Genomic DNA, 141,027 nt, shown 5'->3' with positions numbered 1-141,027 from the left:
CCTGAGCGGATGATCCCAGACTCCAGGCAGTTAGTCAATAAATGTTGAGCAACTTCTATATGTCAGGCAGTGTTTTAAGCGCGGGGAGCTGGGGAGGTGTAGAGGAGAGCCAGCCTTGTTCAGTCTCACCAAGACTCCTTTGACCCCTACCCCTAGGGCATGTGAGCCCCGGAAACGCCCCCCACCCCAAGCTCCCATATCGCAGTGTTTCCTAGCGGGCAGGACGATACGGCTCCCCACATCTGTGACCGGATGCAGCCGAGACATCTGAGCTGAATTCGCAAAACTATCCTATTTCCCTCTGCTCCTCGCCCCCCCAGTCCCACGTCAGGTTACACTAGCTCCAGCAAAATGATCATGGGATGCTCCCTGAACTTCTTCACAAAAAATCTAAGTGGAATCGAGTGTGGAGGATGCAACGGCATCCTTTTCTGTCAGACCTATCTGGCATGGGATCTGGGACACTAATCCTGCCATGGGGGGGGGGGGTGTTCCTCTTTCTTAGGCCCCTGGGCTCCAGCACTCATCTACCCCCATGCCCACTAAGCCCCAGCCCCCTGGCCTCCCTAAGGCCAGAGAATGGAAGTGAAGAAGTAGGAAAATGTATGAGGGGGCAGAGGTGGGGATTGGGCTTCAAGTTTCCAGACCTCACCACAAGAGGTAGTAGCATTTATTATTGTACATGTATGGCCTATATCACATTGCATGCCATCTTGGGGAGGGAGGAGGGGAGGAAATTTAGAACTCAAAATCTTATAAAAGTGAATGTTGAAAACTAAAAATTAATTAATTTTAAAAAGTAATAATAAAAAGCATGGGAGACAAAAATTTTTTAAAAATAGGTAGGAGAATCTGGTTGTTAGTAGTAGTCTAACAAGGGAGATGTGTAAAAATATTGCTACAATTCCCAAACCCCCAATTCGGTACTTTGTGCTATGGGACCATTCTCCACTGGGAGGCAGCAGGGAGAGGGAGGAGACAGAGAGAAGTATGAGCAGGAACAATTTAACCTTTTTCACAGGCATTTACTGACCACCCAACACCCTTGCTCACCCCCTTCGCCCCTGGATCAACTCTCTCTGGCCTGGAGAATAGCGGTGGGTAGGGCTGGAGCAAAAGGGATGTGACATTTGAGCACGAAAGCAGCTATTGTGCAGTCCCTGCTTCCTCTGCACTGGCCTAGTCTGGGACTGAGCCACAGCAGCTGGGGAAGCCTGCATGGTTGCACCTTGGGTCGACCAGTGCTGAGGCTCTGTGAAGGGCCCATTCAACACCCAGCAGCCCAAATATTTAGACCACAACCTGTGTCAATGCCTACCTCTGGTTACCCAGGGCTCCAGGGTGGACATAAAATTTTGAGACAAGTCCGTTTCTCATGGATCCTTGCTACTGGTTCCAGGTCACCCCCAGAACCATTGGGTCTGAGAGACTGGATTCGAAAATATCTACAGACAGTATGAAAGGAATGTGTGGGATTGTATGAACCAAAGTGGCCTAGAAATTCTATGGAAGTGAAAAGTGGGAAAAGGTGGCAGGAAAGCTGGGGAGCCCCTTCTCACCTCTCTCCCTTTCCCATTCTAACTGTAACCTGCAGTACTCCCAGGCTGCACCTAGCCCATTGGACTGACTCCCTGTGACCTAGGTAAGTAATTTCTCACCTGTCAACTAAATAAGTTCATGCATTCATTCAACAAACTTGTGTTAAGCCCCTGCTCTGTACAGAGCACAGGCCCATTTGCCATAAAATAGCACTTCCCTCTCCTAGTGTTAGTAGAGGGAATAAGGCAAACACAAAAAGTAATTAACATCATTGAGTGCAATGAAGTAGCACAAAATAAGGACAAAATAAATCATGCAAGGACCATAGTGGGAAAGCACTTCTTTTTCTTTTTAGTTTTCAAGATTCACTTTCATTTGTTGTCTTTTTAATCTTATTTATTTATTTATTTATAGCTTTCAACATTTCTTTTTATAAGATTTTGAGTTCCAAATTTTCCTCCTCCCTCCCCTCCCCTTTCCCCAAGATGGCATGCAAATCTGATATAGGCTATACATGTACAATGATATTAAATATATTTCCACATTAGTCATGTTGTGTAAGAAGAATCAGAACAAAAGGGGAAAACCTTGAGAAAGAAAAAAAAGAGAGAAAATAGTATGCTTCCATCTGCATTCAGACTCCATGGTTCTTTCTCTGGATATGGATAGCATTTTCCATTATGAGTCTTTTAGAGATGTCTTAGATCCTTGCATTACTGAGAAGAGCTGTTTATCAGAGCTGTCATAGCACAATGTTGTTGTTACTGTATATAATGTTTTCCTGGTTCTGCTCATTTCACTTTGCATCGGTTCATGTAAGTCTTTCCAGGTTTTTCTGAAATTGTCTGCTCGTCATTTCTTACAGAACACTAGTATTCCATTACATTCACAACTTGTCCAGCCATTCCCCAGTTAATGGGTATCCCCTCAGTTTCCCATTGTTTGCCACCACAAAAAAGCTACTATCATATATGTTTCTTAAGATCATACCCTATGCCAAGCCCTGCCCACATTGCTGGAAATACCAATACAAAAAATAAAACAAGTACCTGCCCTCAAGGTACTTACAGGAGGAGCTGATATTTGAATTGGGCTTAAAAGGATATATTGTTAATAAAAATAACAAATGAAGTAGGGGAAGGAGGCATTGCAGACATAGGGAAATGAGACCAAAGGCATGGAAGGGAGAGAAGATGAGATATCCTAGGGAAGCAAAGACTTCTACTTTGGTTGGAATCTACAATGCATGGAGAATAGAAAGCAGAGATCATGCTGAAGAGTTAGGGTGCCTTCAGATTGTGGAGGGCCTTTAATGTCAGGTGAATTTTAATTTTTATCCCTTGATACTTCAGTTGATACATACAAATGGTAACCTATCCACCACTTCTCATTCTGGGACTCTTGTCCCTGTTCTTCCATAAATCCTCTACAGAGGGACCTACCTTTGAGGTTTCCCTCTAGGTCTTTCAAATGTTTCAGGAATACTTAGGCAGTGCTCCAGGTGTGAATCGGTTGTTTTTCCTTTTCCAAATACAGTGGCCCCACCTCTTCCGATCCAATATTTTTCTTCCGTTCCTTATTAGCCAAGTTGTCATGGGTAATATGAACTTTATTGGGTAGCAGTAAAAAATAAAGATAGAAAGAACCCTCCCATTTATATAACCAATTATTTATTTACAAACCTCACTGAAGTAGGTGTAGACCTAGATGAGGAAACTGAGACTCAGAGAGAAGTGACTTGATAAGGTCACAGAGCTACTAAGTTTCAGAGCTAGGATCTAAACTCATTTCCTTGGACTCCCAAGTCTTGGGCTCTTTCCACTTTGTACCAGGCTAAATAATTTCTAAGATTCTTTCTGAGGACTCGGAACAGTTTGGGACATATCCAAGCACTTCCCCGCCCCTATCAGTCGGTCCTTCCCTTGGCCCAGAGGTGACAACAGCCTCTCCACGTAGGTTCTTCTGTCCGCCGCCCTGCGTGTATCTCACGGGCCCAGGCTGGAGGCTGAAGCCGGAACAGGGGCAAGGTGAGTGGGAGAAGTAGGACCAACTCCACAACTTCTCCCAGATCCAGCCAGGGGTTGGGAGTCAGCAGGGACGAGACGGTGAAGGCGCAGCTCCACAGCGCCCCCTTGAGTCCACTGCACAGGAGTACGCTGTATGGTACATTCCAACCTCGTCTCATCAGTCACCTGCGGTGTATTCTAGCAAACGAGACTGGGGAGGCTGGATGCACGGTCTGCGGTTACATGGGGTTGGACGGCGGTTCCGCGGAGGCGCAAAAGCTGAGCTTTGAGAAGCAACCGGACTCTAGAGTGAGGAGGGGAAAGCTGAGCAGAGCCCCACATCTCCACTGTCGGGGGCCGGGGGTGCTGCATTTCCTCCTCCCCCAGACAATGACCTTGGGCAGGGACCTGGACGGGAGGGACTGGTGTGGGCTTAGGGAGGAAGGGGACCTACCTGGGCAGTCCAAGGGGGCCAGGGTGACTGGGAGAGCTTGGGTTGGGGGCTCTTTAAGCCATCCTCAACTGGGTAGCCAAGGCTTCACTGAGCCTGCTGGCCCCAGGACAAAGGCAAAGCTGCCCACTTCGCCGACTGGCTAGGAATTCGCCTGCGCCAAAGCTCTCTTTATCTCGGACTCGGACAAGAGAAAGCACTTCCGGTTGGTGTTAAGGCTGGTGTTGCAAGGAGGCCAAGAGCTAGGTACCTTCCACAGTCGCCTCATCAAGGTCATCTCCAAGCCATCTCAGAAGAAGCAGTCCCTGAAGAACACAGACCGTGAGCTAGGGGATAAACCTGGACCTGAGAAGTGGGGCTGCAGATTAGGAAAGGGGAGAGAAAAAAGAAACAGCTGGGGGTGAAGGAAAGGGTGTGGTGTAAAATGAGGGAGTAGGGCCTAGGGAATCACGGAGTCATGAAATCTCAGAGTTAGAATGAGCCCTCAAAAGTAGAAAGTCAGAGTTGGAGAGCCCATTGAATCCAGGCCTGGGGGGCGGGGGGCGGCATGACCAGAGAGGTCAAGTGACTTGTTCCCAAGCTGCAGACACAAGCCTCACAATTAGCCAATGAAAGCACCAAGTCTTACCTGCTCTTTGGGCTCTGAGACTGGAAAGAAGAATGAGGTCTAGCAGCTGGAAGGCTTTCTAGAAGTAACACCACGGGATTCAGAGCTAAGAAAAGATTTCAAGATAAAATCAAGGCTCAGAGACATGCTGAAAGTCACCCATATGGTGAGTAGCAGGGCCAACATTTGAACCTAGGGCTGTCAGACTCTAAATCTTGGGAGTTTCCCCGCATTGTCTCTGAGCTGGATCATACTCACCTGAGCTCTGTACAAAGGCAGCAAGGTATGGTTTATAGAGAGCTGAGCCAGGAGGCTGGTAGAGTCCTCTCCCTGATAGATACATACTGAATGCTTTGTTCTGGGGAAGTCACTCACCCTCTCAGGGCTCTAGGCAACTGTGTAAAACTATTCAGTTTCATTTTTGAGGAGGAACAGGGTGATAGAAGAGAGAAACTAGAATAAATGGGGGGGGGGATAGGATGGAGGGAAATACAGTTAGCAGTAGTAACTGTGTGAAAAATTTTGAAGCAAGTTTCTCTGATAAAGGCCTTGTTTCTCAAACATATAGAGAACTGAGTCAAATTTATAAAAATAAGAGCCATTCTCCAACTGATAAATGATCAAAAAATATGATCAGTTTTCAGATGAAGTTATCAAAGCTATCTATAGTCATATAAAAAAATACTCTGACTCACTATTGATTGGAGAAATGTAAACTAAAACAATTCTGAGGTACCACCTCATATGTATTAGATTGGCTAATAGGACAGAAAAGGTAAAAGACAAATGGAGGGGATGTGCGAAAAATGAGACCTTAATGCACTATTGGTGGAGTTGTGAACTGATTTAACTATTCTGTAGAGCAATTTGGAACCATGCCCAAAGGGCTATAAAACCATGCATACCCTGTGACCTAACAATATCACTACTAGGTCTGTATCCAAAAAGAGATAAAAAACAAAAAGGAAAAGGACCTATATGTTCCAAAAGTATTTTTAGCAGTTCTTTTCTGGGGGGGACAAAGATTTAGAAATTGAGAGGATGCCCATCAATTGGGGAATGGCTGAACAAGTTGTGGTATGTAATTATGACAGAATACTATGGTACTATAAGAAATGATGAGCAGGATGCTCTCAGAAAAACCTGGAAAGACTTCATGGGCTGATGCAAAGTAAAATGTACTGTGTACAAAGTAACAGCAATATTGTAAGATGATCAGCTGTGAATGACTTAGCTATTCTCAGCAATACAATGATCTAAGACAACTCTGAAGGATTTATGGTGAAAAATACTATCCATTCCCAGAGAAAGAACTGATAGTGTCCGGATACAGATTGAAGCATGTTTTTTATTTTATTTTTCTGGCTTTTTTTTTCTGTTTTCTTTCACATGACTATTATGGATATGTTTTGCATGGCTACACAAGTATAACCTAAAAAAAATCACTTTACCTTCTGGACTTTCATTTTGACTCTGTAAAATAATGATATGGTTAAACTAGATTAAGGTTTCTTAATCTTATGTACATGGGGTGCAGCTAGGTGGTGCCCTGGAGTCACAAGGACCTGAGTTCAAATTCGGCCTCAGACCACACAGTTGACACTTACTAGCTGTGTGACCCTGGACAAGTCACCTAATCCCAATTGCCTCACCAAAAAAAAAAAATCTTATGCGTATATACAATAGACCTTTATGACAGTGTGATGAATCCTATAGTTACCTTCTCAGAAAAATTTTAAATGCATAAAAAATGATATTAGAAAGGAAACCAATTATATTGAAATGTTGTTATGTATGTATGTATACATGTATGTATGTATCTTTTAAAATAAACAGATGCAATCTTAAGGACCTCTGAGGGAAAAACTATTCTGTTTCAGTGAAGGTCCTGATCTGCCTTAATAGAAGGGGCTTCCTGACTTAGTAGTTCCCTATGCCAATGAAATCACAATTTTAGGCCCTACTCCTATCACCTAAGTACTAAGGGGATGTTGGCAAAGAAGAGGTCAGGAAAAAATAAAGGGTCTTGTAAAAATTGCTCAGCCCTGGGTCCCCTCCCATGATGAGGGGTTAATGAAAAGGGATAGGAGCCAAACTTAAGCAGGTATGAGCAGCCTCTTCCCTCAAAGTATGCATTTCCTCCAGATCCGAGGTGTTCCTCTTCAACAATCTTTGATCCCAGACTGTCTTCACCCGGTACCTATCTGTGGAGGGTGGTGCATGTACCTGACAATGGGCAGCCTCACCCTGCATCTGGGTACTGCACGTGAGTTCAGCTCTACCCACCCCTCTGTCTACCATCCATGTCCAATAGCCCCCCAAAAGGAAGCATTTCTCCCCACATTTGGCTCTCCTGTGTTTGTTTTGTGATTCATCAATTATGGTACTGAGCACCCTCCAGGATCTTGGAGATGAGACCAGATTGAGCCATCTGTATTGCTACCTTTTCTCCTGGTAGCAAAGTGTGTGTGTGGGGGGGTGGAATCTGTAGTCTTATTAACCACAGCCTATGAACTTGAGTTTTCCTCTGAACTAAGATGCCTGGCCCATCTGGGTACTGAGCCCACATTTCAACCCCAAGCTGAAGGTTACAACCCAACCTCTTGCTAAATCACTAAATCAGTCATAAAATCAGAGCCAGGAGGGATCCCAGAGATCAGCTCATTTTACACATGAGAATCAGAGAAATGAGTTACCCTATGGTAGCATAGCTCAGTAGGAGCAGAGTGAGGGTTGTTCTGACTCCTGGCCAAGGTCTCTTTCCTTCATACCTCCAGTGCCTCTCTCAAGCCATCCTTAACTGGAAGGGGGAAATTTAAAGAAAAATGAGGCTGCCCAGTTCATTGTTCCTAGGGGAAGGGAGATGCAGACACTTATCATCATATTAACTAACATTTCCATAGTGATTTTACAAAGCATTTTGCTCACAATTTTGTGAGGTGGGGAATGAAAAAAATCATTGCCCCTTTTTACAGGTGATTTACACACCTAAGTTTTGGAGCCAGAATTTGAACCCAGTCCTCCTAACTTCAGGTCCAGAAACCTTTCCAATTCACTCTACTACATTCTGTCTCTACTCAACTACTACTACTACTGCTTCAAGAGGTTAGAGGAGAGCAGTAATTTCCAACTGGAGAAGCATGTTTGCTTGTATAATTTATAATGGATCAAGGTGCCCTTTATGAAAGGTGGGCTGGAGGAAGCAGGAACTAAGTCCTGGGAAGTAACAGCATGTTGTGGAAAGAGTCCTTACCTTGGCATCAATAAAAGAGTGTTTCATACCAGATAACTGTGTGATTTTGAGGAAGTAACTCTCCCTTTCTGAATCTCACTTGCCTTATCTGTAAAATACTTGCACTACCTACCTCAAAAGAGTGGTGTGATTAAAGCACTTTGTAAACCTTACAGTGCTGCATGTTTAACATGAGGGGCAGCACAGCATAGTGGATAGAGAGCTGGTCTTGGATTGAGGAAGACCTAAGTTCAAGTCCAGCTGATGATACTGACTGTCTTTACTGACTATGTGACATTGGGCAAATCATTCAACCTCTCACTGCCTCCAAGCATCTCTCCAAGCACTCATTTACACTGGCAGAAATTGTGCAGGGGTTTTGTTTTTGTCTCATGAACAAGTCTTGGGGCCCAGGGGCTTAGTCACCTGCTGGGAAATGGGAAAAGACCAATGGAAGGCAGAGTCCTCTGGACACAGGACATGGGGTAATGGAGAGAACATTTGGAGTTAAAGATTTAGAGGTGGAAAGAAGCTTAGAAATCATCAAATCTAACCCCCTCATTTTATAGAGGAACTTTGGTTCAAATCTCTTCCACTTCCATCATGTGTGACCTTGGGCAAGTCGTTTAAGCACTAGGGTTCAGTCCTCTCATTTGCAAAATAAAGGGGTTATACTGGATGATCTCTAAGGTCCTTTTAAATTCTATATCTATGATCCAGTTTGCCTCCTGAACAAATCCCTCTTAGTGGCCAGAGGGAAAGCCTGACAGAACTGTTAGGCGATGCCCTTAGATGATATGGCCAGCAGGTGGCAGTGCTGCACCAGCCTCAAACTGTCCTAGACACCAGCTTCCTTGTCAGAGTTGGAAGGAATTTTAGGACATAAGATTATTTATTAGAGTTGGAAGAGCCCATGGTCATCAACCAGTCCAAAACACTTATTTTGTAGCCAATAAAACTAGGTTCCAGTAAAAGGAAAAATGTGTTGGATGTTCTTGCTGTGACTGAGGGGCAGCCCCAGGAGTCTCTCACCTCCCATCCAGGTCTTCTCACTTCCCTGCACTCATCTCTCTCCTTTTTTTCATCTTGTCGTGGGACCACGTTGTATGTGTGCAGCACTTTACTCCTGACTGAGCCCTTTTCCATCCATTATTTCATTTGAGTAGAGAATGTAAGTTCCTTGAGGGCAGGGATTGCATCCTTTGGTGTCTTGATCCTCATAACAGTCCTGTGAGGGGCTAACGGGGATAGAGAACCTGCAGCCTGGAGGCCACATGTGGCCCTCTAGGTTCTCAAGTGCGGCCCTTTGACTGAATCCAAACTTCACAGAACAAATCCCCTTAATGAAAGGATTTATTCTGTAAAACTTGGACTCAGTCAAAAGGCTGCACCCAAGGAACTAGAAGGCCACATGTGGCCTCAAGGCCAAAGGCTCCCCACCCCAGATGGGCAACAGAAGGACTGAGAGAAGAGAGCTGCCCAAGGTCAAATAGCTGCTAATTGAAAAATTCAGAATTCAAATCCAGGATGTCTGATTATAAACCTGGGGTTTCAGCTATTATACTAATCTGTGATGAGTCTGGGGGATCCTTTGACCAAGGCTATACTTATGAGCTGAGAGAGTAGGTTTTGGCCTCCTGAAGTGATTTGAAGGCGCCAATGAGCCCTCCCTCTACTTTCCCCCGCTCTTTTGACCCTCCCTCAAGATGCAAACCATCTACCCACACAATACAGTTTGAATTCTGCCTTAGCCACTTACTCATGAGCTATATGATGCTGGGCAAGTCACTTAACCTCCCTGGACCTTAGTTTCTTCATCTGTAGAATGGGAGTAATATGGGCATAATGTGTCCTTTCCAGGGTTATTGCAAGCATCAAATGAGATAGTCTGTAAAGTTTTTTGCAAAACTTAAAATCCATGTAAATGCTAGCTGTTATTATTTAGGACCCTAATGTCAGCACCTAGGGCAGCTAGGTGGCGCAAGTGGACAGAGAGCCAGGCCTGGAGTCAGAAAGACACATCTTCCTAGATTCAAATCTGGCCCAGACAATTATCAGCTGTGTGACAGTGGGCAAATCACTTAACTATGTTTGCCTCAGTTTCCTTATCTCTTGAATGAGCTGGAGAAGGGAGTGGCAAACCAGTATCTTTGCCAAGAAAACCCCAAATGGAGTAAAAAAGTGTTGGACATGACTGAAATGACTGAACAGCAAAAGTAAGCACCCCAAAAACTTCCCCCAGCTCACTATTTTGGTGGACCACATCTGATCTCTCAGAACGCATGGGAACTTCTTTAGGCCGAGTGGTGAGGACCTCTCCCGGTCTCCTTTGTTGGATCTGGTTATTCAAACCAGGAAGGAAGATAGGAAATAATTAGGTCATCAATCAATAGTAAACAAAGAGCTGAGAGGAAGGGCCAAAGTCAAAGTCTCTGAGAAGGCAGAGAAACCACCTAACCCAGTCCAGCCCAGACAATAACTGTTAACTAAGCCTTGTCAAAAGGATTCTTGCCAGGGAGCTTTCCATAGACTAGTGCTGGACAGAGCATCTAGTCCAGCATTTCCCTTTCCTCATCATTTTACAAATGGGGAAACTGAACCCCAGGAATCCCTGGGATTATTCTTATTGGTCTGGGATACTGGAGAGAGCACTGTACCCTTACCTGAGTAATCATGGGCAAAAGTCATGGCCTTCCCTGACCCTCAGTTTCCTCATCTGTAACATGGAGATACTACTTACACCACCAACCTCATGGCTGTTGTTGTGAGAAATGTACTTTGTAAATCTCTAAATGCCCCAGGAACATAATGATAATAAATGATGCTGATGATGATACTGATGATGTCACCAGAAGAATTTATGAAGGCAGAAAAGGATCACCAGATCATAGATTTAGAGCAGAAAGAGACTTTAAAAGTCACCCAGACCAATCCCCTCATTCTAAAAATGAAAAAATCAAGCTCCAGAGAAGTGAATCAATTTGCCTGAGACCTGCTAAGAGGAAGAATTTGAATCTAGGTCTTCTGACTTGAAATCCAAGATTCTTTCCATTAGACTAGTACAACACTGGGCTGGGCTCTGCTTTTCTGAAGAGCTGATATACCCACACAAGTGAACATGTATATATGTATGTATGTGCATATATGGTTGTATATAGTAAAGGTGGCAAAGTATATATTCACTACACATGTAAATATATATAAATATACATATACATACATATACACATACATGTGTGTATGTATGTGCGTGTATATATATATACATATACTACATGCCAACTTTACAATTATCATCTCATATCTCATTATCACAACCACTTTGAGATGTGCTATTATTGCCATTTTACTGTTGAAGAAACTGAGGCAGATAGAGGCTAAGTGACTTGTCTGGGGTGACCCAGACTGGATTTGAACTCACCTTCCTAACTTCAGGCCCAGTGCTCTAGTCACTGTGCCACCTAGCAGCAGTGCCTGGGAGCAAGGGCTACAGGGAGCTGGGAGCCACATTTAGCAGCAGCCAACCAAGGACAGCTTGGGAAGTAGCAACCTAAGTTAATATAAAGCTGGCTCCCTGCATTCTAGCATACTCAGGCTGTTGAGACTTCTAGACTTCCCCTATGTTCAGGAGGACTGAGATCAAAGTATTCTGGAGGGAGGGAGGTTATGGGAGCCAAGAAACTGCATTAACTTGCACTGCTGGACCTCTTATACCCGCTGAGCAGGCCTGGGGACGCATGCCCCTTCCAAGTCTTGGATATATTTTGAAATGATTGGCTACACCTCATTGCTTTCCTAAATATATGTCTTAGGTTCAAAAGCTCTGGATGATTTATAGGAATAGAGTCTATTAGCCATAAGGAAAAGTCGAAACAAGTCAGATTGTGATACTTTTTTCCCAGAGAAAGATTCTGGGTCGGGGCCCAAGTCAAAAAGATGAGTTGTTCTTATTGAGAATCTCCAAGACACAACCTGATCCAACTGCCGAGGGGACTGAGAAGCTACCTCTAACACTTGGGGCTCCAGTAACAATCACAGCTCACATTCGTAACAAAGCACTTTCCTCATAAACAAAGCTGTTAGAATAGCACGTGAGGATTACCACCATTAACACTAAAGGAAACAGACTGGGGTGGGGGGGCGGTGAATGACTTGGACTCATGGGATTGTAGGAGCATAGGTTTAGATCCGGATGGGGCTCTCAGGAGTCCCTCATTCTACAGGTGAGGAATCTGTTTCCCAAAGAAATCACAAGGTCACACAGTTGCAGAGTCAGATCTGATTCCAAGCCCTGGGCTGCAGGTGGGGTCCCTTTATCCCCAGGATTGATTGCATTTTAATCGCATATGCAGGAATGAAGCAAGGAATTCCAAATTCCATAGCTTTGGGAAGAAATGGGACTTTCACAGCAGACCTACATATGCCCCACTCCCCACAAGCATTCTCTGGTCCCTGGAATATTTTTTATTTTCAATTGAAAGTCTGGGGGAAAAAATATTAAGAGTAAAAGCAGGAACTCAAAAATTTTAAAAATGCATCATTTTTAAATTCATTCATTTTAAATTTAAATTTAAATTCATTCATTTTTAAAATGCATAAAAATTTTTACATATAATTGGGAAATATTTAACAAAATTGATTTTTAAAAATTTTTAAAAGAGTAGTAGTAAATGTTTGAGCCAAAAAGAGTTTTAGAGACCATCTGGTATAAATCTTTCATTTTGTAGATAAGGAAAACTGAGACCCCAAAAGGGGAAGTTATGTAGCCCAGGTCACAGGGCTAGTTTGTGGTCTGGTTAGGAGTTCTCAAATCCACAACTTCTATTTTCTTGTCCTATTTATGCCTTTCAACTTGGCTTTGAACCCAGCCCTCTGCCAAAGTTTGCTGCTGAGAAAGAGAACAGAAGGCCAACCTGGACTAGAGGAAAAAATCTGATTAGCTAGTCAATTTAGTCTCCTCAGGTCACCTCCATCAAATTCATTTATTATTTAATCTAGATCAGAAAGCACCATGAAGTGCCACATAAAAACCGACAAGTGTTCAGGAGCCTCCTCTCTTCCATTCAAAGCTCCAAACTTTAAGCACCTACAATGTGCAGGAGGACCTGAAAAGAATGAATAAGAAGTAAGCCCTGCCCTTTAGCTCATAATTTAGACGAGGAGATAAGACACGTTCCAAAAACTACTAGGGCTGCAATGATAAGATCAGGTATAAAATGCTAGGAGGAAGCACTACAAGGAAGTAACAAGCATTTCTGGGAAATGGAATCATCCTAGGAAAAGCCTTCTTCAAGGCAAATGTGGAGCAGGGCACTTATTAGGATGACCTTGAACTGACTTTGTGACTTTACTGAACTTTCCACTTTGTTTCTTTGAGAGTCGAAATTTCTAATAACTCTTTGAAATACATAAAGTGCTTTCTTTCACAAAAGCCTGGTGAGGTTAAGTAAGCCCCATTTCAATGATGAGGAAGAAGTTGCCAAGCCTCAATCTTGGATCACTTCCACCATTCAAATAAAAATAAAAAAACATTCAGACTTCTATTAGAATGTAGAGGTGTGAGGAAGCAAGCACCCGCTGCCCAGGTGCGAGGCCATGTCCAAAGCCCCTGGTCTCTTAATTGCTCCCTATGCCTGGATGCTTTGGATTTGAGAATAGTTCTTGCAATTTTCAAGAAAATCCTTGGCATTCTGTAATTATTATTATTATTATCACTATTTGTAATTATCCTGCTCCAGAGTGTCTAGACTGTCCATTTTCTCCTTCTCTGGAAGCACTTCGCTCCTTGAATGAAAGTGGAGAAAATCAACCAACCCTTCTGATTGGATGCACCACAAATTTGTGTTATACATACTCAACTGGGACCTCACTGCTGCTGGGCAATCCTGCTATACCTCTCTCAACTCACTATTGCCCTCTCCATAGCAGCTCTTCCAAACCCTTTCATCCCTCTTCAAACCTCCATTGGCTCCCCTTTCCCCTACTCTCTCAGCTGAGAGGCTTACCTCATATTTTACAGAAAAAATTGAGGCTATTTGTTATGAACTTTCTTCTTTTCCCCTCATCCTCATCACCTAACATTTAGGTGCCTTCTGCCACTTCATCTCTATGTCACATAATGAAGTGACTTTACTCCTTAACCAAGGCTGACCCCCCAACTTGCATAAACAATTCCACTCCATCCAAGCTCTTCCAACAGATTGCCCTGTCATCCCCACTCTTATCATTTATCTTCACTCTCTCTCTGTCTCAGCTCACTTCCTACAAACAAGCCTGTCTCCCCTATCCTAAATGACAAAACAAAAAACCCTCATTTGTTCCTCCCATCTATCCTATTTCTCTTCTGCCCTTTGTAGCTAAACCTCTCTCTCTTCTCAGCCCCTTACAATCTGGCTTCCAACCTTATCATTCCACCTAAATTGTTGTCTCCCAAAGTGTTGATGATCTCTCTTACTTAACCAAATCCAATGACTTTTTCTCAATCCTCACCCTCATAGACCTCTCTGTAGCCTCTGTCATTGATGATTATTCTCTTTGTTGGTACTCTTCTCTTTAGATTTTTGGGACACCGATCTCTCCTGGTTCTCCTACCTATTTGACCCCTCAGATTTGGCTGGATCCTCCTCCAGATCACCCCCTCTAAATATACATGTCTATCATGGTTCAGTCCTGTGCCCTCTTCTCTTTTCTTTACATACTACTTCACTCTGGGATCTAATCAGCTCTCAGGTATTTAATTACCATCTCTATGCTGCTGATGTTCAAGTCTACCTATCCCATCCTAAACTCTTCAGACCTCCAATCTCACATCTCCAACTGCCTTTCAGATCCAATAGACATCTTAGATTCAACATATACAAAACAGAACTCATTATCTTTCTTCCTAAATCTGCCCCATCCTTACCTTCCCTATTACTAGAGGGCAGCACCATCCTCCCAGTCCCTCAGGCTCACAACCTAGGAGTCATCCTGGATTCCTCGCTATCTCTCACCCCCACTATTCAAGCTTTAGCCAAGGCCTGTTGATTTCATTTTGTTCAAATGAGCCCCTTTCTCTCCTGGGTACTGCTACCACTCTAGTGCATGCCCTCTTTGCTTCACCCTTTGGTTATGGTAATACCCTCTTAGTGGGTCTGCCCACCTCAATCCATCCTCCATTCAGCCATAAGTGATTTTCCTTAAACACAGGTGTGACCACATCAGCCCCTACTCTACATACTCCAATGGCTTCCTATTGCCTACAGGAGCAAGTTCAAAATACTCTAGCTTTCAAAACCCTTCATAACCTAGTCCACTCTTGCCTTGGCAATCTTCTTACACTTTACTCTCCAACAGGTATTGCTCAGTCCAATGACATTGGTTTCTTGGCTGTTGTCGGTTCTGGGCTTTTAAAACCCCTATGCCTGGAATGCACTCCTTCCTCTACCTTCCTCTCTGGTTTCACTTAAAATCTCACCTTCTACAGGGAGCCTCCTCTAATCCCTTCTATTCTTATTTATCCTGTATATAGCTTCTTTTGTATATATTTGTTGGCACCTTGCCTCCATTAGATTGTAAGGTCCAGGAGGGCAAAAGAGGTCTTTGTATCCTCGGCATTTAGCACGTAGTAGGCATTTAATGTTTATTGATTGATCGAGACTGGGGCCAACCATTAGTGGTACCTGGGAGTGCTATTTCCAAGTTCGGTAGTCTTTCCACTACACCATGGGTGTTTCCCACTAGACCTATAAGGTCCTAGAGAGTGAGGCTTCCACAAAAAGGCATTCAAAACGCTCCAGGGAGCAGAGCTGTTTTCAGAGAAACAACTTCTAAGTGGGAGATCAAGCAAGGTCTTTCAGGTTTGGTTAGAACACCCATATCAAGAAGGGAAAATATTGGTGGAGCTGCCATGCAGGGTAGGCGGCGGCGGTGCTATTTGCCTTGGCAATACTTTCTGCACCTCCCGGCTTCATCACTTGCCAGCTTTCCAACTGTTGGCAAGTTTGCTGAACAGCTGGGAGGTAACATAGGACTATTAATATATATATATATTATATATATATATGCCACCTATGGCAAAGGACTGTCAGCCACTACGGGGGAGATGGGAATTCAGGGCCAACAGAAGTTTGGGATCACTCTCTTATCCACCCTCCGACCCCCGTAAAATGAAATAGAAGCAGGGGGTTTGAGAAAGCTTTTTATTTTTATCCAAAATATCAGTAACAGACACAGTGAAAGGCAACTACAAAAAGACAGGAAGTGCCCACTCCCACCACTCAGTCACAGCAGTGGGCAACAGGGAGTTTGGGTGGGGGTATCAAGGGAGGAAGAGGGCAGAGACCCAGCCAGCTGGAGTCTTGGGGCAGGTAGGGGGTGGGGATATCAAGTCAGATCTGGGAGCAACTGTCCCAAGGGAACAAGAGCATGGGCAGGTTGGGAAGAGCTACCCACCCCAGCCAGCAGGGTGGTGGTGGGAAAGGGAGTCCCCAGAAGGCCCTTCTCTCTTCACCAGGAGTCCTTAGGGATGACTGCCTGGGATTTTTCTGCTCTCACATAAGGAGATGGTTCAGGACAATGCCTTAACCAATAGTCCCAGCAAAGTCCCCTACCTCCAGGATCTCAGACCAGAGCCAACCGACTCTCAACACCATGGCTACTGCTGCCATTCAAACTGGGAGAAGGCACCAAAGGAAGAGGTCAGGGAAAGAATTGAGAGCTGAAGTCAACCACTCATGAACTCCCATTCACCCACCCAGCCTATTTTATACTCTTTAAATCACATGTTTTACTGGAAAAATATATCTCTATCTAGAACTGAGGAGAAAGAACAATATATTACATACTAAGATAAACAAAGGCCCACCATTGCATATAACACCAACACAATTTGGGATCTGCAAGAACCTATTTTCTTGATATGGGATGTTAACCTTGGAAGGGGTTGAGGTTGAGGATAATGTCTGAAGTATCAAAAAGGAAGGGATCAGAGAGGTAAGGAGTGTCCATAAATAATAAAAAAAAAATTCATAAAAATCACACCCCAGGCTCTCCCCTCATTTCAAACAAAAACAAAACAAAAAACAAAAAAAATAAAGACACATAAATAGACAGGCCACAGCAGGTGCTAGAAAGATGCTGGAGGCAAGGCCCACCCAAGCTGGTATCTCCCACCATGCACCAGGGCAGGAGCAGCCTCTGCCCCAAGGAATGAACTCTTCAAAAATTGGAAAGTTATTTTTTTAAAGTTCTTCTTCTTAAGAGAAAACTCTACAAATCACTTCTATGTAAGCATTCACCTGTGTTTGTATGCTCTCTCTACCTACTCACCCTACCCCCAAAAGAAGTTATAAGAGGAGTCCTCAACAGGCCACTACAACTTATCCCAGATCTCTTTTCCCTGGCTTTTACATAAGAGCTGCTGTTTCCCACTATCTCTTCTCCCTGATGTCACCCTACAGTAATGCACTGCTATGGGATGGTCATAAACATCTCTAGGTGTTAATAGCTCCACTTCCCTCTCCTCCACCAATTACAATGCCTTGAAGATATGGGATGGCCCTGGCCCACCCCTACATAAAAGGGCAGCTTGCCCTGGACAGAAATGAGAGACCTGTAGGACCCTGCCTATACTGCCCCCCAAAAGGATTGGGGTCTATCTAGTTCCCCTCTCCCTCCTCCAACTATACCCTCTCTCAAAAGAGACTCCAGAATGCCCAATATTAGACCAGGTATCATAAAATTCTAAAATGGGAGCAGGAAAGGATTAAGTGATTTCCTTATCCAGCTCTGACTTTCAGGCTAGAGAATTATTGCCATTTTTATATGAAACAACTGAGGCTCAGAGAGATGTGAGGAAGTGGTAAAGGAAAAGGAGGGATGGGAGAGGGTGGGGACAAGGAAGAGGAAAATTCTCTTATATAACCTACCCCACTCTTCCAAATGCAAAAGCACCCAACTTTGTGGGAAGAGGGGGAAATAAGCAGAAAGAAACAGTGGAGACATGCTGGCTGGTCAGTGCCTCCTCCTCCCACCGAGGTGCCAACCCTCCCCCTCCCCACCCCTAGAGTCTATGCTCTGCTGCCCACTGGAGGGCCTCATGCGTAGAACTCCTTCGTAGGGGCTTTCTTGTAGATGGGCTTCTTGCCCAGATCATAGCTGCCTTCATCCTTCTTTTTCATTCGGTAGATCAGCAACAGGACCAGGAATATGGCAAACAGGAGACCCACAGCACCACCAGCAATCAGAGCTGCAGAGGAGGAAGAGGAGAAAGGCATTAGAGCTCGAAGGGACTTGGGAACAGAGTAATCTGATGCAGAAGGGCCCAACCCACCCCTTTTACTGACAAGGGAGGAGAAAACAGCCACAGTGGAAAGGCTACCTGCCCCAAATCAGCACACCCTCTTTAAGAGAGAGGCAGCTCTAGGATGCAATGGATAGAGCCCCTGAACCTAGAGTCAAGAAGACCAGAGTTCAAGTCTGGCCTTAGATAAGTCCCATAAACCTCTGTGTCTCAGTTTCCTCATCTACAAAATGGGGATGATAGTGCCTACTCCCAAGGTGCTGTCCAATTTACTAGCTGAGTAAAGTAACCGAGACAGTTACTTGCCTTCTCTGAATCTTAAATGAACTACTCTACTCATCTGTAGTATGGGGATAATACTTTCACTGCTTCTTTGAAGGAAAGTTGTGAGGAAAACACTTTGTAAACCTCAAAGAGTTACTATCAGTCCAAATCATGCTGCCAGATGGTTGTGCTTATTCTGTTTGGGGGAAATGTCTTCTTTTGGGGAAAGGGAGGTCTGTCTGATTGTTGATTAGAAATTGTCTAGAACAGATAAAATGTACCTATATTTCAAAAAAATTTAAGTCACTCAACTTTAAAAGGTTACAGAAGTGGGATTCCTTCCAGTTACAGTCTATAGCTAGAGGGATGCCTCAACATACACATACACACACTCTCTCTCTCTCTCTCTCTCTCTCTCTCTCTCTCTCTCTCTCACTCACTCTGCCCCAAGCCAAATTACCTGCCAAGACTTCTGTCTTCTCAAAGATGCTGCCTTGGGCAGTGCTAGACATCGACACTTTGTTACTTATATTTTCTTCCTCTAAGGAAAATCTCTTCTTGGAGATGATCTCATTCTCCTCCAGCTCTTCAGAGTCCTTAGCATCCTGGTTTGAAGGCTCCGTCTGCTCAAGGATGTGGTTATCCAGGGGCACCTAGAAAGAGACAAAGTATCCAACAGGTTTAGGAAAGGAGGCCCAGCTCAGTGTTCACATGACAACTCTGGTCATCTTACACAAACAGAAAAAGAGAGTGACACAAACAGATACACACATATGCGCATGTGTGCAAGCATGCACACGAATACACACACCCCCCCCACACACACACACACCACTACTCACCAGAAGAGTTAGGAAGAGAGTAAAGACAATTCCAGCTGTGGGTAGGACAGATCTTCTCACTACATCGCCAGGCAACTGAGGCCCACCCTCGCCCTTTCAGTTTTATTTATCACCCCCTTCACCGAAACAAGCACTCTCTTTTCCAGCAGGACTGGATCATCTATCTCTTGAACACACTTATTATTCTCTCTCACCTCCAGGTTTATGCCTGTGATGGTTCCTATGCCCAGAGTACTGCTACCCCCCATCCCACCCCCACCTCAAGTTCCTAACTATTTTTCTTTTTCTTTTTCTTTGAAGTTGGGGTTTTTTTTCAGTACTTTGACAAAATACCCCCATAAATTTCAAAACGTCTACCATTACAAAAATAAGTCTCTACAAGTGTGATTTTCTGTCTGCACTGCCAGTAGCAAACATATTGGGACAGAATCACGTAACTTCAGTAACCTTGCAATAAAAGTACAGGATGCTTCAAGCTACACATTCAGCAGTAACAACATGAAAAAGTTTCATCTCTGTATCCCTTTGACAAAGACAGTCTTCCACAAGTTAATCATTTAAATTAGCATTCCACAAATATACATGTAATTTAGTGACTATTGTACATGAACACACAATGCTTATATACAAATTCCAGTTTGCTTAGATGTGTTGGTAAGGGAATTGCATACAATCACAGAGCTGTGTTCATGTTGGTCCCATTAAATATGCACAATACAAAAGCACAAAAGATACATCAATTTACAAAAGGCAATTATTTAAAGTCACTACAACTGATGATGCTGTTCAAGGCATTGTCCTCTCATGCCAGCATGGAACCGAGTGTATGAAGCTGTTGACCCTGACTACATTTAACTAGTTTTTTCCAAAGCTAAACTCAAGCCCTGCCTCCCCAAGAAGGCCTTCCCAATTCTCCCCCTGCCCCACATTTACCTTCAGCATTTTCTTTATACCTCTAATTGATCAGTATTCAGTACTGAGTTTGAATTATCTGTTTCCAGGTTGATGCCCTTCCTGCAGGTCCATGACATCAGAGCTTTCATTTTATTCAAACCCTGTGTCTTTTTTAACATGGAACTCAGCATTACATCCAGTAAGTGCTTAATAAATGCAGAACTGACCTTGGAGCTCATGCTACTTTAGTATCATATCAAGTTTGCCTGCCCAGCAACTAAGGATGTGTATATACATGTATATGCACATGTGTAAACACATGGGCTGGATGGGAGGCCTCTCCTACTCTCCCCATGCCCCCAGGCCATACGGGAAGGAGTAAGGAATCAAGACTAGTGCTACTCACCAATGGCTGAACCGTGTTAAAGAATGTCTCGGATGATTCGGTATCATCTATAGGGACAAAGGATGGATGTTAAGACAAAGATTGCAAGGGAGCTCAGTCTATGATTGTTTAGTCATTTCACAGTCATGTCCAACTCTTCGTGTCCCTGTTTGGGGTTTTTTTGGCAAAGATACAGTGGTCTGCCATTTCTGCCAGCTCATTTTACAGATGAGGAACTGAGTCAAACAGGGTTAAGTGACTTGCTCAGGGTGACACAGCTAGGAAGTGTCTGAGGTCAGATCTGAACTCATGAAGACAAGTCTTCCTGACTCCAGGCCTGGCACTCTATTCACTTTGCCACCTAGCTGTCTAGCCTATGTTTAGATGATGTGAAATTAGCCCAGCTCCCACACAGAGGGAGGTCTACATAGCTAGGATCTGGGCATCCCATACCAGAACAGCCTTGTCCATTTGTCTGGCCTCTCCAAAGGTCAGAAGAGAACAGGATGGAAGGATGGTATAGACAACTACAGGCCCCATCGTGGGGCCCTGGACAAAAGGAAGAGTGGCCTGCATTCCAGCTTTGCCACCCACTTGCTGTATGACTACAGACAAATCACTTTCCATTTCTAGGCCTTGGATTCTTCCTTGAAAACGAGGGGTTTAGATTAGATCATTTTAGTCTTTCTACCTCTAACAGACTTGAGTCTACAGCTGCAAGGAACCCTAGAGACTATTTAGTCTCCTCCCCTTCCATAAAAGAGGGCTTATACTTGCTAGCACAGATGTGAGGAAAACACATTAAACACATTTTAAGCCTCAAGGCTTTAGAGAAAGGGCAGAAGATAAATAAGAAATAGGGAGATGGTTTCTGGGCCTCTTGATGCCCTCCCCTCCTCCACCCACTCTTGGGTGGACCCAGGGCCTCGTTCCAGTTCGCTGAAGATCAGCCACCACGTCTGTTACTTGCCCAGTCTACCTTACCTTACCCCAAAGCCCAAGCTTGCTCTCATCCTCCCGGGCCAGTTCTTTCCCCACTTCTTCACCTCTCCTCCATGGCCCCCCTCCCCAGCTCTGCCTGCACATGCCTTACTGGTTTCAGGGTTGGTACTTCTTTCCTCCCCACCCCCGGGCACCCCAAGCTAAAGGGAGGGGCCTGTTAGGACAGGTTGGGGCCAAAGCTCTTGAGAGCAAAAGGCTCAGAGTTCAACCCCCTCATTTCTCAGGAAGAAGGGAGCAGCCGAGCACTACAGAAGCCAAGGGACTGGCTCAAGGCCACACAGTCAATGAGAGCTGGGGGTCTAAGTCTCCTGACTCCCGGTCCTGGGCTCTTCTCAGGTTCAAACATTTGTTTCCCAGAGCCAGCACCAAATAGGACCTACCCTGGAAGTATTCAGGATGAAGAGGATCGTCTTTGCCTTTAAGTTCATATGAGGGAGTTGAAGCCCAGACCAGAAGGAGAGGCCCCTCCAAGAAAGGACTAGCAGCAGAGTGAGAATATCAATGGGGCCGCCAGTGGCCGGTGTTCCCCCGATAACTTTGGTGAATGCTCTGACAACAGTCAAATAGAAAGAGAAGCCCACACCCCCCAACTCTCAGGGCCAGCATGGCCTATAGCCTTCTGGAGTCAGAATGTGGCCATTCAGAATTACCCTTCCCTCCCTCTAATCCTGGGGGAAAACTTATAACTCTCCTTCCCAAATTCCATTCAGGACCCTCAGGCCTACCTGCCCCTCTCCACTTTCCTAGAAGGAGTTTTAGGCCTTACCTGTATCTCCCGAGCCTGACAGTTCAAAGTCATCAGGCTCTTGTTCCAGAAGGGCCCCTCCCACATCCTCATCATCTGGCAGGTCTCCAGAGAAGTAGTGAGCTTCATAAAGGTCCCGGGGGTCCATCACTTCTGTCTCACGGATCTGGCCAAGAAGAAGGGAAGGCCTGTCAGCCAACAGTCTCTGAAGTCCACTCAGCCAGCTGACTGATGGGACAAGGAGTCAACCCCCAACACCAGGCCTATCTAGAACACAGGATAAATGTGTGTCCTGACACAAGATGGGCAGGGCTGGGGGCTTAAGGAACGTAGCCTGAGCAGAATGGGAAGGTCAAGGCCAAGCTCAAACCATTCTGGGTCTGCTGCAGGGGAGCCAGAAGACACAGCACTCACCCTGGGAGAGCCGTCAGTCAAAATGCAAGAAGGTGGAAGATCAGGATGGCAGGACTCACCCCTCTTCTAGGCATTAGGAACCACCATAACCAAAGCTTCAGGAGCTTCAATAAGAGGTGAAAAAGCAAATGTGGGATACAGTGGACCTTGGGATGCAGGCATTCCAGCCCAGCTGCTAATTTGCTAGGTGACTTTGTATGACCCTAGGTATGATGTATCCCCCATCCGAATGTGTGAGCTCCTTGAGGGCAGGATCATATTTTTGCCTGATTTTGTGTGCCCTATGCTTGGTATGGCACCTGGCATACTGTGAGCAATTAACAAGTGTTTGTTGACTGATCACTTCTCAGAAGCTCAGTCTTCCACTCTGAAAAAAAATAAAATGTCCTCGGGGCAGCTAGGTGGTGCAGTGGATAGAGCACTGGCCCTAAAGTCAGGAGGACCTGAGTTCAAATTCCGCCTCAGACCAAACACTTGACACTTACTAGCTGTGTGACCCTGGGCAAGTCACTTAACCCCAATTGTCTAAAAGCCAAAAAAATAAAAATAAAAAAAAATAAATGTCCTCCACATAGAGGAAGAAGGGAGGGACGGACACAGAGGGATCTCCCAAGCCTGTTGCTTACAAACTACAGAATCTTGACTCCTAAGTATCTGAGGCCTTCAGACTGGATTTCCCACCTGCAAAGCTATGAGGAAATGTATATCCCTCAGGCAGACTGCTCAATAAACAGGCCTGACCAAAGTCACCTTCTGCCAGGAGATGAGGCTGGTCAGGTGCTTTGCACAAGGTGGGAGGGGTGGGGGGGAGTGGCAGGAAGGAGGAGGAGTTCCAGCCATGCTTCCAGCTGCCCCAGGCTCTAGGACTCTGAGGATCTGTTCTAGTAGGTGGCTACAGAAAGAAGACACCCCACCCCCCATCCCTTCCTGCCTACCAGGATACAGGCATCCACACGTTCAGTAATAGAGGAGCTCCTAGTGCCTGCCAACAAGGCCAAACCCACAGGCTGCACGCGGGGGCTAGGAATTCCAGCAGCAAGAGCTCCTGATTCCCAAACCGTGAAGTCATCTCACAGCAAGGGCCTTAACCCCTTTTATTCTCCTCTTTCCACTCAGGGGGAACTGTTCAGAACACTATAAAGAGCCTTGGCCCAGGAAATCTGGAGGCCTAGGTTCTACTCCTAGCCCTAGTCTCTTCTCTGACCCACTGACACTTACTTAGCCTCTCTGAGAGAAGGCTCACTTCCTTCTCTGATAAATCATGGGGTAGGAAGAAATTAGAACAAAGTTCTATGATTCAGAGCTGGAGCTGCCCGGGGGGGGGGGGGGGGGGGGGTGTGCTTTGTGATGCAAGTAACCAGCTCTGCCTCAGTTTGTTGAAGGATTTGTTTGTTTGGGTTTTTTTTTTTAACCTGTCCAAGAGTTACCAATAAAATGAATGTGAAAGTAATTGGAAAATGGCAAAGGGCTATCTAAACACATGGGTATGACACAGCCAGACCCAGAGAATCCAGGCAGGATGAGTGGCCACACTCGTGTGCTCACACACATACAACCTCTGAGTCAGCCAGGCTCCTGGCACCACCCAGACCCAAGGCTCTGAGTCCCAAGGCTCAGCCATACCTCCCTACAGAGCCAGCCAGGCCTGTTCTGGACTTCTAACAGCTTCCAAAAAAGACCTGGTTCAGGCTTGGCTGGGAAAGAAAAGGTGTCAGGGCTGGGGGAGGGGGACTGAGGAGAGGGAGAAGAGAGGAAGGAGGCAGCCACACTTTCCCATCTGAGTCAGGATCAAGCATTTACTGGATCTTAGAATCCCAGAATTTAAAATGGAGAATGTCGGAGCCGAAAGGGAATATACAGAGAGAGGGCCATTCCCTTGTGCCTGGAATGCAGGCCTCTCTCCTATCAGCATGTCGAAATCTATTTTTCAACTTTCTCTGATCGTACCATCTTAGGAATGCCCTTTCCCTGGTTTCCAGCACCCTCAGCCTCACATCCTATTTCATCTGTGGACATGTTTAACCTCTCCTAGAAGACCATAAACTCATTGAGGACAAGATTTGTACACAGTAGGTACTCAAGGTGTGTTTATTTTTGCTGATTTCTGTCCAACACTGAACATGGGAGCCAGCAGGATCTTTATAAATGATATAACCCAATTTCTTTCTTTTACAAAGAAGAAAATGGAGGTCCAGGAGAAAGGTGACTTGCTATAGGTTATATAGGGCTAGAGGTTGGCACAAGACCAGTGATGGGGCTCAAGCAAGCTGCCAGTTGGCCAGGTGTGAGTTTACACCTTGAAAATAGGCAAACTCTACTCTAAGAAAGGGTCAATAACACAGATTAAACTTAAATGTGTGTCTTGCATTTTCCCCCTGGAGAGGTGGTTGTTAAACATATACCAGCACACTCCTGCCTAGAATCCTAGGCCTAAGGAGGTAGTATATTAACATGCTCTGGGTACTGCCAGCACCAGAGGTAGGTGTAAGCCAGGGCCAAGATGGTGGCAGCAAGCCTCCGGCCCCTGGAGGCTCACGGCCAGCCTTCAACTCCCTCCTAGCCCCTCCTTGTGGCCCCTTTTTACACAGGGCCCATTCAGCACAGGGTAGCTTTCTTTCAGAACTCGGGCCACCCAGCAGTCTATGTCTGCAGAAGCATATACCAACAGTCCCCAGAGCCTAGCCCAACTACAGGACAGGGACCACGTGAGGGAAGGTCATCCTCCCGGGAAGCAATTTTCGTGTTGTATCTCCATAACTTCTCTAAGCCAGTCTGCAGTTTCTCTGCCTCCCTGTTCTCACCACTCAAGAAAGGTACCCTCCCAGAAAGAGACATAGGGTTCTCTTGGCCTTTGCTGGGCTCCAAGGACAAAATGTTGCTGAACCTCATAGCCTGGACTGAGAGTCAGGAAACCTAAGCTTGAAGCCTAGCTTGAACATCTATTATAGCTACATTAGGTAAGTCACCACCTGATTATGTTCTTTAAAAAAAAAATGGGGAAAATGCTAATACTACCTCTTCTCCCAAGTTTGTTAGGAACAAAACACTAAAGAAATGGGAACTACTATTATCCTAAAGTCTCTTCAAGTTCCTAGACTCAGAACTATAGAGTGCTGGAGGGTCTTCCTCAGGCCACTTAGTCTAACCCCCTTATTTTATCCATTAGATGTTGTCCAAAATCACAAAGACAGCAACTATCAGAAGCAGAATTTGAATTCAGGTCTTCAACTCCAGAGCCAGAGGGGCCCTTCACATTGGATCATGCTGCTTCCAAATGCCAACAAAAGGCTTTACACACACAGAATCAGAGCCCGACCCCTTTTAGGGATTTGTCCGGTCCCCTCATTTTATATGAGGGAAAACTGACTTGCTCAAGGTCAAAGAACTAAGGTCTTTTTATGACATGGCTATGGCTACCCTAAACTATGACAGGATACAGGGTGGAAGAGGAATGATAAAAAAAGATGGTGACTCCCAACCCTTAAGGACCCCTATGGGCCAGTAATACCGGGCTTACAGTTATAAAGTACTCGAGGAGACGACCCTCAGGGTTGGGGTAAAGATCCAGCATTAATTCCAGTCAGTCACCAGGAGTCAGAAGATCTCTCACCTCTACCCACCCAGGAGGACAATAGCATCAGAGGCCAGTTATTCTGGCTACGAGACAACAGGCCCAGGCCGCCCAGGAGCCCCCAATACTAGAAGGAAGGAAGGAGAAGAAGGCAGGGGCACAGATGCTTCCCTGCAGGCTCCTGGAAGAAGCCTGCCCGTGGGCAAGCCTCAATGTCCTATCACCCACCAGGCTCTCCACTCCACCTCTCCTCCCTTTGCCCACAGAACAAACATAGCGAACATCTAGGTTGTTTAAAGTACTGTTTAAACGGAAACTTGGCCCTTTCTCGAGAGGGCTCTAGGCAGGGCCTGGTTAACTGTTTGTGAGGTGAGGAGAGAGGGAAGGGCACGTTCAGGGAAAATTTCTAAGACTTGGCTCCTGGGGTTGGAGGAAAGGGGCTAGGAGTTAGAGACTTTTTGCTTCCTCCACTCCTTCTTAGGGTCAGAATGTTTGCTGGTTAATGGGGCTGCTCCAAATAATGGAGTGGGTCCTGCTGTTCCTCTGGCTCTTGGGAATCACTGCTTGTCTATAGTTCAGCACCCACTGGTAAAAGCAGAGGGACCCAAGGAAGAAACCCTGCCCTTTCCCCACCCCATAGGATGAAATGTGCCCAGGGAATAAGGACCCAAGTGTCCCCCAACACCCACACTGGGACCGACTGTTCCATTCAAAGCACTGCAGTCCCAGTTCATCTGGGATCTTCAGGCTCCCTGCAACCACTCCCTTTGGATTTTTCATACCATTTTGCCTTATACATCTCAGATTCACTTATTCACTTAACCAGGAAAACCTGATTATACTCCAACAGCCTTCTTTCTCCCTCTCACCTCCTTCTGGCTTAAACAGACTGCGCTCTTATCAATTCTAACATGCAAGTATCTATTATATGCAAGGGCAATGCTGGACCTGATGGAACAAGACATAGTCCCCATCCTCAGTTTACAGTCTAATTGTAGTGTGCACATACATACAGAAAACATGATAAAAGCAGAATTATGGCAAAGAGATGAACCATTTAGGGGAGAGATGCAGAAGAAAAATCAGAGAAGGCTTCATGGAAGAGGCAGCATGTGAGCTGGGGTTTAAAAGGAAGAAAAGGATTTCAAAAAGCTACGGTAGAGGGGGAATAGTCTGAGGGAGATTAGTAGATCTAGGAATAATCTGGGGAAAACTTCAAAGCTAATCTATCTGTTTGGTAGGCAAGGAGTCTTTTAAAACATGAAGGCAATTCTGCAGCCCTTCAAAGAAAAACTAAGCAGGAATGGACTCAGCCAAGCAGTTCAAAATTACAGGGAAATGCATGTGTTGGGGAGGGAGGCCGTTTGGAAAAGAGTAGAAAGTAGAAGGTGCTTGAGACCTGGAAAATCAGCCCAGGGACTACTGGAATTTGCCCAGCCTATCTTTTTTTCTTGTGGGTGGGGTGAGGGGGGGGAGACTGAGACTCACATTTCCTCCCCCTACATGTATGCGCATGCCCACACTCATGGACTTCTAGCTCTAAATCCTATGGTCATCATATCCAAGGTCACATGGGATGGTTGATCCAGAGGGCTAAGGACTTTCTCAGACTCAGAAAGAATGTCAGTTAGAAGGGGCCTTTAAAAACCAGTCTTCCTCAGTTTACCAGAGGCCCTAAGAGGAGAAATGACTCGTCCAAAGTCACACATGCAGTTACTTACACTCAAAGAGTTAAACCAGGTTTCCATAGGAGCTCAAATGGCTAGCCAAGCAGGCAGCTCGGCTCCAAGGTCAGATTACTTTCAACACAATCACTCTGGAGGGAGCCCAGACCCAGGCTGCCAGTCTTTAGGAAGGAGTTTTTACAAGAACCCTGTGGGATGGCCTATTCATCCCCATGCAGGGGGCAGCTCCCGGCTGGTGTACGGGGAGGGGGGAGGGGGCGCGCACATGGGCAGGAAGGCTCTTATGTTGGGACCCAGTTCTGTACTTTGCACTCTGCACTCTGGTCAGGTGGCGATTGGTTCTGGGGATGCTAGAAAGTGCTCAAACCTCTTTTTGAGATAGCTAAGGGCAGGCCAAAGGAGAAGAAAAAAGAGAAAGAGCCCCAGTACCCCACCCCCTTCCTCCAAGGGCTCACAGAGAGATGCATTGAGCCTGGCCTTTTAATCTGAGAACCAGATCTGAAATCCCTGCCGGATAAGTGTCCTGAGGAGCTCTCAGGCTCTGAACACAAATCTCCTGTTCTCCCAACCTCAGTCAATAGCCTCTTTCCAGGCCTGTCGTCCTTAATTATATCACCCTGTAACCAATCCAGAAGGCCTGGCTCCCCAGACTCTCCCTTCAGTCCCCAGGGGTGGGAGGGAGGGTGGGCATGTAGCCTTGGGAGAAGGCTCCTGTCTGGAAAGGGTCAGTCTGCCCCACAAAAGTTGGGCAAAGCAGGTCAGGTTTCCCCAGGCTGGGGATAGAAGAGGCCTCCTGATCTCCCCGGGTGATGGGGGCATCAGCCAGCCCCACCCCCACCCCCAGGCTCTGAATGGGAGATTTCTCATAAGGTCCCAGTACACGGGGTCCCGGCAATTGGCCACAAGCTGTTTCTCTGCTTGGGTCATTCTTTCCACACACATACTTGCCACCCCCCTACCCCCACCCCTTTCCACTATCCCGGTCACCTGACTTCCAGCTCCTTTGGCTTCAGGGCAGAAGGAACTGGGAACAGCTGGGCTGCCAGCCCCACACAGGGGCAGCCCTTCTTCCCCCACCCCAGACCACTGAGGTTAAACAGACAAAGTCCATGGCCGATTGGCACACTTACACTTAAGGTTGCTGCCCCCTAAGGAGACCAACTGGACAACAGAGGGACCAAGGACTAATATGTATATGCGTGGGGGGGGGGAGCATTCCACTCCTATTTATCCTGTTATCCTGCTCGTCACATAAGAGCCCATTTTATAGATGATGAAACTGAGGCCCAGAGAGGGGAAATCACATCACTGTACAGGACCCAGGGCCCTGACTTTCAGTCTAGCACAGTCTCCATTACATGCAACAGCCCAAGCTCCTTCCTACTGCTTCCTTTCCACAGGACCAGATAGCAACTTGTAAGACAGACCCACTCCCATTCCCTTCCCCACAAAGTACCTTCAACTCTGGGCCAGCAGACAAATAGGGAGGGACACCTAAGAACTAGTTTTAGTTTAAATATAAACTCATCTGATAATTAGCAAACAGCCTAGCTCTTAGGTAAATAAATAGAGAATTCTGGATCTAGGCCCTACCACACCCTTTTCCCCAACAACAGAGCAGTAGGGCAGAGGGAGAAAAACAGCCGCTTCTCTGGGCTCTACCCCCAGGATCCCTCAGGGAAAGGAAAGGAGCCCCCCCATCCCCACAGCCCTGGTCCAGGCTTAGGGTTTTTTGAACACTGGGCCTGACTTAGGGGTGGAGGTTAAAGACAGAACCAAAAGCCCAATTCAGTAGAAAGAAAACAGAGCTGAGTCCAAAGCCATGGGTTGGAGCCCCAATTTTGGAACTGAAGTCAATTAACTGTGTGACCTGGTACAGGTCACTTCCCTTTTCTGGCTCTCAGTTTTCCCATCTATAAATTGAGAGGGCTGGACACGAGTTTGAAGGTCCACACTAGCTAGTTCTGACAGTCTGTGATTCTGGGTGCAAATACAACCAGGTGATTCAGAATGACCTGTTGCTGACTCAAGAGGATCTTTTCCCACAGGGGTTATTGAGGACCTGACCCCTAAACCATCAGGTAGAGACACTTCCTCAGCAGAGGAAGCTATCCAGACTCCAGTCTCTTCCCACCCCAAGACACAATTGAGGAACTCATCAGCACAATGGCTTGTAGCATTTTTCTTTTAAAACAAGTTTATTGATGCCCTCTAAAATATTAATCATTTCCAGACGCACCCCAAGGCAGCTAGGTGGCTCAGTGGATAAAATGCTGGGTCCAGAGTCAGGAAGACCTGAATTCAAATCCAACCTCAGACACACACTAACTGTGTGACCCTGGGCACGTCACTTATCTGTTCACCTTAAACCACTGGAGAAGGAAATGGCAAACCACTCCAATATCTTTGCCAAGAAAACCCATGGAAACTATTGGTCTTCGGGGTCATGAGGAGTCGGACACAACTGAACAACTAAAGATACGCCTTCACGTTAAACACTTACAAAATCAGTGCTCTGCAGCAAAATGAGACTCAGAAATTAACTGATTTGCTCAGGGTCACACAACTTGTAAGCTTCATAGTTTGGACTTAAACCCAGTTCTCTGGGTCCCCTAGCCAGTCTCTTTTCTACTCCATACTAACTCTCCAGAAGAACTAAAGGCCAGGTGCTTTGCCTTAAGAGGGGGGGGTCTGGGGCAGGCTTCATCGTGTCCCTGACTCCACTCTTTAGAAAGGGTGGCAGGTAAGTCAATATTTAACTGACTTTCCAAGGAGAGGGCTTAACAGTTTTCCTGGGCCCCAAGGGGCCTCCCAGTCTGGGCCCCACCAATCCTGGAGCAGTTCCCAAGAAGCACAATGACTCAGGGTGAGTTAGTCCGACTGTGACTCAGGGACCCAAAGCTAAGGCCCTCTTCTCCAATGGGTCATTTCCAAAGCCTTCTCCCCATTCCATCCCAGTGTGGAGGCCTGTTCTTCAGTATGGTGCCAAGATGGGTTTCCAGCTCCCTCCTCCACTGATATAGAGCTGCCAGCTGGGTGCCTGACTTTTCAAATTTGCAAAGTGGGGCAGCCTTGACCCCCCCATAGCCTAGCATTCAGAGCCCTTGGAAAAGCCCTGAACGGATCTTCTGTTGCTGGGGGAGGTGGAGGCAGCAAGGACTGAATCCTGAATCGATGGTTTGTGTGACATCCAGCTGAGTTAAGAGGCACCAGCCTCCCTCTCTTCCCGTACAGGCCGGGGAAGGGCCAGGGCCTGGACCTGCTTGGCTCAGTCACTAAGGCAGAGAGCACTGGTACCTCTACCTGGTGGCCTCCCCAGCCTACAGCAGGCTCATGTGCCCATTCATGGGCACATCGACATGTCAGAGCTGGCAGAGGCCTTGGAAAGGACTTTAGGAATCATTTACGTGAGCCAACCCTCTTGTTTTATAGAGCAAGAAACTTAAAAAGGAGAAGTGGCTTGACTCAGGACACACAGCTAATTAAGTAGGACAGCCAGGCTTTCTAGCCACTAGGCAAGGACTTTTCTACCATACCACATGTCAAAAAAAAAATTCTTTCTAGGTCCAACCACCTTGCAATTGAGTTAAACTTCAACTTCTAAGGCACAGTTAGGTGGCACAGCAAATAGTCTGTGGTCAGGAAGACACAAGTTCAAATCTAACCAGTCTGCCTCAGTTTTTTCAACTATAAAATTTGATAATAGCACCTACTCACTCAGAGCTGTTGTGAAAAGCAAACAAGATAATAGTTGTAAAGCACCAGGCACTAGTGGCCACTTAGTAAGTGCTAGTTTCGTTCTTTCCTCAGATAAAGTAGAGGTCACTCTAAGTTCTAGTCTAGTCTCTGCTTCCCTCCCCCAGGCAAAAAAAAAAAAATCTTTATCTCCAATGACCAATCCTCCCACCTTGTTAGGCAGGGTCAGGCTGCCTGCCCCTGAGGTTAAAGTAGGTAAGGTCCAGGGATTCTTTTTAACCCTCCAGCGTTTCAGGGCCACATTCCAGGAAAACAGTCACAAAGTGACACGCACAAGTTTCTAATCCTAGAGAGCTACCTATAGATAGCCCTATAAATAAAGGTAATGGAGTATCGAAGGAACCCTACTAGATCCAAAGCTAAGCCCTCTCCAGGGACATTCTTGGCACCCACCCTGCCCCTTCACGCAGCTCAAAGCCAGTACCCTCCCCAAAAGCATGCAGTATGTACTATCTCCTAGCTGACTGCAAGGTTTCCTTCAAGATACAGCAGATCCTCAGTGACCCCGTAGCCGATTTCCATCCCCCCCCATCAGTCCAGTGATCTTTCCCTTCACTGAAGAAGTACAAAAATCAAAGGAATTTAGAGCAGGTGGGGATCTTAGAGATCACAGGATATAATAATCCCACCAATTTTACAAACAAGGAAACAAGCTCAGAAGAAAAAAAAAACACCAGGTAGCAGAGCTCGGGATTTGAACTCAGGGGTTTCTTGAATGCATCAGGTCCTTCCCAGCCAGACGAGGAGCTCTCAAAGAGGTGGGCCCATGATTTATGTTCCCATTCCTCCAGGGCCAACAACAGTGTCCTCTAGGTAGCAGACAGTCGATAATAAATACCCTGTTTGATTGATGGGATTTGTCCAGATTTAAGGACAATTAAGGTGAGAAAAATCAACATCCTCCCTGCTCAGAGCAGCTGGGGTATCCCATACTGGCTTAAGAACTGAGCTGTCTGAGATGGGGAGAAAATCTGGAACTCAAAATCTTGTGGAAGTGAATGTTGAAAACTAAAAAGAAAAAAAAAACTGAGCTGTCCTACCATATGGAAGACACAAGGTATAATGACCCAAAAGAGATGACTAGCAAAATAAATCCAGCGCTGGGCTTGGAGTTAAAAGATCTGAGTTTGATTCCAATCTTGGACACCCACAACCCACTCGAGTCTCTAGCCTTATTCTCTCATTCATAAGAAGGTGGATAACAGCCCCCACCTCACAGGGTTGTTTTGAAGCTTGAGCGAGTTAACATATGTAAGGCACTAGATAAATTTTAATTGTTATTCTATGATTTCACCTTCCCTTCAGCTCCTTGACCTTCTCAAGGGCAGCAAACCTAGACAGCATAAATTTGGATTCCAGTTTTATCACTAACTAGCTGTGCACCGCTGGACAGGCTTCCCTCCTTTGGGCAGTTTTACTGATAACAGTGAGGGGAGGAGGGCTGGCTTAGATGACCCCCTACCTCTAGGGTTCCTTCTTGCTTTGACTTCCTAAATTCTAGAGGCTCTCTCGACCCTATCATTCTGATCTCTTCAGCCTATTCCTGAAGAACAGTTCCAAGTTGCCCCTCTCTCCAGACCAGGGTTTAAATCCAATAGGGACATTTCTGAAGGCCTCCCCTAGTGGTTTCTATTCCCTCACCCAGACATTTATGCATTCGAGGGGGAGATAGTTTGACCAGGGTAGAATAGAAGCCTTCCTTAAGCCCAAATGTTCTGAGAACCAGTGACCAGCTCTACCACCAGCTGTCTCAACGCAAAGGTAGAGAGGTGGGAGGAGAAATGTTTCTCCTCTTCCCTGTTGCCATAGCTCAGCCACATTCCCTACAAAGACCTAGATGAGGGCCTACCCATCATTTTGTGGCTGCCTTGTTTTTACCTCAGTCATTTTTGGAGATAACCACCCTCCCCACCTCCTAGATGGGCCCTCCCTTGAAACACAAGCAAAAACACTCAAATACAGTGACCTCATAGGACAGTGTATATATAACATTCTGCCCTAGTGGTCCCTTGCTTCTCTGAGAAAGATTTCATTAACTATCCCCAGGGACCATTTATTGGTTTTTCAATTACTCAGAGTCTGGCTTCCTTTAACGATCTTTTCATTTCCAGTGATGTAGTTACTGTGTACGTTGCTTTTTTTGGTTCTACTCATTTCACTATCAGTTCACAGAAATTTTCCCATGTGGCTTTGAATTCTGCATATTAGTCATTTCTCATTGCTCCATAATATTCCATTAGATTCACATGCAGTAGTTTTTTCAGTCTCTCCCCAATTATCAGACATGGTGTTATGACAATAAATGCTGCTGTGAATATTTTGGCATATATTGGATCATTGTTTCTGCCTTTGACCTCCTTTCATGGGATCTCTGGCTACCTTCCAGAAGATAGACAGGCTAGAGATTATCACCCCTATTTTTTAAAAGAGGAAACAAGACTCAGAGAGGATTAAGTGAAAGAATACTGAATTAGTCAGATTACAAAGGTTCAAATCTTGCCTCTCTCTATGTCCAGCCAGTGACTTGGGGCAAAGCACCTCACCACCCCCTAAGTCTCAGTTTCCTCTTCTGAAAAATGAAGGGGTTAGATGACCTCTTTCCATATCTCCCTCCAATGACAGTAGGGCCCAGGCCATGGCAGCCAGCTTGTCTGAGAGCCAGCCACTCCAAAAAGAGACAAGGAAGCCTTTAATTGGTTGGGGCAGGAAAGCTGAGTAGGGCACCGAAGGAACAGGCCCCAGGGAGTGCCCTCCCCACCGGACAGGAAGAACTGGTTTGAAATTGTAACCAACTTGGGCCCAGGCATCGGGCCCAAGAGGGGTGACCCACAAATACACCGTACAAGGGCAAACAGCTAAGGAACCTGCTTCTACGCAGACCCCCCTCCTGAAAGTATGTCACATGAAGCAGAGTGAAAAGCTCACGGAATTTAGAGCTGGAAAGGGCCTTCTCAAGTTCTATTCCCTCATTTTTATGGATGAGGAAACTGAGACCAAGAAAGGTTAAGTGATCTGCCCAAGATCAAGCCACTTTGAGTGAAGATGTATTTTCTCAAAATGGAATTTTGGAGGAAACCAAGTGAGAGAGTAGGACATACTAGAGAATTTACATGAGTGTGACTTCGAGCAGCAAATAGCTTCTCTACTCTGGGCCTCAGTTTCTTTATCTGTAAAATGAGTGTTGGACTATGGTCTAAGGGACCAGCTCTAATATTCTGCTATTTGTGAGAATTGGATAGAGTCAGGAGACCCAAATTTTAATGCCAGCTCTGGGCTATTGGATAAATCATTTCACTGAACCCGATTGGGCACAGATCATCTATGGAGCCAAGAATGCCAGATTAGGAATCAATAAACTTCAGCTCTAAGTCTCAGCTCTGTTACAAACTAGCTGTGTGATGGGGGCCTCAGTTTCCTCATTTGCAAAACCGATATAATTTCTGGCTTCCAGGGTTGGGGGAAAAAAAAAGATTGAATAAAAGAATGGGTATGAATGTGTCAGAAAAACAAAAACACAAAAAACCCCAGAGTTATCATTATAACCTCCTCCCTTCCTTCTCCCATCACCTTTGCATTAAATCCTTATTCTCTGCTTTCCCTACCCCAAGTTCAGACCACAAGTCAGGTAACCCAAAGGAATATGTAATTCTTTCTTTGAGACAAATCTTGGCCTTTTTTCTTTGTTTAAGGGGCCAACAGAAGCTAGGAACTGGAACGAAAGGGCAGAGGTCAAAGATTAATGACCCCTACCAGGAGTCAAGCAAGCAACAGCAGGTCGCCTTATCCTTGTGACTCAAGTAAACATCTCACTCTTCCACTGAGGACAGAGGGCCAGGCTCCCTCCTGCTCCCTTTACTTCCTCCATACAGCAGAAGGCACATCTAGCCCTGCCAAAGTGCCACAATGAACCAAAAGTCACTGCTACTAGAAACTGATGCTCAAAGGGGGAAAAACTCCTTCCCCTACTTCTGAGATGCCTAACACTCTGTTTGGAAGTGTGCACAGGCAGTCTAGAGTTAGGGGAAGGAAGGTGCCTTAGACCCCCAAGTCGGGGTCGAAGAGTTCCAGTCCCAGCTATACCAATGTAATAATCATGTGACCTTGACCACTTTGTAAACATGAGATCACAGCATCAGAATTAAGGCTGGAAGGAACTTTAGAGGTCATCTAAGAGAACATAACTTCTGGAGAAGCAAAGTTGAGGCCCAGAAATGCCAAGTGATTTTTACCAAGGTCAAAAGGTTGGTAACAGAGCCAGGTTTTGAACCCAAGTCCTTGGACTCTAAATCCAGCACCAAGACCCATAAAAATAGAAGACTGTATACACAGCAGTGCTCTAAACATAGTAGGTATTGAATTTTGCTACTTCCCTTACTGATCATAAAATTCAAATCTAGAAAGAACCTCAGAACCAGTCCAGGACAGTCATTTAGCAGAAGGAAAATAAGGCTCAAAGAGGAAAAGTGACTTGTTCCGGAAGTCACACGGCCCACAGGCAATGAATGGGGCCTTTTCAAGCCTTTGCTAGTGCTGTCTCCTCCTCCTCCTCTCTTCAAACCTACCTATCCTTGAAAGCAGCTGTGGTTTAAGTAAAAAGAATCCTGGGCTGGCGTTGGGCAGGATACCTGGTTTCTTTCTACTTCCAGCCCTGCTACTAATTTGCCATGTGACTCTGGATAAGCCTCTTCACCCAATCATAAGATCTGGAACTCGTGGAGGGCTCAGATCACCCAATACAACTCACTCATTTTACAGAGCACCGAGGCCTGGAGCTGGGAAATGTTTTGCCTAAGGTCACAGAGCCAGCTAATAACCGCAGAAATGGAATTCAAACTGTCTCAAATTCAAATAAAGCAAACAGAAACGATCACCTTTCCCCTACAAACTAGCCCTGGCTTTTGGAACTTACCATGAGCGCCACTAACTATCCTTTCAGTCCCCCAGGATGTTAACCCCGGCTTCATTCTCCTGCTCACCCCCGCTCCAGGTGTCCGGTCAAATCAGTGCCAAGTCTTGTTTCTCTTTTGACAACACTGCATTTGCCTGTCCCTTTCTCTCCACCCACAGCCCCTATTTTATCTCAGACCTCATCATTTCTCACCTGGACCATTACACTAACCTCCTAAATTGGCCCTCCTGCCACAAGTGTCTCCCATCTCCAATTAGCTACCAAAGTAAAATTGGAGAGATCTGATCTGACTCCAATTTCAATGGCTCACCAACAGCAAACTCCAATTGGCTCATTACCTCCAGGACCAAATAAATATATGCCCTGTTCAGAGTTCACAATCTGGCACCAAATGACCTTTCCAACTTATTACACATCACTCCCTTTCATTCTCCAAAACTGTGGTCCAGGCAAACTGGCCTTGCTGTAAACACAGTAGGCTCTTTATAAATGCTTGTTGATTGGTTCCAAATCCTGTGCTCTTTCTAATAGACCCAATGTCTCTTTAGTTATTTTTCTCCTCAAAAGACAGCCTGAACTTGATAGGGGCTTCACCTTCCAGTTCAGTAATTTCAGTGATTCAGCATTTATTAAACTCCTACTATGTTCCAGGCCCTGGGAATACAAATCCAAACAGGTACTCTCTGCCCTCAAAAGGGTTTTCCTTATTCAACGTCTACCTCCCCTAGGCAGCATGTGCTACTCTAACCCAAATTAGTCTTTCTTTTGGGGGCTCCCAAAGAGCTGGTAGTGTGAACTACATTGTTGATGAGTTTCCCCTTCCTCCCAAAATGAAAAGTTCCTGAAGGCTATTATTATTCTACTGAAATGGGACACAGGAGCAACCAGGATATTTACAAATAATGACCTTTTTAGTAGTAATGATAATAATAATAGCTTAGCATTTAAGGTTTGCAAAGTGCTTTACATGTTAACTCATTTAATAATAACGATTGTGATAGCTAGCATTTAAATAGCTCCTACAAATGGCACTGTGCTAAGCACTTTACAAATAATATCTCATTTGGGCCTCACAACAGCCCAGTGCCTAGGTACTATTATTAATCCCACTTTACAGCTGAGAAAACTGAAAGCAGTCAGTGGTTAAGTTAAATGACTAGTTGTCCAGGTTCACACAACTAGTAAATGTCTGAAGCCAGACGTGAACTCAGGTATTCCCAATCCTCTGTCCCTATATAGGGACTCTCTCAACTGCACCACTTTTTCCTCTAAGCCTTCTTCCCTGATCCCAAGCAGAAACTATTCTCACCTCCAACTTGCCACAGAAACTAATCTTCATCAATGCTATGAAAAAACTCAAATAGAAAAGGAGCCAATAATGATACATAAGCATCCCTGAGGGTCACAATTGACTTGGTCTTAAAATATAATAATGTCCATGTTTTATATTTTTATTTGTTTTGCTAAATATTTCCCAATGACATTTTAATCTAGTTCAGGCAGCTTGTTTGAAACCTCTGATCTAGACCTTTACTTTGTTTTATCTTAACCTATGGACATGTCATATATATCCCCCCTAAGCTCATAGTCCTTGCCTTTAAGGGGCTTACATGTCATTTTCTTAGCTCTATCTCCAACACAATTCCTTGCAGAGTGGGCAGGTAAGTATTTGTTGAATGGAACGATATCATTGCCCATCCTGTCCAAAGGTTGCCCCCAAACTGTCCTCAAGAGGCCTCAGAGTTCTAAGTTGAATCAATATTTAATGATTAAGCTGCTAGGGCTCCCAGGCCTGGGCTAAAATTTAGCAAGAAAATGGTAAAAAGCTCTGCTCCAGACAACAGACAGGGTGAAGAACAAAGCTTCACACATTTACACATCTGGCAGGGGGGGGAAGCGTCAAGAAAACACTGCTTCCTCACCCCAGTGGAGTCCACTCTGTAGTTTATTTTTTACTGTAGTTTATGACAATAACTCTTGGCAGTCCAGTTTCTCCCTCCCACACTCACACCTCAGGCTCCACCAGGTGGGAAGTCAATAACACACCACATTTTTATGTAAACTTTTAAAATTCCAAAGCACCTTGGCATCCATAATCTCTTCTGATCCTCAAAACAGCTCAGAGCGATACTTGAGTGTAAGCCACATTATCCCCCTTTTACAGTTGAGAAAATTGAGGCTGTGAGGGGAAGTACTAGTAGATCGTCATACCTTACACTCAGGAACTGGTCTAATGTTAACTTTGTATCTCTCACATCAAGAACGAATCTCTACAACGTGTGTTCAAACGGACTTGTCCAAGGTCAGGAAGTTAGCGCCAGAAAAAGGACTTGAAAACCCAGGCTAAAAGCATGGGGCTTTTCCTACCAAGAGCAGCTGAACTTTGATTCCCCCTCCTTCCCCTCCTTTAAGTGGGGAGGAGGGAGGGGTAGGGGCGAAGTTGGAGGCTAGCCTCTGGATCGTGCCATACCATAAGAGATGAACCCAGCTCCAGAAGAAGAGAGGAAGGGAGGTCGCCTATATCACCAATCCCAAACTCCAACCGGCATGAAAAATTGTAAAGATCAAGGGACTGAGAGTCAAAAGAGAAAATCGTGGCTCTGTCATTTCCTAGCTTCTACTGGGCCTCAGTTTCCTCAAATGTAAAATGAGGAAACTAGATGAGTTTTAAGATCTTCAGCTCCCAAGTTCTACCTATGCGCGCTCGATCTGTCCCCCAGCAGCACCCTCCCCCTACCCCCCCATCACTCCAGTGAAGGCAGGCTGGGGCCCAATGGAGGGGGTGGTGGTGCGGCGTAGCTATGGGATAGGGGCTGGCCACAGGGCGGGGGTGGGGTGGGGTGGGGTGGGAGAGTCGGTCTCAAGTTAATCACGTCCCTGGCAGAAAGTTAACTCGGGGAGAGGAGGTTCCGAGGAACCCCAGTATAGGTGGGGAGGCAGAGGCGAGGTTGGTGGCATTCTGGGTCAGTCACCCTAAGGAGGGGTGAGTTGAGGGCAGAGGAGCCCAACCCCACACCCCGTCTCTGGGCCCCCTCTGCTTCACCGCCATTCCAGAGTAAAGTACAGGGGAAAACAAAGTTAACTCTAGTGGAAGTGGCCGCCTCCCTCCCATCCCTAGGGTTGGGAGACGCGAGTCCGAGCACTGCCTCCCCGCCCCCGCCATGCACCCCAAGCACAAAGCAGGCGCCAAGCCCTCCCCACTTCCACCGACCTCCCCCCCTTCCAAGGGCCACTCAGAAACACTAGGCTCCCCAAGCACCTACCGATTCGGCTACGGCGCTAGCGGCCAGGAGCAAGAGAGCAAAAAAGCCGAACGGGGGCATGGTGCCTCCCAGCCTGGCTGGCGTGCGCGAAGATTAGGCTAGGGATCCGGACAAGTCCGGAGCCGGCTGAGCGCGCTCTTCTTATAGGTGGCGTGCTGCTGCTGCCCGCCCCTCCCCGCCCCGCCCAGCCAGGGATTTGAGCCGCCGCCCCCGCCCGGAATTCCCCAGCCTGGACTGCTCCCCGGAGCTCAGATGGCCGATCCCCCAGGCTGCGGAGGCTCACTCCCCCAGGGGAAGGATCCGCAAACCCACGCGGAATGCCAGAAACCCCTATTCAATCCGAAAAGTCTCAGTCTCTTCTTCCAGTCCCGGGACACCCACCAGTGCATCAGTTGTCCCCCAGCCAGGCCACTCCCACGCCAGCCTTTCCCTTCTACCTTATGCACTTACCCCTTCGGGCTCCCTCCGCGTGCCAGCTTCTTCTGTCTTCTAAGAGATGAGTCCTAAGATATTGGAGTTCTGAGGGAAGTGCCCCTATCCTATCTTCTCCCCAGTAATGATCTATCATCGAGCCATAGATCTAAAGTTGGAAGAAGCTTTTAGGGTCAATCAGCCCAACTTCTCAGGTGAGGAGGTAGAGGTTCAGTAGAAGTGTTGCAAAATAAGTTCAAATCTATAGGGGGTTTTCGTTGTTGTTGATGTCATATTAATATTAGGCTAGAACTGTGAAATCACTGATGTGGGGAACTCCCAGGGAGGAAATTCGCCCTCGCAATGCGGGTCTGGCAATGTTTTGTTATCGTAGACTTAACTTGAATACTGGGGACCTGAGAGGTTAAATAACTTGCCTGGGATCACAACCAGCAACCAGCATGTATTCTGGGGTAGGATTTGAATACAGGCCCTGGGGATCAGCTCGGAGACTGGCTGTCTCTACTTAGGCAGTCTGCCTTTCGCCAACATCATCATTATCGTCACTATTTAGTACACGTAAATTTTAGAGCTGGCTCTTCCAACTCCTACTCACGAAGGCCAGTCAGGTCTCTAGAGCAAGGCTGCTACATCTTGAGGACTGCCTTCCTCACACAGGAGTTCTTAACCTGGAATGTTTTTCTGTTTTAATTTTATGATTTTATTTCAATATAATTGGCCTCCTTTGTAGTCCTATGTATTTTATTTTATGCATTTAGTAATAGTAGCTAGAATTTATATAGCCTTTAAGGTTTGCAAAGCACTTTACATATTATCTCATGTAATCCTCACAGTAGCCCTCTGAGGGAGGTGCTATTATTATCATCCACATTTTACAGATAAGGACACTGAGGCTGAGAGAGATCAAAGAGACTGTTCACACAACTGGTAGGAATCTGATGCAAGAATCAAACTCAGGTGTATTTAAACATCATTCTGAGGAGGCTATAGGCTTCACCAGACTGCCAAGGGGTCCACGATGCAAGAAAAAGTTAAGAACCCTGTTGTGCTTTCATAATTGTCAGATTTTAGAAATGAGCATTTACTATAATGGCATAGTGGATACAAACCCCCCCCAAAAAAAAGTCTGTGGCACTTTCCCACAAGTGCATACAGAATCCAGGGAAAAGTAGGCACTCTCACATGCCTGAAGAGCATATGTAGCAAAGAGGTAGCACAGTTCTTGGAAATCTTTTAGCTGGAGTCTCCAAGATGATCCCATTAGCTATTGTATAGCTTTCCTGCTGGCCTCCTTGTGAAGTTTTGACTCTGCTTTTCCCTGGAGTCCAGTCCATCCTAGTCTTCTGATGCAGACACTACCAATGCATTCCCTGGGATTCTGCTATAACATGGATGAAAAATCCCCAAGAATGAAGCTACGCCTGGGGCAAGGGCCCTTCTCCTCCTCCGGAGCAGTTCTTTCTCAGTGGCTTAACTTTCCACCCTAACCTATCTAACATGCTGGAATTTTCTAGGTTCTGAAGTGGTCTGCTATTTTATAAAAGCCTTGCAGGGCATGGACCAAGTCTCTCAAAAAGCTGATGAATGAGGCAGCTGGTGGCACAAGAGATAAAACACCAGGCCTGGAGTCAGGAAGACTTGAGTTCAGATATGGCCTCAGACACATTAACTGTGTGACCCTAGATGAGTCACTTAACCTCAGTTTCTTCAAATGTCAAATGGGAATAATAATAGCACCAACCTCAAAGGGTGTGCTTAATACAGCGTCTGGCTGGCACATAGTAGGTGTTAAATAAATGTTTATTCCTTTCCCCTTTTCAACCAATCTGAAACTACTTCTTGATGGCTAAGCCTTTTTACATCTCTGATCGATTGTTTCAATAGACATAGGTTCTTACTTGATAAAGGCTTCAGGGCTAAGTGGGGTAGAGTGATTCGGACCCCTGCAATTAAATTAATATAATTCATAAGACAGGATGAAGCACGCAAAAGGCGGTCAAATCCTAGCCCTGCTATTATATGACTTTGACTTCTCAGCCTCAGTTGCCTCATCTGTAAAATGGGGAAGGTTGGACTAGATGATTTCTAAGAACCCTTCTAGGAGTATATTAATCCATGAAATTTACATATCTAGAGTGGTTTACAATTCACAAAGTACTTTCCTTACAATATGATACTGTAGTGAAAGTATTATGATTCTCATTCTAAAGATGAGGAAACTGATGCCCAGAGATGGGAAATTATTTGCCCAAGGTCATAGAGCTAGTAAGTAGCAATCTCATCTCTCCTGACTCCTGGTATTCTGTTCCTTCTGCACCTTGTTGACAGTCCACACCTCCAACTATGCAGACACACTCACACAGTAATATTTTAAATTATTGGAGGACATGGGAGAGTGATTACACTATGTCATTTGCCCAAGCCCTGTCTCTGCAGGACTCTGACTTAACTTGTAAGTTTTCCTGAAGAAGACATAAGCCTCACTAGAGTATAGATAGCAGGACCCCTAAGAAAAGGTCCAGCGCCCCACCCAACTTATTACTGGGTATTGGCAGACCCCTGGTTGTCTAGAAAATAAAAATAACTCATTTTTATACAGCATGTTAAGGTCTGCACTTTCCTCAGGACAGTGTTGTAGGGAAGGGACTGTTGTATCATCCCCACTTTACAGTTGAGAAAACTGAGTCTCTGAAAAGGTTAAGTGACCTAGCCATCATCAAAAAGCTAATGTGTATTTAAGGCAGGATTCAAACCTAGTGGTCCTGACTCCCGGTTCAGCAATTTATCTGTTACTGCACTGCACCAAAAGGGAACCAAACGGGTGTTCTTAAAGGGTTCATCCTCTATTAGTGTAACTCAGGGTGGGGAACCTGTGGCCCTCTAGGTCCTCAACGCCAGAGGTTCCCCAACCCTGGTATACCTCTTCTATAGTCCACAATGAATGCCTAGCCATGGATGTTAATGTCCTCATTTTCTCCCCTAAACTATCTCCTTGACTTCTCCACAAAGCCCAGGCTGGGAGAGAACTGAGGATCAGGGTCCCCTAAATGCAAGCAGCATATTGTAATGGAGAGAGCTTCTAGTTCGGTTGATTCAACTCTTCTTGACCCCAGTTGGGGTTTTCTTGGCAAAGATACTGCAGTGGTTTGCCATTTCCTTCTCCAGCTCATTTTACAGAAGAGGAATGGAGGCAAACAGGATTAAATGATTTGCTCGGGGTCACACAGCTAGTAAGTGTCTGAGGCTGGATTTGAACTCAGCACAATGAGTCTTCCTGACTTCTAGCCTGGCACTCTATCCATTGCACCACCTAGCTGCCCCAAATGTACACAGCACTGAATTGGAAACCAGGACTAAGCCCACATCCCCTGATTTCCTGTCCAGTGCTTTCTCCACAGGTGAGTCGCTTCCCTTTGCTGGCCTCTTGTAAAATAAAGGGTGTGAGGAGACTGTCCCGAAGATTCCTTCCGGCTCTAACTCTCTGACACTAGTCTGTACCACTGATAATGGTGCTTAGTCACTAAAGTGCTCTCTAACTGTTCTCTCTGGATTAATCTTGTCTTCCCAGCTTGATTCTCAACTTTGCAAGGCCAGGAGCAGGGTCTTCAACCTTTGTATCCCCCTCAGTGTTTAAATACTTACAAAATTGAATGTTCATTGCTCTACTCAAAAGCACTTACAGTCAGTTCCAGCAGCTTACCCTTCACATCCTCCTTTTACCCTTTCCTCCTACTCCCCTCTCCCCAGTAGCTCTCCTCTCTCCTTTACTGGGCCAGGTTTAGGACACCAGGCAGCAGACTGTTGAACCATAGGTCAGACCCAGAAGAAACCTTTAGAGATCACCTTGTCCAATCCTTTCATAGATATGAGGAAACTGAGACCCAAATAGGGCAAGTGACTTGCTTAAGTCTCACACAGCCCATTAAGCAGTAGAGCTGAAACTAGAATCCAAATGTCCTAGGGCTCTTGGGAATTCCAACCACTATAAGAAGGAGATTGCTGTGAAAATCTAAGCGAATCAAAAAAGCTCCGGTGAATAGTCCCCAGCCTTCCAGAAGCACCTATCCTACCAACAATAAAATAAAAGGGAAATGAGCTGTCTCTCTAGTCTACAGCAAGTTTTCCATCATTGAAGGTGTTAGAGCAGAGACTGAATGTTCACCTGTTGGGGATGATCTAGGTACATTTCTTACATCAGGAAGGAGACTTAGAAAATGAACTTAATGATCTCTTCCAGCTATATGTGCCTTAGATTACCAGCAGAGGGACCCCAGCTTTGGATAGCATTAGGGAAACTGAGGTAGAAATGACTCAGAGAAAATATTGATCTGTGGGATTCCCCACTGTTGAGAAACATGCTTCTTCCTTCCTAGACCTACTTAGATGCAAATCTCCCTCCGTCTGGGTAATGAGCCCAGAGTTGACGTCGACCACAGCCACAGTGTCCAGCCACAGCCTTTCCCAATGTTAGGCAGTTGCCACTATGTTCCTGTTTCCCTAGAAACACTATGACTCACTCATACAATAGACCTTTGGGAGATCCATCCCAACCCCACAGGCATAAATTGTTCCCAAGCAGAGCTTCTCCATTAAAAACTATACTGTCCCGAAGTTTCTTCAAGCACTAAGATTTTAAACTTACTAAAGCATCTTCTTTGTCCCCTCACCAGAGCACTTCTGAATGTTTCTTACCCAAGGCAAACATGGAGGAAATTGTCACAGAAAATGGGAATGGGGTGACCAGACATCCTTAGGGAGTTGTTTTTATGTGCCTTATCATCTCCCCCTCCAGACTGTACCCTCCTTGAGGACAGGGACACTGTTATTTTTCATCTTATCTCCCCTAGACAATACTCTGAACACAACAGGAATTTAATAAGTATCTCTTGAACTGAACCAAATTAAATCGGTTCTCCCCTAGAGAGTCAGTAGCGAGTTATCTTAGCTATTCCTGCTTATAATAGCCAGGCCCTGGAAGATGGAGTAAGTAGAAAGATCATCCACCAAGGATAGGATCATAGGATTTAGAACTGAAAAAGGACTCTAGAGATCATCTAGCCAAATCCTGAAACCCAGAAAAGTGAAATGACTTGTCTAAGGTCACATAGATAGTAAGTGGTAGAGCTAGAAGTCAATATCTGGTCCTCTGATTTCAAATATAGTATTCTTTCCACTCCATCACAATTACTTTCCCCAGAAGCATAAACCACCAAGCAGAGTATTTGTTTAAATGGGATTGGAAGCAGGGATGGAGTAATGGAGAAGAGTAAATGAGGCTCCAACTACGGTCTTCCTAAGAAGATCATCAGGACAAATTCCATCCATTCCCATTGGTCGATGGAGTCTCACACTTCCCAAGGAGCTGCCTGAGAAGGGAAAGATGTTTCTCAAAGTACAGCTACCTGAGTAGCAGGAACTAGGGGAAAAGAGTCTGCTCTATCTCTGGGACATTGTGGTTTTGAGTTCCTCTTTCACATTATGATGAAATCTCTGGCTGGTGCCCAGTTCAGCCAGATACTTAACTCCCTAATGGGTTTTCCAAATTTGTGAGTACACAGTTGCATAACCTGCCCCAATAACATGATTCCCCTAGGGAAGGTGTTTTTCGAAAATGTTCCCTACAACAGGAGCATGTGAAGGAGCCTGCATGCCAGCTGGAATGGGAGGAAGGATAGAGGGGGTTCTTCTGGGAATGACCATCCTTCTGCATCTGCACAGGAGAAACTGCCCCTTTTCTGGGACATTGGAAGCACTTGAAAAGGACCTGAGGGTGGGTAGGGGACCTACAGGGTATTTTAGCACCATCTTGGTGTTTGAACTGAGAATAGCATCTTAGGAGACTGCCTCGTGGTTTGGTTTGGTTTGGGGCTTCTGTTACCATTGAGTTCCAATCAAAGGCAGATTAAAAGTGACTTTTTCCATACTGACTGGGTCATCCTCTTTCTGTGGGGTTTATGGGTTCCTTCCTTAGATTAGTGGTGTCCTTTGGGGAGCCCAGTAAGCTTGCTGCTGTTCCAGCTGGATTCTTACAGTGGGTTCATCGACTGAGAGACTGGAAGGATGTTCAAGATGGAAAAGACCATTTACTCAAACCTCTATATTTGATAGATAGGGAAACTGAAGCCTAGAGAGGGAAAATAAGTTGCTCAAGGTCACAGAAGGAGTTACTGGCTAAGTAGAGACTGTAACCCAGACCTCCTGATTCCCAGGCCAGTACACTTTCTATACAGCATGGTTTTGCCCATGTTTTCTCCTAAATAGCCCCACAACATGGTCTCTCTTTTTTCTCATTCTCCTCCCTTTTGATCTACTCCCTGGAATCCGGCTTCCTTTTAATCATCCCTCAGAATCTTTGAAACTTCTCTTTCTAGGTCTGAGCCAAAAGGGGCCCACCCCATGATGGCTATCTCTTTGCTGGGATCAACAGGCTGGTCTCAGTGAGTCCTGTGTAGCAGTGTGGTGCAATGGAGAGAGCAATGAATTTGGTTAGTCAGCTGTGTGGCCCCAGGCAAATCACTTAACCTCTGAAACCCTGGGTTCAGATTCTAATTTGACCATATGACTTGGAGTATCCCCCCCTCCCAAGTCCTGTACAACCCACCAGTAACTACTACCAAATTTCTCAAGGAAATGACTGTATTTATTATCAAGCTGTTCATGCTGTTTCCCATCAATAGAAAGTAAGCTCTTTGAGGGTTAAGTACTGGGTTTTTTTTTTGTTTGGTTGTATCCTCAGGTCTAGTGCAATGGCCTACTACTTAATAAGTGCTTGGTGAATGAATAAATGAGGCCACTTAACTGGTCTAACTTCCCCCAGTTTCTTTACTTGTAAAATGAGGGGGGTGGAAGAGGTGATTTATTTCTAAGGCATCTGTTCTCAAAGTGTGGTCCAAGGACCTTTCCTGAGACTTTTGCAGGGTATCCGAGAAGTTAAAACTTTTTTCATAATAATACTAAGATGTTTTCACTTCTCATATGGTAAATGTCAATAATAATCCATTTAAACAAAAGCTATGGGGAGTGGGGAAGTGGGGAGACCAATTCTCCATAATTTTTAATGTAATGTATTTATTTTATGTAAAAATGTAAATTTAATGTAAAGGAGACTGGAAATCAAAAGGTCAAAGTATCTCACAGTACTAAATCTATGACTTTAATAGTAGTTAGGGTTTCTACGAGCTTAGGAAGAGATCAAAGAGTTCCAGGAATCCCAGGGGAGGTGGAGAGCCCTAACAGCTGGAAAAAGAGAATGAATATAGGGGTTAAGGGGGAGAATAGAAACTAAACGGATCTCTAACTTTCCTTACATCTCTAAATCATATTATCCTGTTCTCTCGGAGTCTTACAGGGAAGTCTCCCAAGGTGCCAAATCTGAGAGGCTGGTAAAAAATCAACCACCAAAAGGAGAAGTGGGAGAAGGGGGCTGGTTTCCAGAGATGAGGAAGCTGAGAAGTGAAACTGCAAATGTAAAGGGAAAGAGCATCTTGCCCAGGTAGGAAGGAGTGGGGATGGGGGAGAGCTGCAGGCAGGAAGGGTGATTTCCCAAGGGTTGCAGGAGCATACACAACTCAAGGGATTACATCAGAAACCAGCTATTCAGCACAGGCAAGCAGCCAGTCCAGCCCAGTTCAGCCCGCCCCTAGCCACCTCTAAGTTCCATTTTGGGAAAAGGGGGCAGGGCCAGGACACTCCCAGTGAGGAAAAGAGGGGGATGGGCCCTACATCACTAAGCTTGAATGGGAACGGGGGTGGTTGGACAGTCCAAGAAACTGAAGCCTAAATTCCAGCCTCAAGCTGGCAGGATACTGTAAAATCCTCCAACTGAATAATACAAATAACCACTCATTTCCATATAGTGTCATAGTTTGCAAAATGATTTCCTTACAATAGCTCCGTGAGATAGGGAAGGCATTATTATTCCCATTTTACAGATGAGGAAAAAGGCACAGTTCATTCAATAAAGAAGAAACTTCTTTCCCACTGAAAGTTTAATCTCTGGTACCCACTTCTCCATGCTTATCCTTATGCTAGATAAAACTTCATGGTTCTTTCAACTGCCCAGCTCACTTTCAAAAGGGGACTATTTCCATATTCCCCTTTTTCATTCCTACAGGAAGTTGGCTCCTCAGCTGCATTCCTCCACGGCAACTGACACTTCACCTCCAGGCTGAGGAGCTTTTTCTTTTTCTTCTTCTTTTTTTAATCAGAAATCTAGGAGACATAGGAAATGGTTGATTACTGGGTGAGAAGAATTATTCATAGACTCATTGAATATCTGGGTAGGAAAGTTGTCTGGAAGGTGGAATGTCAAAACTGGAAACAAATTTAGTACCAAAAAACTCCACTGAGAAGGATTCTTGAAGGTCATCTAGTCTAATGAACCTTTTCTTTTTACCGAGGGGGAGACAGTTGCCAAAGGGAAGCAGTGCCTTGCCCCAGGTGATACAGTGTTCGCCAAAAAACTCGGAATTGGCACGTTTCCTAAATTCTAAGCCAAGGCTCTTTGCCTTCCCTACCTCTATTCTATAAAGGGAAAATTGAGGATTAATGAAGCAGAACTGGGTTTTAGTCTGCTTAGGCTGGGAGGTGAGGGAAATAATCAATTCAATCTTGTTTTCCTTCACCTTTAAATCAATTCAATAGCTATCTTTTCTGTTACATGCTGTGTATCCAGGTCCAGGCTAGGAGGAAACTTCTAAGTTTAAAAAATATTTTGCTTATTTGAGCTTATCTCATTTTATGCTTGTGAGGGAAAGGGAATCTTATCTTTCTTTATACTAACTAGTTTCACCCCTAACACATTTAGATATTTTGACAAATCTGTTATCTTGTCCATGTGGCTTCTCCCTCTGATGGGAATGGTGAGATTACATCCCATTCATGCCTTCCCATCCATTGCCACTCTTGGTGCATGTACTGGGCCCTATTCAAGGGACTGAGGGCCTTCCTCTGGATTTCTTGACTGTTGTATATCAGTAGCAGTTTGGGGCTGTGCATGAGCTATCCCTAACTGTGGCTACTTGAAAGGCCACTCTCTCTTTTTTCCAGTTACCTAATTATCAAATGAGGTTCCCTTAACAATGCTCACCTCTAGCACAGTTCTTACTGAGTGACATGTTTTAGCCTTATCAGGCTAATCATGTGTTAGATCTGTCTTAATCAGGTGTTCTTTTGGTTAGGTTTGTGCTCTCTCTCTAAGGAAGGCAGTGTGGTCAAGTGGGAAAACGAGTTAAGTCAGAACCTGAATTTGTCACCAATTTGATGTATAAGCTTGGTGAACACCTTACGAAATCACCTTGGGCTAGGCACTACTTCCCTTTGGCAAAAGTTGGGCAGAAGCTGCAGAGAGGCAGATTTAGGTTTGGTTTAAGGCAAACCTTCCTAACAATTAGATTTAGTCTAAAGTGAAATAGGCTGTCTCATAGGCAGTAAGTTCATTGGAGCCCTTCCAGTAAAATCTGGATAAGCCCTTGTTACATACAGTAGAGAGAGAATTCTTGTTCACATCCAGTTTGAACTTGGTGACCTCTGATGTCCTTCTCATTCCAAGATTCCATGTGATTCTAAGGCTCTGGATAAGTTTATTCCCATCTCTGAGCCTCAGTTTCTTTACATTCAAAGTGCATATTAGAATTCCTGCACATCACACATAGACTATTGATGTTCATTATTGTGGGTGCTCCCTCCCTCCACTGACTGAAACTCCTCTATGGTTCGAGTAATAGCTTTCAAGAGTTGTTATGTGCTCTGTTGATATGGCATTAAGAACTCCGTGTCACCTGTAATGGTTATGAGAGTTATATGTGTTGGTTATCAACCCCCAGTTAGACTGTGAGTCCCATGAGGTCAGGGACCATGGCAACTCAAGTGGGAAGTTTAATTTATTTGATTAATTGGAAGGGGCTGTATGTGGATAAAGGGTTTGCATTCTAAACGGGGGAAAGAAAACAATTGTCCTTCAGAACTTTTATTATCAGGGTATTGGAGGGAGTTAATTCCTGAGGTTATAAAGAAGAGAAACAAAAGAGAGGGTAAAAGAAGGAATATATTCCAGTGTGGAAAGGAGGAAGAGGGAGGTAGAACTTATTATTTCTCATAATTGGGGTGAGAATACAAAAAATGAAGAAAGTGAGAGGAAATGTATTTCCTGTCATCTGAATTAGACAAAAGAGAATTGAACACACACAGTTTGAAGCAGAAATATAGATAAAAAACTCAACATGAGTAGGAAGCAGGGTGGTAGTTAAGAGTACTAGGGAAAAAATTTGTTGCTCAGTCATGTTGACTCTCTGTGACCCAATTTGGGGTTTTCTTGGCAAAGATACTAGAGTGATTTGCCATTTCATTCTCCAGCTCATTTACAGATAAGGAAACTGAGGCAAACAGGGTTGAGTGACAGGCCACATTTGAACTCAGGAAGACAATCTTCCTGACTTCAGGCCTGGCACTCAATCCACTCTGCCACTCAGCTGCTTGAATGGATTGGTAAACAATGTTAAATTTACGGAGAAGTTCAGAAGAATGAGTCCAGGGAAAGTATTTAGAGGTTGTTGGTACTTAGAAGAATGCAGTTTCAGTTGAGTGGTAGGAATGAAAGTCAGATATTCGACAGTAAGTAGCTTGAGGGCAGGGCAGAGTTAAGTATTTTAAGGATTGCTGAGCTCATTTGTAGACTGTGGGGGAGGATCTAATAGATTAGGACTGATTGAAGATGGGTAGAAGGAGGTTTGATTGAAAGACTAAGCTCTCGGAGAAGATTGGAATAGGATCTGCAGCTGAAAGGGGGAGGGGAGTTGGGCTGACTTCCTCTATACTACTTCACTTGGTCACCTCACAGCTACTTTAGACTTTAATTATCATCTCCAAACTGATGATTCTTAAATTTACTTATCCAGCCTTAGCCTCTCTAATGACCTCCAGACTTGCATCTCAAACTAGGTGTTCATCAGACATCTTAAATTCAGCATGTATAAAATGGATTATCATCTTTTCCCCAAACCCTCTCCCCTTCCAAGCTTTCCCCACACCATCCTTTCAGTTCTCTAGGCTCTCAACATAGGTATCACCATCTGCAAACCCTCTCTCACCACCCCCAACCCCACCCCATATATTCAATCTGTTGCCGAAGCTTTGTAGATCTCACCTTTGCAACATCTCTCCAATATACTCCTTTCTCTCCTTTGCATCTGGGTGGCACAAGTGGATAAAGTGCCAGGCCTAGAGTCATGAAGACTCATCTTACTGCATTCAAATCTGTCCTCAGACACTTACTAGCTGTGTGATCCTGGATAAGTCACTTAACCCTGTTTGTCTCAGTTTCCTCATCTGTAATATGATTTGGAGAAGAAAATGGCAAAGCACTCCAGTATTTCTGCCAAGAAAACCCCCAAATGGGGTCACAGAGGGTTGAATGTGACTGAACAACTTCTCTTAATATTGTCACCACCATAGTGCAAGTACTCTTTACCTTACACCTGAACTACTGTAGTAGCTTATTGATACTGCCTGGTACAAACTTCTCTCCACTACAATTGGTCCTCTATGCAGCTACCAGGTGATTTTCCTAATGCTCAGGTCTAATCATGTCAACCCCTACATACACACACACAAACACTCTCTGTCTGTCTGTCTGTCTGTCTGTCTCTCTCTCTCTCTCTCTCTCTCTCTCTCTCTTTCTCCCCCCCCCCCCAGTGGCTCCCTAGTATCTCCAGGATCAAAAACAAAATCCTCTGTTTCAAGTCCAAAGCTCTTCTTCATCACCTAACCCCCTTCCCCCTTCCCAGTCTTCTTACACCATACACCCTTACCCCACTCTTTGATGAGTGACACCAGCCTCTTTGCTCTTCTCCAAGAAGATACTCCCATCCTTCAGCTCTGAGCATTTTCTCTGGCTGTCTCTTATGCACAGAATGCTCTCCCTCATGTCTACCCTCTGACATTCCTGACTTCTTTCAAAGCCCAACTGAAATCCCACCTTCTAAAGGAAGCCTTTCTCAATCCTTCTTAATTCTAGCACCTTCCCTTGCATTATTTCCAATTTACCCTGTATATATTGTTTTTGTATTCCATGTTGTCTTTCCCCATTAGCTCCTGGAGAACAAGCACTATCTCTTGCTTTTTTGTATCCTCAGTGCTTAGCACACACAGAACCTGGCACATAGTAGGTCATTAATAAATGTTTATTGACTAACTGAATGACCTTGGCAAGGAAAAAGACCACCTACCTCTTTCTCAAAGACCAGAACAAAAGTACAGAGAATAAGAATATTGAAGTGTGGAACAGAGAGAAGTGTGGAGTAGAGAAGGTGAGATCTACAAAGCTTCGGCAACAGATTGGATATAGGGAGTGGGGTTGGGGGTGGTGAGAGAAAGTTTGTAGATGATGATACCTAAGTTGAGAGCCTGGAGAACTGAAAGGATGGTGGTGTCCTAGACCGTAATAGGGAAGCTTGGAAGACGAGAGGATTTGGGGAAAAGATGATGAGTTCCATTTTATACATGCTATACTAGATAGTTGTGATTTTTCTTAGTAAAGTAAAAGATGAGGTCTTCTGCCAAGAAGGGGGCAAAGGTTGGCATAAATGTCTTGAGAAAGGAGGGGAAAGGTTTGGAACTCTCACTGTAAGTGGTAAGACAGAGTCAGTTGGGGAAGAATACAAGGATTTTTGAGTAGCAACGAGGACTCATCAGGGGTGTTCAAAAGGGCTTTTAATCAATACTGTAGACTTATTTGAGTTTAGATAATATAAATATGTAACAGACCCAGTTTGCATGGTTTCATTACTTCTTTCAATTGTATTCACTAACACCTGAGTAGGAGCAGAGGGAGGATGGCAGAGGTTGGAGTTTGTCAAGAAATGAGTGGTAGTAGGACAAAGGAGCAAGAGAATCGACAGAAGAGTATAGCTTTTAGTTGAACTGGTTAACCATGTGGTCCAGATTATGATGGGAAGAAGTGAGGTGAGAGTAGGAGTGATGTACTAGGTGTTACAAGAAGAGTAGGCTTAGGAAGTATGAAGCAAAGGGAGAAATGGAAGGGTGGGAGGATGAGGTCAGTTGGGAATTTCATAATTCAGGATCAGATGAGATAATGTGAAGCACCTTGTAAATATTAAATCATAATATAATTGCAAGCTGCTATTATTATCATTATATTGGCAGTGTGCTATAATGAATAAGAGACCTAGCCTCAGAGTCATTCAGGAAAACCTGGGTTTAAGCCTTTTACCTCTGACACATACTGGGTGTGTGACCCTGTGCAGAATAGTTCCTGATTAACATTGGTAGAGGGAGTTTCCTATAACAAGGAAATCACAAAGCTAGTCTATATTCCTTAATATTATTATTATAATCTTTGAGGAAGCAGTTATTGGTGATGGTGAGATCTAAGATATGATCTTCCCTGTATGTGGCTGAGATGGAATGAAGATTTAGGTCATGGGAGTTTAGGAGGGTGGTGAACTAGGAGATTAGAGTGTTTGATGATGTCCCTAAATATAAGGGCATGGGTTGGGATTGAGAGGAAGACTGTGAAAGAATTATAGATAATAATAATAATAGTGTATATGCATATAGTATGCATGTTATATATGCTACATGTAGTATACGTAGCTTAAAGGTTTTCAAAGCACTTTATAAATATTATCTCATTTTATCCCTAGAGAGGTAGGTATTTATTACTTTTATTTTACAGATGAGGAAACTGAGGTTAGGAGATGTTAAGTGATTTGCCCAGAGTCACACAGCTAGTGTTTGAGTTCAAATTTAAATTCCTCTTCCTGACTCTAGGCCTAACTCTCTATCCATTGTGCCAATTTGAAAAAATAGAAAGATTTGGATGTCAGTAATGACAACAATGAGGGTTGGAATTGGGTGACAGAAACCAGTGGGGTGAACCTCAAAGAAGGAGAGGTTGCTAAGTGATGGTGGCAAAGAAAGGGCCTAAAGAAGTGGCAGTGATAAGCAAGAAATGCCTATTTTTCCTCCCATATTATTATGTTGAAACCATGAGGGAACGAGCAACTAGTTACTGGAGAGAGTGGCAATGTACTCAAAAGGGAGCTTGAGCCAGATTTCTTTGAGTGAAAGAAGATGAAAAGAATGTGAGATGTGAGATCTGAGTAAATGAAAGTGTCTAGGATGAGAGGGAACTTGTTAAGAGGTGTGGTTTCCAGGGGGCAAGGAAGATAGAGACTGTGGAAGAGTAGGATTTAGGTGGGTGAGGATGAGGTGAGGAGTGGTAACTGGGAGAAAGGAATTTTCACCAACTCAGTCTCAGAGATAAGGTATGATAGAGGTGGAAATTTGTTAGCCATCTGAAGCTGTGTGTTGAAGTGACTGGGTCTAGAGTTAGGAACACCTGAGTTCAAATCTGGTCTCTAATACTTATTAGCTATGCCACCCTCAGCAAGTCACTTAACCTCTGTGTGCCTCAGTTTCCTCAACTGTAAAATGGGATAATAGTAGCAACTACCTTACAGGGTTATTGTGAGAATTCTCTCTCTCTCTGCATATATATTCATATACATATATGCACATATATGTGTTTATATATACATATATCACATGAGCATGCACACACATATACATACATATACAATCTCAAATGAGATAATGTTTGTAAAGAGCTTAGCACAATGCCTGTCACATAGTGGGTACCTAATACATTTTTCCTTCTATCCATATGACAACTACCTGTTGTCCTATGGCTCCAGTATCCTATGATAGATTGTGATAAATTGGATCTCCCCCCCTAAATACCACCAGGTAAAGCCCACGGAGAGACTGGGTTAGATCTCTCTGGGTCAGTAACTACTTGGTCCCTAGGGACAACACTGAGCTCACATTTAGTGGCAGTTCCTTGGCTTTATTTCAAGATAATAGGGGATAATGAACAGCTATAAGAAACTACACATAGAATATGTACTAGGGTCTCTTTTTGGTCTTGTGTTTGAGGCCCTAGTCCTTGGTGCTTTCCTAGCAGTGAAAGGCATGGTATCTAAATAACCATGGCTTGGTCAAATGGTTTAATGGCCCAGGGCAGAGTAGTCACAACTTGTTGTAAGGCAAAGGGTTCTGGCAGGGACTTCTGAGACAAGGTGGCTTGCAAACATAGTCCTTGAAAGGGGCTGAGGCTTGGGAAAGCACTAGCTGTATGGCTGCAGATCTATTTGCTTCTGGGTCTGGGAGCTTACTTTGTTCACTGGTATTCTCCATAGTCGATGGCCTTTTTCTGCACAAGGTTGGTGCTTAATGTATTTTTAAAATGTTGTACTGTAGTTTGAGGAAAGCCTTATGTAAGCCTCAATAAAAGGAAGTTATCATTACCACTCTACTGTGAACTCCCTGAGGACATGGTCTGGGATGTTGCTCTCTGATACACAGAAACCATTACGGCCCCTTGTATACAGTAGGCACTTAACGCTTTAAAATTCGAATTGTACTAGGTACACAAGCAATGTTGTGAGCTCAGTGACCACAGACGGGCTGAAAAGAAAGGCAGATCCCAGGTCGCATCACCCCATCAGATCCAAGCCAAGGCCATTCTGGCTGGGGAATTTCCCAGTTTGGCTCCTACATTTACTCAGGACTCCTCCCTCCTTCCTTCCAACAGCGTCTCTTCGGTTCCCAAGCCATTCAACTACTGGCTCCCGCCAGAGGGCACGCGCGTTCCACTGAGCTAATGCCCCACTTCCGTTTCTCTTCGATTTCCTTAATGCGCATGTGCGCCTTCTTCTTCCTCAGCAGCTCTCCCTCTCCTCCGCCCCGCTTCTTTCGCGGGTCATTCCTAGTGCGCCTGTGCAAATCCGGATTTCTCTCCAGTCTTCCTCCCCGCCCCCTACCGTGTCCCCGGAAGCGTTAGCTCCCTTCCCCTACTGGGGCTGTGACACGGCGGAGTAGCGGCGCTCTAGGTGCCACCACCACCATGGTTCCAGCTGTCTGCGCCGCTCGAAAGGCTACGTGGTGAGACTGGGCCGAGCTACTGGCCCCACAGTCCGTAGCTGGGTGAGTGAACCTCAGACTCTTGCGGAGGTTCGAGAGCCTGCCTTACCTTCCGGAGTGGGGCAGCCTGATCTCTCAGGGTCCTCTTCCCCCCCACCCTCTGTCAGAAATGGGCTCGTCCGTTCCTCTCCTTTTCCCGCCCCCCCCCCGCCCCTGTGGAGGGAGGGTCTGGTTACCATGGAAACAGGCCGATCCTCACCCTGCGCTTCTCCCCAGTATTCAAGCTATCGGAAGGTGGAACATGGCGGGGTGGGAGGAAGAGCGGCTTGGTATAAATGCTGCTGAGTGCTCTGGCCCTGAAGACTGCTTGTTTGCGGCCTCAATTGCCTCAGCTCCCCTCTCCTAGGGGTTGCCAAGTGTCGGGAGGAGGGAGGAGGATGGCTCAAGGATGTGGGTTGTCATGGTTATCGAAGTTCTCCCTGCCAGCTGACTGCACGTTGGACCCCGACCCCGAAGGCTCCGCCCTCGACCTCCACACTTCCCCTTCCCATGGCTTGGATACACGTGGAGACCACTGGGCGAAGCAGGCAGCAGGGGTGCTGAAACTGGAGGCTGGAGCCCTGGAGCCCTGGCCATGGCCGGCCAGTTCCGCAGCTACGTGTGGGACCCCATCCTGATCGTCTCCCAGATCGTCCTCATGCAGAACGTGTACTATGGCTCCCTGGGTCTGTGGTTGGCGCTGGTGGACAGCCTGGTGCAGAGCAGCCCCACTCTGGACCAGATGTTCAGCCCGGAGGTAAGGGTCCTCGGAAACCAGATGTTCAGCCCAGAGGTTGTGGAAGGTCCACATTCAGTGTCTCTGGAACGTGCTCGTTCAGTCAGTCACGCCTTCACTAACAATCACTTTCATTCATTCAGCTACTCAGTGGCTCATACTTTCAGCCAGTTATTCAGTCACCCACTCACCCAGCCAGTCATCAGTCAGACTAGCCACCTGGTCAGCCAGCCAGTCACACTCAAGTCACCCACTCAGTCACCCTGGTGGGCAGGAAGTCCCTCATTCAGTCCTCTCATTCACGCAGCTCCTCAGTGTGTCACTTGGTCCCTGTTTAACTTGGGCACCCAGCCAGCACAAATTTGTTAATCATTAAGTACTTACTGTGCACAGAGATTTGTGCTTATACAAAGCTGCAAAGGTGAGCTAAGACAAGTTACCTGTTGTCATGGAATTTATAATATAGTAGATCGAATTGAAACACAGATGCAAATCATTATGTAATGTGTTACATGATAAATAAAGAGGGTGAAACGAAATAGTATTTGAGGTCTAAAGAGGAACGGTGTTACTTAATGGGGGGAGTAGACATCCTAGAAATGGTATTTGACTTGGGCTTTTTAGGATGGGTAGAAATTGGACAGGTGGAGTGGGATGGGGGAATGGGAGGAGTGGAGGGTGGGAAACCATTCTAGGCATTGTGGCAAAGATTGAGACAGGGGAATTCAGGGCTCAGTCAGAGACAGTGTGGTAGTAATGGAAAGAGTACTGGACTCAGAGTCAGGACACCTAAGTTGAAGTCTTAGCTCTCTTTACCACTTACTAGATGTATAATTTTGAAAAAAAAGTACTTTTCCCCTTTCAGAGCTTTGGTTCCTTCATCTATAAAAGGGAGACAATTGTACTTAACATTATTATCTAGCTCACTGGAAGAGTGGTGAATGGAAAGCACTTTGTAAACTATTAGTCACTATAGAACCAGGAATTGTGATTATCATTCACTCAAAAAAGTTTTGGGTTGTCTGTTGGAGGTGGACTGGGTGTAAATAAAGATCAATGAGACCCAATCTCTTTGCCTTAACAGAGCTTCCCATCAGGAGTCTAGGGCTGGGATAAGCTAAGACCCACTGATAAGTACAATATATACAAAGGACAGAGTATGATAAACATAAGAAAAGTACAGAGTCTACCATGTTCAAAGAAGGTAAAGATCAGGAAAGGTGGCGTTTAATCTGAGCTGGAAAAGATTCAGGTAGAGTTGAAGGGCACATTGTCAGAGACAGGAAGATGTAGAATATGTAGGGAGATAGTGAGCAGTTCATTGGGTTGGAGAGCAGAGTGCCTGAGGAGGTAGTATAGGGAGATGAGGCTGGAGGAATAGTCAGAATCCACTACCACCTTTCTCCTCTAGACCTTGCTGAGACTCCAGGGACATAGTCAAAGCTACCCAGTAGGTACTTTTCCTGGAGGCATAGCCTGGGCCAGGATCTATCATCAGGTTATTGGGTACTTATGTACCCAACTGGGCCTCAGTAGCCTCAGGATTTAATTTCTCACCCACATCTGAATAAAAATGTGCATAGATCTAGGCAACACCTACCTAGCCCTTATTTGGTAATAGGTTCTGATCTTTTTCCTCTTTATTCTCTTTGAGCCTCAGTATCTTTACTTGAGAAAAACGGGAATATTTGATTCTCAAATAGAAGTTTTTTGTTTATGTGTATATAAATAATTTTAAAATACTATGTAAATCTGAGCTGTTATTAGCATGTCATTTCATTATCATTATCCTGCTGGGGTTCTTGATCCAGGCTCTTGCCGAAAAATCATCTTCGTATCCAGTGTCACTCCATTCATTTGTGATTTCTTCCTTCTCTGTTCTTCCTCAGATCCTGGGCTTCTCTACTGCCCCTGGCCGTCTATCTATGATGGCCTTCATTCTCAATGCTCTTACCTGGTGAGTATCCCCAGCCTCACAAGGCCACATGGAATTCCGAAGACAAAGCTTCTTTTGGCCAAGTATTAGGGCTATCCTCTCAGATTCTCACTTGATATGAGTGCCCCTTTCAGGGGCAGGTAGGTGGCTCAGTGGATAGAGTGCTGGCCCTGGATTCAGGAAGACCTGAGTTCAAATCTGGCCTCAGACACCTACTAGCTATTTGAACGTGGGCAAGTCACTTAACCTTGTTTGCCACAGTTTCCTCATCTGTAAAGTGAGCTGAAGAAGGAAATGACAAACTATTCGGGTGTCTTTCCCAAGACAGCCCCAAATGAGGTCACAAAGAGTTGGACATAACCACGTGGAATTCCTAAGACAAAGCTTCTTTTGGCCAAGTATTAGGGCTATCCTCTCAGATTCTCACTTGATATGAGTGCCCCTTTCAGGGGCAGGTAGGTGGCTCAGTGGATAGAGTGCTGGCCCTGGATTCAGGAAGACCTGAGTTCAAATCTGGCCTCAGACACCTACTAGCTATTTGAACGTGGGCAAGTCACTTAACCTTGTTTGCCACAGTTTCCTCATCTGTAAAGTGAGCTGAAGAAGGAAATGACAAACTATTCGGGTGTCTTTCCCAAGACAGCCCCAAATGAGGTCACAAAGAGTTGGACATAACCGAACAACTACAACCCCTTTTTAGGGAGGAGAGAAAAAATGTGAGCTTATTCAGGCATCTACCCTATTTCTAGTTTCCATAGAAAAGTAATTCTGACAGGTTTATATCTGTATCTTTCTGCCATATGTAATGTGGTCTTGAGATAAGACCATTGAGCTGAGACCCAAGAGACAAAGATTCTGGGTCTCCATTCTGTTGTGACCACCCTGGGCAAGTCACTTCTCTCTGGTCCTCAGGAACTTCATACATAAAATGATGAAGTTAGACTATGTAGTGTCTAAAGTTACTTCATGCTGTGATATTCTGTGTATGTTGTTTGCCCATTTCCTATCCTTACAACTGTTGTGCTTCATTCCGTCTAATCAGTGACCTGTCAGATGAGTTCCCTTCAAACTGCTAGATGCTTCTCTCAAAGGAAGGCCAACCCAGCCAGTGATCTCTCTCCATTTTGTCCCCCATGACAGTGCTCTTGGTTTGTTATACTTCATCCGTCGAGGGAAACAGTGTTTGGACTTCACTGTCACAGTCCACTTCTTCCACCTCCTGGGATGTTGGATCTACAGTTCCCATTTCCCTTCATCGCTGACTTGGTGGCTGGTACATGCTGTTTGTATTGCCCTGATGGCTGTGATTGGGGAGTACCTCTGTATGAGGACGGAGCTCAAGGAGATCCCTCTTAACTCTACTCCCAAATCCAATGTCTAGGAGATTGGTTTCTGGGGCCATGTATGCCCTCCAGGTCTTTTTGCTGGCATTGAGAGGATCTTGGGCACTGTGAAGTTGACATTGGTGTGGGAGAAGCAGGCTCCACCAGTCAGCCACAGGGCATAAGCTGAGGCAGTGGTATCTGCAGGGAAGAAATGCATCAGGAAGAGAACCTTTCCTATGGGCCAAGGCAGATTAAAAGGAGCAAGCAAAAATCGGAGACATCTCACTCCACTATTTTTCTCATCATCCTTTTTTTTTTTTAAAGAAAAAGATCAAGAAACTCATGATAGGAGTAAATCACTTGCCTGTCTAGTCACCCTGCCTACTTGGGATAAATATAACTTCTCCAATTTTACTGGACCAAAGAAGTTCAGTTTGGGATAATAATGTGTTTCTGTGGATGGGGAGGTCATAAATGGTATGGTCATCAAGGCTGATGGAGGCACAGAATGCCAGTGAAATCCAAAGCCTTCTACCCTGAAACACACATACTGGCCAGTGACCTTCCTTTGGCTCCACCTTGTCTGTCCTGTCCCTTGCCCCTGCTTCCTACGCGAGGTAGCTCCTAGGACCCTCGGCAATTACTCCCTCTTCCCTTGGAACTATAGTACAGATGGGAATACAAGGTTACTCAGTGATGGGACAAGCACAGTGTTCCCATCCAGGGTTTTTCTCTTTCCCGTTGGGGATGATGTGGCTAGGAGGAGGAGGGAGTGCTTCGCTGTCGAGATGCTCCTTCGGGGAAGGATTTCCTGTTGGAGTGGCTGACAGCTCCTTGACTTCCTTTGTACAGAAATACAGTATTTTCCAGTTCTGCCTGTGCTGACTTTGTGTTACTGTGATAAGCTATTGGGAAGAATGTCTCACAAAGGTGCAGGCCTCTTGTTTCCCCTCCTGGGTTGTAGGGGCAACATTTCCATTGTACAAGCAGAGCAGGATGGTAGAGTGGAAAAAACACAAGAACTGGAATGAGGAGAAGGGTTCCAGTCCTGGTTTGGATACTCACTAGTGATGTGACCAATGGCCATTCTCTTAAGCCTCAGTTTCCTTACTTGTAAAAGAGGGATAATACTGATCCAACCTGACTCACTGAGCTGTTGCACTGACTGCATTTTGCAAAGCCTTAAAGTGCTACCGAAATAAGAGTTATTAATAAATTTGTAAAGAACCAGTGTGCTTTGATGAAGAGAATGCTAAACCAGGAAACTGCTTTCAGTCCTGTCTCAGTCAGCAACTAACTGTGATCTTGAGCCACTAACTTCCCCTTTTGGAGCTTCAGTTTCTTCATCTGTCAAATGAGAAGGTCAGACTAGATGACTGAAGTTCCTGTCCTGCTCTACCATTTCAGGATTTAGATAGCCCTCTGTCCTGCTCTTACCATTACAAGTCCAGTCTACTCCCCCTCCCAGGCTCTAAGGAAATTGCTTTCGAAACCAAGTGGAGAGAAACCACCACCATCTCCTGATCATTTCTTAGCCCAGCTGACAGTGATGGTAAAGTCTCTGTTCTGTTCCACATTTGCCTGGCACCTACTTTTGGTGCTAATGAGTCATAGTAATTTTTGCTTCTTTATGGAGAAGAGGTGTGAGCCAGAAACCTGTCCCAAAGACCTGTAAAATGCCAAGATTTTTCCACTTTACTAATTCCAGAGCTGGGAAGGGAATGTAGATTTTACTTTAAGAAGTCACTGAATTTCCCATGCTGCTCTGGATTTTAATGTTGTAGAGGGAGGGTTAAAGGCTAACTAGGTTCAAATTTAAGAAGGCAAATGCTTGGGTGGAGAAACACTGGGAAAGGGTAAAGCTTGGACTATGAGGGAAGTCCAAAAGGTGGTATTTTGCCATACAAGGAGATGGAAGAGAGTGACTTTATTAAAGTTTAATTCTTTAAAAGTGGGGAAAGGCATAGAAACTGACATAGGTTTTCTGTTTTGGAAGGGGTCCAGCTTCATACCCAGTGCATGAATTCTCTCCACAATGGTCCCAGCAGACAAAACCCCAAGTTTTCTTATCCTGGTTAAATCCCTGCATCTTATAAGGGAATGGTGACTCCATAGGATATTATGAGAAGGGAGAGCTGTAGAAGGGCATCCTCTTTTCCTTTTGCTTCAGTTGATTTGAAATTTGATTTCTGGTATAGTGGAATAATAAGTAATGAACTTAAAGAAGGTACTTCTAATTCCTTCCTCACAGGCCTGTTAGGAAGCTTAGACTCAATAACATCCTTAGAGGCTTGCAAAGCAAGCCTTAACGCCCTATTTACATGACAGTCATATGGCCTGGCAATGCCGTCTCTTAATAGTTATTGTAGATTTGAAAAGAAGTAGTATGGTGGAAATAGCACTAGTTAGAGGTCCTGGGTTCTGCTGTTTACTATACTGTGACCTGGGCCAATCAACTGCCCTCTTTGGGCCTGTTTCCTCATCTGTAAAGTGAGGATAATGCTTTCTACACTAACTTAGCTCAAAGGACTGCTGTAAGGCAAGTGCTGTTTCAAAGTGAGCTATTATTATTTGGACCTCACATAGTAGGAAAATCTCATTAATACTGGGAATGCAGAGTTTCTAATACGTCAACTCTGACAGGTCTGCTTCCCTTCTTTCCAAGTTGACTTTCTAAGGAAGGTTTGCTGATACATGGCAAAATCCATAAAATGCAAGACTCCTGCTTCACAGGAAGGTTTTTAATTGCAAAGGATACATTGAGCTTCTTTTCTCAGCATGGGACACTGGGGTGGTGCTACCTAGGCAGGAAACCAGTGGGTGTTAGTCATTGGCTCATGTGGCTTAGCACATGGCAGTAAAGGATCTTCTTTCCTTTGGACCAGGAGAGGGTTTGGCTCAGGGAGGCAGGTTCCATGCACTGTCCCAAGCTTGCTTAGAACCAAACAAGAAGCAGAGCAGTGCCCAGCAGGTGCCAGGGTAGGAGGAGTAAAGGGCCTGGCCCACCAGAACCCTTAGGGCTGCATAGCTCAAACAAGTTCCCAGGAAAGTGAAGATTCCTAGATTCCTTTTTTAATGTCTCCCAGATCAGGGTAGCTTCTTCTTCACAGTCCTGGAGGGTAGTCAGGGCACAGGCGTGAAACTCTTCCCAGTACCTGCAGCCAAAAGGACCAGAGAAGTAGCCTCTCAGGGCTTTGTATACTTTAGTCAACAAAAGCCTTATGATAAGCCTCTTCTATGTATAAATGTGTTAGGTGCTAAACACAAAGACAAAAACAAAATCCCTGTCCTCAGTGAGCCTGCGTTCTACCAGGGATTGTGCTGGTAGTGGGATCTAACATGTACACAAATGTGATACAAGGAAAACTGAGGAGCGAGACAACAATTACAGAACAGGGAATCACTCTGGAATTTCAGATTTGGAAGGGAGCTCAAGACTGATTTATTTATTTATTTATCCATCCATTTATTTATTTAGTTTATTTTTTTGGCTAGGCAATGGGATTAAGTGACTTGCCCAGGGTCACACAGCTAGTAAGTGTTATGTGTCTGAGGCCGGATTCGAACTCAGGTCCTCCTGAATCCAGGGCCAGTGTTCTATTCACTGTACCACCTCGCTGCCCCAGAAGCTGACTGATTTAACTCTTACCCTAAAAAGAATCTCTTTGACAGCAGATTTGCCAGCAAGTCTTTGATTAAAGGCTCCCCAAAAGGGGATCTGCCCCCCATCTCCTGAGGCAGCCCATTCCACTTTTGGAGAGGTCTAACTGTTCAGCTTTCTCTTACATTAAGCCCTAAATTTGCCTCTTGCACCCTTTTCAGTTTAGTTCTGCCCTTGGGCCAAAAAGAGCAAGTCTAATCTCTCTTCAACTTGACAGCCTTTCAAATACTTAAAATCATGTTCTGACTGAGTTTCTTTCCCAGGCTAAACATGCCTAGTTCCTTCCAACAGATCTTCACATGGCATCTACTTGAGGCCCTCCATTATCATGGTGCTCACTGGTCAAGTTCCAATTTATCAGTGAGGGAAGGCTTCTCTTAGGAGATGGTACCTGAGCTTAGTCTTATTGGGAGAGGTTTCTGGGTGGCAGAGATGATGGAAAAGTGGATGCCTAGCACGGGACATGTGCCAGTTTGAGCCTGTAGCATAGGAGATACAATGTTGAGTGCAGGGAAGAGACAAAAGTCCAGTTTGGCCAGAACATGGAGTGTAGAAAGCAGAGAAGCAAGAAAAACAATTTGGAAACCTGGGTGGGAGCCAAATTTAGAAGGGCTTTAAATACCAGGTTAGAACAAATGTGAAACCATTCGAGATTCTTTGAGCAGGGGAGTGGAGTGATATGGTTAGACCTGTGTTTTAGGAAAATTATTTTAGTAGTTCAGGAAAGACTAGAAAGAGGGAAAAACTAAAAACAGAAACCAACTAGAGCCTATTAAAAAGCCTAGGAAAGATGTGAAAAAAGATCTTAACTATGGTATTACTCCATGAGTGGACAGAAGAGGCTAGGTGGGTAGTGGATAGATTGCTAGGCTAGGCATCAGGAAGATGTAAATTCAAATTCAGCATCAGACGCTAGCTGTGTGACCTCGAGCAAGTCATTTAACCTGTTTGCCTCAGTTTCTTCAACTGTAAAGTGAGGATAATAGCATGATGATCAAATGAGATAATATTTGTAAAGTTCCTGGCATGTAGTGAGTGCTATATAAATGCTAGCTATTATTATTTTTATTTTAAGAGATGTGAAAGTAGAATCTAACAGACTTGGTAATTCATTGGCTTTGGGGGATGGTGAAGGTAGATGAATATTCAAAGATGATTCTTAGGTTACAAATCTAGTTGATTAGGAAGATAGTATTCTCAAGAGAAATAAGGAAGTTTGAAGGAGGGGTAAATTAATTGGTGAAGAGAATTAGTTCTGTTTTTGGATATGTTGAGCTTGAGTTGCTGACAGCACATCTAGGAAGAAGAGGACTACAGCTGAATATTTAGATTTGGAAGTAGAGATGGGTAGAGATGGTAACTAAACCAATGGAAGCAGATGTCATCGCCAAGAAAAAGAGCATAAAGGGAAGACAAAGGCACGGGACAGAGCCTTGGGGACCCGCTGCTAGAGGGGTAGGAGATGGATGGTCTGACAAAGGAGACTGAGGAACAACTTGGGCAGACAGATAGAAGAACTAAGTGAGAGCAGTGTGATGGAAGTTTGTCAGTTAGGAGGAGGTGATTTAACATTGGCAATATCTGCAGAAAGGTCAAGAAAAGTGCTGACTGGGAAGCTGTCCAATTTAGTGGTTAAGAAAGCACTAGTAATCTTGGAGAAAGCAGTTTCATTCCAGTGGTGGGATTGGAAGCTAGATTGCAAATGGTTAAGAAATGAATAGGTGGTGTGGAAATGGAAGAAGCAAATGTAAATTATTCTTTTGAGGAAATGAACAGTGAAAGAGAGAAGAGATGAAACTTGAGAGGATAGCAGATAAGGTAGATGAAAACCTGTTTGTACTGGGGAGGGAGCCAGTTTAGAGAGACCTTGTTCATTCTCTTTTTTTTTTTTAAAGGCAATTGGGGCTAAATGACTTGCCCAGGGTCACACAGCTAGTAAGTGTCAAGTGTTTGGTCTGAGGCCGGATTTGAACTCAGGTCCTCCTGACTTCAGGGCCAGTGCTCTATCCACTGTGCCACCTAGCTGCCCCTAGAGAGACCTTGTTGATGAGAGCAAGAGAAGACATGGTAGAAGAATGTGAAAGCCAGGACACAAGTAGAGAGGTTTTTCTTGGCAAGGAGAAAGGTCACTTCTCTAAGAAGCTAGAGTAAAGGAGAGACAGCAGGAAATAATTTAGAGAGGTTCTGAGGTATGTATGAAGTAAGTCCATGAAGGGAGTTCACAAGCGGTAAAACAGGAGATGAGAATGACTGTTAAAAGGGAAGAGGTCTTGGTGAGAGGAGATTTGGAATAGTCACTGTGAGGAAACAGAATAGGCAATCAAAGAAGAACAAAAGGATTGCTGTACAGCACTGAGGGCTTGGTTGGTCTTCTTAACTTCAGACCTGGCACTCTATCCACTGTGCCACCCAGCTGCCCCATTGTTTATCATCTGGATATATATTGTAACCAGTGGTGTCCTAATAAATGTTTAACTGCAGTATACACACACACATGTATGAATTTGTAGTGGACACAGATGTGTGGCTTCTAGTATTAATCAGATACAGAAGAGTGAGGTGGAAAAATCAGATAGCTGGGGAGATGTAGGGTTGACAGCCAATGAATGACAAGACAAAGGGGCAAAGGAATTATGGGGGAAAGACAATATATGTGGCTGAACTAGCTAATTGTGGGACTATGAAGGGAGGAAAGTGAGGCCAAAATTGAGATGAATTATTTAGATGACGTGAGGAGAAGAACATGGTGCCTTGGTGTTCTAAGGCATATTTTGCTATTTGGGGAAGAGGGAAAATCAGATTTAAAGAGGCAGTAAAGAATTCAAAGTAGGACTTCACTGAATCCTGGCCTTATCTTCACTATTTAGTTGTGGCTTTCCCTGGGGAAAAAGAACACCAATTGGGCTTGGGAGGCAGGGGATCCTTTTTTTTGCTGTGTGACCTTGTCCCCATCTGTACTTCAATCCTTTCAGGTAAGTCATAGAATTATAAGAAAGGAGCCTTAGGGATTAATTAGTTCTACTACTTCATTTTTCATTGTAAACTGAGGCTCCGGCAGTGATTTGTCACACAGTGAATTAGTGCAAAGGCAGGATTAGAACCCGTATCCAGCAAACATTTATTAAGAGTGGAGATGCTAGAGAAGGTAACAGACTTTGGATCAGACCTGACCTTGTCCAGTGCTCTTTGCGTGAAAGACCATGAGTTTCAAAGAAACTTAAAACCACCAGCCTTCTGACAGGTCAGTAAAGTATTTCCTTTCAGGTAATGGCAGATTTTGCACAGCTTTCCATGAGAAATATTCTTTATCACCATCAGAAAATAAGGCTTGCATGGGCACCGTGGGGAGGTTATGAAGGAACACAAATTCCCCTTTCAAATACCATGGGTAATTAATTCCCCGAGGGTGGTTGGTTGAGCAGCTGCTCATTAGTGGCAAGAAATGAGGTCACCCTTAGGGCATCCTAGTGAAGCAGGTGAAAAGGAGTGAATGAGAGTGTCATCTCGGTTCTTCTGATCTCAGTCCCCTTCATCCTTCCAACCCTTCCAGGTAGGACCTGTGGGGGCCACCAAGGCTGGTGGGGGATACGTGAGGCAAGTGGCCTGCAGAGGAGGAGGAAGGATGAACGTTACTCACCCACAGACTGCGGGCAGCCCCTGTGCCTCAGCCATGCTGCTTCCCAGCTGCAGTACACAGGCAGAGAATCCTCGGTATACTTGAAGGCATTCCACCTGGACGTCTTGAGCCCTGACTGAAGTCCCTGGAGTAGAAGGCAGGGAAGAGGAGGCAGGGAATGGGATGGAATGAGCTAGCCCTGCTCTGTATGGAGTCTTAGTATAAGTCGGTAGCCCAGCTCCCCCGACCCCCACCCCAGTCCCCAGCCTGGTACCTGTTGGATATGACTGAATAACAACTTATCCCAGCCCCCACATCCAAACTCTAGCTCTCCTGTTGCTCCCTCTGTGCCCTAGAGAGAGCATGCTCTTAAAACACCACAGCTCACTCCTTTCTCTCAGGGCCCTCCCGGGCCCTTTATCTCCATCTTCCCATCCCACCCCAGCTTTCAGTTAAGCTCATTTTGCCCCAGGCAGTGAGAGAGAAAAGTAAGTTGGGGCTGAGCTGGGAAGAAAGGAGCCAAGGCAGGCTCAAGGACCAAGGGAGAGGTTCCGCGGGTAGAGAGCAGGAAGCCTACCGGAGTGGGAGGTGGGGGGGGGGGAGAGAGAGAGAGAGAGAGAGAAGAGAGAGAGGAGAGAGAGAGAGAGAGAGAGGAGAGAGAGAGAGAGAGAGAGAGAGAGAGAGAGGAGAGAGAGAGAGAGAGAGAGAGGGAGAGAGAGAGAGAGAGAGAGAGAGAGAGAGAGGGGGAGAGAGAGGGAGAGAGAGGGGGAGAGAGAGAGAGAGAGAGGGAGAGAGAGAGAGAGAGAGAGAGAGAGAGAGAGAGAGAGAGAGAGAGAGAGAGACGGAGACAGAGAGAGAGAGAGAGAGGGAGAGAGAGAGAGAGAGGGAGAGAGAGAGGGAGAGAGAGAGAGAGAGAGAGAGAGAGAGACGGAGACAGAGAGAGAGAGAGAGAGGGAGAGAGAGAGAGAGAGAGACGGAGACAGAGAGAGAGAGAGAGAGGGAGAGAGAGAGAGAGAGGGAGAGAGAGGGGAGAGGGAGGGGGGGGAGAGAGAGAGAGAGAGAGAGAGAGAGAGAGAGAGAGAGAGAGAGAGAGAGAGAAGAAACTGAAGGTGTTAAATAAGAAGAAACGCGTCAGGGGCGGAGGCTAAGCCTGGGCGCAGAGGCTGCCTGAGAGCGCACATGCTCTAGGTCTGGAGGATCACAGGCAGTTTGCGTTGGGCAAGAAGAGCGCGCAGCTCAGGGACTTAACTGGGACAGAAGGCGCACAGTCGCAGCCCCAAAGAGAAGAAATGAGACCGCAGAAGTGAGAGTTTGCCTTGGGAGGAGAGTGCGCACCTTGGGGGCTGGAGGCGGGAGGACGGATGTTGAGGAGTGGACAGAAAGGGCACGTCGCAGAGGGATGCTGTTAACGCTTCAGGATATCTTGGGTGCCTTACCAAAGGAGGGCAGCAGCAGCAGCAGCGCCGAGAGCAGAAGACCCAACGCCATGGTCCCTCTCAGCGCAGTCTTCGGGGTCCCATGTGGAAGACAGAGCAGCGGAACCCAGAGCCCAAACCGCTCACGCTTAGCTTCATCTGCGCCAACTCGTTAGCTCCTACCGCTTGGCTCCCTCCTCCCTCCCTCCGCTGCCCAGTGTGCGGCTGCTTCACCGCCCCAGGTTCCGCACCTGGCCAGGCTCACTGGCCAAGACCAGCTGCCGCCGGGTCCCCACCAGAGGCTTGATAATAGATAAGTATCAAAGGAGGAACTGTGGGACCGGAGTCCTACGAGGGAAAAGGCACTGACTGGATTCAGAAGAGTTGGATCCAAACCCTTCCTCTTAAGCTTACTACCTGCGTGATCTTGCGCAAATCACCAACTCCACGGACTCATCTGTGAAGTGAGGGGGTGGGAACTATGGCTTCTTAGATTCCTTTCAGCTCAAAATCAAAATCTGTCATCCTACGATCCTATGGTCATAGATCCAATACTCTTATAAGGGAAGAAACTGAAGTCCAGAGTCAGAATCAGGAAGGAATCTCTGGCTAAACTTAGAATCCAGGTCTCCCGGTCCTCTACATCTTTTATCCAATCTGCCAGATTGCTAATCCTTTTCAATAAATTATTTAAAATATCAGTTTGAATCAATGATAAGAACTCTGGTTTCCGAAATCGAGAATATAAGTTCTAATTCTGGCTCTGACTCTAGCCAGCTGAGTGATCCTGGGCATTTCACTTCCCCTTTTGGGTCTCAGTTTCCCCATCTGTATTAATGAGGATCTCTAAGGATCCTATCCAATTCTAAATTTAGCCTTTCCAAATTGGTAAGAGCTGCCAGAGGCTTGGCAAAGATCAGGATGATGGTCATCCCACAGTAAAGCATCGGAGGCTATATTGTAAGATCAAAATTGTCTGAATATATCCCCTACCACACAAGGGTACAAGTGCCCACTCCAGATTGGCACTCTGGGAGGAACTGCATCCCTTTTTCCTTTTCTCTCCCGGAGATAATTTTTGAGGTGGGGAATGGAAAGGGGAGGGTTCTGAAGCCAGAGCTAAACAATTGTGACGTCCAGATCACGATGAGCCCTACTAGCTGGCCAGACCTGGGTTAGCCCAGGATTAATTCTGCTCTGCAGTTAAGTCCCAGCATTCTTGGCTTTCCTGTCCAGGGCTGCCCGCTTCCTTCCCCTCCAGTCTTTTCTTCTCTCCTAAGGACAGACGGATCTTGGCCATATGGCTCTAGCCCCGTGCTGTGTTACATGGGGCATTTATTTGCGCAGTCGTGACTTCTCTCGATCTTCCCGCAAGCTGGGGCTGACCTCTCGCTCTCCCTGTCACTGAGCAGCCACTTGCCTGCTCAAAGACCCTGTTAAGTGGAAGCAATGTCGCTAGGGGGCGCTGTTTAAGGGTAGGCTCTACAGGAGATGTGTAAGGCCGTCTGACTGGGAGGGTACAGGTTTCCAGAGTTCTTCCCCGTAGATTGACCCGTTAGAGGGCACACTGCTAGAACGGTGGACTGGTATGGGATAAGTCCTGGGCTGGAAGAATGTTAGTGGCCAGGAGAGAAGAGGCTCTAATTCAGAGAGCTCTTGGTGAGGAATCACTTTTGTACCCCAGGATCTTCACATAAATTTAGGGGCTTGCCTGAGGCAAGAAGGAAAACCTTAGTTGCTTTGTATAATGTAATGTCACTGGGACTATTGAGGGCTACTCAGAAGACCTGAGTTCAAGTCTCACACATACTATTTAGGTGACCCTAGGCAAATCACAATCCCTCTGTTGTGTCTTTTTCCTTATCTGTAAAATGGGTATAGTAATGCTTGCACTTCCTCTCTAGTATTGTTTCAGGAAAGCACTGTGTAATAACTTACATTTCTGTAGCTCACAAAGCCCTTTCCTGGTAAACCCTGTGACCTGGTAAGTATATATATATATATATACACACATATATATACATACATATATATACATATATATACATATATATATGTATATATATATATATATATATGTAATTCTCCCAATTTGACAGATGAAGACTAAGTCTCAAAGAATTTAACTGACTTATTTTCTCATGACTTGCTATAGTCAGTAAGTTCCAGAATTAGGATTTGAATCCTGAGCCCAAGGTTCAAGATCTTTCTGTTTCATGTCCACTAACCCTTCCACTACATCACACAGAAATCTCAGTCCTTATTTAAAATGTTTTTTAGTCCCAACTTATAATTTTGCTGCTATAGAAAACTCCCTTTACCAATACACAATGGTCATGATTCTGCACCTTATCTTAGAAGAGTTGTCTCGGGGGCAAAGAAGTTCAAACTGCCCAGGTTGATATAGGGAGTACTTATCAGAGGCAACCCAGAGGATGGAGTGCCTGTCCTAGACTCAGGAAGACATGAGTTCAAGTCTGGGCTCAGACACTTAGTAGCTGTGTGACCCAGGGCAAGTCACTTAACCCTGTTTGCCTCACTTTCTTCATCTGTAAAATGAGCTGGAGAGGGAAATGGTAAACCACTCTAGTATCTTTGTCCAGAAAACCCTAAATGAGGTCATGATGTGACTGGAAAAATGACTGAACACCACATCAGAGGCAGATCTGATCTAACTCTAGTCTTCCTAATCTGGCCAGTTCCCTCTGTAATATGTCACTCTAACATCTCCTAGATTATTGTTATTAGTTTAATATATTACTATATTTATAGTTAGGAAGCTTGAGTTCTAGTTGCAGCTCTGTTGCCTGTTAGCTGTGATCAAGTCATTTCCCCTCTTCCCTGGGCCTTAATGTCCCAACCTGTGAAGGTGAGATGATATCTAAGATATCTAGGGGGAGGGTATTATTGTCAGGCCCTATGATTTTAACTTTTGCCTCCCATTCCAACTCCCAACCTACCACCAATAAACACACAGAAAGCCAGAGTTTAAGACATTTGACCCAGGCATCAGCCTGAATCATGCATTGTAGGGGTAAGCCCTTGGCAGCTCCAAGGATGCAGAACAGAACCGAGTACAGCAGCGCTTTACCCAGCGAAGTGCAGAAGGCCGACAGAGTGTTCTGGGGGCTGGTATGTGGATGCGTTTGGGCAGGCCCTCAAACCATGTCCAAGGTTTGCTAAAGTTCTGGGAGGTTGCTCTGTGGGGTTTGGGGAAAGTCTTCAAGACAATGAATCGAGAAGCCTTGGTGGCTTTGGCCTTGGAGTAGCAAGAGGAGATGGAGAAGGAGCAGCATTGACTTTTAGTCCTTGTCGTCTTCTTGGCCTCTCTCTTGGCCTTCTCCATCTTTGTTTTTGCCTTCTCTACTTTTGCATTCTTTGCTACCAGGTCTCCAATCTCTATGGGGGCTCTGTCCATTTCCATTAGTTGGGAGGAAGTACCACTACGGGTCCTAGAATGGTAACAGAAAGGGTGGAGGGTGGTCAATACAACAGAGACCCAAGCCCCAGAGTGGATCAAATACAGTTAGCCTTACTGCTGCACTCTTCCACTTTTTCCTCTCTTATCTCTCAACCTTAATCAAATCTGCTTTTGGGAAGGAGAAGGGATGCTCAATCACAGCCTGGACCCGAAATAGAAAATAATGTCATGTGGATACTTCTGTCATCAGAAGCAAAGACATGTTGTGTCAGAATAAGGTGGGAGAGGGGTGAAAAGGAGACTGGTGTAGGGGAGATTCAGGAGGCCTGGGTTAGAATCCTGACTCTACCACTAATTTAATGTTAAGCCTTGGGCAAAGCATTGAAGTTTTTTCCTCCTTTGTAAAATGAAGGGCTTGGACCAAGTGGTTCTTCATGTTTCTTCTAGCTATAATTGTCATGTTCTATGATTTTTTTTTGCTCCAACATTCTGTGTTGTAAGGCTCCCTCCTACCTCTGAATTTGTTTCATGATACCCAAGGGAAGAAGAAAGATGGGAAAGTGAGGAGAGAGAGAGAGAGAGAGAGAGAGAGAGAGAGAGAGAGAGAGAGAGAGAGAGAGAGAGAGAAAATCCCATTAAGCAAATCACTGAAGCTTTTAAATCTCAGGACAGTTTCTATCAAAAAAGTGACTGCAACACACTGTTCCCTCCAATGGGGCTAGACTCAGGTGGGGGGAAGCTTCATTTTAGTTGTGTTTGTCCTCTGGGAGCAGCAGCAACTGGGAAAATAAATATTTATTAAATGAATGCGTGAAAGGAGGAGAAGAGGTGTATGTGATAAGATGTGTGTAGGGGTGGTAGGGAGGGTCCTAGGTTCTATAGTAACTCTCTACTGAATATCCACAAGAGAGGTGGTAACTTGCCAGAGCGACTGTTAAGAGTAGACAGGCTGAGACTTGCTCAGAGCTATAGAATCATATAGTTAAAGCTGGAAGGAACCTTGGAGATCAACTAGTGCAACTTCACTGCACTCTTCCCATTTTACAGATGGAAGAACTGAGATGTCAGCCCAGGGAGGTTGTGATTTGCCCAAGGTAAGTTGCAAGAGCCAGGGTTCAAGCCCAGGTCCTCTGATAAGGACAAGTGTTGTTTACCCTAACCCCATACTGCCTTAAGTTCAGCTCAAGGTGGTTCCAGATCTAAGGTGTAAGTATGCAAAGGAATTCCCCAGGCTTCCTTTTTCTGAAGGAAAGATACCAACTTGTAAGAAGTAATACAGCAGGCTGCCTTCTACTTCTCTCGACACCACCCTCCTACCCTGGGGCTGTCCAGGGTACTAGAGCTGCCCAGAATTGAGAGCATTGGTAGTGTAGCCCTCAGCAGACAGGCAGACATGCTCCCCATGCGCTAAGGCAGACATGCTCCCCATGCACAGTGAGAGCCTTCATCACCTAGAGGAAACATGCAGTATCTGGGGCACTTGAAACAGCAGCTTCCAGCAGGACTTCGCCAGACTGTGGAGACCTATTACACGGGGATTTGACTTCTTTAACAGCTTGAGGAGTGACAGGTTCTTCATCACCTACACAGGAGGACACAAAGGGTTAGGAGAGACAGTCATGAGATTTCTTTGACCTTTCCCTATATTCTGCCTCTCCCCTTTCCATCCTAGCCCCAATCATTTAGACCTTGAGGACCCTTCAAGCCCGCTCAGCCTGTGGTTTAAAACAGTGTGAGAAGATAGCAGCAGCATATAGTGGAAACAAGCCTGGATTTGGAATCCAGAGATCTGTGTTCAAGCTGTCACTCTGACAGGAGCTCTGGGACCTTAAATAAGCCATTTGCCCTCTTTGGGGCTCAATTTTTTTTCTCTACAAAATCAGGGGGTTGAACTAGATTCCTCTAAGATTCCTTCCAAGTTCTAGGTCCCACAATAGGAGTTGATCTGCAGCCTGTTGGCTTGAAGATCTCTATGCTAGACCAGTTCAAAGGTTAAGGAGTTCTTGTAAAGAAAGATGGAGTGTGTGTCTCTTACCATCCTCAGCTGGTTTAGCTCAGCCTCCCTACCAGGTCTGGACCTCCTTTTCCACTGTTCCATACTTTGGACCTGGGGAAACAGAAGTTTTGGACAGATGTTATAGAAAGAGGAATTTCTATGTATTGCATAGCCTGGTCTCTTACATTCAATAACCCCTGATAACTTCTGGTGAGAAGTAGAGGTTCAGAGCCCAGCTTTGGTTCAATGGTAGGTATATATGGCAACTCCCCATGCTGTATTTTATAGGGTCATAGGATTTAGAGCTAAAAGGAAAATTAAGAGATCATCTATAACCATTATCTCATATTTCATATTAGGGCACAGGTGCCCTTAAGGGAGTTTAAATGACTTTCATAAGGTTACAAAGCTTGGAACTTGCACAGCCAAGATTCAAGCAGAGGTCTCCCAACTCCAAATTCAGTATTTTTCCCACTACTTTTCTAAGTTTTCTCCATGGCCTTGTTCTTGCCCCTGCTGAGCCCTGATCCCCTGGGGACTGACGGCCTCTTTGTGGCATGCATGATGATACCCAACCTTGGGAACAGGCCAGGTTTTCATTTTCCGTTCCACCGAGGGGCTAATTCTTGTTGGAGAGCAAGTAGTGTCTGATGGGGTAGGTTTAGTGCCAAGATAGGCCTGCTCCCCTCTCTGTAGAGGAGGTCAATGACTTGCTGTGGCTGGTGAGTTGTGACATAGATAAGGGTGCTGTGACCTCATGGAACCTTGTGATGCCAGAAATGTACCTCTGGTGGTGTCATACTTGGCAGGCGGGAGGCCCTGCCTTTGGGGGCAGACAGGTTAAAACTGGGAAATGAAATCCAGCATTTCTCCTAATGGGAAAATACTTATTCTGATACTTCAAAACATCTGGGCTTTCTTTGGTGGGGTGCTTCCTTCTACAATGACCCATATTAAACCCATTCCAAGCCTTCACAAATGGTTTCATAAGTTGCTGAGTTCATGAGTGCATGAGCTTTTCCCATGAACCTGAAGACAGGTTGGAATCATTCATCTTCTCTCTAGAAGTCAGAAGTGCCTGGTTATCTCCTTTCTCCCAATCTCACTTCAAACAAACAAACAAGCAAACAACAACAACAACAACAACTACACCCTTTATCCCCTAGGAGTCCAATAATAATAGGTTACATTTTATATAAAAATATCTTCCACAGTAATTACATTTCTATGAAAACATAATAATAGCTCAACTGTCTATAGCTACTTAAGGTTTACAAAGTGCTTCCTTACAACAATCCTATGAGGCAGGTAGTACAAGGATTATTATCCCCATTTTACAGATGAGGAAACTGAGGCTTGCAGAGAGGGAATGACTTGCCCAGGGTCACTTAGCTAATAAGATCAGGGCATGAAAATTTATACTGGGATCATAAACTACCTTCATATCCATTATCTGGTTTGATCCTTACAAAGAAAGCTTAGAAAAGAGCACTGGATTTCAAGTCAAAGGCTTTGGTTTTAGGTCTTGGTTCCATTAATTATTGCTTCTGTGGCCTTAGGCAAGTCTCTTCACCTATCTAGGCCTCAGCTTCATCTGTAAAATAAAAGGAATTTGACTCTATGATATGAAAGTTTCCTTCTAGCTCTAAATTCATTGATCCTTTATGATTCTTGTGAAGTATGCAGTGCCAAAATTGTTGTCCCCATTTTATAGGTGGAGAAACTGAGGGTTGGGAAGGTGAGGGTCATAAAGCTAATAAGAAGCATGAGTACATCCAGGTTCACTGCTTTTCCCCTGACACTACAGTGTCCCTTGCTATAACCCACTTGATTCACAGAATAAGACAATTACAGAATATCAAAGCTAGACTATAGAACATAGAATGTAATTGTAAATAGTGTGGTGAGGACTATGTTTTTTTGTTTGGCCCATTGTAGATTATGTGTGTCCACATGGGTTTGTCTAAATGTGGCTCAGAGGGAGGCAAGAATAGACATCTCTAGGGTCTCTTCCCCCAACCCTTCTCCAAAGGAGACTTTGATTCCTGCCAGGAAGTGAAGCAGGAGGCTTCGGATAGAGGCTAGCCACTCTTCTCAGGGAAAGGGAGTACCAGGCTGAAGTTAGATCTATCTGCTCCATTAAATATTGCCAGTCTAGGGAAAGTAATTTTCAGGTTGAAGCTAAACTTCTGATCTATGTTCCTTAATGGAGAAGGAGTGATCCAAGCTATATATCTGAAGCTTAACCCCTTTCCCACCAGATTGCCAGTTCCATAGTGAACACACAGAGCAAATAGCTAAGAAACCCATTTATCCAAGTTGATAGTAAAACAGAAATCAGAGATAATATACATATAAGCATAATATGTACCAGACAGTACAACTTGAATGTTCTCTCCTTTTGAGTGTGAGATAAATCAGTTCAATCAAGAGAGAGTCTCAGATCTCACTCAAGGGGGAATTCTCTAAAGTGTCTAGCATAGCAAGCTGGGGAGAAAGACATGATAGAGATTTGTCCACTTCTCTACAAGTTAATTTTTCCCAGAGTCTTTCTCTCTTCATGAATCTGAAGAGAGGTTGGAATCATTCATCTTCTCTCTAGAAGCCAGAAATGCCTGGTTATCTCCTTTCTCCCAATCTCACCAATTTAACCCTCCCCTCAGGCATTGAGTTACCAGTTTTTACCAATGAGGAGAGAGTCTTATACAACTACCCCTTTGAGCAAGGGTTACATTGGAAAGACCTTTAGAAATAATTTTGTTCAACTGCTCATTTTACAGAGGAAGAAACTGAAGCTCTGAAAGGAGACATGACTTCTCAAATTTTCACAGCCGGTAAGTGGCAAAGCCAGGATTTAAACCTAGGTCTTTTAATTCCATGTTCATGGTATAGGAGAAAGATCCTTGGTTTTGGAATCAAGGTCTGCTTGAGTTTGAGTCCTTTTTGCAGTACTGTCTGTACTGCAGTGGGTCTGGAAAACTATGGACTTCCTCTTCTGAGCTTTAGTTTTTTCCATCTGTAAAATGAGGACCAGATAATTTCAAAGGTCCTTCCAGTTTTGCTCCATTTTAAAAGATTCTTTCAAGGTGTAATGTAACCCCTAAGTGTTTCTCCCTACTTACCCTATGAGAATGTAAGCTCTCTGAACATAGGGATTGTTTCATTCATTGTATTTGTATGCTCAGTAGCATCTAGCACAGTTTCTTGAGCATAATAGATGCTTAATAAATGTTGCTTGCTTGATTGATTGCTGTCCTTACCACAAGTATCTCCTTTTCTTTTCCCTAATTTCTCCATCTGTTTAATCTTGGCTGACCAGCTGTATTCCTTTCTCTTGCTTCTTTCCCCTTTCAGGGAACTGATAGTTCAGTTATTTTTCTCATTCTACCACCTCAGTGGTCAAGTTCTATTTCAAAATTATTCTTCAAGACAGGCCAATTTATTAGGGGGAGGGAGCAGATCCACACACTTACAACCCTCTAGATCACAAGGAAAGAATTATAATCCCAGGAATAGCAGACGGGGAAAATCTTTTTTTTTAGAGGGGAAATTATTTTTTTAAAATGTTAATATTTTATTTTACCCCCAATTACATGTAAAAATAATTTTTAACATTCCTTTCTTAAAACTTTGAGTTCCAAATTTTCTCCCTCCCTTTCCACCTCATTGAGAAGGCAAGCAATTTGACATAGATTTTGCATGTGCAGTCAAACAAAACATATTTCCACACTAGTCATGTTGTAAAAGAAAAAAAAGACAAAAAAAGAAAAAAGAAAGTTAAAAAAAGGTATATTTTGATCTGCATTGACTCCATTAGTTCTTCCTCTGGAGATGGATAGCATTTTTCATCATAAGTACTTAGGAATTGTCTTGAATTATTGTATTACTGAGAATAGCTAAGTCATTCACGGCTGATCATTGTACAATATCGTTGTGTGCAATGTTCTCCTGGTTCTGCTTAGTTCATGTGAGTCTTTCCAGTTTTTTCTGAGAGCATCCTGCTCATCATTTTTATAGCACAATAGTATTCCATCACAATTCTATAGCACAACTTGGTCAGCCATTCCCAAATTGATGGGCATCCCCTTAATTTCCAATTCTTTGCTACCACTAAAAGAGCTGCTGTACATATTTTTGTACATGTAGGTCCTTTTCCTTCTTTTTTAAAAAATCTCTTTGTGATACAGACCTAGTAGTGGTATTGCTCAGTCAAAGGATATGCATGATTTTATAGCTATTTAGGCATAGTTCCAAATTGCTCTAAAAGAATGGTTGGATACTTACAACTCTACCAACAGTGTATTAGTGTCTCGGTTTTCCAATATCTCCTCCAACATTTGTCGTTTTCCTTTTCTGTCATATTAGCCAATTTGATAGGTGTAGGGTGGTAGTTCAGAGTTATTTTAATTTGCATTTCCCTAATCAATAGTGATTTAGAGCATTTTTTTACAAGACTATAGATAGGTTCAATTACTTTTTCTGAAAACTGTCTGTTCACATCACTTGATGATTTATCAATTGGGGATGCTTCTTATTTTTATAAATTTGACTCAGTTCTCTATATATTTGAGAGATGAGGTCCTTATCAGAGATACTTGCTGTAATTTTTTTTTCATAGTTATAAATATTGTGTATTTCAGAAAGGAAAAATCTTTAAGAGATAGGAGCTCTATCCACCAATGCAGATCTCCACCCACACACACATAAAATACAGGTGTTAAATCCTAGGGAGTAGCTTGAGGCACGTAGAGATTAAGTGACTTGCTCATGATCACTTTCTCATGTTGCTGTTGTTCATACCTCATTCTCAAAGATGGTGACATCTTGACTTGAGTCAATTGGATTTAAGCAAGGCAGAGTTGCACAAAGTGAGCAGCTTCACTCTTCCTCCAGAGTCATTGGAGTCCAGTGGCAAGACATAGGTCAAGCTGGTGCACTACCCTGGATGCAGTGGGAGACCTTGGCCTTTTTTTTTTTTAAGCTAAGGTCTTTCCCAGGTCTCAGTTTGTCTGAGGCAATGCCCGTTCAGTAACTAAAGGCTAGGTAAGAATTGAGGCAAAATATGGTCTAGATTGCCCTTAGAAAAGAATCAGTCTGGGTGAGAAAGACCTTCAGAGTTTCTGGCCAGAACAGAAGTAATTGCTATTTACACTCATCCTGAGCCATTTAAAACTCAAACAATGAACAAGTGAGGTTTGGCTTGGGACCTATTGTTGGCCAATCAGTGAGAGCCGGAGTGATTTGGATTTAAAGGCATAGTCAAGTAACTTCATTTGGATCATAATAGGCTTTATCAAAGCCTGTTTTTTTCAGAGCTATATTTCAGGAAATCATAAATGAAAACTACACAAGACAAAAGAGTTAATTGTCCCTGTTTTTCAGGAAAAAAAAAACCAAACAGTGATAAATAGGGAGGAAATCTATCCCTCAAACTCCAAGATCCTTTGTGAAGTATAAGTGATCAAAATTTGTATTCCTTTGGACAGAGTACCCACATGTAAGGATATCAGAGTGACTCCTAGTCTACTGTTCTAACTACTATGCCAGATTGCTTCATCATCAATTGTCTTTTTTTTTTTTGATGTGAACTTATGATTTCATAGGTGTGGGGAACTCCTCATATAGAAACTCTCTTCTCTAATGCAAATCAGCAACACATCTCTAAATCTTAGGTTAATTTACTTGCCTACTATCATGTAGCTGGTCTGCATCAGAGGCAGCACTTGAACTCTGGGAAGACATGGGTCTTCTTGATTCCAAGACTGGTCTTTTATCCACTTTGCCTACCTTTTGTCTTATACACGCATGCATGCATATATGCACACATATATACACATATACACATGTATGTACATACATATTATTGGTTGGTTGGTTGTTGCCCTTTGTTCTTGAAGAGGACCAAAATGACATCACTATGTTGGAGTCAAGGTACAGTGTGTCTGACTGTGGCTGATCAGATCAATATGAGTTCAGAAAGCTCTGCCGAGTTTGGCCACAAATAGTTGATATGAACAGTTGGAGTGGAGATGTCTCTAAATTTTCGCATCTCAAATTTCTTTTGAGCCACTGCAATCCTGCTTTGCTCATAGAGCACGGTGCCTTCTTTGATGTTGGCATGTCATGGTGGGCCATCTTGTGCCAGTGTCTCTCCCATGTCTCCCAATTGACTCCAAAGTTCTTCAGAGACCTTGAGAGTGTCCTTGTATATGTATATCTACATATGTATGTATAGCACATGTTTTGGGTTTACTATCCTAATCCCCATTCATACCAGTAAATCAAATCTCCTGGCTAAGTAGCAAGGGGTTCTGAGGGATTTTGTAGTACCGTAGCTCAAAAAGCCCCCACCTGTGTAGCCCCTATTGTGTATCATTTGATATCAATTAGCCAGCTAGGTTTAGATTTAATTAGCATTTACAAACAGATATTTACCAAAGTGGTATAGTAAGAACAGCTGAGGGGCAGCTAGGTGGCACAGTGGACACAGCACCAGTCCTGGAGTCAGGAGGACCTGAGTTCAAATCCAGCCTCAGACCAAACACTTGACACTTACTAGCTGTGTGACCCTGGGCAAGTCACTTAACCCCAACTGCCTAAAAATAAAAAATTTTAAAATAAAAAAAAATAAGTAAGAACAGTTGATACAAATGTTCCCCTCCACCACCTGCCTTTATTTGAGGGGATGCTCTCCCCAAAGAACATACAGACATATTGAATCCAGGGGAAAGTGGGCTCTAGCTTAAAGAATACATGTAGCAAAGGGGTAACTCATGGTTCCTGGTTGCTGGCAGTCCTTTCCTTCCATTTGTGGGCTCCCCATGAAGTTACCCTTGGATATGAGATAGCATTCTGCTGGACTCCTTGAAGCCACCTTTCTTCATTGTGTATACTTTGTCCTCCTCTTCCAATGTAGAAACTGCCATCAGCCACTACTGTTCCAGGGATACTGCTAGAACACTCGTGGAAGTCCAAAGTCTTCTGACCTTTTGCAATTTAAAAGGTCCTCCTCTGGTCAAGAGGGAGGAGAGACAGAGACTCTCATCTTCTTCCCATTCCTTTCCTCAAGTAATTCCCTCTCAGGGGCTTAGCTGAACCATTTCCACCACTAGATTGGCCTGCCACTACAATGCCAGGTTCTGAACTGGCTTGTTAAAAGCCCTGCAGGGTATGATTGAGTCTCTTCAAACAATATATTATATTATATTATTATATTATATCATATATTATCTAAGTATATATAGCATGTTGCTCTGGAAGGCTAAAAACCAAAGCTTCAGATCTGGCTCTGCCTCCAACTCACTGTAGGGCTGGGTAGGTCACTGCCCTGCTCTGAGTTTCAGTTTCCTCATTTGTTAAAGGAGAGGGTTGGACCAGATGATTTTAAAGGTCCCTTCTACCTCTAATCTAGCTCTGAAAGGGAGTTCTGTGACTACATTATCTCTAAGGTCTCAGATCTGTTATTTTAGTGCGGGGTTTCTTAATTGTGTGTGTGTGTGTGTGTGTGTGTGTGTGTGTGTGACGGACCTCTGGCTATCTGGTGAAGCCTGTGGACCCAATCTCAGAATGTTTTTAAATAGCTGTAGGGAATGCTATTTTTCAGCTAGAGATGGGGGAAATAAAGGTATAATTTTTGTCCCATTCAAATTCACAGACGCCTGAAATCTATCCACTGAGCCCCCAAGTTAAGAACCATGTCCTAGCAGAAAGAGAGACAAGCCGGTTAAGTCGGAAGGACTGTGTTCTTCTACCGGCTCTGCCACTTACTTGCTCTGTCACCTTTGGGCAAATGATTTTCTCTAACGTGGCTTCAATTTTCTTCCCTTTAAAATGAGATCGGACTAAGTGACCTCCAAAGCCTTTTCCAGCCTCAGAGGTCTTTAATTGTATAATTTGACGGTCGCTAAGGTCCCAGCCATGATACTAATACTATATTTCCCATCTGTCAGCTCCAGGCCTTGCTTCCCTAGTTCCTTCCACAGTGCCCTCTCTCGGTCCCTGAGTTGCTAAGCGCTCTTAGGCCAGCTGTGGGAGCCGGCTCTGGAAGGGTTTAGACACCGCCTCTCTCTCTCTTCCCCGGGAGCTCCGCCCTGGCTCAGGCTTCCTCCCTACCCAGTGCACCCGCAACGTCGATCAGAGATCGAAGAGTGGGAAGCTGTCTGGTGAGTCTTAGGGAGAGGCGGATGTGACCTGTCTTCGGTGCAACAGTGCACCTGTAATCTAGTAATGGGTAAGGGGAGGCGGGGTCACAGCTCATAGCAGTGTCTTATACGTTCCCACCAAAGCTCTGCGAACATACTGTGTACTCCTTCAGTTCCAGCCCCCACCTTTCAGTGCCTTGTGCCTTCTAGGGAAACGTCAAAGTGCCAAGAAACCATGTGTAAATGCGCGTATCTGTGTGTACAAGGAAAACGTGTGTGTGTGTGTGTGTGTGTGTGTCCATGTAACAAAGAAGATTTTGGGTGAGTGCATCAGTGTGTCTGATGGTCTGCATGGGAAATCATTTGTATTTTCATGTTGTTTGCTTGTGGACACGGTTGCTATGGGTGTATACATTGTATGTCCTTGGCTCACTGAATTGCCATGAGAAAAGTGCTTTGCAAACATTTTAAAGTAATATAGAGAAGTGTAAGTTATTATCCCAAATGTGAGTGTGCAAAGGAGAACATGTGTGTATCCTTATCTGATGAATGCAAAGGAGACGCTCGATCAGTATGCCTGTGTATTCAAAGTATATAAAGAAGACTGTGTCAATTGTGCTCGGGATACCAATTTGTTTGAAGGCTAGAAAAAATTACCGTGCGTCTAACTTTCTGACTTTCTGCCTTCTCAACTGGTGTGCTTATGTGGAGTTGTGTCCCTTCGGGAGGCTAAGTCTACTAGAGGGTCCGATCGTGAGAGTGAGGATCCCAAACACCCAGACCGAAAGGACTCTCCATCTCCCTCCAGCCCCACTTCCGCCGTCCGCTTCCTCCTAGTTCACTCTCCCTAGGCTGGTCCGCAGGGAGCCCTAGGCGACGCCGCCGGACGGGCGGAGCGTGGGTCGCTGTCTCCGCCAGGGCCACACCCCGCCTGGCGGGGCCCGCTCGCTCTCACGCCCACGCGGCCGCCGCCCCGTCGAAACTGCTCTCACCGGGCGCGCGGGCGCACACGCGCAGTGTTCCATCGGAGCCAGCGGCCCCCGGAGCGTCTCCTCGGACTCATCGGGAAGCCGAGGCCGCTTGGGGACTGGGACAGGAGCTGCCAGGCAGGTAGGAGAGAGCCCCGTTAAGGACAGGTGCGCCCTGGGTGAGGAGAGGAGTGGACAGGGAAGGCCCAATCGGGCAGCTGAGGGTCAAGCAGAAAGCTACCTTCTTGGTCTCTCGGTTCCCCCTCCCCCAACCACTCCTCGCCTTTTCCTTTTTTAGGGAAATTCTTTAGCTCTTGCTCTATCTGGAGCCTTTTGGGAGCTGCTATGGGTGGGGGAGGAGGGAGAAAGAGAACTTGCTGTCTCTGAGTCTGGGTCTCCAGAGCTCATCCCCTGCCCTGTCCCCTGCGGCGTTGTCAGTATCTCCTTCTCTCCCTCCTGTCACGTGCGCCTCCCCCAAGACCAGTAAACAAGGCTATCTACCTAATGTTCAACACCCCCCCCACCTTCTTCTACCCTCTTCTTCCCTACCTCCCTCTCTCCAGTCTTCGATATATTTATTGTCTTTCCTGCATTCCCACTGGCCTGGGGTCCCCAGCGCGGGGTGACGGGGAGGGTGGAAAATGATTTCTTAGGGAGGGGTGTTCCTGGGCCCAGCTCAGCCCCCTCCCCCTCTTTTTCCACCCCTAGCTAGCGCCCCTGCGGGGCTCAGGGGTATTTTTAGCTCGGTGACCTGGGCGGCTGCTCTAAGAGCTTTTCCCAGGGATCCTAGTTACAGCAGTTCTCCCAGTCCCCAACCTTTCCCTGCTGCCAAATCTCCTGCCCCACTCTGACTTCCTCTACGCCCTTGCCATCTCCATATTTCGGGGTCCTACCCTCCCTGACTGGCCTCCACCTAGACTCCTGAGCCCCTCAGGTCCTGTTGATCTCATTCAGATGGGCTGGGGACCTGGCTGTTTCAGATGATAAGCAGATAACCTAGAAGGACATATTACTGGGAAAGGGTGTGTCTCCATCCTAGGACCAGGGATAGAGAGCCAGAACTCTGTTCTTAGGGGAAACCCCATAGATAGCGGGAACTCTATTCTAGTGCCCCTTTTCAAAGATGGAAGGTACCTTCTAACTCTGACATTTAATATCATGAAGTCTCTTAGATATAAGAAGGTACCCAGAGAAATCAGAAGAATTGAATTTAGCATTCATTTCCCTAGTTCCTTTTCATCCCCATACTCAAATAACCTACTCTGCCAATAGCTTCCTGATATTAGGCAAGTGACTATAAGTTTCCTGTACCTCAGTCTCCCCTTCTGTAAAGGAATAGTGTTTGGGCCAGATGATCTCTAAACTCATTTTCATCTCTGATGTGTTAAATCTCTTCTGGCTCTGACATAGATTCAGTCCTTAGGTGTACTGATATTCTGTGTTCTAAGGTCTGTTTTGTAGTTTTAACTTTCTATAACAGTTCACATTTATGGATTCCTTTACAGTATATAAACTGATGTCCTCACAGATACTGAATATCTTCACTTTAAAAACGAATAAACTGAAAATTTCAGAAGCTCAGACTATATTATTCTTTCTGTGGAAACATATAGGCAGATCCCAATCCATGTCCAGGTTCTTAATTTTCTTCTTATGTCCTGGCCTTACTAATGTGAGCAAGGTCTTTCAGACCTTTTTGTCCTGGTCCTGTTCATCCCATCTGGCCCAGCCCTTAGACTTCACAGTACTATAGCATTTGGCAGAGCTCCCCCGATAAGAAGCAGCTTCTTCTGCAGAGCCAGCTTCCCCCCTAGCGGTGCCTGGGACGGTCATCCCTTTTGTGGGAGCACAAGTCAGCTTCAGTATGGAAGGACAGATTGTATGTGTCTGAAGAGAGAGATGGAGATAGAGAGAAATGGACTCAGGAGGGAAGTCAGGTTAGGATAGGGGGATGTAGGTTGGAGCCAGAGATGAGGCTGGGTGCTATGGTGACCCAAGCACAAGGTTAAGTCAAATGTCCAATCTTTCTGTATCCCACCATGATTTAGAATCATAGGAATTAGAATGTCAAAGCCAGAAGAAACTTTAGAGATCATCTAGTCCAATACCCTCATTTGACAGACAGGGAAACTGAGGCCCAGGAACTTGGCTAAGATCATATAAGAAATTAATGGCAGAGCCAGAACCAAGACCCCTAGGTTACTTGGTTCACAGTCCAGTGCTCTTTTCACCATAGCATGCTGCCTCCTTACTTTGAGGGGCTTAACCTCCTTTCTATTCCCACAGGAGCCAGCATGGATACCAATTCCCGGGGAGCCCTGGACAGGCAGCAGCTCCGCCTTCGAGATCGACAGAAGTTCTTTGAGGAAGTTTTCCAGCAAGACTCAGAATTCTTCTTCCCTCTATCTCATCTTCACCTTGAGTCCCGGAGACGTGAGCATAGCTAGAGGGGGATGGGGTGTGTCATCCTGGTATGGGGGAAGGAAACAACCACAACGCTCAGGAGCCAGCTTGTTGCTTGTCAACAAGTATTTACTAAACATTCACTATTACTAAACACTCACAGGAACTGTGTTGTACAATGGGGATCCTAAGAAAGGGCAAAACACAGTCCCTGTCTTTAAGAAGCTGACATTCTAGTGGAGGAGACAGCATGGAAACAACTATATACTTATGAGATACATACAGTATAAGTAGGAGGTGGGAATCTCAGAAGAAAGGAATTATGGGAAGGGGGAGAGGACCAGGAAAGTCCTCTGCAGAAGGTAAGATTCGAGTTCAGTCTTGAAGGAAGCCAAGGAAGCCTAGAGGTGAAGGTGAGGAGAGAGAACATTCCCAGCATGTGGATATCCCATGAAAAGGGATGGAGTTGGGAAATGAGGTGTTGCATTTGAGTAACAGCAAGAAGGCCAATGTCTCTGGGTCATAGTATATGTAGAAGGGAGTAAAATGTAAGAAGAGGAAAAAGGTAGGAATGGACCAAGTTGTTAAGAGCTTTAAAAGCCAAATGGAAGATTTTAGAGGTGATAGGGAGCCACTGGCATGTACTGAATAGGAGTGACATCGGAGCAGCTAGGTGGCACAGTGGATAGAGCACTGGCCTTGGATTCAGGAGGACCTGAGTTCAAATCCAGCCTCAGACGCATAACACTTCCTAGCTGTGTGACCCCAGTGGGCAAGTCACTTAACCCCAAATGCCTCACCAAAAAAACAACAACAAAAAAACCAACCAGGAGTGACATGGTCAGATCTGCACTTTAGGAAGATCAGTAGTTGAGTCAAGGATGGATTGGCTGTGGGAAGACTGGAGGCAAGGCCCTGGTCACCACTGAGAGACTACTGCTCATGATTTCATTTCACTTCTGAAGATTCTGCATTAGGACCTTCCTTAGCCTCTCAGCCTTGGTGGCTGACTTTTTAAACCTCTTCCCAACTGTCTATAAAGGATCAGTTCATTAGCTTGTTATGACCCTCACATAATCTGACACCAAGATCCGAGTCCAACATTACTTCCTGGTCCTTGACTTTGTGCCTTCTCTGACCAAACTGGATGTCTTTCTCCCAAGCCTGGAATAGCCTGTATCCATATCTCTACTTTTTAGAATCTTCTTTTAAGACCCAACACAGGTGCTACCCTTCCTCAAGCCTTCCCAGATTATCTTTCCTCCTCACATTTCTCAGGTGACTGAAATCTCTCTGTCTGTCTCTTTCTCTCTCTGTATCTCTCTCTCTCTCTCTCTCTCTCTCTCTCTCTCTCTCTCTCTTCTCTCTCTCTCTCACACACACACACACACACACACACACACACACACACATTCCTGTGTACTTAATAATTTTGTGGGAGTAGCTATTATAGATACTCGTGTACTTATTCCATCTGTCACGAGAGTGTAAGCTCCCTGAAGACAGGGATTTTGACTTCATCATCGTATCCTCAGCACAGAGCAAAAGACTCTGTGTCAAGCAGTTATTTAATAAACCTTAGTTGAATCTGGATGGAATTGAATTGCTGTTCCTGATTCCCCAGTGTCCTAGAGGGTGGATCAGTTCCAGATCCCCTTTGAGGTAGTTCAGTTCAACAAACATTTGTTAACATAGATATATTGAATGAACAGAACTATCCTTGGCATCTTTCCTGGATTCTCCTTGTCTCTCTGATCTACTCCTTGCCTGCATTTTGTTCCCTTCTGGAGCAATTCCAAAGTCCTCTTGGAAATACAAAGACAAAGGAAAGCTCCTTTCACCAGTCATTAAACAATTGTCAAGGACTTGCTGTGAATGTTGCACTGTCCAAGGTGCTGGGAGAGAGCCAGTTTACATAAAACTCCCTGCCCTCACAAAGCTTACAGTGGAGTGTGGGACAAAGCAAAACAAATAACAGTAAATACACTATGTAATACAGAATTTGACACTTATTAACCTAGGGCTTGGGCCGATCACTTCCCTTCAGTTTACTCATCCCCATTTGTTTTGGGTTTTTTTTTTCCTTTTTTGCTTTTTTGGTGGGGCAATCAGGGTTAAGTGACTTGCCCAGGTCATACAGCTAGTAAGTGTCAAGTGTCTGAAGCTGGATTTTAGTGAAGGTCCTCCAGACTCCAAGGCCGGAGCTCTATCCATTGCACCACCTAGCTGCCCCGCTTATCTCCATTTAAAATGGGGATAAGAATATTTGCATCACCTTCCTCATTAAGGTTGTTGTGAGGGCAACAGCTTGTGAACACTGAAATATCATAGAAATGTGAGTTATTATTATTGTTATTAACACAACTATTTATTCTCATATTACATGATAAACACATTAAAAAGCTCCTATGTCTTCTAACTTTCTTTAGTGTAGGAGATTGAAATCTTTAGTAAAAGAAAAACATGTCTAATAATAATTGCTAACATTTACAAAGCACTTTGTTGTTTATAGAGCAATTTAAATCATCATGAATTATCTAAATTTATCTTTATGGCAACGCTGTGAGGTAGCTTGTGTTAATACCTCCATTTTAGAGATAAAGAGACAGAGGCCCAGAGAGATGAAGTCACATAGTGAGTCAGTAGAAGAGCCCAAAGTACATGTCTTTTGTCTCCAGATGTGGCACATGGCACTGCTGAGCCCTTCCTGGCAAGGGGTGGCTTGGACTGGTGTGGTAAGAAGAATCTGGGGTACAGAGTTGGCTCTTTTCTCCTGGGCACAGTGGAATTGGCGGGTCTTCAGTGTAACTCACTTGCCTGTCTTCCCAGCTCCCATAGGCAGCATCTCTTCTATGGAAGTGAACGTGGACACACTGGAGCAGGCCGAATTGATTGACTTTGGGGACCCTGATGCTTCAGATGTGTTCTTGCCCTGTGAGGAGCTCCCATCCACCCCACAGCCCCCCACCATATCTGGTATGTCTTCTGCCCTCGGGGCCTGTGGCTTCCACAGTCCTCCTCCCAACTGAGGAATCTGCAGTGGCAGGACATGGACATGTTTGGTTTGGAGAAGATAACACTTAGAGGGCTAGGGCAGGAATGATAGCTATCTTCCGGTATCCCAAGGACCATCTTAGGGAAGATACAACATATTTATTCTTGGTGGTCCCAGGGAGAAGACTAGGACCAGTGGAAGTAGGGATGTGGTTTATAACAAAAGCACTGCGTTTGAATCCTTGCTCTGCTATTTACTGTCTATGTGACCTTGGGCAAATCACTTAACCTCTCTGTGCCTCAGTTTCCTCCATTTAAAAGGAGAGAGTTGTACTAGTTGATCTCTCTAAGTACCTTTCCAGCTTGGAATTCCGTGATCCTAAAAGAGCTTCCTAATTAGATGAGCTAGTAAGTTCCCTAGAGGCAGCTAGATGGATAGATCCCTGGACCTGAGGTCAAGAAGACCCGAGTTCAAATTGGGACTCATACACTCCCTAGCAATGTGACCCTGGGTAAGTCTCTTAACCTCTGATTTCCCCCTCTGTAAACTGGGAATAATAATAGTACCTGCCTCTCACAGTTGTTGTGAATATTAAAATGAAATAATATTTGTAAAGCACTCTGCAAATATTAAATTATTCTAAGTATCATCGTCATCTTTAAGATCATAATTATCATCTATTATTCCTTGTCACTGGGAAGGCTCAGTCAAGCAGGAAGCTCCCTCTCCCTCTCCCTCCTCCACTTCAGGTGGGGGCTGAATGCCCATTTGTCAGACAGTGCAGCCTTCGCAGGGTTCCTGCTCGAAGACCAGTTGCCTCACTGCACTCTCAGATGCCTCCTAGCTCTGAGTGTGTGCTGCTGCCCAAGCACAGTTATCCTGGTGCTCTGGTAGTGACGAGCAGCAGGCATCTCTCTCCATCTCCCCCACTGGGCTGTGTGTTCAAGCTTTGGGAAACAATAGGACCTCGGGTAAGGGAGGTGGAGGCAGTGTTGCTAAAAATTTTGAGTTTTCCTTTGCCAAATTTTCAGGAAAAGCCTCTTTGCCCTTTGTTAATTGTAAGATAAACAGATGGCCAGCCCTCCTTCCACTCTTCCTCTGGCCCTGCTAATTACAGAGCCAGATTGGTCAGTATAGAGAAAAAGAGGCAGCTGGCAGGGACTGTGGTGTGTCTCCTTGGCTTCAGCTCCTGTTTGCTGTCCATTGCCCTTTGGATCTTCTCCACGTAGAATAAGGTTATATTGTGGAATGAGCACCCAACAGTCTGAGTAATGGTTCTCCTCCTGCAGATCTAAAGGACTGAACTGAAATAGGCACTTTGTGTTAGAGGTGAAAAAGGTCTGAGAGATCCACGCCCTCATTTTATTTAGAGGGAAGGAAACTACTTGTCCAAGGTCATACAGAGAATAAGTGACAGTCTGGCTTCAGACCCAGAGGAACTAGTTCCACCTCAGAATACCCAAGATGACCTCAGAGAGAGGAACTCAAGAATGAAGCTCTAATGAGAATTTTGAGTGGCCTGGCACCTGGGTGGGGGAGGCTTTTTTTGGCAAGCCGCCTTTCCTGGCAGTGGCAGGATGGTGCTGGAGCCACCCCCACCCCCTGGGAGGCCCCACCTGCTGCAGAAAGCAGGCAGCTGGCTCTGTGACTCAGGCCTGGAGGAGGAGGAGGAAGCAGGATACAATTAGCAAATACAATTACTGACATGGCTAGGACTACCAGTCTTCTCCTCCTATTATCACTCAAGCAACAAGCTCCTCTTCTCCCTCTTGCTCTTGGGATTCAGTTTAACCTGGTTTCCTAGAATTCCAAAATATCAGAGCTGGAAGGAGAGGACTTAGTGAAGAACATGAGACATAGAATGTCAAAGTCTCTCTATTTTACAGAGTAGGGCGAGTGAGGGGAAGTGATTCCCCAGAGGTCACAGAGGAAGGTAAGTAATAGCAGAGCTGGTACCCACTCCCACTTCATGGCTTTTCCAACTATACCAAGAAGTAAACCTGTGGGAGAAAAACCTTTGAATAACTGGCATAACCGTGTTCTAGAATAGGAGTTCTTAACTGGAGATCCTTGATATTTTGGTAACAACGTTTTAGGATAATTGATTTCTTTTGTAATCCTGTGTGCTTTATTTATGCATTTAAAAACATTATTCTGTGAAGGGATCCATAGGCTTTACTAGACTGCCCAAGGGTTCAATGATGCAAAAAAGGTTAAGAACCCCTATTATAGGGAGTGACAATTGTACATTGTATGATTGATTGATTGATTTTTTAAAAAAATGTTAAAAAATTTTTAAAGAAGCAATTGGGGTTAAGTGACTTGCCCAAGATCATATGGCTAATAAGTGTCTGAGGCTAGATTTGAACTCATGTCCTCATTTCAGGGCCAGTGCTCTATCCACTGTGCCACCTAGCTGTCCCACAATGTATAATTTATGCTGGTCCCCATGAAGCTCCTAGTGGGGAAGGGTCACTGCCCAGATGGAACCCTTTATACCACACTGTTAAGAAACCAAATGCTCCGTAGGTCTGTCTTGTCCTGCCTGGCTACTGACCAGTGCTTCTTTTTGATTAGGTGTAGGTGACCACCCAGAGGAACTGAACCTGCAGAGGCCCCCATCAGACAGGACCATGTCAAGGACCTCTTCTTCCTCTTCTTCCACTGAACTTAATAGCCCAGACCTGATTGGAGATGGTGTGGACACGCCTCTGGCACAGTCTGATGAGGAAGATGGTGGTGCAGAGCCTGCAGCCTGCAGCTAGCAGTGGCTGCTCCCCTTTGGACTGCACCATATGGGGCCTGGTCACAGCCTAACTTCGAACCCCAGCCCTTGCTAGGAGCCTTTGGGGAGAAGGCCCGACCCTTCCCCGAGCAGTTGGCCCCAGAGGGAGAAGACTATGCAGCCTTCCAGAAATTAACTCTCTCCTGCTTTTCTGCTAATGCTTGCCGGCCTCCACTGCACATATCTACTCATGACCTACATAGGCAACGATTGAATTGGGGGATGTGGGGAGAGGTGGAAGGTAAGGTAGGACAGTACCCACACCACACTTCAGATGGGCCAGAGAAACCATCCCACTCTCTTTTTAGTGGACTTGATCAAGAGGACTTGTGGATGTAAATGTGCTCCCCCACTTCCTTTTCTCAGTGAAATGCTACACAAACCCCTCCTTTCCTCTCCTTCTTAAAACGATAGATCTGCTATCCTGCTTTCTCATTTCTCCCACTGTTGTGCTTCATTAATCTTCTCACCTTATTTCACATATTGAAAAGCCATCCCAAACAGTCCCACTTGACTTTTTGTCTCTTTCTAAGCACAGCCAATGGGGTCCAGGATGGTCATTTCCTAGTCTTATTTCCAGGCCTTCCTTTACCCTGAAGAGACTGACCCTCTCCAGCTCAGTGTGAGGCCTCACGGCTACCACATTGCCAACACCAGCTCACTATCTATGGGGGGATGATGTGTTTGGGCAAAACTTAGCAGCCCCTCCTGGGACCTGGATCCTCTATCCCCAACCAGCAAACCTTGGTGCTGAGACTATTTCCTGTGCAGCCAAAGGGGCAGTGGCTGACCCTCCAGGGGCAGGGTCTGCAGTTTTGTTTCTCTCGGCCCTGAATCTCCTTACAGGAGGGACAAAGCCTCAGGGGGCACTTTAGCAGTCTCTCTTCTCAAACCTGACCACTCATTGCTTCATCACCAGTCTCACAGCAGGGCCAGTGCCTGTGGTCTGACTAGGACCATATAATTGTAGGATTTAGAACTAAAAGGGACCTTAGGTCATCTAGTCCGATTCCTTCATTTTACAGATGGAGAAATTGAAGTCCAGAGCCATTAAAGTGGCATGTCCAAGGCTATTCAGGTAGGAAGTAGTCCCAGGCAGGTAGTAGTGACCCTGCACTCAGTGCCACACTGCTTCCGCTCCACAGCTCAGCTTTGATGCCTCCCCCGCCATTCTTTTCCATGGGGTTCCCATTGTGGATGGCTAGAGACCAGCATGTCTGGGCTGCTGCTACAGCGGACCGTGGATTAATAAATCTTTTGATTCCAGCAGGCATGTGCTATCATTAGCCTTCTGAGTGTGTGTGTGTGTGTGTGTGTGTGTGTAGCAGCATCTCAGTCACTCCCTGATAGCACAGGAATGTTGATGGGTTTATGGGGCCTTTGTGCATGAATCAGAGTCGATTCTAGCACAAAGGAGGTAACCTTCCTGCTGTCCTCTGCTGTCATTAGAACCCACTTACAGTATTGTATCTAGTTTAGGAAGTCACATTTTAGGAAAGACAAGGAAGCATGGAACAGGGATAGAGGACCACCCTGGAGTTCAAAGACTTGGGGGTTCACATCCTGCTTTTGACCACAGGAAGTCAATTAATTTCTTAGTGCTACAGGTAAATCTCTTAAGACTATAAATTACAGACAAACTGGTCTGCATCAATGAAAGGAAAAGCTACAGTGTAGCCACTACACCAATTAGTAGGCAGATAGATGGTGGCTGTAGTGCACAGAGCACTGGGCTTGGAGTCAGGAAGACCTGAATTCAAATGTGACCTCAGACACTTCCTAGCTATGTGACCCTGGGCAAGTAACTTTTAACTTCTGTCCGCTTCACTGCAAAATGGGGGGTAATAATGGCACCTATCTCCTAGAGTGGTTGTGAGTATCGAATGAGATTTTTGTAAAAAAAAATGCTTTGTGTAGTGCACATAGTAGGCACCATATAAATGCTAGCTATGATGATGAAGAAGAAGAAATCATAGGTGAGGGTGAGGAAAGCTAAAACATGCCCAGAGCTTTTAAACCTGGTGAAAGATTGGATGTGGGGAGGAGGGTGGTTGATCAGTAATTGGCCTCAAAGGGCAAAAACAGGACCAAATGGAATTTAGCCAGATTTTTGTTTCTAAGTTAGAAAAAAAAGCCTTAACAATTAGATCTGTCCAGCAGTTCAAGAGGCTGGCTTAGGAGAGAGTTGAGTTCCCCACTGTTAGAGCTATATCAGTATTGTGATGTTTTGGGAAGGGGTTGGTTTAGATCACAGACTCATAGTGCTAGAGCTAGAAAGGACCTTAGAAATTATCTAGTTCAATGTCTTTTTTTTTTCCAGTTGGAAACTAGGCCTTAGAGGGAGGAAGTTGACTTGCCCAGTGTCAAATCTAAGAACTAGAACCTGAACTCAGGTTTTCTGACTCCAAGTTCAATGTTCTTTTTTTTTTCCTTCCACCCCGTGCTGCCTTCTAGATTCATACCTCCAGGTTTCCTTCTAGCCCTAAGTTCCTATGAGGAACTAAATTCTTATGAGAAGCCCTTCTGTTTGGAGGTGCCAAAGGGCGTCTCTAACTCTGAGCTGATTGGGCAGCCGTTGGTAACCAGAGAGAGGATTCTGGTCTAAGCTGAGACCAGACCCCGGGGTGGCTCAAACTGTCACCCATTTCCTGGCCAGGGACAATGGGCTAATCCCATGCCAAACCACAGGGGCTTGGCTTGCCATCAAGAGCTTTCTTGTGCCCAGTCCAGCCTGGGTTTCTAGACCGCATAATGCTCTCCCAGGGACAGGATGGTTTGGAATGATTTCATGGGGCATTGAGCCCAGGCCCTTCCCAGCTCCTCTAACCCCTGTCACCTCAATGGCTGCTCTCTAGTGTTTCACAGTTTTGTAGAGGTTGGATGACAGTTCTTCCCAAATTCCTGGCACCCAGCAAGGGACAGGGGTTGCTGATCTTTGCAGTGCTCCTTGGGTTTGGAGGAAGGAAGATGAGCCACCACTTGTAGGAAAATCTCTTAGAAGGGAGGGCTGGTAACTATAGCATGAAAGGGCAAGAAATTAATATAAGAGGAAATCAGCTACCCAGGATTTTTACTGTCATATGGATCTCAGGGTCAGGGCAAGGAAGACAGTTTGTGGTGCTGTTGGTTGGGATTCACTGTCTTATAAGACAACCTTTGCTTCAATGAGGGAGGGGTTATACAGAGTTTCTAGTGTTTTCCTTTTCATCAATTAGCAACTAATAGGATCATAGCATTAAGGGCTGGAAAGGACTCTACTCTCTCAGGGGTGCTTAACCTTGGCACTTACCTATCTCCAAAGACTCTATGGATAGTTTTAGGAAACCTATGAACTTGGATAGGAAAAAAATTACAACTTTATTTTTCACTAATTACTAACCGAATTTTAGCATGTCCTTCAACTGTTTTAAGACATTATTCAGAGAAGGAGTTTATAGGGGTCACCAGACTGCCCAAGGGGGTCTGTGACACACAAAAAGGTTAAGAACTGCTACATATTTTTTTCTTTAAAAGAAAAAACCTGACATATTTTGTTTTGACCCAACAGAATTTCCTCCAAACACTCAAACCACTTTACAAAGCACATTCCCTGAAACATTTTGTCAATGTTAATTGAAAGGAGGGACTTGTCCTTTAATTTTGACAGTAGGATATGAATGTTGGCCATTTTGTAAATGTATCTGACCAAAGTTCTGTTGACTTTATTTGCTGTGGTCATTGTTTATATAGTTCTTTTGGTCCTTCTTTCTTCAATTTGTATTACTTATAAAATGCTTCCTATGTTTCTCTGAATTCTTCAGATTTGTTATTTCTTGTGAAATGGTAATATTTTTTTTACAGTCATATATCATAATTTATTCAGTCATTTCTGATTTGTTGGATACATATTTATTTTTCAGCTTTTTTAAAAAAAACAAATAATGTTGTTCCAAACATTTTTGCAAATATGAGTATATTCTTGCTGTCTATAACAATACATAGCCCCAGGAATGGAATCTCTAGATCAAAAGGTATGAATGAATTTCTATTTTTTTTTTACAATTTTGTTAATTTACTTATTTTTAGTTTTCAACATTCACTTCCACGAGATTTTGAGTTCCAAATTTTCTCCCCCTCTCGTCCTTCCTCCCACTCCAAGATGGTGTGCATTCTGAACACCCCTTCCCCTAATCTGCTCTCCCTTCTATCTCCTCTCTCCCTCCACCCCCCCAGCCACTTCACTTTCCCCCTTCTCCTTCTATTTTCCTGTAAGGCAGGATAGATTTCTATACCCATTGCCTGTATATCTTATTTCCCAGTTGCATGTGGAAACAATTTTTAACATTTGTTTTTAAAACTTTGGGTTCCCAATTTTCTCCCTTCCTCTCTCCCCACCCACCCTCACTGAGAAGGCAAGCAACTCGATACAGGTTATACATGTGTAGTCATGTAAAACATTTCCATCACAGTCATGTTATGCAAAACTGTATTTCCCTTCCTCCTATCCCGACCCCCGTTTATTCTATTCTTGCTTTTGACCATGTCCCTCTGTAGAAGTGTTTGCTTTTGATTACCCCTTCCCCTAATCTGTCCTCCTCTCTATCATCCCCCTGCTTTCTTATCCCCTTCTTCCCTATTTTCCTGTAGGGTAAGATTGACTTTCTATTTCTTGCATAAATCCAAATTGTTTTCCAGACTAGTTGAACCACTTTACAAGTGTGTCTGCAATGAGTTAGTGCGACTATCTTCCTCCCCTCCAACAGCGAATTTTGCCATCTTTCAGAGTCTTTGCTAGCTTTATGGGTATGAAGTGACATCCCAGAACTGTTTTTAATTTTCCTATTGTTTCTGATTATTTGTTATTTTGTACATTTCTCAGTAGATGATCATTGACAGTTTGTATTTTTTTGAAAATGATTCCTATCTTTTGATTACTTTTCCATTGGAGAATGGCTCCAGCCCTCTCAACTTTGAACCCCTGACCTTTCCCTCCATACTTAATAGACTGTAAGTTCCTTAAGAGCAGGGATCCTTCTTCATTACTTCCACACACTTCCTCAGTAGCGATACTTTCTTCTGGTGTAGGTTGCAGCTCCTTTGTATCTTCTCATACTTTGTGATTCCTGTCTTTGCCTTTCTTTAAAACCTCCATAGCAGATCTGTCTTCTGGCTCCTTTAATATGTCCTGAGTCCCAGTGCAGAATGTGGACTAGCTGTCTCTTCACCCTCTTCCTTGCAGTATGACTCACCTGCTCCCTTTTCTACTTATACATATGCTTCATAATATCTTTGACATGTCTCATTTACATACAGTGCTTTAAGGCTTCTGAGTGCTTTCCTCACACCCACCCTATGATGTAGGTTGTGTAAGTATTATCCTATTATACCTATTCCACAGATGACAAAACTAAGAGGGACTTGCCTAGGTTGACACAGCTAGGATGAGCTAGGAGTCCAGTCCAGGTCTTTTGACTCCAAATTCATTGTCTCTTTCCATTATATCCACTAGATGGCAGGTAGGTGGCACAGTGGAGAGAGTGCTAAACTGGCATAATTTTTACTAGAAGCAGCCAGGTGGTGCAGTGATAAACCTCTGGGTGTGGAGTCAGGAAGACCTGAGTTTAAATCTAACCTCGGACACTTACTAGTGGATGATCCTGGACAAATCACTTAAACTTTTGTCTGCCTTAGTTTCCTCACCTGCAAAATGGGGATAATAATAGCATCTACCTCACAGGGTTTTTGTGAGAATCAAATGAAATAATAATGGTACAGTACTTAGCACAGAGCCTGGCATATAGTAGGCACTTAATAAATGCTTGTTTTCTTCCTACATTATGCTACATCTCCTGTACGCTATTTTCTTGCGTGCAGGTCCTCATTGCTAACATGTTGCAGCATTTTTACATTCCTTTTGAGTCCCCTGTAATTTTGAACTTCCTTGATATATCAATTTCCCATGACATACGGCTAGGGAACATCAACAGAAGAATAATGGTGTTTAAAAAAAAAAAAGATGGGCTTTTGCCTATTTCTAGTGTTCTGAGAGGGCAGGGACTGTGTCTTATTTTACATTGTATCCCCGGCTCTTTAGCACAGGAGTCTGGGCAGAGATTGTGGTAATGATGTTTTACATTTGTATCTTCTCTAGCATTGAGGATAGGGCTTTGGAATGAATGGACAAGAACTTTGATCTTAGGGTACTCATCATTGTTCTCATGATTGATCTTTGGAGTCAACCAACAAAAATTAAGCCCCTACTATGTGCCAGACACTATGCTAAGCACACACACACACACACACACACACACACACACAGAGAGAGAGAGAGAGAGAGAGGGAGAGAGACAAAGAGAGACAGAGAGAGAGAGAGAGAGAGAGAGAGAGAGAGAGAGAGAGAGAGAGAGAGAGAGAGAGAGGCAGACAGGCAGACAGAGAGAGAAAGAGAAGAAGGGGAGAGAGGGGGGGAGAGAGAGAGAGAGAGAGAGAGAGAGGAGAGAGAGAGAGAGAGAGAGAGAGAGAGAGAGAGAGAGAGGCAGATAGGCAGACAGAGAGAGAAAGAGAAGAAGGGGAGAGAGAGAGAGAAGGGGGTGGAGAGAGAGACACACACACAAAAAGAGTCCGATGATAGTCCTGCCCACAAGGAGATAAAAAAATCTAATGGGGAGATAATATGCAAATACATAGATACAAACTAGCTATATTCAGGGTAAAAAGGAAGTAATTAACAGAAGGCATTAGGATTAAGAGAGGTTGAAAAGACTTATTGTAAAATACAGGATTTTAGTTGAGACTTAAAGGAAGCTGGGGAAGTCAGTAGGTGGAGCTGAGGAGGGAGAGCCTTCAGGCATGGGGCACAGGCAGAGAAAATGCACGGAGCAGAGAGACGGAGTGTCTTGTATGTGGAACATCAAAGAGGCCAGTGTCACTATGGAGGTGTAAGGGTATAAGAAGACTGGAAAGATAGGAGGGGGCTAGGTTATAAAGGGCTTGAATGATAAGTAGAATATTTTGTATTTGATAATGGAGGAAATAGGGGGCCACTGGAGTTTATTGAGGGGAGGGGATGACATGGTTGGACCTGTGCTTTAGGAAGATCACTTTGGTGCCTGAATGGAGGATGGAGTGGAGTGGGGAGAGGCAGAGGCACTTGGGCTAATCAGCACGCTATTGCAATAGTCCAGGCATGAGGTGATGAGGGCATGCACTAGAGTGGCAGCAGTGTCAGAAGAGAGGAGGGAGCCTATACAAGAGATGCTGCAAAGATGAAATCAATGTACTTATCATCTATGGATAACAGAAGAATTCATGACCAAACAGGAGATAGAAAAGCAAATAATTTTGATTATATTAAATTGAAAAGTTTTTGCACAAAGCCAATGCAACTAAGATTAGAAGGAAGGTAGAAAATTGGGAAAGAATTTTTACAACCAGTCTCTCTGATAAGGGCCTCATTTCTAAAATATACAGAGAATTAAGACAAATTTATAAGAATACAAGCCATTCCCCAATTGATAAATGGTCAAAGGATATGAACCGACAGTTCTCAGATGAAGAAATTAAAGCCATCTATAGTCGTATGGAAAAATGCTCTAAATCATTATTGATGAGAGAAATTTAAATCAGAACAACTCTGAGGTACCACATCACACCTCTCAGATTGGCTAACATGACAAAACAGGAAAATGATAAATGTTGGAGAAGATGTGGAAAAATTGGAACACTAATGCATTGTTGGTGGAGTTGTGAAATGATCAACCATTTTGGAGAGCAATTTGGAACTATGCCCAAAGGGCAATAAAAATGTGCATATCCTTTGACCCAGCAATAGCACTTCTAGGGCTTTATCCCAAAGAGATCATACAAATGGGAAAAGGACCCACATGTACAAAAATATTCATAGCAGCTCTTTTTGTGGTGGCAAAGAATTGGAAATTGAGAGGATGCCCATCAATTGGGGAATGGCTGAGCAAGTTGTGGTATATGAATGTAATGGAATACTATTGTGCTATAAGAAATGATGAACAGGCAGACTTCAGAAAAACCTGGAAAGACTTATATGGTCTGATGCTGAGTGAAGTGAGCAGAACCAAGAGGACTTTGTACACAATAACAGCCACATTGTGCGATGATTAATATTGACAAACTTAACCCTTCTCAGCATTACAAGGATCTAAGACATCTCCAGAGGCCTCGGGATGGAAAATGCTGTCCACATCCAAAGAAAGAACTATGGAAGTTGAATCACTATCATTTTTTTTTCTCTTCTGTTGAGTTTTGTTTCCTCTTTCTGATGGTTCCTCCTATTGGTTTTAATTTTTACTTACAACTTCACTAATGTGAAAATATGTTTAATAGGAATGTAAATGTATAGCCTATATGAGATTGTGTGCCATCTTGGGGAGGGTAGTGGGGAGGAAGGGGAGAAAAATTTTAAACTCAAAAGCATATGGAAGTGATTGTTGATAAATCAAAATAAACTAATAAAATTTTTAAAAAAAGATGAAATCAATTACCCTCGGTAACAGATTGGATATAGGGGATAGTGAGGAATCCAGGATGACACCTACGTGGCAAGCCTGGGACTGGGAGGATAGTGTTGCCCTCTACAGCAATAGGGAGTGTGGTAGGGGGAGGCTTTAGGGGGAAAGATAATGAGTTCTGTTTTAGACTTGTAGAGTCTAAGATGCCTACTAGACATCCAGTTTAAGGTATCTGAAAGGCAGTTGGACATGTGAGATTAGAGGTCAGCAGAGAGGTTGGGGCAGGATGGGTAGATTTGAAAATCACCAGCATAGAGATAATTAAATCCATGGTTGCTGATGAAATGACCAAGTAAAGTATTATATAGAAAAAAGAGGACCCAGGACAGAACCCTGTGGGACACTTGTGGTTAGAAGACATGATCTGAATGAGTGAAATTCAGAAATCCATCCCCACTTTCAGAAGCTTAGAATGCTTCATAGATGTCATTATGCCATTCATCTTTAAGGTATCTGTAGATAGGACATATACTGGGATAAGTCTGATTGGACAGGTGAAGAAGCTAAGGCATTATCCCCTGAGGGATGAAACAAATCCACAGAACAAGGAATTCCAGATCTCCAGCCTTCTGGCTTCTATCCAAGAGAATGGGGATGAATGGGCTCATGTTTCCATATTGTTCTGCAGGAATGCATAAATTTATTTTTTTTAATTAATTTATTTTGATTTATCAACAATCACTTCCATAAGCTTTTGAGTTTAAAATTTTTCTCCCCCTCCCTCCCCACTTCCCCCCCCCCCAAGACAGCACTAAATCTGATGTAGGCTATGCATATACATTCCTGTTAAACATATTTTCACATTAGTGATGTTGTAAGTAAGAATTAGAACCAATAGGAGGAATCACCAGAAAGAGGAAACAAAATACAACAGAAGAAAAAAATAGCAAATAGTATCCTTCAATCTGCATTCAAACTCCACAGTTCTTTCTTTGGATGTGGATAGCATTTTCCATCATGAGGCTTTTGGAGATCCTTGTATTGCTGAGAAGGGTTAAGTCTATCAATACTAGTCATCACAAAATGTGGCTGTTACTGTGTACAACATTCTCCTGGTTCTGCTCACTTCACTCAGCATCAGACCATACAAGTCTTTCCAGGTTTTTCTGAAGTCTGCCTGTTCATCATTTCTTATAGCACAATAGTAAGGAATGCATAGATTTCTCAAGGAAAATTCCTAGGGGTATAATGAGAGCTACTTCTTTCTGGAAAGAGAGGCCACAGTCCAAGAGAGAAACAGCAGGCCAGTGACTTAGATGGGACACAGGGCTTAGTGGGAGACTCACATTAGCTTTTTTCTTAAGTTCAGGAGAAGTAAGCAAGGTCCTGGAAAGGAGGGAAACACAGGGGTAAGCTTCATAGGTTCTGAGGCTTTAGAATATCGGAGGCAGAAAGGACCTTAAAATATAGAAAGTCAGAGTCAGAGGGAACCCTAGAACATTTACTATCAGAGCTGGAGGGCACCTTAGATATGGGCATAGAATACCAAAGCCAGAGGGATCTCAAAGTAGAAAGTCAAAGCCAGAATAGATCTTAGTACATAGGATGATAGAAATAGAAGAGATTTTCAAATATAAAATACCAGAGCCAGACTATCAGAGCCAGAGTGAACCTTAAGAATGTTAGGGCTGGAATGAATCTTAGAACGTAAGACTGTCAGAGCTGGCGGGTAACTTCCCATCCTGTGGTCCCTTAGAGATGCTTGAATTCATATGCGAATCCAATAGCCCATATGCTTTTTGTAGATTGAACAAATAACATCTAGCAATATATATATTACTATTTTTCAAATGTATGCCAGTGCAACTGTGACTAATAAAATGCAAATTTATTTTAAAGGCATTGCTGAACTTGTAGCCTTTGTTCATTATGTACTTTCTTGGTGAATATATAATCAAGCAATCTATAAGCATTTATTAAGTGCCCACTACGTTCCTGTCATTTTGCTGTCTACTGAGGATACAAAGGCAAAAAGGAAACCGTCTTTGTGATCCAAAGAACTAACATTTTCTTAAAGGGGACATGTACACATAAGATATAGATAGATAGATAGATAGATAGATAGATAGATAGATAGATAGATAGATAGATAGATATACAAACTATATACAACAACACAGCGTAATTTTGGGAGAATGGGCACTGACAGATGAGGATGATCAGGAAAAACTTCATATAGAAAGTAGTGCTTGAACTGAGTCCCGAAATAACTAAGGGATTTTAAAAATTAAATTGAATTTTAATTATATTATTTATAAAATTAATTTAGTACTTTATTTTTCCCCAATTACATATAAAAACAATTTTTAACATTCATTTTTTAAATTTTGAGTTCCAAATTTTCTCCCTCCCTCTCAAACCCCTCACCCCAATTGAGAAGGCAAGCAAATTTGATATAGGTTATACATATGTAGTCATGCAAAACATATTTCCATGTTAACTAAGGGATTCTAAGAGACCAGATGAGGAGGTAGTGCAATGAGGAGGCATGTGGGATGACTGGTGCAAAGCCACAGAGAGGAAAGATGGAGTGCTCTGTTTGAAGAATAGCAAGGCCAGTTTTACTGAGCCATAGAGTTCTAGAAGGAAGAGGAGTAATGTAGAATGAAGTTGGAATGTGTGTGTGTGTGTTGGGGGGGGGGAAGATTACAAAGGACTTTAAATACCAGACACAGCCCTAGAGGCTACGATAAGGAGCTGCTGGCATTGATTGAGTAGGAGAATAACTTGGTCAAACCTGAGCTTACACAAAATCACTTTGGCAGTTAGGTAGAAGATGGATTGGAGGCAGCGATCCCAATTAAGAAGCCATTGTGATAGTCCCAGTGAAAGATGATGAGGACCTGAACTGTGGTGGCACCTGTGTGAATAATGAGGAGACAAATGATGGAGATGTGGAGGTAGAAATGAAGAAATTTGGCAACTGCTTGGATATGTGAGGTATGACTCCACACTCTCAACAATAATGCTGAGGTTGCAAAACCTCATGTGATTGGAAGAATGGTGTTGAGTTTGAGCTGTCAATGCAGTTAGTGACGCAGGATTGGAGCTTAGGAGAGAACGTAGGGCTGGATATTTGGATATTTAGATCTGGGAGTCATCTGCATAGACATAATTAAATCCATATAAGTTGGGTTCAATTAAAATCAAATTTAAGTGAAATGTGAATTGTGAAAGAAAGACTTGAAAGGATAGTAAATAGCTCAGAATAGAAATTAGAAAATCTTTCCTGAGTAATAAAGACTTCCTAAAAATTAGAATGGACCCAACAGAAATCAATAATTGCATGAGGCAAGAACAAAATCTAAAGATTGAAAAATACAAGGAAATGTAAAGTATCTATTTTTTAAACTGACCTAGAAAACAAGCCAGAGAGATATATTTTAAGAATAATCAGACTCCCTGAAAACTATGAGAAAAAAATCTACACAGCCTGTTTCAAAAAAAATTTTTAAATGAAAATTGCCTAGACTTATTAGAACAAAAGGCAAAGTGAAAATAGAAAGAATTCCCTAGTCACTGCTTGAAAGAAACCCCAAAATGAAAACTCTCAGGAATATCATATACAAAATCCACAGCCTCCAGGTCAAAGAACAAAAAAACACTCCTAGCAGCCGAAAAGAAAGAGTTTAAGTGCCCAGGAACCATAGTCACAATCACACAAGCCCTGGAAAATTCTACTAAAAATGAAAGAAGATCTTGGAATACAATTCCTGGCTAGAAAAATAGTACACCTAACTATGGCTGGTAAGGATACTAATCAAGACATCTAGGAATCAGACCAGCATGGGGGAAAACATTAGGTTAAGGTCAATTGGAGGAGAAACAAGGGATTTTGTTGCTGGAGTATACTAGAGACCATTTGAATATAAAGAGGAAATAGATTAGGAGTTTGGGAAACAAATCACAAGTCGATCACAGAGGCATGATATGGTCATGATAGGGGACTTAAATTATACAATCATCTGCTGCAGCTGACTCTCTTGCAAAAGCAGAGCAACTAATAACTTCTTGACTTGGCTAAATGAAAATTTCACCCAAGAGATGGATGAACTAAAAAGGGGAAATACTATTCCAAATCCGTCCTTGAATAAATGACAGAAAAAGAGAGGAAATCTTACATGTATCATACAATTTGGGAAAGCAGATTTCAAAGGGTTCAGAGGAAAGATAGGATTCTATGGAATAAAAATTTAGAAGGAAATTCAGCTCAGGAGGGTTGGAAGATGCTCAAAAATGACAATTAGGAAAGCTATCCTAGTGAGGAATAAAAATGAGATTTGTCTGATGAGATTATTATGGATGCATAAGGAACTTGCCAACCAATTTAGATGTTTTTAAAGAAATGTACAGAAGATGGAAGCAAAGCCAGATAATAGAAAATGAATGTTTGATTGTGGCATTGTCCTTTAAAAAACAGTATCAGAAATACTAAAGTTCAGAATGAACTGAGTCTGGTAAAGGAAGCTAAGGAGCTAAAGCTCCTAAAAATTATTTTTCAAGCTAAAAACCTTTTTCAGCCAAAGAGTTTTTTAAAAGCCATATTTGGAGAAAAGAGAGATCATCAAAAGCATAGAAGCTTTGCTTGGGGTGGGTGGAGTGATAACAGACAACAGAGAGAAACTTACCTATTCTTATTTTGCTTCTGTTTCTTTGCCCAAGGAGAATGATCTTTGTACTTGGAATGACAAAACAAAAGTGGGTGATGACCAACTGGTACCTGACATAAGTAAGGAGATAGTAAGGGAGCATCTTGTTGTCTTTGATTAATCGAAGTTACCTGACCTAGGTGAACTACATCCTTGGGTACTGAAATAATTGATAAATATGATTGCTGAGCCATTCTCAATGACCTTTGAAAGAGTGTGGAAAATAAGAGAGGTACCACAAAGAATAAATATCCCAATTTTGAGAAAAGAGAAGAAAATAGTCTAGAAGCCATAGGTCAATGAACATGACTTCAACTCCTGGGAACATTTTAGAACTGATCATCAAAGAGTGGGTTGGTGAACATCAATAAAGGGAAATAGTAATGGCTTCATCTAGAAGAGGCCATGCCAGATTAACCCTATTTCTTTTTTTTGGCCGGGTTACCAAACTGGTAGATGAATGGAAGGCTGTAGATGTAGGTTACCTAGATATTATCAAGGTTTTGGACAAAGAATCTCCTGCTATTCTTTGGGAAAAGCTAGAGAGAAATAGACTAGACAATAATATAGTCAGATGGATTTATATCTGATTGAATGGCTGGACTTTCAATAAGAGCTTTTAATGGTTTGATGTCCATGTGGCAGGAGGTGTCCAATGGAGTGCCCCAGCGATCTATGCTTGGCCCTGTCTTGTTTGGCATTTTTATCAGTGATATATAAAGACATAGATGGCATGCTCATCAAATGCTTAGATGACACTGAGCTGAGTGCATGACAGAAAGAGGATCTCAAAAGATCTCGACAGGCTAAAACACTGGGCAGAATCTAACAAGATGAAACCAAATGAGGATAGATGTGTAAATTCTTATTTTTGGGTATGGAAAAGATCAACTTCACAAGTACAGGATAGTGGAGAGGGCTTAAGCAGCAGTTAGCTTATATGAAAAAGACCTGAGGATTTTAAGTGAACTTCAAGTTCAATATGAGTTAGTAGTGTGATATGGCAGCCAAAAGAGCCCTGGAGATCCTGGGCTGCAGAAGAGAAGGGCATAGCTTGGAAGAACAAAAAGGTGTTAGTTCCTCTGTACTTTGCCCTAGCCAGACCACATTTGGAGCACTGTGTTTAGTTCTGGGCACCACAGATTAAGAAGGATGATGCAGAGTGTCCAGAGGAGGTGAAAGGATGTCATTCAAGGGTCTTTGGAGGAACTGGGGATGTTTATGTTGGAGAAAGAAGAATCAGTGGGATATGACGCCTGTCTTCAAGTGTTTGGTGGACTGTCCTATGGATGAGTGCTTAGACATGCTCTGGTTGACCACAAGGGGCAGAACGAGGAGCAGTGAGTAGCAGGTTCCAAGACTTCCAAACATTTGTTGTTCGTCCTTTGCTCTAGAAGAGGACCAGTGACTTCAAGAGGGTGATGTCTTAACATTCCCGTGAATTGGATTGAAGTGAGGCAGAGCTACACAAAGTCATCAGCCTCGTTCTCTCCTCCAGGGTCTTTGAAGTCCAATGACAAGACAGAAGTCAAGAAGACTGGCGATGGCCCTGGATACAGTGGGTGACTTTGGCCTTTCCAAATTAAGGTCTTTCCCAAGTCCCAGTTTGTCTGAGGCCACGCTCATTCAGTGATTAAGGGCTAGGTAAGTATTGAGACAGACAAAAGATGGCCTAATTTACCATCACAAAAATATTAATCTGGGAGGGGAAGACCTTCAAAGTTTCTGGCCAGAACAGAAAACAGTTGCTATTTACACTCATTCTAAGCTACCAAAACCTAAATTATGAAAAAATGCACCTGGCAGGAATGACAATCTCTCTTGGAGAAGAGTGGAGGAAGATGAGGCTAGAGATGTCTGTTCTGCCTCCCTTGCAACCACAAACAACAACAGCCCCTTGCCACATGTGGTCCCTCTCTCCATAACATTTACAGCTATCCAGGGGTAGAAGGGGAAGCCTCTAGAGGTGGTGGGTTCTTCCTCCCTGAAAGTCTTCTAGCGAAGGCCTGGAGGCCTATTTGTGGATGTTGTATTGTGTATTTCTGTTGGCTATGGGTTAAACTAGAGGTCTGCTGAGATCTGTTCCAAGTCCCAAACTCTGTGATTCCCTCTGGAGCCACACAGAATAACCATACTTCCTCTTCTACAGAAGACCTCTCAGTACATGAAGGCTCCTCTTCTCCTCAGTTCCTTCATGGGATCCTCATATGTTTTGGTCTCCAGTCCCCTCAATCAGCTGGTCTTGAGCTATGGTGCACAGAATTGGGCCCAGTACTCCAGATGAGTCTGATTGTATTTACTAATAACGTGTTGTATCATAATGCAAGCAATCTTTCCCTTCTGTGATCCTCAGCCCTCGTCTCCCTCCCTCAGAATGTCATCGAATCTGCAGTGACTGGTGGTGAGGAAAGAACAGCCACCACCTGACTTGTCTTCCCCCATCATTCAGGCTGCTTGACTACTCCCATTCCTTCTGATGAGATGAAAGACCACCAGATTTTTCACCTTCCCTAGTACTGCATCTCAAGATCCTCTGGGCTAGAAGTGTTAGACTCATGGTCTGGGGACTCTCAAACAGCCCTCAAACTCCTTGAGTGTAGTCCTAACAAGATTAAAATGTAATTGGGAAATTTTTGATAATATATATAAAATACAGTACAACATAATATTAATTTGTAGTTTTCTAAGTCGTTATGTGGCCTCGGGGACCCTTTTCTTTTTGAATTTGATAGCAGTGCTTTAGAGGCAGTTAGGTAGTACAGTGGATAGAGCACTGGTCCGGGAGTCAGAAAGACTCATCTTTCTTGAGTTCAAATCTGGCCTCAGATGCTCACTAGCTATGTGACCCTGGGCAAGTCATTTAACCCTGTTTGCCTCAGTTTCCTCATCTGTCAAATGAGCTGGGGAAGGAAATGGCAAACCACTCTAGAATCTGTGCCAAGAAAACCCCAAATGGGGTCATGAAGAGTCAGACACAACTGAAATGACTGAACAACAACAGGGCCCTGCCTCTATGCTCTGTCATCCCCCAGTTCTATCACCTGACCTACTTATGTAACCTCAGGACCTGTGGACCTTGCCATCCTCTCCACTGTTGAATCCTTAGGGCTTCTCAGACCTTTTGTCTGCCCTATAACCAAACTTTCTCTTACATGTTGGCCTCCCCAATTAGAGTATGAACTGTCTTGATTTTTCTATTTGTACCTCCAGCACTTAGTACAATTCTTTGCACGTGGTAAGTACTTAATAAATGCTTTTTCATTCATTCATTCATTCATTCATTCATTCATTCATTCATTCATTCATTCATTGCCTTCCTCAGGCCTTTTGAGTCTTGACCTTAAATTTGTTCCTTCTCCCTGAGGCACTGGGTGGGGGTCCCAATTTTGCTCTGTATTGACCCTACAAGGGGCAGAAGTGTGATTTGTTTCAAATGGGAGTTCAGGGTGTGCTCAGGGATGGGACTGTACTTCTTGATCTAGCTTCTTTCTAAAAGAGCTTTGCCTAGCTTAGACTGAGTGGGGAGCAAGAGCTGCTGAGCATAAATGGACAGAAAGGACAGTTTCATCAAGAGATGATCAGTTTATTTCAAGCTCCTAAAGGTGCAGGTTAATATAGCCTCAGGTGCCACACAGGGGACTGAGAGCCCATAGGAAGAGATAAAGAAGGGGGCAAAAATGGTCAAAGGATGGAAGTGTGGGCAAACAGTGGCATGGGGACCCAGGGACTGGCATGGAGGGCCATATTTCAACCTCCCACTACACCTACGTTGCCCAGGACTCTGGCCTTCTCCTTACTTGGAGAGGTAAGAGCGTAAGGCAATCAATCAAATACTAGGATTCTGCAGGTTCTGGCTCCCCTTCCTTCCTAAGGCCTCTGTTTAGGTCTCCCTGAGCAGAATATGTGGGACAACTATCACATGGACAAATCTTGGAGAAGACCACAGCCTCTGAGGCTGCTCTCATTTTTTTTTTTTTTTACCAAAATACAAACTTCATTTACAGTTGAAAACTTAAAAATAAAAGGCTTGGGGTCCTGAATCCATGACAGGTCCTATCTCTTGATCACCAAGGCAGGCAGTAACCAAGGAATCAAGGTGGGAGGCCAATCCATCTTCTCAGAAGCATCACCCAGGGCAAAAGGAAGCCTGATTCAGCACCGACCTCCACCACATCTCCCCACACTGGCAGATGACCACAGGAAGCTTGGGCTTGTTGTTGGGTCCAGCGGGAACATTCTCAATTTTCCTCATCACTAAAAGTCCATCAATATTTTTCCAAACACCACGTGCTTCCATCCAGCCAGTCACACTTGGGGCAGGTGATAAAGAACTAGCAGCCATTGGTACTGGGGCCGCTGTTTGCCATGGAAAGCAGACCTAGAGCTGAGTGCCTCGATTTAAAGTTTTCATCTGCAAATAGTCCCCGGTAAATGCTTGCAACTCTAGTGCCAGCTCCATTTACAAAGTCTCCTTGTTGGATCATGAAATCTTTTATAACCCTGTGAAAAGTGCTTCCCTTGCATCCGACAGGGACTCCATCTTTCCTGAACTCTCCTGTGCAGAACTGCCTGAAATTCCCTGCTGTCTTGGGCACAAGGTCCGCAAAGAGCTCAGTCTTCATTCGGCCGACCTCCTGGCCACCGATGCTAACATCAGAGAAGACGATGGGGTTGACGGGGCTTGAATTTGCCACTGCCATGATCCCGACCGGCTGCTCTCATTTTTACAGGCTCTGGGTATTGGGGACCCAGTCAGGGCTTCAGATTTTCCCTCTCATGCATCAGAGAGATGAGATTAATAACAACAATAATAAAAGCTAGCATTTATATATGTGCTTTATATATGTTATCTCATTTTATTCTCAAAGCAACCCTAGGAGGTAGGTGCTGTTATTTATCCCCATTTTACAGAAATGGAAATTGAGGCAATCAGAGGTTAAGTGACTTGCTCAGTGTTACTCAGCTAGTAAATGTCTGAGGCTGGATTTTGACGCAGATGTTTCTGACTCCAGGTCCAACACTCTCTACTAAGCCACCTAGCCACCTCTATATGATAATAATGAAGCCTGAGGCCAACTTATAAAAGACCCAGATGTGAGAGAGTATTACTGAACAGGAGAGCAGAGGATACTTCCAGCCTTGGGCACGCAGAGCCAAGCCTGCAGTAGGCACAACTCATTCACCAGTGTGGGAGCCACACTTCTGACCCCAGCAAGGCCAGCCTGGGGAAAAACCAGGACAATGGTAGGCATCAGGAAATGTTTGGGGATTTGAAATAGCTAAAGTTTGTCTTTGTTATCTTCTAGTTCCCTTTCTGTTCTCTGCTCCAGCTTCCTGTTGGAGGCTGCCCTCTGGCTGCCCAAAGACTCCATCACAGAGCTGTACCCTGGCCTCACCTCCCAGCTTAGTGCCCCAGGCATTCCCAGATCCTCTTCTTTCCCCCCATCAAACTCTAATTCCTCAGTGGAACTTCCTGTGCCTCAGCCTGGCAAGGTGGTGGTTATTCCAGGCACAGGTAAGGTTGTCCTGAGTCCTGCAGTAGTCTGTATCCAGACCATGGAGGTACCTTTACCCTCACCCAGATGATGCAGGGTCTGGTACATTAAGCTTCAGTACGGGTTATTCGTGTTGCCCCATCAGCCTGTAGCTGACGGACAGCTCCATTGCTTCACTGTTGTTGTTGTTGATTTGTGACCCTTTTTGGGGTTTTCTTGGCAAAGATACTGGATTGGTTTGCCATTTCCTTCTCTAGCTTATTTTACAGATGAGGAATCTGAGGCAAACAGGGTTAAATGACTAGCCCAGGGTCACACAGCTAGTAAGTGTCTGAGACCAGGTTTGAACTCACATCCAGAATCAAATATAAAATCCTCCATTTGGTTTTAAAAGCCTTCATTTGGCCCCTCCCTTACCCTACAGAACATCATCAACCTAAAAAAGCCTCCTTGCTGGGTTTTTTTCCCACAAGATACTTCATCAATAGACTCTGGGCATTTTTGCTGGCCATCCCCCATACCTAGTATGTAATACCTCCTTGTCTCTGCCTCCTGGCTTCCCCGGATTCCTTCAGGTTTCATCTGAAATCCCACCTTCTGCAAGAACCTTTTCTTGATCCCCCTCAGTTCTAGTATCTTCCCTATGTCATTATTTCCAATTAATCTTTTTTTAATTAATTTATTTTGATTTGGCAACAATCACTTCCATGTGCTTTTGAGTTTAAACTTTTTCTCCCCCTTCCTTCCTACCACCAATTAATCTCACATATACCGTTTTTGTACTTAGTCATTTACCTGTTGTCTTTTCCATTAGACTGTGAGTGCCTTGGGAGCAGGGACTCTTTTTGCATCGCTTTGTATCCCTAACACTTAGCATTGTGCCTGGCACATAGTAGGTGCTTAATAAATGCTTGTTGACTTAAAAACCTGTGTAGAAAGTTACACAAGCCCTGACCCTCACAGAACTTGCCCATAGACTAACGGGAGATCGTGGGAAAGGTTGAGATGGCAACCATACTAAAGTTTCATAGTATTTAGAGGTTGTCTCATCTAGCCTATTCATTTTATAAATGAAGCAATTTAGGTTCACAGAAGTTATGGGACTCCAAGCACACATGCCCAAGAAGGAAAAGAGCCAGAAAATACATGGAAGGACATGTGTTCCCCGGATCAGGCTGTCTGTCCATTGGAGGTCACAACCCTGATGGCTCTCTTAGGATCTCTATCTAATCCAGAATCTCAGTCTTTGTTTCCTAATCCAAAGGTTGGGTTTCTTTCCTGGGGGACATTACCTACCCAATCTCCCACCTAGGGAGATTAATAAATGTTGAATTAGTGAATCAGCAATAGTAGAATGTTCTCAACTCAGTTTATCCTCAAAACAACAAAACTAGGTTTATTTCATGTTTCATGCCGTTCCTTCCATATCGTCCTGTTTGATGCCATTCCATTCCATAGTCACTGATCAGGGCATAACAAATGCTTATTATCTTTTCCTGTAGAGCTGTTCTTTTCCCCAACTTCCCTCTTACAATCAAGGGCAGCAGCATCCTACCAGTCACCCAGGCTGGAAACCTGGGGTTCATCCTTGGCTTCTCCCTCCCCTCTTACCCCACTGATCCAGTCAGTTCTCAAATTTTGTCGTTTCTCCTTTCATAACATCTCACAATGCCTACTAAAAAGCAGCCACCCTGGAGGCAGCTAGGTGGCACAGTGGATATAGCACTGGCCCTGGATTCAGGAGGACCTGAGTTCAAATTTGGCCTCAGACACATAACACTTACTAGCTGTGTGACCCTGGGCAAGTCACTTAATCCCATTGCCTAGCCCCCCCCACCAAAAAAAACCAGCCACCTTAGATCAGGCCTCTATCGCTTCTCAGTTGGATTTATTGCATTATTAAATAAGTAACCTTGAAAACAATAGGAAATTTCACTTCCCTCTCCCTACCCTCAAGAAAATCCTCTGTAATTCTGAAGGTTTTAAAATGACCATGTTTAACAAATAGCTCTAATGGAACATCACACTACATTCAAATGTGCCCAAGTTTAGGTCTAAAAATAAATTCTAAATTTATATTTCACACATGCAGAGCCTCTTATGAAGCTAGATATTCCCCAAAGGGCTATGTAACAGCTTGAGGGATCCAATATTGGTAGAAAGTCTCACTTCTTTTCTGTTTGTTTTCAACTCCAGGTATGAACTTCAAAAAACCATTTAATCTCAGCTAAAACTACTTGACCAAATTCCTACAGGAGCCGACTGACAAAAATTTAACTCTGTGGACATAAACAAAGTTATGGATAGGAATTCTTTGACAAACTGAGACCTGGGAAAGACCTCAGTTTGAAAAGGCCAAGGTCACCTACTGCATCCCAGGCCATCATTACCAGTCATCTTGACTCTTGTCTTGCCAGCGGACTCTGATCACTCTGGAGGAGAGAGTGAGGTTGGTGACTTGGCGCAGCTCTGCCTCACTTGAATCTAATTCACACACAAGTCAAGACATCACCCTCGTGATGTCTTCAAGAATGAAGGACGAACAATAACAACAGCCTTCTAATTGGTTGCCCCACTATAAGCCTCTCCTCATTCCAATCTTTCTTCCACTCATGTACTAAATTCGATTGTCCTAAAGAACAGGTTTGGCCATATCACTCTCCTACTCAGTAAATTCGAGGGGCTTCCTGTTACCTCAAGGAGCAAATATAAGACCCCCGTCACTTAACGCTCTTTACAGTCTGGCCCCTTCCTACCTTTTCAGTCTTCTCATGCTTCACTCTCCTCTCACTCACTACGATCAAACAATACTGGCCTGTTTCTTGAATTGTTGTCGTTGAGTCATGTCCGACTCCATGTGACCATGGGGTTTTCTTGGCAAAGATACTGGAGTGATTTGCCATTTCCTTCTGCAGTGTGTCCCCATTTTACAGATGACTTAGAGGTCATCTGGTCTTGTACCTGCCGCATACCTATGTAACCTGTAGCAACTGGGGACTTGAAATGGTAATGTACACGTCTGAATAGGCTTGCCCCCATCCACCAGAGAAACTGGGAAGCTTGGAAGTTAATTCAGACTTGACTGTTTAGTTGTTTGACATGCTAACTGATGTGGCCTAGAAGTGACATTGAAAGAGTAAGCAGTTACTTGGAACAGAGGTTAACATTAAGGCAATGAAAACGGTATCACGAACATCCCAGAAAGAGTGCAGTGACCTTCTATTTCAGTCTCCCGGAGTAGTTGACTCAGTTTTCTCCAAATTCACATAGTCCTAGTAACCAAAGCATGTGCTGAGGGTCTTATTGGATCTAGTGTCCTCTTAGATAGATCCCTGGCCCTGTGCTAGTTAATATTTTATCAGTGACTTAGATAAAGCCATGGATGGCATACTCATCAAATTTGGAGATGACACAGGTCTTGGAGGGTTGGTTAACATACCGCAGACCAGAGTCAGAATCCTTAAGGTTCTTGATAAGGTAGAGCTGATCATAGGGCTGATTATAAGATGAAAAATTCAATAGAGATGGCTATAAAAAGTCAACTTTACAATAAAAGATGGGGAAGGCACAGTTAGATAGCAGTTGCTCTAAAAAAAAAAGATCTGGGGGTTTTAGTGGACAGCAAACTGAATGTGAGTAACCAGTGTGATGAATAACCATCCAAAAAAAAAGCTGCAGCAATCTTGGGCTGCATTAAGAGAGGCAGAGCTCGTAGGAACAGGGAGATGATGGGCCCACACTGTATACTGCCCTGGTCAGACTTTATCTGCAGTACTGCAGTCAGTTCTAGGCATCATGGATTTAGAAGGCCACCAATAAGCTGGAGAGTGTCCGGAGTGGGGTGTCCACGATGGTGAGGGGCTCTGAGTCTATGTCACTTAAACATCAGGTCAAGAAACTAGATGTTTTTAACCTGGAGGAAATTCAGATAGGACATATGAGCTGCCTTCAAGTATGTGAAAGGCTGTCATGCAGAGAAGAGATTAGATTTGTTCTGTTTTACATAGAGGGGGGAAAAAAGGAAATCAGAAGGGGGCACAGAAGCGAATGAGGTGTTATTTTTACAATTGGGTTTTGTTGTTGTTATTTGCATTTGTTACTCCTGGCCCTGCTGGGGGGGAGCCCTACCCATGGGTCCTTCCAGCACATAGGGTAACTCATTCATTTCACCAATATGGCTCCCTGATAGTACATGGGGCATTATAGAGGGGGGTCACTGCCATATATAGGGCACCCATTTCTCTAATACCACAGGGCATTCCAAATGGAGGTCTACCCAAAGATAGGATAAGTGGGTTATTACAAAAAGACATAAACCAAACTCAGATAAGACCCAAACACATGTGTAGCTCCCCAAAAGGGATTAAAACCTAGATTTGATTGGAATTAACTCTTCAAGCGTTGGATTCCCCCCTAATCCTCCAGCTGTCACCTCTGGCTGACAAGGATCTAGCTTCCCCAACAGGCCTCTTGTCTCTTATTGTTTCTGCCTCTCCTTCTCTGGCTCTGTCTTTCTCTCCAGTTCTCTCCCTCGCCTGCCCTGTTCTTGGGGATTCTCAGAATCTTGGCCATCCGTGGTTCATAGCTGCCAGTATAGCCTCGGGAGCCTGGCTTGCAGAGGCATCAGCTAAGCACACTGGAGATCTGTGGGAGCCAATGTAAGATAGCACTAGGTTGTCGTCACTGAGGCACACAGCTAAAATAACCAGCCACAAGCTGGCAATAATGATCATAACTATCATTAATAGAATGATTTAATGTTTGCAGAGCACTTTACATATGTTATCTCATTTGACAGCCTTGGGAGGATATTATTATCCCCATTTTACAGATGAGACTAAAGGAGGTTAAGTAACTTGTTCAGGGTCACAGGCTATTAAGTGTCTGAGCCAGGATGTGAACTCAGTTCCTCCTGACTTCACAGCTAACAGTCTGTCTACTGTGCTGCTTCTGGGATGCTTTTCAATAAGGAATTAAGAGCAATTCCTATGAGTGCTAGAAGCAGACAGCTTTTACCTGGGTGCTGGCCAGAAGCAGGATGGTATTGATGTAGTTTTCTCTTCCCGTGAGACTTTTTCACTCAGGCTGGGCATGTGAAAAGCAGACACAGAAGACAGGCTAGGGGGAGTTGAAGACACTAGGAATGGCAACATCCAGCCACTGAGGAGGTTTACTTTTGATTTCACTGAGTAAATGTAGTTTGATTTACATGAGCAAGTAATCCGTTTGGATCACTCGAAGCTGGGTGGGAGATTAGATTCTCATTGGGACGGGGACAAAGGTACGCCAGATAAATTGTGAATATAGTAATAATCTTAGACTAGAGCAAATCAGAGACACTGAGAGAGAAGAGGCTGCTCTCACCCATGCAGGAACCGAGGGATTGGAAAAGACTCGGGATTTAGATCTACACGGCCCATCCGAACCTGCACGGAAGGAAGCTGGAGCAATTGGAGTTTTGAGCGCCCTCTGGTGGCTTTGTGGGCTTGGAGCGGTCTAGAGACAGAAAAAGGAGGAAGAAAAAAATATTCTACGAAGTGAGCAAGAATGAGAAGGAACTTATTATTTCTCTATTTGCGGCACATGAGAAGAGGCACATGGGAGGAGTGGGCACCTTATGAACCTCACTCACTCATGTGAACTAGACAAAGGAGGAGAAAACACACATACAGACAAGCAAGAGAGTTTGGTGTCAAAGTACATCAGACTAAATAAGAAAACAGAAGCCAGGGAGTAGGAGTTCAAAGGGAACGTAAAACTGGGGAAATGAGTCACAAGCAAAATAAGTGTCTTCTTCAAGGGTTAGTCATAAAGGGAAAATTTAAAAGAGGGGAAGGATAAGAGCCAAAGATCAGAGTCTGGGCAGGGTAAAGAGAAGTAAGGGGTGATCACTTCAATTACAGATTACAAGTGTTGGTCAGATTCCTTCTCTTTCTCCAACTCTTAATTTTCCAAAGAGAAGAGAAGAAAAACTGTAAGAGACAGGGAAATACATAATTTACAATCATTGCTGTTAATGGAAATGGATGAACTCAACTATACAATGGAAGACAACAGATTGCATTAGAAAATAGAATCCAACAACAGATTGTTTATAAGAAACACACTTGAAACAGAAAGATTTACAGAGAATTAAGATGAAGGGCTAGAGCGAAATTTATTATGCTTCAAGTGAACTAAAAAAAAAGCAGGGGGTAACATTTACGATTTCAGACAAGGAAATAGTAACAATAGATTTGAATAAAAGAGATAAACAGGGAAGCTATTATTTTTGTTTAAAGTACCAGACAACTAATTTATATCAGTCCTGAATATGTGTGGACCAAATCTAGCATCTAAATATTTAAAAGAAAAGTTAATCAAATTACAACAGCAAAACCATAATAGTTGGAGATCTTGATGTGTTCCTTTCAGAACCAGACAAATTAACCAAAAGGTAAACAAGGAAGAAATTAATCATCTGAATAGAATTTGTGAAAGTTAGAGAGATTGCTGGAAACTACTTAATGGAAATACAAATAAATATACATATTTCTTAGATATGAATGGTACCTTTGCAAAAGCTGACCATGTCTTAGGACATAGACAAATGCAAACAAGCAGAAATAGTAAATACAGGCTTGTTGACCACAACAAAATACTTATAATCAATGTTTGTTGTTTGTCCTTTGTTTTCTAAGAGGTCCAAGACATCATGGGGTGATGTCTTAACTTGTGAGTGAACTGGATTTCAGGGAGACAGAATTGCACAAAATTATCAGCCTCATTCTCTCTTCCAGAGTCATCAAAGTTCAGTGGCAAGACAAAAGCCAAAATGACTGGCAACATCCGGGGATACAGAGGATGACCTTGGCATCTTTGATGTCTGAGCAAGCTCTAAGCACTCCACAGTGCCTGCTTCAGCCACCTTCATGGCCTTTGGAACAAGGTGTTCTCATCTGCCCATTCTACCAGGGAAAGTCTTCATATGCTTGGGTAGACATCCCCCAACTCACTGAAAGGTTTGAGGCCTATTGGTTACCTTCAGCCTGGTTTAGCTTGTCGGCTGAGAAGGTTATACTTGGGTGTGGCTGCTGTGCATGCTACAGCTTCTTGGAGCCACAGGTGAGAGTGGGTGGCAGGTGAACACCAAAGGTGAATAAGTAACACTGAAAAGGGCTCAGCAAGCCCTCATACCAGAGGTATGAACACCCCATACACCTCTATATGTGTGTGTGTATATGTATATAGGTATGTGTGTGTGTGTGTATAAAACTAAAAAATACATAGCTAAGATTTTATCTTCTACTTTTTTTTTCATTGAATGCATTTTTTTCTTCCTCATCTTTCATCTTTAATCCTTAAATCATTGCTTTTAAAACACACAGGTAGCAGTGCATAGTCTTCTTTCCTTGTTACACACACAATATAGAATAAGTTTTATCAGTTACTATCTTGAGATGACATTAGTTCTTTTTCAATTCTGTCATAATGCTGCTACTGTTACCATCATTTCTCAAAACAAAATGTGGCCTTTGAAAATTTCATGTGCTTCTAGATTTTTGAGATACTATTTTCTCATTGGAGGTGGCCCACAGATGTAAAACAAGGAACCCTTGGGAATATCTTCTCTATCCCTTTCAGATATTCTTCCCCCAGGGAAACACAGCAGGGGCTCTTCATGGATTATTTTGGTCTCTTGCGCAACATAGAAACTACACACAATTTCTCCAGGAAATTGATTTGTTAAATTGAGGATGTTTTTTCTTAAATAACAATTCTCTGATATTAAAAAAATTTTAGTATAGTTTTCTTCTTCCCATTTCATATCACTTCCTCTGCTCTCCTGGTTTCTATGAAGATCTGCTATAGGCAGTAATATGGAATTGAGAGGGTTACCCAACATTAGGTTTACTGAAAAGTCTGAAGGTTGAGGGTCAAAGAAGAGATTTCTACCAATTTGCAGGACCATTTCAGAATCAAGAGTGTACTTGATATGAATCCAGAGAAAGAGGGAGAGTTGTAACATTTTGCTACCAATTCAAAAGTCTAGGATTTGAACAAATCAAGAATTCACCAACCATAAGAAATCCAGGAATAAAGAAAGCAACTCGCTGGCCAGCTTTAAAAACAAAATCTCTGTTACAAGCGAATGAAGCCTTTCTAACAGTTTTGTACTTAATGATAGACCCACATGCTTTGGCTGAAGATACAACCTCCTGTTAAGAAACATTTGCTGTTCTCTCCAAGTGATTGATTTTCCTTTGAGATTTCATTATGGGATGCCTGGTGAAGTAACACAAAGTTGTGGGCCTCAACTGTGACAATGCAGCTTGAGAAGAGGGCATTTTAGCAGAGCCTCTCAGTAACTGTGGCATCACAAAAGCACAGGCATGGCACTTCCTGGCAAAGATTATAAAATGGCCATCATCACATAGCTATTTTAGAGTATTCCAAAAGACAGGTGAAGTTTTCAGCTATTAAAGCCATACTGAACTTCCAAAGGATTTGTAGAGCTAGGAAAAAAATATTTATCTAGAGGAATGAGAGATCAAGAATCACAAGGGAAATAAGAAAAACAAAGAGGGAAAGAAGAGGCCCAGTGGAATGAGATATTAAACTATACTATAAAGCAGTAATCATCACAACTATTTGACACTGAACCAAGATATTTTGGGCTTGGGATATCCAAAAGCCGTATCATAAACAGATTAGAGGACCAAGTAAGGAGATACTTCTCACAACTATGGATTAGGGAAGAGTTCTTGACCAAAGCAGGGATAAAGAGAATCACAGGTGATAAAATGGATAATTTTGATAACATAAAATTGAAAAGGTTTTGCACAACTAATATCAATGCAATTATAAGTAGGAAGGAAATGGTTAACTGGTAAAAAAAAATAATCTTCACAGCAAATGTCCCTGATGAAGGTCTGATATCCAAGATATATAGAAAATTGATTTAAATATATAGAACAGAAGCTACTTCCTAATAGGCAAAGGATTTGAATAGGCAGTTCTTAGAAGAAAGGCAAACTATCAATGCTGTATGAAAAATGGCTCCTAATCACTAATAAGAAATTAAAATTAAAACAACCTCAAGGACCTACCTTCTATCAATCAGATTGGCATAGATGGGAGCAGGGGAAAGAAAATGACAATTGTTGAAGGGGTTGTGGAAAGACAGGGACATTGGTGCACTCCTGGTAAAGCTATAAAGTGGTCCAACCATTCTGGAAAGCCATTTGGAATTATACCTCTAAAGTCATTAGTTTGTGAACACTAGTGTTATCAAACTCAAATAGAAACAGGGGTCACTAAACCTTATATGAGGACTCCTGTGGGCTGCCTGCTGACATTTTAAAAATGTAATATGGCTTGTTGTATTTTTTTTAATTAATTTTGTTAAATATTTCTTAAATACATGTGAATTTGGTGTGGGCCGTATTAAAGGGGTGTTATGGACCACATGCGGCTTGTTGGTCACCTGTTTGATACCATTCTGATCTAGCATTATTACCTCTAACCCACCTGTACCCCAAAAAGATTAAAGAAAGAAGGAAAGGCCTAGTGTTCAAAAATATGAAAGAACTAGAAACAAAGTGAGTATCCATCATTTGAGGAATGGCTGAAGCAAGTTATGGCATAGGAATGTAACAGAATATTATATCACTCTAAGAAATTATGAAATCGATGGATTCAAAAGAATCTGGGGAGATATCTATGAACTGATGCAGAATGAAGCGAGCAAAACCAGAAAAATTTATATGACTATGGTATTATGAAGAAAAACAACTTAATTAAGATCTCTGATCAAAGCAATGACCAACGAAATCTCCATGGGACTGATAACAAAGGATGTTAAACATCTCCTACCAGAGACATGATAGACTAGAGTTACAGAATAAGACAAAGATTTTCAGATATGGCCAATGTGCAGATTTGTTTCACTTAATTCTGTTTATTTGTAACAAGGAAAGACTTTTTAAAAGTTAGGGAGGGGATTTGGGGGAAAAGAGGAACTACTGTTAGTGATTAAAAAAAGAGAATTTAATTTTTAAAATGCACAGGAAAGAACATAAGGTAGTTCTGAGGGAAAGAAACAAGCAGGAGAGTTTTGAAACGTTAAATTTACCGAATTTTTAAAAAATGCTGTATGTAATTGAGATTCCTGATTTTGTATATGTTTAACTTCACTTCCACCCAACTCTATCCTGGGGAATAGCTCTGTCATGTTGAATGTATAAAAAGGGATATAACTGCTGATAGCTGAGAGACCTCAGTTAGCCAGGACTATAAGGTAGGCAACAGAGAAGGAGCTGAAGATAGGACATGAGAGGCAAGGCTCAGACTTTCACTTTACAGTGGAGATCTCAGAGCCAAAAACATTTGGGGAAGTAGCTTCCCACTTCTCCCCCCAGCACATCTTTTGATTTCTAGTGCCTCTATCAGAGACTACTAAGAACAGACTTCCTGGTGAGATAGCTCTTTTTAATTGAGCTGAGATTTTTCTGTCTCTCTGAACTGAAGAATTCATTTACTTAGGTGAACTATTTTTTTTTTGGTGGTGGCAGGAGAGAGGGTTTATTCTAATTTATATATCTTCTCTGATTACTATTTACTACTTACTTTAAGAAAGAGGTTTACTGGTCTTTCACTAGTATTTGGTGAGAAGGAACTAAGCTGACGATACGGCGATAGTAAATTAGGTGTTACCCTCCTTTTGAAAGTGATTAGGGGAAGTGTCTTTTACTCTGAACCTAACGCAGGCCTAGTTTAAAGACAGTTGATGTGTGGTAGATATAGGGTGTTCCAAAAGTCTGCATCTAGTTTCAGGCTTTAATAGCTTAAAATAACTTAAAACTTTTGGAAAATTCAGTACAATTCCAGCTTGATACTTCTTCTGGAGAGAGGAAGTCCCAGAACCTGCTTTCCCCTCCACAGACAAGCTGCTGGAGGGTTTCTCATATACCCTTATTTCCACTGTATGCAAAAAGAGAAATTGTAGCTGTTTTTAGAGATGCAGTGTGCCAGATCCCATATCACATGTCTATGTATACCACATATGGGCCAGAAGTATATTATGTGGCCACTATATATGCGTATTTTATATATACAATCCTCTTTTTTAGTACTTCTTTGCATAACCTTGAGATAACTGCTTGGCTGAGCCCACAGGGGCTGAGGCACTTGAATCTCCTTCTGGTACCAGCCATTTGTGGACCAAGTTCATTCCTGGGGAGACCTTCTTCTAAATAGGGTTATTTGGCTCTCCTTTCTCACACTCATTTTTACTTATAGCTCACAAGCCTAGAACTCCTTTCAAAAAGGGAAACATAAAAGAGGTGCTCTGTAGAATATGAATCAGGTATGGAATGGGCATTTTATTTCTACACAGAAAGAGGAATGTTAAACATAATAGTGTACCTTAACTGAATTAACAGTGTTCAGTAACAGCTTACAACTATGGTTACAATGGGATGCAAGATGAACATTTAAGTCTCATCACAACATAAAGTAGTTTTGCAATACTACTCTATACTGTCTACAGATGGGTCCCAATTAATATCAATGATGAATTTCATGAAGTGATCTCATTATTTGATCTCACACTACACATAAATGTATGTAAGATGTGATAACTGGTTCCAGACCAATGGAAATGCATAATGAAAATATTTAAAAAGTAACTTTTTACTTATTTGTTAATGTAATATAAAAGCAAAAGAAAATGTATTTCAGATTCAAAATTATTACAAAGTAATAGTTAAAGAAAGCAAGATTTTTAAAAGATGAAAAAATACAAACATTATTCCATACCATATCTAAAGATAATCTATATAATATGGTGAAAACATTGTTAAAGTTTAAAATATTTTAGTAGTGTAGACTGAACTATTTTCTCTATCTTTAAATCTTCATATATGCACAGGTAGATGCAGTGATCTATATCCACATTTTGGCAAATGGGCATGCTCACATTCTCACACAACAAACCAGGTATGGCTGGACAGCGTTAAGTGTTATCTAAAATCAGTAATGCCTTAAATGGGATATTGTTGTCCCTGTAGTATCTTTCAACAGCAGGACTAAAATAACCTGAAAACTAGTCTTTGAAAGCAGCTTTCATCACCTATGCTTTCTTATTTGCCTACCAAAGAACTTGAAGCAATCAATGATTGTAAGTTTCTCAGATCAACAGATATTGGTTATAATTTAAATTCCCCTTTTGCACTGCATCTCAATAAAAATGTCAGGCAAGCCATAGGTAATTCAAATCCAGGTTGAGTTTTTTCTTTGTTAGAAGACATCCTTTTCTAGAATAAGTGCATTTTATCCACATTAAAAATTTGTTGATTGGTTTACCTGCCTTCGATTATTTTCTTTAAAATATTTTTAAATTCTTTAAACTATTTAGTGCCCACATCCTAATCTGCACTGGTCACTTCTACAGTAATTTTAATGACATGCAAATGAACTCAATTTTTGTTTGTTTTTATTTTTAGGCAGTTAAGGTTAAGTGATTTGCCCGGCGTTACACAGCTAGTAAGTGTCAAGAGTTTGGTCTGAGGCCGCATTTGAATTCAGGCTCTCCTGAGTTCAGGGCCAATGCTCTATCCACTGCACCACCTAGCTGCCCCTATGAACCCAATTTTTAAAGAAGTCAAACCAGCTAATGTTTGCAGTAAGAGTTTCTTCATTATCTACTTCATTTCCAGTTTCTTTAACTGTCTTAAATAAATTTGAAGCTTTTATCTGAATGGCTGCTCTGCTAAGAGGAATGTGTTTTGGACTGCAGTCTTCAATACCTACAGCTAAAAGATACTCCATTTCGACTGTTGTAACACTTCTATTCCTCATAGCTGTTTGCAAACCACAAAAAGTTGATAGGGATTTCCCTTTTTCTTTTATTTTGCCTGTATGATTAATAATATTTTGTACTATAGATTCAGGCATCCAGATATCTTGTCCTATTTTAAAGTTACTATGACCATGTTCATGTTGTTCAATTATATCAAAATTTTGTTCTAATGTAATAATGAGCCTCTTCCTTTTTATGCTAGCATTGTTTCCATCTGAAATATTCTTCCTTTTGTCCTTTTTGTTAAAGGTATTTAAAAAAATTAACACAACTGTTGGTAATACAGTATGCGTCAGCACATTATATCCATATCCAATGATGGGAAAAGCGCAAACTGACTAGCTTACACTTGTCACATTAATTGAATTTTGGCTGGCATTAAATGAGGCCTGGTGCCATTCTACCATGTGCATTAATCACAACCTAGCTGCATTCCCATTCACCTATGGGTGACTGCCTTCCCCAGTGCAGAAGCTTACCCCAGTCATCAGATACCATCCCTGGGAGGGGGCGCTCAGCAGGACAACACTGCTGCCAACTCCCAAGCAGTAGAACTTTCAAATTTTCAAGGTCCTCAGGACAAATCCATCTCATTTATCTCAGGGTGTTCAAAATCAGGAAGAAACAAACATCAAATAGGCAATGGTAGCCAGGTTCCTAGTGGGGCAAGCTTGCCCAGTTGTGGTACCTGGCATCAGTTACCATGTGGGTGAGATTACCCTAATACCAAGGTATTGGAGGGCCTCTCACTGAAATCATGTTTTACCACCTGACCAGAAAACATCAGATGGAAATGGAATTCTTCTAACAGATACAGAACCCAAGTTGGCGGGGGTAGGGGTGGGTGACAACCAAATGACCACTAAGGGTCTATCAGATAATATTAAAACACCAAGTCTTTTTAGCAGTTGGTTACTTCATGTCCAGAGACTGCTCCAAAGCTCTCATACAGTGAACCCAAACCACGTAGAGAATGTCTGTACACGTGCCATGTTACATTCTCATATAAAAATGTTCACATTTGTTAATGTCTGTCAAGTCCAGAACAAAGGTAACAAGCATGCTCTGGCTCCACTCAGGGCCAGGTTATAATTTCTTCCTTTCAGGATTCTAGTGCATCCTGAATCTCTTTCTCCCGCTATTGGTTCAAACTCCCACAGCTATTTCCCCCGTTCATTAGGAGGACAGTGACGAGCGCTTAGCCATTTAACATCAGATAACTTTTACAAAGGGATATTTACCCCAAAGATATAACAAGAACAAATGTAAAAACATTTCCCCCAACATCATGGGTCATAATCCCCACTATCCCATTCCAGTGGAGGGGATAGGAAAGATAAAGAAATGAAAATTAGGATCAAAACTGAGCTCAGTCCCTACATAGCATCGATCCCACCAAATTCATATCCAAAAGTGGCATCGCTGCCAGATGAGTACTTTTACTGGGCTGGACGGAGTCCTGAAGGTACCTCCTTGCTTGCTGGAACATTGATGTCGTACTGGCTTCAAAACTTGGCCTGGATTCCCTGTGGCCTGCTCTTCTGGAGTTTGAAACTCCCAAGATTGTAGACTCCATTCCCTGCACCTAGAATGGAAAAGAAGGAATGAAAAGACCAAGGAAACCCCATTTTGGGAAGTCCATACGGCCTGAAAGAGGGGATGTGGCCCTAAGGCTTTCCTTCTTAGCATATGGTCTCACTGGATGCTGAGTGAAGAAGACACCTCCTTCCCCCAGATTCAAATGTAGCCAAAAGACAGAGCTGGAATTTGAAGATGCTGACAACTCCAGCTACATAGCCAATAGAAAAAGGCTACTCCCAATCATGTGTTAGGCCAATCAGAGCCAATTACGCAATGTTCTGCATCCTCCAGTCTGTCTAAGGCACTTCCCTCATATGTCATCACAGTGTTTCCAGAAGCTGCTCCCTAGTGTCCTCCATTCAGAGACAACATCTTAGCAAGTTGATGAGTTCTGCACATGCACCAGAACTGCATTACACAAAAACATAAATTATTTTAAAAAGAGATCATCATTGAGTTTGGAGAGAGCTTTATTCTTTCCATGGATGTTGCCATCATCTCTGCACAGATGACTCATATGAATGAAACAATGAGAGAGTGCAGTGCATTGAATCCTGGACTTGAGTCAGGAAGACCTGAGTCTTCACACACACACACACACACACACACACACACACACACACACACAGAGTCTTTCTCCTGAGCTTCAATCTTGCATCATCAATTACCTATTGGACATTTCAAACTGGATGCCCCAGACATATCTTAAACTCAGTATTGTTCATTATATTTTCTCTAAAACTTCCCCTCTTCCAGTTTCTCATGTTTTATACTAGACTCTTTACTCTTCCTTGCTCCACATACAAAATCAGTTGCCAAATTGCACTATTCCTATTTCTATCTCTTCTATCCATTTCTACTCACACAATTACTAACTTACTAGAGACAGCTAAGGGGTGCTATAGATAGAAAGCTGGACTTGGAGACAGGGAAATATGAATTAAAATTCTGCCTCAGATACTTAGCTCTGCGTCTCTGGGCAAATCAGCCTCAGTTTCTCTATCTGTAAACTCACAGGGTTGTTATGATAAAATCTGTAAAGTGCTTCCAACCCTAAAAAGCACTATATAAATGCTGCCTGTAATTATCCAGGTCTTCATCATCTTTAACCCAGGTTATTGTGACAGTTTCCTAATTGGCCTCAATTCTCTTACCACTCCTTGTGGGATCCTATATACTGTTGCCAAAATGATGTTTCTTAAGAGGATCTGACCTCACTACTCATTCAATCAATTCCAGTAGCTTCCTATTACTTGTAGGTTAAAATATAAACTCTCCTGCTTAGCTTTTAAAGCCCTACTCAAACTAGTATTACCTCACCTTTCCAGCTCTATTGGACATTAATCCCCAATGGCGATCCACTCAAAATGGCCTTCTCTCTGCTCCTCACACATGAAACTCAATCTCTCATCTGCATGCTCTTGCACTAACTAGCTGCCACCTCTGCCTTGAATGCATGCCTTCCTCATCTCCAGTTGAGTCTCTTCCTTCAACTTGCAGCTAGAGCTCGGCTCTGTGCATTAAGCCTTTCCTGATCCTCCAAACTGCTAGAGCTCCATCGCCTTATCTTGTGTTTAACCACTTTGCCTATATTTCTACTCACTTTATATTTATACTACATATGACCACATATACACATGTATATCAGCATATATGTATATGTGTATATACGTTGCCGATTCGTGTGTGTGTGTATGTATATATATATATATACATACACACACACACACCCCACACACACACACACACATGCACATAGACGCACTTGTCTTCCTTGCTGGAATGTCAGCTGTATCTTTTTTTTTTTCATTCTTTGTTCCTATATTACCAGCACCCATCACAGTGGCTGGCATACAGTAGGCAATTAATCATGCCCATCGGTGTTGGTTGATAGATTGGGTGGTAAGATCAGCAGTCTAACTATAAGGGGTTTGTCAGAGGGAGAGGCGGTGCCAAAGTAGGAAGCTTTTTACAGGAGTAGGTAGCTGAAAACGGTGGATTCAATTAGATAGCGATATTAATACTCCCAGTTGGGGGTGGGGGAAATTTTTTGTTAAAAAGAAGGAGGTCTTCATATTAAAAAAAAAAAGGCTGGGTCTCATTTTATAGGAAGGCAAACTGGGGCGCAGAGAAAACAAGGAGCCCCGAGCACCAAGCACCGAACAATGAGACCATCGCCCAAAGAAAGAATCACGCCGCTCTCGCCCAGTTTTTCTCTCTCCCGGCAGCCTCCGCGAAGTGAAGCGCGCCCCGCCTCCTGCCAGACGTCGCCCTGGTAACCCAATCTGGTGCCCGGAGCCTCTCCCGGAAGTCGCCCCCATTCATTCTCGCTATTGGCCATGGGCCCTTGGGGGCGGGTTCCGCGGGGTGGCCACGGCGGAGGCGGCCGCGGCCATGGCCATGGCGGCGCCACTCGTGCTGCACCTGCTGCTGGCGCTGCTTCTAGGGTCGGGCGGCCAGAGCAGGGCAGAGCCAGAGCGGGATAGCCTGCGGGAGGAACTGGTCCTCACTCCGCTCCCTTCCGGAGACGTGTCGGCTACCTTTCAGTTCCGCACGCGTTGGGATTCGGAGTTGCAGCGTGAGGGAGGTGAGGCAGCGGGTCCGGAGATTCCTTAGGGCGGCCTTGCTTCTGGATTGAGAAGAGGGGGCGGAACTTCATGTAGGGGGGCGGGGCTTTGTGAGAGGTGGGACTTTGCATCGCTGGAGCTGGTTGGGAAGGACTTGGGGGGCGGGGCCTCAGGGTGGTTCTAGGGCAATGGGGGACCTCTGCCCCCAGGACGTGTGGGATATTGGGGGCTAGAGCAAGCGAGGCGCTCAGTATGGGAGAAACCTCATCGTGCCTCATCTTGATAGTGGTGGAGGCAGGAAAGACAGGGAAGACCAGGCGAGATATAGGGGGTAGAATTGGAGACAAGAGGAAAGGTTCTTCTAGGGGTGGGCTTTGAATACGAGCTGAACTCTAGGACGGTTTGTTTGAAGGTATGAGGGTGGTGTCTGGTCCTAGATTAGCAGAGTCACTAATGGGGGGCGAGGGTGAGAAGGAAGGGGGTATGCACTGGACCTACCTCTTCTCTTCATTGTCAGCCCTCTCTTTGGGGCCCATGCCTTCTTTTTGAGGAGTATAGGAGAGAAGGCTGAGCCAGCTCATCTCTTTCCTTCTCAGTTTCTCATTACAGGCTTTTCCCCAAGGTTTTGGGGCAGCTGATCTCCAAGTACTCTGTGCAGGAGCTACATCTGTCACTCACACAGGGCTTCTGGAGGACTCGATTCTGGGGCCAGCCCTTCCTGCAGGCCCCAGCGGGGGCTGAGCTTTGGGTCTGGTTCCAAGATTCAGTTGAAGAGTAAGTACCTGCCCCTGCCTGCTGTTAGGGGTGAAGGAAGGGAGACAGTGCAGGATTCCCCGAGGCACCCCCACCCTGCTTTCCACCAGTTGTGTCCCTGGTGCCTGTGGGGGCCAGCAGAGATAGGTCAGGCTGTCCACCCCAGCTGCCAGGTGTGTAGTGTCTTGGGTGTTGTAGAGTGAGCCTCAGACTCTGGTGACCTCAGATTAAGATCCTAGTCAATAACAATCAATGTTTGTTCAGGTTTATTTTCTCACAGTGTTCCCACAGTGGAGACTTGGGATACCTCTGGGAAGGGTCTGGAGTAGCTTTTATCAGTTATCAGGAACATTACTGTGTAGAGGATAATGAATCTTCATTGTCATATTCTAGAGAATAATTGTACTTATCCTTTAAGACAGAGGTGTCAAACTGGGCCCAAGCAGTCCATAAAGCTTGTTAGTGCCTTGGAACCAGATTAAAATGTAATTAGGAAATGCTTAACAGAATAAATAAAATTATAATACAAGATAGATAACATTAATTTGTGGTTTTCTAAGTCCTTTTCTGTTTGAGTCAGACATCACTGCACTATCCCTTTGGGATAGGGACACTTGAAGAGCTGTGAATATTTCCCAGGGTGGTAGTTAAAAGAGGGAAAAACCCTGAAGCCCAAAGTAGGTGAATAGAAAGCCCTAACCTCTACTTCTAACCTCAAAACCTATTGAACCTTGCTCTTTGGCTACCTTTTTCTCCCAACTTCTAGCTTTTGTATTTTCTCTCTCCAATTTTCTTTCTACTCTTTTCTGTCCTTTGCTTTACATCTTTAATTGTCTTTCCTTGATTATCTCCCATCTCTGCTATAGTTTCCTCATTTGTGAAAATGCAAGGGATGGACTTTGCTCTCCAAAATCCCCTCCAGCTCTAGATCCTGGGATCCTAAATCACTTGAGCTCCAGGATTGTCCACTTCCTTATCTATAAAATGAAGATATCACATTTGCAGCCCCTTCCTCACAGAGTTATTGTGAAAACAGTCCTTTACAAACTAAAAAATCCATTTGAATTTGAGTTGTTATTCTTGGTAATAATCATGACACCCCTATGTTTAAGAGGACAAGAAGATTGGCCTAGCTGGAGGGGAGAGGGCCCTTTGATAAGGAGTGGAAGTTATAGAGGGAGTGGCCAGAACAGAGAGAGAGTTGTGTGTGGAGCATTTTCTCTTTTTTACCTTGGTGGCAAGCCTTTTTGTTTTGGGGGTTGAGTTTTTTTATTTTGCTACATTGTCCCTAATTTCACTCTGGGAGTCAGATCTGTTTGTAAGACACACAGAAGCAGTCCCAAGACTGAATTAGGATGTTTTCCCCTTCTTTTCTGTCTAGTGTTGATAAATCCTGGAAGGAGCTCAGTAACATCCTCTCAGGGATCTTCTGCGCCTCTCTCAACTTCATTGACTCCACCAATACTGTCACTCCTACTGCTTCCTTCAAACCCTTGGGGGTGGCCAATGGTGAGCTAGTCCCAGACACCCTGGATGTGATATTGTAGAATGAGCACCAGATTTGGAGTCAGAGGATATGGCCTCAAATCTAACCCTACTATTTGCCATCCCTATGTCCTTGGGCAAGTCACTAATTCTCTCTAGATCACAATTTCCTCATCTACAAGTCACAGTAGATGACCTTATTAAGCCCCTTCCAACCCCAAATCTGTGATTTTGTGACTAGATCAAAGTTCTTAGCCTGGGGTCCAGGTTATATTTAGAAAAAAAACCCACCGTATTTTTATAAGTATATTTCATTGTAATTGGTTTTTGTTACAATCCTTTGTATTTTATTTTGTGCATTTTAAAATATTAATCCAGGGAGTCCATAGACTTCCCCAGATTGCCCAAGGGGTCCATGACACCAAAAAGGTTAAGAATCCCCTGCATTAGATCATAATTTTTAAGGTCCTTTCCAGCTCTAAATCCTATGATTCTGTCACTTAGTCTACATCTTTCCACACTTCCCTGTAGGATCCTAAAATTTTGGAGTTGGAAGGAACCTTAAAGAGCATCTAGTTCAACTGTCTTGTATTGAAACTGTGACCTATGGGGCAGCTAGGTGGTACAGTGGATAGAGCACTTGCCCTGGAGTCAGGAGGACCTGAGTTCAAAACTGGCCTCAGACACTGGACATTTCCTGGCTGTGTGACCCTGGGGAAGTCACTTAACCCCACTTGCCTCACCAAAAAGCCAAAAAAAAAAAAGAGAGAGAGAGTGAAATAAAAAAAAAACACCTGGCATAGAATGTGTTATGCTTCAACTGAAGTAAAAAAAAGCAGGGGTAGCAATCCTGATCTCAGACAAAGCAAAAATAGATCTTATTAAAAGAGATAAGGAAGGATACTATATCCTGCTAAAAGACATCATAGACAATGAAACTGTGACCCAGAGAGAGAAAGTAACTGGCCAGTGATCAATAGTTAGGTGACAAAGTCAAGACTCCCTTGGGGGTAGATTGGAAATAGTGCTAGATTTGGGTCCTTGGAGACCTGGGTTCAGATTCTGTCTCATGCATACTATGTGAATGTGGGCAAGTCATTTTACCTTTAGTTTCCTCATCTATAACAGTGAGGCTTAATATCTGTAGTACTAACACTCAGGATTGTTGTGACAATTAGGTAAGGTAATGTATGTAAAGTGCTTTACTCTATATATATCAAATACCAGTTGTTATTATCAACCTCATGGAAGGGACAGAATAGCAGTTGAGTCCTGGAAACCAGACTGTGTGAGAAGAGTAGATAACAAAGGTCTCTGGTCTTACTGTTGGCATTTGAAACCCAGAGGATGATGGAAAGAGAATATATTCTGCCGTCTGAAAGCCAGGATGGCTTTCTCGTTCTTAGTAATGAAACCTGGCAAGGACTCTAGGAGGAAGAGAAGAGTTAATTCACCCTTGCCTTCCTCCTGAGACTTAGTGAAATGGGGCCTACCTAATAAAAATCCTACATTGGTAAGACCTCGCATAGCTCTTTATTTTGTACTTCTCAATTGCATTTATTTTATAATGCTATGTATTAGTTATTTGTGTAAATGAGTGATCTCACTACTGAATTGTATACTCCTTGAAGGAAGGGACTGTGTCTTATCTAAAACTTTGTGTTTCCCTATTATGCTGAGTATAATGTTCGGCACACAGTAGGTGGCTAATATTTGAGATGATGAAAAGAAGTAGAAACAGTGCTTGGGGAACCTGGGTGTGTGTGTGGGGGGGGGTGAGGGTAGGAAGACCACTAGCCTCTATCATCTAGAGTTAGGCTAGAATGCTTTTGGTATAAGTGACAGAGACCAGCCTGACCCTGAGCTCTGACCTTTCCTCTTATAGGTACCAACCATCATTTCCTTCGTTATGCTGTCCTTCCCCGAGAGGTGGTGTGCACTGAGAATCTCACTCCATGGAAGAAGCTCTTGCCTTGTAGTTCCAAGGTGAAATGAGCTATTTGGAACTATTCTGTTAGACTCTCCAGCTCTCACCAATACCAAGGAACTGGGAAAACTGGGAAAGTACTACTTCATTCTGGGATGGCAGTGAATATGTCTGGAGAGTCATCTTCCACATTACCAGGTAGCATCTGAAGAAGTTTCCTATGTGGGTGTTAAACCTTCTCTCCTCTTTTGCTCCCCAGGCAGGCCTCTCTGTACTTCTTAAGGCTGAACGCTTGTTCCATACCAGCTATCACTCACAGGCAGTGCATATCCGTCCTGTGTGCCGGGTAAGTCACTGATGATGGAGTGAGCTCTTCCATATACTGATAACGTGAGGCGTTTTGGGTACTGGGCACCTAAAGGAAAAGCTCTGACTAACCAGATCTGAGTCAGAATGGTAAGAGAGGTTAAAATACAGAATAAGGATAACCTACACATTCAAATACTGCCTCAGATATTTCGACACTGTACAAGTCACTTATCTCTGGGCCTTAGTTTTCTTATCTATAAAATAAAGGAGTTGGATTTGAACCCTTCCAGCTCTAAATCTATGATCTTATGATTCTGCAGAAGCTTAGAGACAGATTGGGTAGGGATGGGAAATGCTATTCACTGCTGCCAGTCTTACATCTGTCCCTGGCCCTAGGTTCCTTCCAACTCTAATATTCTATGATTTTTAGGATGCCCACTGTGTCAGTATCTCCTGGGAGCTGAGGCAGACCCTCACAGTTGTGTTCGATGCCTATACCACAGGCCAGGGGAAGAAAGGTAATAACCCTTGACTTCCACCCCATCCCCCTAAGTATGGACCCATCCAAGTACTTCCCTTAACTCTTCTCTCTCTTTGTCTCTGCAGACTGGTCTCTCTTTCGGATGTTTTCTCGAACCATCACTGAGGCCTGTCCTTTGGCTTCACAAAGTTATGTCTACGTTGATATCTCCAGACATGGTCAGGTAAGAGCTCAAGCTCACATTTCCATAACACTTTAAGGCTAATAGAATATTTTCCTCTTAACAATTCTTTGAAATAGGGGGGTGAATGTTTTTCTCCCTATTTTACAGAGAAAGAAACTAATACCTAATGGGTATGCAGCACATTCCGTATTTATGTTCTTCCTTCCTCTGAGCTGGAGGTACTGTTGGTCTACCTACCTTTATTCTTATGTCCCTAGGAGAATGAGACTCTTGAGGTGAGCCCCCCTCCAACATCCACATACCAGGCAGTCGTCTTGGGAGACCGGAAGACCTATGCTGTCTATGACCTGCTTAACCCTGCCACATTCAGTGGCTCCCGCAGCCTTAACCTGCAGCTGAAGTGGAAGCAGCTCCAAGATATTGGTGAAGGGCTTGGGGACTCTTCTTATGGGGAATCTGGGAAAGACATAGAGATCTCTTAAGCTGATAGGAAGGATAATAAGAAGTCACATTCATATAACACTTTGAGATTTAAAACATAGCAGCTTAATCACGTAGGTGTCATAAGTAGTTACTACCTCTTACTGAAGCTCAAGAGGTTAGGTTACTAATGGTCAGAACTGACATTTCAACTCATCTCCTGACTATACTCCAGTCAGCGCTCTTTCCCTTATACCACGATGTGTCTCCTTTTTGTTCATGTAATTTTATTTTATTTTTGTCTGTTATCTCAATAGTCATAAACAAATTTGCATGTCTGTTTTCTTTTTATGTCTATTATCTCAGTTTCTCTCCAGGACCAAGACTTCCTTGTGGGATAGGCAGGGTATGAGTTATTCTCCCCATTTCCTGGCCCCCAGAGAGGTTAAGTAACTGCCGGGGGTCACATAGCCAGTTAGCAGGAGATGGGACCAAGGCTAGAATCCAAAACCTCATGTCACTGATTCCAAAGCTTTTCTAACGCACTCCTAGGCTTTAGGGCTCTAGGATAGATTGGGGTGTTGTCATAAAATTTAGTAGCTGGAAGATGCCTCAGACCATCCATTCTGACTCTCTCATTTTACAGATGAAGACACTGCAGCTCAGAGCAGGGAAATGATTTGCCCAAGGTCAGAGAGCAAGTTAGTGACAGAAGTGGGACTAGAACCCAGGTCTCAAGGTCCTGAGTTCTGAATTCTTTGCACTGCATCATCCTTTGTGGAGGATGTTGAGTTAAAAAATGTGAGAAGCGATCCTTTCCCCTTTTTTGGCTTAGGCTTCATTTGATGACCTGTTCACTCTGACCCCTTTGCTTCCCCATCCTTCCCACAGAGTCTCAGCTAGTTCCATTTCTGCATGCCCAACGGTATGTGAGTGGCTATGGGCTGCAGAAGGGGGAGCTGAGCACCGTGCTGCACAACACCCACCCGTACCGAGCCTTTCCTGTTCTGCTGCTGGAGACCGTGCCCTGGTACTTACGGCTCTATGTTCATACACTGGCCATCACCACGAAGGGCAAGGACAACAAGCCAAGTAAGGACCCTGGCTCCCCGCCTTTCCTGACAGTACTGTGGTCCTTGTGGCTCTGATGTCCCTGTCTTCGTGGAACCTCAAAGCTTTGAGGGGCTTCAGCTAATTTAACCTCCCTCCCATATGAGAGTCCATCCATGGTGTCCCTAAGAAGAATGCACCTTTTGGTGGTGTGCTTCCAGGGGTGGAAGAGTCACTATTTCAGGAAGCAGCCCTTTCCACGCTTGGAAAGTTTGAGTTCAGCCTGTCCTAGACCTTTTTGATCTCTGAAAACATTGTTCTATCGCCCAGACTGCCTCAGTCCCCAGCCCTACCCCCTAAGAACATGGGCCTGAGACAAGATATGAGCATGGCACCGGTACAAAGGTTGGGGTAAGCCCCCAGGATGAGGTGAGGGAAGTTGATGACCCTCTCTTGCTCCAGGTTACATTCATTACCAGCCCGCACAGGACCGGTTGCGCCCCCACCTCTTGGAGATGCTTATTCAGCTGCCAGCTAATTCTGTTACCAAGGTCTCCATCCAGTTTGAACGTGCTTTGCTCAGGTGGACTGAATACACGCCTGACCCGAATCATGGTTTCTATGTCAGGTATGTTGGGAAGCCTTCTGTTTTTTGTCCTTCCCCCAGCCCCAGCCTCTTTGAAGCTTGCCCCAAAAGGTAGTAATAAGTCAGAAACACATTTTGTTTGTTTCTGTGCAGCCCATCCGTCCTGAGTGCCCTGGTGCCGAACCTGGTGGGAGCCAAACCAGCAGACTGGGAAGAAAGCCCACTCTTCAGCACAATGTGAGTGTCAAAATTTTATCTTCTGGGTGCAGCTACACACTCCTGAGCCCCTCTCGTAGTACTTTTCTGCTTTCAGAGAATGTGGTGTCCAGACAACCTGGAGATCTCTTTTCTGGAGGCTGGGGTTGGGGTAAAGAACACTTTTTGCCCTTTACCTGGTATCCTTTGGAAACATACACCTTGGAGTAACCTGCTACAATTCTCCTGTGGGGTCAGATGGGATAAAGAGCAGCATCAGGGTTTGGGGTGCTGTTGGCAAGGGGCCTGGACAGGATGCTGACCCCCAACCACAGCAGAGCTGCCAAAATCTTGGTTGGACCTGAAGAGGACCTTGTTGTGGATTTAGAGTCAGAAGCCTTGGTTCAGGTACTGACCCTGCCATCTACAGGCCATCTGACCAGGGGCAAGTCACAACCCAAGCAAGTGTGTGACTCATAGCCTTCAAGATCTGAGCCTCCTTTAACTCATTTCTAAAATGGGAAAGATTATACTTGGACGGTTTCCCTGATAGGGTTATTTTAAGGGATGTAGGACTAGAGAATCAGAGCTAGAAAGGACCTTAGATGTCACCTAATCTAATCTTATTAGATCGGATAAGATGTATGCTTACAGTACATTGTAATTCATTCATTGCTATAAATATCTCAGTTATTTTAATATCATCAGATACTCAGTATAGTAGAGCTAGAAGAGAACTTAGAGTATGGAACATAGAATGTTAAGACTGGAAGATCCTTTCAGAACCTAGAACATCTAGTATCCAACTCCGTGACTTTGGGAGGTGTTGCTTTTTTTTTTTTGGTTAGGCAGTGGGGTTAAGTGACTTGCCCAGGATCACACAGCTAGTAAGTGTCAAGTGTCAGAAGCTGGGTTTGAACTCAGGTCCTCTGAGTTCAAACCCAGGGCCAGTGCTCTATACATTGTGCTTATTAATAAAATTGTACTGAATTGAACTACATTGAATGTTGGAGTTGAGAGGGACTTAAGAGCATGGCGGAACTCGGAGGAACCTGAAAGACCATCTAGTCTAGGCTCCTTTTTTTTTTTACAGCTGAGGAAACTAAGTCCTAGAAAAGGGAAATAGCCAGTTCAGGGTCATTGCAGCTATTAATGGACAAAGCTGATATTCCACCCTAGGCCTGGAGACTCTGGCCAGAGCTCTGCACTGCACCATGGCACCTTCCCATGTCATGACTGCAGTGTGCCCCAAGGGCAGTGGGAGCAGAGACTCCAATTAGGGCATTTTTCACAAGTGCTTTTTAGTTTATGACTCCTTGGAAGCCAGGGGGTTGTTGGTTGGAGTGATCAGCACAATAGTAAAAACATTTAGAGCTCATTAAGGTCATGTTTTCCCAAAATAGTTCCTCATTGACCAAAATCAGTTACTAGGCTGATGGCTTTGGGTGGCAGTGGGTAGTAGGATGGTGTAGAGAGCCCTGGCTTGTGAGATCAAGAGATTTGAATTCATGTCTCTGCTTTGGCTTTCCCTAGCTTTGAGTTCTATATGAGGATTGTGATACCTGTGCGGTTGGTAACATGGGGTTGTTGTGAGCAAAGCATTTTACAAATCTGGAATCTTCAGAGAGTGTGCTCTTATTGGTGTGAATCTGAAGAAGGGACTGAGGCCGAGAGTTCTGAGCTCTCATGAGACTCCCATCTCTTTGTTTCCCTCCCTGGCAGGTTTCCCTCCTCTGACAGTTCCAGTTATTTTGTGAGACTCTACACTGAGCCGCTGCTGGTGAACCTGCCTACCCCAGACTTTAGCATGCCCTACAACGTCATCTGCCTCACCTGCACCGTTGTGGCTGTCTGTTATGGCTCCTTTTACAACCTTCTTACCCGTACCTTCCACCTGGAAGAGCCCAAGCGGAGTAGGCTTGTCAGGTGGTTGGCCAATATCATCCGCCGAATCAGAGGTGTTCCCCCTGTGTGACCCACCTGACCCTTCCTCCTCCATCAAGGTGTTGCCCTCTTCCGTAGAACAGAGCCTGCTCTGTCTCTGAGCCCCTTACCTGGTGGCCTCTGATCCTCTCCATCACTTGCCTAACCCACTAGGAACCCAAAGTCAGACAAAGGTCTAAGTGTCCCCAGGATTGGCCAGAGGAATAGTGGGAGGAGCAGAACTGGGCTTTCCTGATCACATTATGATGTGGGTGGAGCCTATTTGCTGCTGAGCAGCTGATGTCTAGAATAAAGTGTGGCTGCCACCCTGGCTCTGCGTCCTCTTGTTTCTGGGGCTTAGCCTTTATGAGAGGGACTGTTTGCTAGGCGTGGCTGTGGGTCTTTGGACAAGTCATTTTCTCCCTCTGGTTCTCAGTTCCATGAGGGGAAGTGGGTTGGACTAGGGGATCCCTAAGGTCCCTTTCAGCTTTAAAGTTCCAGGTTTTTAGAGTGGGGAGTTAGGGTTTCACTTACGTTACACCAGAGCCCCCTGCTGGGGGCCACAGTAACTGAAGAGGCCACAAAGTCTGTTATTGTCCACGCTTAGATTTGAACAAAGGGTTAGGAGTCACAGATCATATAATTTTAGGGCTTTAAGAAATACTAGAAAGCATCTCGTCCCTCAGTTTATAGAGGAGGAATCCAACTGATTAAAGACCCCGGGCCAAGGTCCTAGAGCATGTTAGTGACAGAGTATAGACTAGAAGTCTAGCCTCTTGCCTTTGACTGGAGTTCTTTCCCTTACCGCATTCTGCTTGGCTTTGTCCTCCTCCTCCAGAGGGCAGGGGGTGGGGCAAGGCAGCAGTGCCCAAAGCCTGCCTCCTTGGAGGATCAGGTTCCAAGTGCAGCAGCTCCACCCCTGAAATTGCTAGAAATGCTTTCTTATTGCCAGTATAGAAAGGTAGGACCCTCTGGGGTGGCTTGGGGGAGTCAGAACTGATACTCAGAGCTCTGCTTCTTACTGTTCCAGCAGCTGCTCCTTGTTTTGCATTTTTGCCTTGGTCTGTGCAGTGGAGCCATCTTTAGGTACTCACCTTGTACACTGTGGCCTAGGGTTGAAGGGATCCTTGGACACCTTCCTGAGTGTCCTGATGCTGCTGGAGGTAGGGAGAAGGGACTGCTAAATTTCCCTAGTTAATCAGCCTTTTAGCTGGTGCATCTCTTAACCCTACTCCTAATGGAGTAGGAAAATAAATCCTATTTGTCTCTACCTGGTGGCAGCCAGGTATCTTAAGTTTCTGTTGGCTAGTGATGGAGTAGGAGCTATAGACAAAGCATTTTCAAGGTTCCTCCTACAAGTCTTGACATGTTTCTGCTAGCCTCTTCACCATGAATGGTACCAGCACCATCATTCTCATCATTATCCCCAGCACCATCTGCACTTATGTTGATATTTGTAGACCCTCAAGCAGGAGATCTTAAAGCTGTTTCTGTTGCCTCTACAGCCGTGGCCCAATTTTGAGTTGCAGAAATAGTTGACCATCTTAGCTTTGTAGGGCCTTCTTACAGGGGCGATCCTCACTCAGGTATCAGTCAGTAAACACTTATTAAACACTGTATGCCAGGCACTTTGCTAAGTGCTGGGGATATAAAGAAAGGCAAAAGATAGTCCCTGCCCTCATAGAGCTCACAATCTAATGGGGGAGACAACAAGCAAGCTATGTGTATGTAGAGCTGTGTGCAGGATAAATAGGAAATAATTAACAGAGGGATTTGGAAAGACTTCTTACAGAGGGTGACTTGAAGCTGGGACTTAAAAGAAGCTAGGGAAACCAGGAGAGTTGATGAAAGTGAGCATTCCTGGCATGGGGGATAGCCAGAAAAAAATGCCATGAGCTGGAGAGTGGGAGGCCAGTGTCACTGGATTGAATAGTACCTGGAAGGTTGTAATGTGAGTGAGGTGGGGCAGTGGAGGAAGGGAGGGGCTAGGTTACAGGGGCTTTGAATGACAAACAGGATTTTGTGTTTGATCCTGGAGGTAACAGGGAGCCACAGATTCAAGTGTATAAATGTGGCGGTGACAGGTTCAGACTGGTGCTTCGGGAAAATCACTTTGGAAGCATGGAGGACAGACTGGAGTTGGGAGATTGAGAGAGGCCGACCCACCATGAGGGCTGTCGTAATAATCTGCGTGTGAGGTGGTGAGAGCCTACACCGGAGCAGTGATAGTGTCAAAAGAGAAGTAGGGATATTCGTGAAATGATGTAAAGGTGAAATCAACAGGCCTTGGCAACAACTTGGATATGGGGGCTCAGGGAGAGTGAAGAATCTGGGATGACTCCTGGGGGTGAGAAGGGTTGGGAGGATGGTGGTGTCCTCCACAGTAACTGAGATGTGTGTAAAGGGTACATTGTAGGGATGTGGCTTCAAGAGGCTTGTTTATAATGGGGGCAGGACACCCTTGGCTCTCAGAGCTTGAAAAGCTTTCCCCAAGCTTCCTCCCCACTGCGTGAGGATTTCTCCCATCCTTTGGCCCTTTTTGAGGGATCAAAAGATTGATGGATCCACCTTTGGAGCAGACTCTAGAATTGTAGTGCTAGAAGAGGTCTTAGCGATCATTGAGTCTTAGTTTATTCAAGGTAGGACAACAAATCGGTGGCAGAGCAATGACTCTGAGGTTTTGTTCAGATTCTCCATCCAGGATTAGTTCCTCTACTCTGGGAACTGGCCGTGCGTTGCTCCTGCTTTCCAGCAGCCTTGCAGAACCCTGAGCTGGAGGGGCTTGGAGGGATGAAGGAGGAGACCCGGGACAAGGGCTTTTGAGTAGGTGCTCAATCAACTAACTGACATTTTGCACGTTGTCTCCTGCATTAGACTATGACTTTCTTGAGAGCAGGAAACATCCCCATTTGTATCCTCAGTCTTAGCACAGTGCCTGCCACATAGTAGTGAGAAAATTGAGGGGATTAGAACAGCAAGTGGTTAATTGTGAGAATTGAGTGAACCATACTGACTCCATCTTGTGACTCAGTTCTGGAGCTAGCTCAGTTCCTTTTCTATTCAATTATAGGTCTAGTCAAAATTCTGTCTCGAGAGAAAACTTCATTTGATTGTGGGAGTTGGGAGAAAACTTTATTATATTGTTTGAATCTAGCCCTGCATGGCTGGGGAACTGGACAGCCCTTAACTGCTACTTAGAGACCCATAGCTAAGGACCTAGGTTATGCTGACCAGAAACCCAGTCATATCCAAAGATTGAGGCAAAGATTTTTCTCACAATTGCACATCTCAAGCAATTCATGTGTCTTATCTGAAAAATGGCCCTGTACTGATCAATTAGCTACTGTTTCCATGTTCCTTTGATTGTTTACAGACAATTGGAGGGAGTGGGACATCTCCTTTTCTGATTTCAAGGTAGTGCACCTGTTTACTCTCCCCCTCCCAACTTGGAAAGTCCCTAATTTTTTGTTCAATTAAAAATCAAATGACCTAATGTATTATTTCCTTTTAATTAATTGGCCTTATTTGATTAATTATTTTTAATGTATAAAAGTCTGTCTCCCCCTGTATTCAGGGTCCAGGCCTAAGCTGAGGAGGTCTGGTCATGGTTTGTTGGGCAATTGGCATGCGTTGCTTAATAAATCAATATACTTAGAAGTTTGACCCTTTGTTTCCTCAGTCGTTTCATCTTTCACCTGCCACAATAAGTACACAAGCACACAGTAAATGCTTGTTTACGGACTCCTCAGTCAGGGGACTAGTGGAACCTGTGTAAAGATATCCTCAACAACTTGACCAAAACCCATTGGACTATACCGTGGAGGGAGTAGTGGGATGCTATAGAGCAAATGTTGACTCTCCATCTGTAGAACCTGGGTATTAATCCCGGATTTGCTGCTTACTGAATTGTGCAGTATTGGGCAAATCATTTAATCTGAGCTTTAGTTTCTTTTTTTTTTTTCATAAAATGAGGGGGGCGCACCAGACGACCTGTAAGGTCCCTTCTAGCTCTAAATATGTGGCACAAAAGGGGATTACAAAGGAGGAAAACACCGTTAAGTGCTTAATGAATGTTTGTTGCTTGACTGACCATCCCTTGCCCTTTGGGGGCATGTAGTCTAGTGGAGAGACATGTATGTGAAAAGAAAATTATAACTATCCCAACCTAAATAATAGTAGATTACCGATGCCCATTACTAGGACCTAACAAGGACAACGGAGTCATTCAGTGGTAGAGGAACTGAGGAGGGGAAGGATCTGAGTAGACTGTGTGATCAGTCAGTACTCTGGAGCAGGTGAGGCTTAAAGCGCAGGTGGGATTTGGGCTGAAATGACATGAGGTGATGAGGAGGGCAGCAGGCTGGCCATTCTGGACATGCAAGTGGCAAGGGCTATGTGGTA

The 141,027-nt window shown here is 44.2% G+C and overlaps 6 protein-coding genes, 2 long non-coding RNA genes and 1 pseudogene across 10 annotated transcripts; 3 read left to right on the top strand and 6 right to left on the bottom strand.

Annotated features, from left to right (window-relative positions):
- Window positions 1-2,031: 2,031 nt before the first annotated feature.
- On the bottom strand, window positions 2,032-5,320 carry LOC110206413 (uncharacterized). The gene is made up of 4 exons (XR_002323907.2): window positions 4,862-5,320; window positions 4,625-4,709; window positions 4,000-4,301; window positions 2,032-3,849 (listed from the first exon to the last, which is right to left on the bottom strand). It is a non-coding gene; the product is annotated as an uncharacterized LOC110206413 (long non-coding RNA).
- Window positions 5,321-16,001: 10,681 nt separating this feature from the next.
- SDC4 (syndecan 4) lies at window positions 16,002-39,979 on the bottom strand. The gene is made up of 5 exons (XM_020984091.2): window positions 39,848-39,979; window positions 22,271-22,415; window positions 20,524-20,570; window positions 18,842-19,034; window positions 16,002-18,063 (listed from the first exon to the last, which is right to left on the bottom strand). The coding sequence occupies exons 1-5, from the start codon at window positions 39,905-39,907 to the stop codon at window positions 17,912-17,914; spliced, it is 597 nt and encodes a 198-aa protein (XP_020839750.1). The 5' UTR covers window positions 39,908-39,979; the 3' UTR covers window positions 16,002-17,911.
- Window positions 39,980-56,041: 16,062 nt separating this feature from the next.
- On the top strand, window positions 56,042-61,130 carry SYS1 (SYS1 golgi trafficking protein). Of its 2 annotated transcripts, none has more exons than XM_020984087.2 (4): window positions 56,042-56,284; window positions 56,708-57,017; window positions 58,886-58,953; window positions 59,975-60,066. In XM_020984087.2, exons 2-4 carry the CDS (start codon window positions 56,856-56,858, stop codon window positions 60,006-60,008), a joined length of 264 nt encoding a protein of 87 aa, XP_020839746.1. In that variant the 5' UTR covers window positions 56,042-56,284; window positions 56,708-56,855; the 3' UTR covers window positions 60,009-60,066. The 2 variants fall into 2 exon arrangements, with proteins under 2 accessions (XP_020839746.1, XP_020839744.1); XM_020984085.2 differs by lacking the exon at window positions 59,975-60,066 and adding an exon at window positions 60,073-61,130 and having other exon boundaries at window positions 56,055-56,284.
- A 1,864-nt stretch (window positions 61,131-62,994) lies between these two features.
- On the bottom strand, window positions 62,995-69,138 carry LOC110206583 (neuritin-like). Its single transcript, XM_020984090.2, has 3 exons — window positions 68,971-69,138; window positions 67,556-67,679; window positions 62,995-63,412 (listed from the first exon to the last, which is right to left on the bottom strand). The coding sequence occupies exons 1-3, from the start codon at window positions 69,020-69,022 to the stop codon at window positions 63,193-63,195; spliced, it is 396 nt and encodes a 131-aa protein (XP_020839749.1). The 5' UTR covers window positions 69,023-69,138; the 3' UTR covers window positions 62,995-63,192.
- Window positions 69,139-71,968: 2,830 nt separating this feature from the next.
- TP53TG5 (TP53 target 5) lies at window positions 71,969-75,076 on the bottom strand. The gene is made up of 4 exons (XM_020983739.2): window positions 74,943-75,076; window positions 74,406-74,477; window positions 73,822-73,952; window positions 71,969-72,401 (listed from the first exon to the last, which is right to left on the bottom strand). The coding sequence occupies exons 1-4, from the start codon at window positions 74,964-74,966 to the stop codon at window positions 71,969-71,971; spliced, it is 660 nt and encodes a 219-aa protein (XP_020839398.1). The 5' UTR covers window positions 74,967-75,076.
- Window positions 75,077-82,455: 7,379 nt separating this feature from the next.
- On the top strand, window positions 82,456-92,924 carry DBNDD2 (dysbindin domain containing 2). 2 transcript variants are annotated; one of them, XM_078149844.1, is made up of 4 exons: window positions 82,456-82,528; window positions 85,762-85,908; window positions 88,708-88,854; window positions 91,451-92,924. In XM_078149844.1, the coding sequence occupies exons 2-4, from the start codon at window positions 85,770-85,772 to the stop codon at window positions 91,636-91,638; spliced, it is 474 nt and encodes a 157-aa protein (XP_078005970.1). In that variant the 5' UTR covers window positions 82,456-82,528; window positions 85,762-85,769; the 3' UTR covers window positions 91,639-92,924. The 2 variants fall into 2 exon arrangements, with proteins under 2 accessions (XP_078005970.1, XP_020839743.1); XM_020984084.2 differs by lacking the exon at window positions 82,456-82,528 and adding an exon at window positions 83,368-83,617.
- Window positions 92,925-108,427: 15,503 nt separating this feature from the next.
- On the bottom strand, window positions 108,428-109,585 carry LOC110206411 (peptidyl-prolyl cis-trans isomerase H pseudogene; annotated as a pseudogene).
- A 12,082-nt stretch (window positions 109,586-121,667) lies between these two features.
- On the bottom strand, window positions 121,668-127,404 carry LOC144455863 (uncharacterized). Its single transcript, XR_013484675.1, has 2 exons — window positions 127,287-127,404; window positions 121,668-124,750 (listed from the first exon to the last, which is right to left on the bottom strand). It is a non-coding gene; the product is annotated as an uncharacterized LOC144455863 (long non-coding RNA).
- On the top strand, window positions 127,110-136,957 carry PIGT (phosphatidylinositol glycan anchor biosynthesis class T). Its single transcript, XM_020984083.2, has 12 exons — window positions 127,110-127,333; window positions 127,910-128,087; window positions 129,448-129,575; window positions 131,437-131,537; window positions 131,738-131,824; window positions 132,218-132,305; window positions 132,394-132,491; window positions 132,710-132,875; window positions 133,764-133,964; window positions 134,385-134,550; window positions 134,662-134,745; window positions 136,426-136,957. Exons 1-12 carry the CDS (start codon window positions 127,141-127,143, stop codon window positions 136,676-136,678), a joined length of 1,743 nt encoding a protein of 580 aa, XP_020839742.1. The 5' UTR covers window positions 127,110-127,140; the 3' UTR covers window positions 136,679-136,957.
- The last annotated feature ends 4,070 nt before the right edge of the window (window positions 136,958-141,027 follow it).

This window comes from Phascolarctos cinereus, unplaced genomic scaffold (assembly GCF_003287225.1).
Source record: "Phascolarctos cinereus isolate Bilbo 61053 unplaced genomic scaffold, phaCin_HiC Scaffold_2;HRSCAF=192, whole genome shotgun sequence".
NCBI classification, from domain to species: domain Eukaryota; kingdom Metazoa; phylum Chordata; class Mammalia; order Diprotodontia; family Phascolarctidae; genus Phascolarctos; species Phascolarctos cinereus.
Note: the sequence above shows the minus strand (reverse complement) of the source record. Positions and strands in the feature narration are given on the sequence as shown.

What these genes read in the sequence shown, in the direction of transcription:
- SDC4 (XM_020984091.2), bottom strand. Translation starts at nt 39,907, where the DNA reads ATGCCCCCGTTCGGCTTTTTTGCTCTCTTGCTCCTGGCCGCTAGCGCC. An exon ending in CTAGCGCCGTAGCCGAATCG is followed by an intron (nt 22,416 to 39,847) that starts GTAGGTGCTTGG and finishes CTTCTTGGCCAG; the next exon opens with ATCCGTGAGACAGAAGTGAT. An exon ending in TTAACACGGTTCAGCCATTG is followed by an intron (nt 19,035 to 20,523) that starts GTGAGTAGCACT and finishes GTCTCTTTCTAG; the next exon opens with GTGCCCCTGGATAACCACAT.
- SYS1 (XM_020984085.2), top strand. Translation starts at nt 56,856, where the DNA reads ATGGCCGGCCAGTTCCGCAGCTACGTGTGGGACCCCATCCTGATCGTC. An exon ending in ACCAGATGTTCAGCCCGGAG is followed by an intron (nt 57,018 to 58,885) that starts GTAAGGGTCCTC and finishes GTTCTTCCTCAG; the next exon opens with ATCCTGGGCTTCTCTACTGC. An exon ending in ATTCTCAATGCTCTTACCTG is followed by an intron (nt 58,954 to 60,072) that starts GTGAGTATCCCC and finishes CCCCCATGACAG; the next exon opens with TGCTCTTGGTTTGTTATACT.
- LOC110206583 (XM_020984090.2), bottom strand. Translation starts at nt 69,022, where the DNA reads ATGGCGTTGGGTCTTCTGCTCTCGGCGCTGCTGCTGCTGCTGCCCTCC. An exon ending in GCTGCTGCTGCCCTCCTTTG is followed by an intron (nt 67,680 to 68,970) that starts GTAAGGCACCCA and finishes CTTCTACTCCAG; the next exon opens with GGACTTCAGTCAGGGCTCAA. An exon ending in GGGCTGCCCGCAGTCTGTGG is followed by an intron (nt 63,413 to 67,555) that starts GTGAGTAACGTT and finishes TTTTGGCTGCAG; the next exon opens with GTACTGGGAAGAGTTTCACG.
- TP53TG5 (XM_020983739.2), bottom strand. Translation starts at nt 74,966, where the DNA reads ATGAAAACCTGGCCTGTTCCCAAG. An exon ending in AAACCTGGCCTGTTCCCAAG is followed by an intron (nt 74,478 to 74,942) that starts GTTGGGTATCAT and finishes CTGTTTCCCCAG; the next exon opens with GTCCAAAGTATGGAACAGTG. An exon ending in AGCTAAACCAGCTGAGGATG is followed by an intron (nt 73,953 to 74,405) that starts GTAAGAGACACA and finishes CCTCCTGTGTAG; the next exon opens with GTGATGAAGAACCTGTCACT.
- DBNDD2 (XM_078149844.1), top strand. Translation starts at nt 85,770, where the DNA reads ATGGATACCAATTCCCGGGGAGCCCTGGACAGGCAGCAGCTCCGCCTT. An exon ending in TCACCTTGAGTCCCGGAGAC is followed by an intron (nt 85,909 to 88,707) that starts GTGAGCATAGCT and finishes CTGTCTTCCCAG; the next exon opens with CTCCCATAGGCAGCATCTCT. An exon ending in ACAGCCCCCCACCATATCTG is followed by an intron (nt 88,855 to 91,450) that starts GTATGTCTTCTG and finishes CTTTTTGATTAG; the next exon opens with GTGTAGGTGACCACCCAGAG.
- PIGT (XM_020984083.2), top strand. Translation starts at nt 127,141, where the DNA reads ATGGCCATGGCGGCGCCACTCGTGCTGCACCTGCTGCTGGCGCTGCTT. An exon ending in TCTTGCCTTGTAGTTCCAAG is followed by an intron (nt 131,538 to 131,737) that starts GTGAAATGAGCT and finishes TTTGCTCCCCAG; the next exon opens with GCAGGCCTCTCTGTACTTCT. An exon ending in ATATCCGTCCTGTGTGCCGG is followed by an intron (nt 131,825 to 132,217) that starts GTAAGTCACTGA and finishes TATGATTTTTAG; the next exon opens with GATGCCCACTGTGTCAGTAT.